The sequence below is a fragment of the Pyxicephalus adspersus genome, chromosome 1, assembly GCF_032062135.1.
Source record: "Pyxicephalus adspersus chromosome 1, UCB_Pads_2.0, whole genome shotgun sequence".
Classification (NCBI taxonomy): domain Eukaryota; kingdom Metazoa; phylum Chordata; class Amphibia; order Anura; family Pyxicephalidae; genus Pyxicephalus; species Pyxicephalus adspersus.
The window spans coordinates 106,483,533-106,627,711 of record NC_092858.1 but is presented as its reverse complement, the minus strand read 5'-3'; the positions used below and the strand labels follow the sequence as shown (position 1 = coordinate 106,627,711).

The following is a 144,179-nucleotide window of genomic DNA, read 5'->3' as shown; positions in this document are numbered from 1 at the left end:
AAAGCTGCGTCAGAAATACGTATATGTTATATGTTTTATGCATTACAAAATAGTTGGTCTCTGTCTAGCATAGGAGGTAAATGACCTCTAGATAGGAGGAAATACTCCTCTAATTTTTACTGTGGATGTTTACAAAAAGATTCGGGTAATTAACCTCCAAGGGTAAGGAAGTACCTGATAAATCTGTACTATTGACATTATTGTTTGTTGTTTCACATATATGAGAATGTACTATTGATTTTTGCTGAATACACTAAAAATTGTTGCCAAAGAAAACCCTGTCTTTGAAGTACATTCTTTCTAATACCACAAATTTCCAGGGTTGGCGAAAAAATGTAATTTTCCTGTCAGGAATTAATCTATAAATTCCCAATATCTTGTTCCACACTGGTCCCAAATAAAAAAGATCTTGCAAATTTCAAACAATTTAATTTTTTTGAGAGCCGAAAATAGTCTTTCAAAACTGACTTGGGTGGGTGGCATTGCTGTTCTAGCCACATCACAAATAATCTTGGGATAAACAAGGATGGCTTCTTCTAAAGTCAGTTTCGATGAGCGATCACACTTTTCTACTTCTTTTATTTCTTTAAAAAACTCCTGCTGGAATCTCTTTATTTGGACATTTTTTTGGAATTTATCTTTCACGCATATGCAACGTTGCTTTACTGTTGAAAGTTCCACTTTGTCCAAGTAGGAATTAAAGTCTAATTTTTCATTTGAAGAGGATGATCGTGAGTTACCAGAGCTTATAGCTTCATCCAGTGATGGTGTTTCAGGTAGTAATCCATTCATGTAAACTGCTACAACATAGAGGGCTATTTTTGCAGTATTAGTCTGGTCATCTCACAACAAAATTCGTCTCATTGGATCAACATAAATAGCAGCTAACAAGATTTGATTATGCAGTAAGGGATTCTCTCTTATCTTCATTGAAGATACAATGCCACCAGCTAATAACCCTCGTTTTTTGTTCAGGCATTTTATCAAGCTCTTCCATTTCAAGAATAATTTACTAGGTGTTAAATCTTCAGATTGCAAACTCTTGTGACAGTAAAGGGGTTAGAAAGTAGAGTTTTCAGGCACTTTTACTTGTGTCCACTGACTTTCAGTTAATAAAACATTTTCATTGTCCAGTTCTTCAAGAAAGTCTTTTAGTTCAAGCAAACGCTTTACCATCAAATAAGTGCTTACCCAGTGTGTTGTTTGATCCAAAATGGCTCTTTTTCCTGCACGTCCTTTCAAAATGGAATCTGTTTTAGGGGCCCTGGCTGCAACAGTTACTTGCCTCAATTTGCAAATTAGAGTAGCTGCATGAGGATCTTTCAATCCATCTCCTATTGCAAGTTGCAGAGTTTGAACAACACAATGCATATGTTGAATAGTAGTACGCTTAGATGCTTCTTCAACAATGTTATCCAAAATGTCACTACTCTCTCCACTTTCACTTCTCCAATATTTGCAGAACCATCTACCTAATTGTGCTCAACATATTAGAAGCATTATCTGTCACAATACATAGAATCTGTTCCTTTTTAATTTCAAAATCTTCTAGAACATCCTCCACTAACTTCTGAAGATAGTCACTGGTGTGATGTGCCTGGGTGTCATTTACCCCCAAGGTTCGCGTTATTGTTTTATTATTTTCATCAACAAATAATAATTGACTCTGTGGCATGTGCATGCATCTATTTTAATGAAGACAAAATGTCCCTTCAGACCTTTTTGTAGTTTTTCCTTTTTACATTTGACCTCTTCAGTTATAAGTTTCCTTATACATTCTCTTTCCAGAGAAACACCAAGTTTTTTTAGCCATTTCTCCATTTAATCCTTAAAAGGCTGGCTGTGAAAAGAAGGATAGTGGTACACTTTTTTTTACTACCATTTCAATATTGTGGTTTTTGAATTTTTCTGGTGTCATTGTTATGGTAACTTTGTCAGATATAAAGAATCTTCTTAATTGTGTTTGGTTTCCAGTAAATTTCTGAACATTTTTTGTCCCAGAAGTAGATGTAAGTGCTCATAAACAGCAGACTATCGTGTTTGTTGACAGACTTTTTGCCATTGTGAATGGGGTGCGGCTTTAACTAAAATATAAAATATGTTATACCAACTAGCATATTCTTTGATTTAAATACAAACATACACATAGTTCTGCACTATTGCAAACATACATACAACACGGCCCTATACACACAAATAGGCTAAATAGACTAATGACTAACACAATAAGCTAAGTAGACTAATGACAGATCAACAATTATGCAGGATTAATATGAAAGATCGTATTCTGCACAATTCTGTACATGCTGTAACGATATGATCGTTCAAATATAATCCACCAATAATGTACACACGTTAGATACGATTGTTTGAACAATGCAGGAAGGAACCATCCACGATCACTGAATGACCGTACACACAATAGATTACGAACAATCGTCTCCCAATCAAATCCACCGGGACGGTTGTTCGTTTCAGTGACAATCCTCGTTCATCTGCGTCATTGTGCACTTTTTTGTTAACGATTATCGGATGAACGGTCGTTAGTCGTTCGTTTCCAATGATAATTATTGCATGTGTGTACGCAGCTTTAGACATAATTTGTCTTATATAGAAAAACATGCATAAACATATATACTAAACACACACACACACACACACACACACACACACAACACAGAGCCCTATATTTTACTTAAAAACATTCACACAATATGAACTATACACAAACATTCATACACACAAACATACACATAGCCCTGCAGGCTATGTGTTTAGTTTTATACAAAAACATGCACACAGCCTTCCATCATAGTACACACAAGCACCCATGCAGTTTTAAAATAAACATAAACACTTAGTGTTGAATCCAAAAAGCTGTTTCTCCATGTTCTTCTAAGCTAGTTTAGCAGACAGAGGACGTTGAGCAGACGCTGCTGCTTTTATCTTTGTTTGCTGATCTTCTGCTGAAGACAGGGCAGTGGGAGGTTCCAGGGCCAGGGGGGGGCACTTATCTAAATTCTTAAGCTGTGTACACACTTGCAATTTTTGTCGTTGGAAAGGATCTTTCACGATCCTTTCCAACGACAAGGGGCTGCAAGATGCATGAACGATGCTGTACATACAGCACCGTTCATGCTCTATGGAGAGGGGAGGGGGGAGAGCTTTATATTCATGATATCTACTAGAACCCTATTCAGACATATTTCTGTAAGTTACAGGTCTACAAAAAAAAAATTTCATGAAAACCTGTGACGCTTTTGGAACAGAAATCTAGAAATCAGTGTAACGCTCAGGTGGTTAAATATATTGTAAGATCATCTGTAGCAACAGGAAACCAGCCAGCAGGTTATCCGTGCAACAAGGGTTTTTATTCACTAATACAATTTACACACAAAAACAGGCAAAATAAAACAAATAGCAAAAAATAAAGCCTGGTCACTTGGCCTCTAACTCACTGTTAGATCCCTTTACTAACAATCCAGCCCAACCTAGTACTGTGCAGGACTCTAAGGCCCTAGCAATACAGCTTTTCCAACAAAGTATGTGTGTTTACTCACAGTTCATCTTGAACCTCCTCCCAACTCACCAGCTAAGACAGAGCCCCAGGAATAGAAAGGCTGGGAGTTTATATCCCCAGCCTAATTTCCAGGATGCAATTCAGCTGAGACAGTTACACCTGATTATACCCAGGACTCTTTAGCTACCCCACCTGGCCAAGAAGCTCATTGTCATTCAGCCTGGTACTTCAACCCCACCTTCAGGTCAAAAGGAAAACTGTCTGACTAAACAGAAAAGTACTCTGCGTATAACCTGTATCTGGGCATACCATGTGATTTCTTTGGCCCGCTGTTACAAAATGTAATACTAAAGTGTAACCCCAATGTGGTTAATCCCAACATTCCCCCTATAATGGGTTTTCTCTATGTCTAGAATGGTCAGCCTGTATAACCAGTCATTTCCATTCATAGAAAGCAGAAGTTATTTCACTATGTTATTTGTGATCAAGTATTAACAAATATAAAGTAAGTTCTATCAATATTTTGTTATATATATATATGATATATATGGGGTAAGTATTATTGCCCTAACCTAATATAATATGATTTGCAATATTTTTTACGGTATCAATATGACAATAGAATCTAAATTAATGTCAATAAGACACCCTTATACTTTGCTTTATAGTATATAAGATGTTATGTGACCATATGGTATATACAACTATATTACCTCATAATGTTTATTGATTATATGATGCATTATTATTATTATTATTAATATATTCAAGGTTTCCCAGTAACCTGAAGAAGCCCAGTAGGAAGAAACGTGTCGGGAATTGAGGGACAAAAAAACAATAACATACTGTATGAACTAAACAGCAATAACAGACGCACTGTCTAGTTTTGAAGAAAAAAGACCCTTCCTCAATGTACGAATTTAATACAGATGGAGGAAGGGTCCTACAAGTGGTTTTACATAAGATTATATAATTTCAATATATCAATTGTATTATATAATTTTTATATATTTTTAATATAATAGAGCCAAAAAACCCTCTTTCTCTCTCCTTGTTGTATTCCTCATACACAAACAAATTATTGTATGTATTATTTAGGAAATGGCCTTAGGACACAGACTAATCACCAACTACACAACTAATACCCAAAAAAAGTTTAAATCGTGTAAATGGTAATCAGGGTAACCGATACAATCTCATCTATCTTGAGGCTATCAGCGGTGAGCATTCTTAGTGGGGGTACTCCCTTGAGAACAAGTTCGTTTCTTAGAAGAGAGTTGCCATGGATTCTCTGGTGGATTAAGCATCTTAGAAACTGGCATTGGCCAATGTGGAACATCGATTTCTGTAAGGTTAAAGGCATCCAAAATATTAGGAAGGTCATTCAATGTCCCCAAAGTGGCCGAACGACCATCTTTAAATGCAGTAAGTTGGAAGGGAAAACACCAGAGGTAGCAGATAGTTTAAGCACGTAGAACCTCCATTAAGGGCTTCAAAGATCTCTGTTACGCCAGCTTGCGGCGTGGGACTGTAGGGATCGAGCCCTTTCCATCGAGCCCGCGGCGTCCCTGGGGATAACAGCCGCTGCTGCCTCTCGCTGCAGGCGGAGGAAACTGTTCTAGCCGAACTACGTGAACGAACTACGTGAACAGAGAAAGTCTTGTTCTCAGTACTCCTGTGGATGTGCAAAGTAGGGCACGTCCCAGGGGTGCTGTGGGAAGAGGTGCATGCGCTACCAGGCGTGCCTCTTGTACCCCCTGCAGCTGCCTCGCTGCGGGGCGGAACATTGTTGGTTTGAATTCCCTGCCGCCAATTGGCCGCAGGGGATTAGTTATCCTCCAATCAAATTGCGCCAGGTGGCGCAAGGTCATTGGGCACTCTGGCCATTTAAGGAGAACCTGTCCTGAATACAGGGTTCTCCCCAGGCCCTTTTAGCTGGGTTCACCACCCGGCACGTTTCAGCACCCACCCTGTTTTTGGGTGGTTACTAAAGAGTTTGGTCACAATACAGGGGCTGCCACCCACCTACAATTTCTTCCCACCCGGCTTAAAAAAATTTCTGGTTTGAGCACTGGAATACCATTGCCTGCTATAAGCTTCTGTGTGTACAGTGTGCTTGGGTGCGTTCTCTGTGTTGGTTATATTATAACCTGTTGTCATTACCAATAGCAACCCTGTTTGATACCTGACTCTGCCTGAACTCCGCCTGCCCTGACTTTGGATTGTTTGTGACTACTCTTGCCTGCTGCCTGCCCTGACCTCGGATTGTTCCTGACCTGCCTTTGCCTTAACCTTCTGTACCACGCTTATCGGACTGATCATCTGCGAATAACCCTTGTCTTGTTTTAGGACGACAAAAAAACTTGATAAAAGGATTCTTGGAGTTGGCTGTGGTAAGGCAACAAATGACATCCCTTGACATCTAGGATCAGCTGATTTTGGGTCAATGGCCCAATGCATATTTGATCTTTGGTTTCAACTGATTTCGGTAGGCCTCTAATGCACACATTATTGGTGTAAGTATATCTGCTCCAATAAAGGAGAGTGCTCCTTTAAAATGGAAGTGTGATTGGAAACATGTACCCTAGATCATCGTTTGCCTACTCAGCTTCTTCAATTTGATGAGTGATATCTCGTTTAAGTATGGCAATTTCGGTGCGGAAAGTATCCACTTGACTGTTCCTAAAATTTTTTAAATAATCAATAGTAGGAATACTCTGCAAATAGGGATATCTACCCCATTGAGGAGAATTGTGAACCTGAGCTGAGCTTTGAGATGCTTGGGAATGCTTGTCAGAAGTACCAGGGGAAAAAACAGCATGTTGTGGGCTCACTTCAGAATCCTTAGCCATCCCCACGTCTCTGAGAGACACCCCTGTTGAGGAGGGGAGTCCTGCTGGGGCTCACAGGGCACATCCATCTCTCCTCCACTGGTGCCGGGTGGGATGGGGTGCTCAAGCTGCTGTCTGCCAAAAAAAGCTGCTTTCTTTCCTCTTCAATTAATTTACCCAATTGGCTTGGCAACTACTATAGTAGACATTCAAACACTGTCCTTGGAGGATGCACTTTCTTCTCTTGTACATAATCTTATACAGGGTGTCTACTGAAAGCCCTTTTCTTCTCTCCCCTAAGACAATATTTGCCGTTAGAATAATGGACTTATTAGGTTCAGATTGTGACAATTTCATGTCCCAAATTCAGTATAATTGCCAATCTTCACAATTCCATGATCAGAAAAGTAAACCATTGATACAAAAATTCAAACAAATTTTTGAGAGAAATTCTTTCTCATTTTCCCAAACATCAAACACCCAGAACAAATTAAAACAGAATGAGAACTAGCTTTAAACAACTGCTCAAAATTTCTGATCCATATTTTTATAAATTATTACAAAAATGAATTAATTGGACTGAATCCCAGTCCCAAGTCCCAATTTAACTGTAATATTATATGGTATTTATCTTATGTTTGTTGTTTGCAGTATTATTTTGGTAAATAATGGCTATTGTTAGGATAATCAAACTTGGTTGACTCTATATCATATTTTTTGTATGAATCTTTTGTACTCTAATTTACGTCCTTTGTAACAAATTATTGTCATAACATTACAATAGGATTTTGCTAAAGAGTGGCTATTGTTAGGATAATCAATCCTGTTTGATTCTACATTACATCCTTTGTATTGATTTATTGTGCCAAGTGCATAGCGATTAACCCTATGTAACACTATCAGTAGTTAATTTAGGTATAATTACAACTTGGATTGCCTATTATCTTGTTAGATAATCTCAGTATACAGAGGGACTGCAAAATATATGTCATATACTATTTTAAACCCATTAAATCTAAACATGTCCTTTTTCTACATATCATCTCCTTTTATTTTTTCCTCCTTCCCTCTACTAGCCTTGAAGGGGGACAGGAGCACCTTTTAGAAAAGGGTGTTGCAGGAGACCAAACTCTCCATTGTGGGCATCGCTTGGATGCCCTGGAGTTGCTAACTCTGGAGCCCCCACTATGGTGACCAGGCAAGTGAAAGCAGTACGTGCAGGAGTAAAAAAAAAAAAAGCTTAATTCCCTCCCAGTGGGTGGCTTGATACGGCCCATATTATCCATACACACAACCTACAAAGTAAGGGCGGAAATATCACGACTAACTACTGCGCACGTGCGTTTTTCAAATCTTGCAAAGCTTTATCATTTGTTGCACACACAGAGAATTGGGCGGAAGCTGCCCATCCCTATGCTACCATACCCAGCCTCATTACGCGTGTGCTGCCTCCAGGGCATGCGCGGTGTGGCTGCAATGCTTATCTTGATTATCCCATTTAGGGGAAGCCGGAGAGAGCTTTAAGCTGCGTACACACTGCCAATTTTTGTCGTTGGAAAGGATCTTTCACGATCCTTTCCAACGACAAGGGAGTGCACGATGCATGAACGGTGCTGTACATACAGCACCGTTCATGCTCTATGGAGCCCCTCTCCACCCTGCTGCGCGCTCTCCCCTTCACTTTCATTACGATCGGCGAAAATCTGCCGTGTGTACAGTCGGTGTCGTCCATCGTCCGGACGACCGACCTGCCGGATCCACGGACGATGGACGACACCGACTGTACACACGGCAGATTTTCGCCCGATAATTGGCCGATGCCGATTATCGGGCGATAAAAATCTTACGTGTGTACGTAGCTTTAGTCGCTTCTGGACAGCTGCTGCTGGCTCGCCCTCACTGCTATACCCCACAGACCATGAAATAAAAGTAAGTGCATTTATTTCCCACCACTCGGTTCGGTTTCATAGGATTTATCATATCAAGAATCAACACACGTTTGACAACTATAATACATATTAGAAACATAAACGCAAGAGGAATGCCCCCTTGTGGATATTTTATATATTACAAACAATACAAATCAACTCTATACACTACCAATTACTCATCTTTAATACACATTCAATTTTGAACATAATATTTTTACAGGTACAAGCTGAACTCTGCAACTTCCTTAGTGGAATATAAGTAAGCATCACTGTTAAAATATAGTGAGTATATAATTATTTTTAACCAAAGGTAAAAGTTTTTTCTATGTATATAAATATTAACACCACCTCTGAATTCAAGAGCATCTATTTTTTTGCATTAATCCCCAGATGAGTAATTGTATACTTTTTGCATTCCCTTTATATATATTTTAAAGTGTCCAAACCTCTTTGCCACCACCATGGCTAATATACTTATCCTGGACTTACAGGAAACATTCTGTCTCCTTCTATGGCAAAAATCCATGGAACACACAAAGTAAGTCTGTACAATAGAATATTATCAAGTATGAATTTTTGAATATTATTGTTGAATAGTTTGTTTGATTCGATTTACTATTAGAATTTCGAAGGTCTCCTAATCTCCTGAGAATGCCCCCCTTCGTGCGAAACGTGTCGGGAGCGAGACTATACCTATTTTTATTGAATTAATAACCAGGAGTATAAGGTCAGTCAGTATTGGGCCTCAGAAAATGTAAGAAGCCCGGTACCTATATTTCATGTACAAACATGATTGTCCCCTACAGGGTAATAAGCGTTATTGTGCATCCAATGTATGTTTTGTTTATTATTATTCCTGTTTATTTTGCTTAGAATAAAGGATTTTATACATATCTTTTAACAAAGCCAGTTTGCCATAAAAAGCCGCTTTCTTTCGTCTTCATTTAATTTACCCAGTTGGCTTGGCAACTACTATAGTAGACATTTAAATACTGTCCTTGGGGGATAGATACACTTTCTTCAATTGAAGAAATAGGTAGCCAGAGCGGGAGCTTGGCCACGCCCCCGGGGCTTAAATACTTTTATGGTGCTGAAGCCATAGAATTCTAATTTGCAAAAGATATAGAGCTCATAAAAAAACAAAACAAAAAAAAAAACAAAGGCTAATGTGCAGTCTAGTTTAAGCACACTAAATTACCTTATAGGTAGGCTCCCTTTAGGTAACCTTGTCTCAGATTTCTTAATTGTGGTAAATATTCTTGGTTTATGTTGCCTTTATTTTTGAGTTTTTTTACCTACTAAAGACCACTTTCACTAGTTTAATGTAAATATATTTTCACACCTTTTTAGTTTATGCATTAAGAAATGAACAAAAGTTTTGCTTAACAAAACATGAATTGCTTTACATGTCAAAATGGCCCAGAGTTCAGCCATAAAAGCATGACATGAAAGGGTTTTTTGCAGGTATGGCTGCATTTTGTACCCTTAGCCTAAATGGTTGTGGCTTGTGAAGAAACTCAAGGTAAATAGGATTTTTACATGTGTAAAACTATAATACCAACAAGAAGTTAAATGGGAGACTTTCCGAATCAGCACCACATCCCCTATATACATATTCGAATCCAGTTTTATCTAACATGGGAATTTTTAGGTGCCTACCAATAAACAATCAAGCTTTTTAAAAGAAATCCTTGTCTAGTTTATTATGTTACACTTAAAAAAAAAAAACATAAAGAGCTTGTAATCTCAATACATATCAAAGGTTACCGAATACATTACATATGCATCAATTGAACAATCTAATTTGTATCATCATCTTTTATCCTTTCATTATCTTGTGCTAACATCCTTGACGCATTTCACCCGAAGGCTTCCTCAGAAGGACACAATGTAGCAACCGCATCAATCTTTTCTACATGTTTTAAAGCAGAAAAATAAATCAAAACACAAGCAAATATGTTTTTAAAATGTTGTCATAACAGTTTTGATTTTAAACCACAGAAACAGGATTTGAACCTTTTTTCAACCATTTTTTTCATTTTGAAAATTTTTACATAAACGTGTACAAAACAGTATGCAAGATACAAATCTTAACTCTGAGTTGCAAGTACATATAATAAAGATCATACCAAAGAAAAAAATATATAACACATTCCCGGAACAAAATCAAGTCCGGCCCATCAATAAACAAATATGCAGGGGGGGGCGGGGGGAATAAGCCCAGTTACTCAGTCATCTACGTAAATCAAAAAATAACCAGATAATACACTTCACAAACTAACTTACAGAAAACTCAGAGTCCAGGGATTGACGGTTCAACATTTGGCAGAGAGTACTGTTGCCAGGGTTCCCCTATAGCAGCAAATTTATCATGTGAATCATTCAGGATACTGGAGAGTTTTTCATTAGGAAACGTATTATCCACCCGCTTCAATACTTCAATAAAAGGAATCGCCTGTGTTTTCCAATTTTTTGCAATGTTTTGCTTTGCTGCAATCAGTATATGTGTACATATTTGGAATTGAACATTAGTAAGCGTGGATGGTTTAAATTGCAGCAAAGCCACCCAGAGATCTCTATGCACATTCTTAGAAAAAACAGCACTTAACATAACATACGAAACACCCTACCCCAAAATCTGATAACTAAGGGGGCATGTTTACCAAATATGGGAGTCTGTACCTGGCTCTTGACAACCCCTAAGTTGCCAAGCTGTTGGGGAAATGTACTTCATTTTGGAAGGTACCATGTACCACCGCATCATCACCTTGAAAGCAGATTCCAAGGAAAGGACATTAGCGGAGCATGTTGCCATTCTCGCCTTTGTGAGGAACCATTCTTCATCAGACCTAGTACCACCTAACTCTTTTACCCATTGAGACTTGTATATATGTACTGAGGCTCGGGTAATTGTTGTCATCTTTGAATACACTATAGATATCAGGTTTGGAGAGAGAAGTGTTCTTAAACAAATATGCTCAAACAAGGTTACCTTCTCCGCTCCTCTAGTCAGATAATTAAGCCAATGTCTCAGCTGCATATAGCAAAACAGCTCACTATTCGGTGCTCGTTAAGTCGTACGAATCTTCTCCCAACTGACAATAGATAACCTCCCTAAAAGGGAATAGACCGTCCCATAATTATGAGCCCTCCACCAAATAAAAGCCTCAGGTGATGCCAGTCCTGGCTTGAAAAGGGGGTTGCATTTTATTGGAAGGAGCGGGAAGTGCGGGGACATCAAACCTACTGAATACCGAACACCATCCCATACTTTCAGAATTTGCTGCAGGTGAACGCTCATGGAAGTAGGGCGTAGTTTAGAGGGGAGCCAGGGGAGTGACCCCACTGTTACTGGGGACACCAAAGCGGTTTCTAAGAATACCCAGGATGGGGCTTTATGGTCTGCAAATAATGATGTCAGTGGGGCTATTTGAGCCGCTTGATAATATTTCAGGACATTAGGCACCCCTAAACCACCCTGACGCTTATGAGCATATATAGTGTTCCTGTTAATTCTGGACTTTTTATTATTCCATATATAACCTTCCTTCCCTGGAAAGTTTCAGTATATGCATAGGGACTGGTACTGGAAATGTTCTGAAATAGCAAAGCAGTTTCGGGAGGATTGTCATTTTGACCGAGTTGATCTTGCTTATCCATGAGATAGGATGAGAACTCCATTTTTGCATTAGCCTCTTTAATTTAGCGAATAAAGGAGGATAATTAACAGAAAAGAGTGTGGAGTACTTGTTGGTCAGTTTTATGCCCAAATATTCCAGATGGGATGGAGCCCATTTAAAACAAAATTCGTCTTGCAAAGCCTCACATAAGTTAGCAGACAAAGTTAGATTTAGGGCCTCCGATTTTTGCTCATTAATAGTATTGTTTTTCAAATTTGGGCCCTCCAATAACAGCAGGGATGCTCTCCTCCATGTTTGTTGTGGCAGGTAGCCGATTGGCTGTCTGTCACTGCATGCCCCACAGGCAGCCATTGGCCTATATAAGGCCTGGGCGTGCCTGCATTTACCACTCCTGACAGTGATTTGCTAGCATCACAACCTTTCTGTGTACACAAAAAAAAGTGTACATGTGAAAATCTTTTCATTTTAAAGGCTAGATTACAGAAAATATTAGTTACTGTAATTGAAAGTTCTAATACTTTTACAGTTTTGAGAAATATTTCGGAGCTTGATTAAAAATAAATTTGCGGAAATTTGCTTTATAACAGTAAAAATACACGTTTAATTATGGCTGGCTTATTGAGAGGTGCCAGTCATTTTACAGTCTGATCCATCACAGCACTAAATAAAAATAAAAAATTAAAGTATTGAATAAGGATACAAAAATAAAACTGCTCCTGAAAATATTTTTAGTTTAACCTGTAGTTTATCTTATTATTTTAAAAAAAATTGTACATAAAAAGACTAGTTTACATGTTATACTTTAACAGCACTGTTACTGTTTTTTTATTATTTATATATTATATATATTTTTTTATGTTTAGAGACTCTCTTTACAGTCATAGCAAATCTAGTTGGTTTAACGGCAGCTTAAGAAATAAGGAATCTGATGTAGTACATGTGGGTGATTAACATAAGGACTAAATAGCTGCCTGTAAAGTTGTCACAGGCAGACATTTCTATCTTACCACTGTAGGGCAGAACGTAAAAGGGGTTAGTCAGAAATGTGAAAGTTATAATGATCATGGCACAAATACTCAGGAAAAGGGTAACCAGTAGTGAATCATCAATGTGCCTACGTGACACAAAGGGGAAAAAAATCACAGCATACACAATCCAACACTGAACAACAAAATATCAGAGGCCCAGTGGAGTTAATCACTTTCAGTGAGGCTCTTTCTGCTAGATGCTTCCCAGGGCAGGAGAAGAAAGAAGACTAGGAGCAAAGATGGAGTCCATAGGACAAATAGGTCATCTGACATCTGGAAGGGAACTCTGGCTAGGTAGCTGGATGGCTCCGTTGTTAGCGTGGCAATTCTGCCTCAGGCTTTGGAAGTAGGATGCCTGCACTGGTTTGTGTCCCTGCAAAGCGTGGAAAGCTTCCTCAATGCTGAACCAGCGATGCTTCCGTCCTATAAAGAGGGGACTCAAATTATCTTACATTATGCTCACAGGCACTTTATATCTACCAATCTACTTAAAAAAATCAATTCAATACTATTGCAATCTTTCTTGACAAGATTTATATAGCATATATTTTCAGATAATCTTTATACATTATTATTATTATTAATAATAATAATAATAAACAGGATTTATATAGCGCCAACATATTACGCATCGCTGTACAATAAATAGGGATTGCAAATGACAGACTAATACAGACAGTGATACAGGAGGAGAGGACCCTGCCCCGAAGAGCTTACAAAAAAAAAAAAAAAAAAAAGACATAAGTCTATCAAGTTCAAAACACAATACTAGATAAAAAGCCTATGGAAATAGTTGAACCAGAGTATTTTTTGTCTTTCTCTCTCAGTTTCCTCCAACAAGAGAAAAAAATATTTCCTGATCCTATGAGGCAATTGGATGTTCCCTGGATCAACAGTCTCTGTTGCTTTTACTTTTAAACTGTAATACCCTGTTATATTCTGTGCTTCTGGAAAAGCATCCAGCTTTTTCCTAAAGCAATCTATAGTACTTGCTGAAACTACTTCCTGAGGAAACCTATTCCACATTTTCAGAGACCTTACTGTGAAGAACCCCTTCCTTATCTGAAGATTAAATGTATTTTCCTCCAGACGCTCTTGTCCTTTGTAATGACCTTAAAGTGAAGAATTGAGCAGCAAGTTCTCTACATGGACCATTTATATTTTTTTATAGGAAGATCACATTCCCCCCCAAGGGTGTGGTTTAACTTGCTTTTTCCTTTTGTCTTTTTCTTTGTTATCCTAATTAATCTGTTGTTGCATTAAGCACAATAGCTTCTTTTTTAATTTTTTTTACTTGGAATGTTTTAATGTCTATTTTGCAGTTTTGAAGTCAATGTTAATGCTATGTTATTGTGTTTGTGGCCATATTGTTTGATTGCCAAATTCTGCCTTTGTTACCACTTTTCAATGTTTGTCCTGCATAAAGACTTTCAAGTCCACTTTTCCACCCTTGATAGGGCAAAATTGCATATTGGTTTGGTAAGTATTTTGTGAATGCAATATTTGTTGGGCCATTTTTGAACTATTTTGGCTTTACATGGAAGTGTGGGTTTACATGTGTTTTGTTTGTTGTTTTTAATTATTTTGTCATTTAGTGTAAAGTTTAGTGATGTGTATTTTGTTTTATTTTAGTTTTGATGGGTTTTTATATTTTATTGTGACATTTTTAGCAAATGTTTCTTTTGAATAAAGTTATTTCTAAAATGTTGTTGTTTGTTTTTTGGGGGTTTATGTGATCTCCTTTCCAATCTCTCAGGACACACAGTTTAAAAAGACAATTGTGATGTGTTTTTAAGTTGTTCCTCCCTCTGAATTATTTGTAAAGCTATAAACAGCACAATTGTTTTATTTGTTTGATGCGCATAGTTGTGCGCCAAACGCCAGGAGCGTTTAGCTCATAGTTGTGCACCACGGTGAACCCGCTACGTGTGCTTGAACTGTTATCAGTTGAAAAATGCACTGCACATTTGCAGTCCTCATTAAGGTACGTTTGTATTTTTTTTGTGTATTTTGCATGTTTTGCTTCATATGCACTCATGTATGTATAGACATGAGTGCACATAAAGCCAAACATGTATGAATGCATTTAGATGTGTGTACATATACATAGAAAAGAGAAATTATAAGAAGAAATAGGCACAGAGGGCTTTTTGGACCATATTTCTTCACATTGCAAAGATTGCCTATTTCTTCTATGATTTCGGATTTGGTATTGGAAGATATACATTAGAGATTGCTTACATTGAATAAACATCCTGAAAGGCTTGAAAAGCAATAACATCTGTTTGGCTGAAAGTGAAACATAACAAAAAATATATACAAAAAGTATTATTAATATAAAATATATGCGCAAAAACTATGTGCAACACTAGCTACAAGCGGGTACAGATGCCTATACAGCAGGCGTACGTGCAAATGCGTGGCGTGGCTATGTTTTGCAGTAGGCGGGAGTTAACCAGGAAGTTGGAGATCTGGACATCATGCTGCACCCGTTGTTTGGAGAGAGGGACTTGCGCTTTATTATTAAGGTAAGTGATTTTTTTGAAAAGTTTTAGGGGGGGCGGGGAGGGGGATTATTTTTACTACAATAAGCCTATTTTTGTCCATGTTTGAAACACATTGAAATGTGTTTTATGCATCATGCATGTTTGTAACACATTGAAATGTGTTTTATGCCTCATGCATGTTTGAAACACATTGAAATGTGTTTTATGCATCATGCATGTTTGAAACACATTGAAATGTGTTTTATGCATCATGCATGTTTGAAACACAATGAAATGTGTTTTTACGCTGCTTCTCATATTCCTCAGCCTAAGAACTCACCATCTTTAATCCTTCACATGTCTAAAACCCTTGTTTCCAACTACGTGAAATGTTGAGGATCCTACTAGCTACTACTCAACCACATTTCTTGGAGGTTGTTGCAGTGCACTTCAAATGCTTGTAATTTGGTGGCCTGGGATTTATTAGATATTTTGGGACCATTATAAATGAGTGTCCTCCTAGGCTGCAAGATATGACATGCAGAATTCCCACACACAGATATCACACTGTGCCCATGGTGTCGTTACACATGCCCACAGAATGGATATATTTTACCAAGCAGTTTTTTATATAGAAGCCACAGCACAGCTATAGAATGGGGGAGGGACAGCCTGTGTCCCCATCTCATTCTAGCTGCGCTCTTCTCACTGCCCAGCTCTTATCAGCAGCTGGAATCCTCTGCACGGATGACAGCTGAGAATGGAGTGTCCTCTATTGTTCTTTCAATGGATTATAGCTGCAGATGAGAGCTGGGTAGAGGTCTACACACCTAAAGTTGGCTGTCCACAACTATGTACATGCACATATTTTGATGTGTGTATGTACGGTTTGTAAGAATCTTCAGGATTCTACCCCATTAAGCTCAATCAGAGGTAGATCATTTGAAGAGCACTAATTTGCCTCCTCGCTATCAAGCAAGGCTGGAAATTATCTTTCTTTGTCCGGAGGGCAGTGGAAGCCTTCTGCTAGAATGTCCTCTGGCTAGCTGACACCACAATCCTGATTTTGGTGAAAGCACATTATTCTACTTGTCTCACATAGATATTCCCGTGTTTTGTATTTCTCCACTTTTTTTTATAGATCTATTTTTTTTCACATGTCAACAAAATAAATCCACATGTGCTGCATTATCTGACCCAGTGCAACAGTGCCAACATTTTGCCCCTAGATTGTATGTATGTATGTATGTATGTCTGGCACTTACTAATGCTTCACCAAAACCGGATAAACAGAGTTTACATCTAGGAGCACAATTATTGGTTTTACAATGGTTTAAACAGGATTAAGCTTAGTGGGGTGGCAACTGGAAGCTTCTTAGTAATAGTAATAGTATACCCATATATATCTACACACAATATTAACAAACAGTTTACATTTGCAACCAAACTATGTCAATTTGCAACAGAAAATTTATAAATCAGTCAATTAATTAGTTATCCCTTTTTTTTCTTTTTAACAGGTGTTTGGTTGTTGTCAAAATAACTCACATTTTGTTTCTCTTTTTCTTTAGACAATGATTCGCAACAGATATGACCGGCAGAGGTCAATTTTTGTCAAGCGACAAATCGCGGAGAGGATCGCAGACAGGCTGTGGACCCCTGCAGGGAGGCGCCCAACTGTGGCGCAAATACAGCATACGTGGAGCGACCTCAAGCAGAGGAGAACAGATTTGGTGCGTGAAGTGGGGGACCGCATCCTGTGTTGTAAGTTTTGCATTTTGTCTTCTCCTCTTGTTAAGGACTGGTGTTTTAGAATGTTTGTTGTTTGTGTAAAGTAGTATTGTTTAGAACGGTTTATTTTTCATTTCCTATATTTTACTACCCTTATTAATTTTGGATATTTGATTTTGTTATTACAGCCAACTCTACATCACGCCGGCGGCTGATAATAATACAGCGGCCACACAGGCGACTGGCTGTCCCCCATGATGTGGAGGAGGAGGAGTAGACATCCCCTGGGGAGGAAGACCCCATCAGGGAGGAGGCTACCGAGGAGGAGGAGGTGCCAGTGCCATCCACAGAGGAGGAGCCAGTTGAGGAGGTGCCATCCCCAGAGGAGGAGCCATCTCCTGTGGAGAAGCCCGCTGCACCACATCTGCAGCCAGAGTCCTCCGATGAAGGAGAGGAGGCGGCCGAGGAGATTGACTGTAAGCTAACCTTAGAATCAACTTTTGTAACATATGTTGAAATTCAACACATTCTCACACTACTTTCACCATTTTTGGTTACAAATACAAAGAAAGATCTAGCAGGATTTCATGTAGCTTCCAGTCATTAATCATGCATCAAATGAACATTCTTTGTAGGTTGTTGGCTAGCATGACTAAAAATAGACATGAGTTGTTAAGTTGTCCATAGTTGTACTGATAAATGTTTGCTCTAAATTTTTGGATGTAGCCAGAAAGTATCATTTAGAAGTTCAGCATTAATCTATTCACCTTAACTAACCTTACAAATATACTTTAGTCCTGCCCACCCACTTTTTCTTATGCTGTTAATTTTTTATCTACAGCCGCTGCAGTGCCCTTGCCACCAGCACCTCCTCCACAGGACACAAGTTCCTCATCTGAATGTAAGTATTTCTCCATTATAGATATTGTAAACATTCTTTTAGAACCATGATTATAAACTAGGAGATAGTTTGTTAGGACTAGTTCTAGTTCTATCAAGTATCATTAGGAGTGTATGACTAGCTTCATGTCTAGGCAGCTGGCTTAGAAAAGAAAGCCAGCTGGCTTTCTCCTCTAAGCCGGCCGGCTTTTTCTTTTAAGGAGAGGGACCCAACGCTGGAACACGGAACCGACGCTGGATTAGCACAGCGGGACCAGGTAAGTGGGGATTTTAGTGTAGGCGAAAAAATACGGGGTTATCCAAAAGAGCAAAAATATTTAGTGCGAGAAATTACGGTCTTAGCGGTTGGGGGGTTAAATATAACCATGTCTGGAATATCCTATGATGATATAAATAAAATTTCAAATTTCAATTACTGTGCTTATTGGAGTTTACTGCTTAGGACATCTGTTAAACCTTACTGTGACTCATGTAAAATCTGTAATGTAAGAGGTAACAACTGAACAAAAGATCGATTATCATTTAAAAACATATGGTTGGTGGAGTTAAACACACCTCCAACATATATACCTAACATATTATCTCTAACATATTATCGAAGAAAAGAAATTCCTTAAAGACTAACAAGCCTTCCTGATGGGGAGAGCTTATAAATGGCAAGATTCTCAAAAATATCAATTCCTAAGATATCGAAGGAGAACAACAAAGCAATTTTCTGCAACAGTTGACAGTGAATTTGATAACTCATCCCAAGCCTCATTTAAAACCAAAATGCCTTTTACTACCCCCACTGTAGCTAAACAAGGTATAAAAAGACAAAAAGAGGATTATTTGACTAGAGATAAACAAAAGTTTATAAGACATCCCAAGAGAACGTAGACCTAAAACTAGTGTCAATACTTTTTTAGGAACGTCACCACTCCCCCAGACTACCCCTCACTAGACACACTTAATGTTATAAATCTGTCATGTTATCAGTTATCTAGCACAGAGATAAAAGTTCTAAAATTAGGACTTACCTTTTGTCCCACCATCACAGTAGATAGATTTGAGTTCATCAAGCACATTTTGGGTACCTGGAGTCGGAGTCGATAAAAATGTGCTGACTCCAACTCCTGATAAATTTAAATTATAAAAAAAAAATACAGCAAATTCAAATGTCCTATTTCACAATCAATAGTCATAATTATATGTACTCTGATATAAGAATAAAGCCTAGTGCATAGCTGTATTTCTACTAGTGTGAAGTTCAGCTGAGCTATTATACAACCTGACATTCATAATATTGTAATCTGGATTATGCACATTACAAAAAGTGTTTTCATTTTATTTCAGAAATGGAATGTGTTCATTTGAGTATAAACAAGTGTAATGATATAGGTGTAGGTGAGTGCTGTGGCCTGATGTGTGTTTAGGTGTCCTGTCTGCACTCTCCATATATGCTCTGTGGAAGTATATAGCATACATACTAGCCTTAGGTAAAGTGAGAATTAACTCAAACTATATTATTCTGTTTTAAAATGACTAACTCAGTTATTTGTGTTCTTTACTTCGGTTCCTGGAGGCGCCTTGGCCTTGCACCTGGTCAAGTGAAACCAGATAAGAAGAGGATAGAAACTGCCAGCAGATAAGGAGACCATGAAAACTACAACCCCCTCAAGAATGCCAATTAAAAGTGGAATGTACAGCAGCAGTAAAAAGCAAAATAATAATAATTAGTCTGTCTCCAGGCAAATAAAAGAAGAGACCAGCCCAGAATTGGATGACCGGTGACGCAAGGAACTGAAGTAGATAAAATATAGATTTTTGCTTACGTTTTCAGAGACTCCTTTAGACAGAGGAAAGGACAGTCCTGACCTCTATTGCCTTGTCTGTTGTGAGTTTGCCACGCGTGAATAAAACCTTGATTCTTTTACTATACCTCAGAAGTTGTCGTGAATGATTGTCAACTTACCATCGACAGCTCCTATCCAGGGCTGAACTTTAATACCATTTTTCACACCACCTAACACTAAAGCTACGTACACACGGCAGATTTTTATCGCCCGATAATCGGCATCGGCCAATTATCGGGCGAAAATCTTCCGTGTGTACAGTCGACATCTTAACAGATCCTCCTTAATCGCGCTGCTGAAATCTAATCGCCTTAATTGGCGGATGCGCGACCCCTATTGCCCATTTTGTTATGAAGGCAAGCATCCGGCTTGGCAGTGAGATGCGAATGAACGAGCGCATAACTCCAGCCCACGGTAAACCGGCTCAATATAACGGCGCGAAAGTATGCGCGACCAGCAAGCGCGGATTTCATTGATAAATTAGGCCCAGTGTCTCTGAACACCTCAGAATTCATTCGGCTGCTTCTGTCCTGTGTCACATCGTCGATAAACACTAGTGTCCCAGTGCCACTGGCAGCCATGCACGCCCAAGCCATCACGCTGCCTCCGCTATATTTTACAGATGATGTGGTATGCTTTGGATCATGAGCTGTTCCACGCCTTCTTCATACTTTTTTCTTGCCATCATTTTGGTGAAGGTTGATCTTGGTTTCATCTGTCCAAAGAATGTTTTTCCGTAACTGTGCAGACTTTTTTAGATTTTTTTTAGCAAAGTCCATGTTATGTCACTGATTAATTTGTATCAGTTTATGTAAATATTGATGGGTTAAATTTGAAGTGTAAAAAGAGAGATAACACAGAGACTTGCAAGTAAAATTTAAAGATTATACTATGTATTAATAAAGACAGATAGATAAAACAATGCAGTAACAAAGAGTTAGATATAACAAAAATATTAGCTGCGGAAGTGAGTTGCATTCATCCAAGGAGTCCCCCAAATGATTGGCTTGGCAGATGTTCAAAAAACATGTTGCATGCATTTAGTTCTGGTCAAGACTACTTAATTAGGTGTGGTACTGTGTTTTAAACTATCCAGGAAACTGAGACAATGGCCAGTCCTTGACCATTAATTGTGACAATGATCATCCTTAAACCAACATTTTACCTTATAAGGATGCCAGTTACAGGATGTGCTGCATTCCTTTAGGATGACCTCATATATGGTATACATGTACCAATATATACTGGTAAAGCATTATTGTTGGTGAGACATAATTGAAATTAACCTTGCAGTGCACCCTCTGTATTTACTTTCATGCAGTCTTCTCTTTATGGTAGACTTGGATATTGATACGCCTACCTCCTGGAGAGTGTTGTTTACTTGGTTGGGTGTTGTGAAGGGGTTTCTCATCACCATGGAATTGATTCTGGGATCATCCACCACTGTTTTCTTCCAGGTCTTTTGGCGTTGCGGAGTTCACCAGTGCTTTGTTTCTTTCTCATGATGTACCAAACTGTGGACACTCCTACTATTGTAGCAATTTCTCAGATCTTTTTTTCTGTTTTTGCAGCTTAAGGATGGCTTGTTTCACCCTTTGACCGCCTGTTGTCTGTTCACAGCAAAATCTTCCACATACAAGCACCCCCCCTCAAATCAACTCCAGGCCTTTTATCTGGTTAATTGATAAAGACATACCGAAGCAATTGCCCACACCAGCCCATGAAATAGCCTTTGAGTCAATTGTCCAATTACTTAATTACCATTAAAAAACTGCTTTAGTTCCTCACATTTTTATGCAATCTTTTTTGTTCAACCCACTGAATAAAGCTGAAAGTCTGCAGTTAAACTGCATGAGTTGTTTAATTTAAAATTAATTGTGGTAATGTACAGAACCAAATTTAGAAAACAGTTGTCTGTACAAATTTTTATGGACCTAACTGTATATGTATATAAATATTGTGGGAGTTAGCTTGAGAAATGGTAGGCAACTAGCAGGACTGGATGCAGCGTCAGGGTTTTATTGAGAAAAAGAAAAAAAACAACAACAAAATTATCCTAACAGGATGGCTTAACGTCAGCCGTTTAAAGATCAAACACATAAGCCCTAATCTTCAGCTATCCCGTGTTCTATAACAGTCCATTTTCCAATAGGCAGAAAAAAAAACTAGAGTCACCTTGTGCAGAGTATTGTCTCTCACTCTCTCTTTCTCAGGAACACTGTGGAGAGGAATGTTCTCAAGTCCTCTCCATTAGTCTTTTTCTCCCCCCTTCTCCCTAGCAGCCAGTCCCTTTTCACTCCCTCTGCGAGCTGCACCTGGACTCTTCTCAGTAGTGTGGAAAGTCCGGGATGAACTGCTGGAACAGCCACACTGCAATCCCTGGAATTATAGCACTGAGATCAGCAACCTGCATGGCACATATCTGCCCTCTAGTACCTTTCCTGCTGGTTGCCTACAATATCTATATATAGATAGATGTATAGATAGATAGATAGTCAGATAGAATGTTATGTGTATATAAATTTATATATACAGTGAGGTAAATAGGTATTTGATCCCCTGCTGATTTTGTACGTTTTCCCTCTGACAAAGAAATGACCAGTCCATAATTGTAATGGTAGGTTTATTGTAGCTGTGAGAGACAGAATAACAACAAAAGAACCCTCAAAAAACCCAGTGCTGAAAAGTCAGAGCTTGATGTGCACTGTAATGAGAAAAATAAGAATTTGATCCCCTATAAACCAGCAAGATTTCAGGCTCCCAGGTGTCTTACCTCTATGTAGGTAATGAGCTGAGATTAGTAGCACCCTCTGTAAGGTAGTGCTCCTAATCCAAGCTTGTTACAGTACCTGTATAAAAGACCCCTGTCCACAGAAGCAATCAATCAGATTCCAAACTAGCCACCATGGCCAAGACCAAAGAGCTGTCCAAGGACGTCAAGATTGTAGACCTACACAAGGCTGGACTGGGCTACAAGACTATCGCCAACCAGCTTGGTGAGAAGGTGACAACAGTTGGCGTGATAATTCGCAAATGGAAGAAACACGAAATAACTGTAGATCTCCCTCGGTCTGGAGCTCCATGCAAGCTCTCCCCTCGTGGAGTTGCAATGATCATGAGAACGGTGACGAAGCTACCCAGAACTACACGGGGGGAACTTGTCAATGATCTCAGGGCAGCTGGGACAATAGTCACCAAGAAAACAATTTGTAACACACTGCACCATGAAGGCCTGAAATCATGCGGAGCCCACAAGGTCCCAATGCTCAAGATGGCACATGTACAGGCCCGTTTGCAGTTTGCCAATGAACATCTGAATGATCCAGAGGAGAACTGGTTGAAAGCGTTGTGGTCAGATGAGACCAAAATTGAGCTCTTCGGCATCAATTCAACTCCAGGGCATTGAAAATGGGTCGTAGATGGGTATACCAGCATTAAAATGACCAAAAACACACGGCCAAGGCAACAAAGAAGTGGCTCAAGAGGAAGCACATCAAGGTCCTGGAGTGGCCTAGCCAGTCTCCAGACCTTAATCCTGAAGAAAATCTGTGGAGGGAACTGAAGGCTCGAGTTGCCAAATATCAGCCTCGAAGAATGAAAGAGGAGTGGAACCAAATCCCTCCTGAGATGTGTGAAAACCTGATGGCCAACTACAAGAAACGTCCGACCTCTGTGATTGCCAACAAGGGGTTTGCCACCAAGTACTAAGTCATCGTTTGCGAAGGGATCAAATACTTATTTCACTTATTACAATGCACATCAAGCTCTGACTTTTGAGCACTGGCTTTTTGAGGGTTCTTTTGTTATTATTTTGTCTCTCACAACTACAATAAACCTACCATTACAATTATAGACTGGTCATTTCTTTGTCAGAGGGCAAACATACAAAATCAGCAGGGGATCCAATACTTCTTTCCCTCACTGTATATATATATTTTGTGACACCAATACAGGATTGGTGGTGGAAGGGAGGTATTTTTGCCCAAGATTTCTCTCCTATGTGAAGTAGCAGGTGGAAGACTCTCACCTGTGAGGTAGTTAAGGAAGCAGCACTGAGGGTGGGGATATAACAGAGCAGGAGCTCAGTCAGTCTCTCTCTGCCTGGGGACACAGAAAGTGGGTCTGTGTGAATGAACTCAAACTTGAGTAAAAGGTTGCTGAAAGCTTTGTATTGAGCTGACAGGGAGAAGCCCTCCAGCTGATAGACAGGAACGTTGGATGTATAGTAAGTGCCAGACAGGCGAGGTTTTCTTTTGCTGTTTTGTTATTTTATCTGCAATCTGCAAATGAACCTGGCTAAGTCAGCTTAAAACTGATACCTCGGTGTGTGATCTGAATTGGATGAACCAGACAAGTGTCCTTTGACACCAGCAAAGGCGATCCTGAGCATAACCCCTCACAATATCTATAGCAGCAAACCAGAACGTGTGTGTGGGCTTGTGCCTTTTGTGCGATGATCTAGTCGGCAATCCTCCTCCACCAGGCGGATCCTCGGGCCAGGCATTGTAAGCATTTAGGTAGGTGCCTATGTAGAGTGCAGAAATCAGGTAACTGAAAATATTAGTGTAAGGAACTTACCCGCCCTGCGAGCCTGCGGTGTCCCTGGGGTTCCCAGCCACAGAGGGAGACCCCTCAGTAGCAAGCAGCATAACCAAGGCTGCTCCTCTGCTCACAGCTTGTCTGTCTCTGCAGGCGGAGGGATCCGCCCTGGACTAATTACTGATCAGCCAGGCAGCAGCCCTTGCATCCCTTTGAATGCAAAGTAGTGCAAGTGCAAGTGCAAGTGCAAAGTAGTGCACATCCTAGGGGTACTGTGGGAAGAGGTGCGCGTGTTACCATGCGTCCCTCTTGTACCCCCCGAGGGCGTGGCACTCGGCTGCTTCGCCCCAGGGCGGGACATAGTTAGTTTGAATTCCCTGCGGCCAATCAGCTGCAGGGGATTTACTCAGTCTCCCATCAGACAGTGCCAGGTGGCGCAAGGTGATTGGTCATCCTGGCTATTTAAGGAGAGCCTGTCCATCACCCCATTGCCCGCTATAGCCTCTGTTAACACAGTGTGCTTGGGTGTGTCTCTATGTGGTTTAAAGTTTATCTGTTTGTCATTACCTTAGTGACCAGGTCTGAAACTCACCTTGCTTGAACTCTGCCAGCCCTGACCTCGGATTGTTACTGACCATTCTGCTTGCTGCCTGCCCTGACTTCGGATTGTTCTTGACCTGCATTTGCCTTATCCTCCTGTACTTCGCTTTATTGGACTTAACCCTTGCTGTGCTGTATGATATTGAATAAAGCCTGATTTAAGGGTATCTGGAGTTGGTCGTGGTTTGTGTGCCCAGGCGCATTACAATTAGGTAATTTAAAAATATGCTTATTTCTTAGCTAATATATATGTTTGTAACATTTGAACACATCAGACATTTTTTTTTAGGGCTACGTGTACGATGTGTGCTATTTGAAAGAATGAATTTTTAGGGGAACAGTGACTTTTCATGCAAGCTCGCCAGTGTCAAGCTGCCGGAGATGTGCTGCTCAAAGCACCCGATCATTTCAGTTGATAAGTGCTGGGAGAATATGCCAGCGTATTCTTGACAGCGGAAATTTGGTTGATAAATTGATTTTTGGTGTCCGATTTGCTTCCGATTTGGCTTAATGAATTAGGCTAATGGAGTCTAAGATTATTCCTGATTAACAAGCGGACAGATCAATTACAATTTATCTACATTCTTAAGATCTCCTGTAATTGGGTGATGTTGTGCTTTTGCCACGAAGGAGCCACACACATAACAAGAACAATTTCTAGGCATAATAGCAACCTAAATAATTCACAGTTAATGATATCTGTAACCTAAAAAATACAATTACAATTATATCTTGTATTACATTTAGGATACCTATACTGTTAAAATTCATGAATTTATATAATGTCATATTCATGTACGTGACTGACCAAGAGTAGGGCAGAACATATGTTGTTTATCCATCATACTTGACAGAGTTCATGCTATCCTTGGCGTATGGTACTGCCCAGGAGTTGTATTATTCATTATTATTCATGAGTTGTATTAGCATATATTTTGCAATCTCTATATCTGTACATATGGTTAAAAGTTCAGAGTTGGAATACTGTAAATGAATGTATGATTATAAGTAAGTATCACAAATCCAGATACAGGGGACAAAAAAAGAAAATCTCCGGATATATCCTATCAACTGTTATATAAGGTGTAGGCAACCAGCAGGAAGGTACTAGAGTAGAGATATTTGCACAGGATTCCTATCCTGTGGGAAGTAGCAGGTGTAAGACTCTCACCTGGGAGATAATTGATGAGGAAGCACTGAGGGTGGAGATATATACCACAGAGCCAGGAGCTCAGTCATAGGAGGTGATGTGCTGGAGCCACAGGCAGGTGGCTGGTGTGAGTGACTGTGCTGGAGCCAGAGACAGATCTGGAGACACAGAAAGGTGCTTTGTGTGAGGAAGAGGAAAAGACCCTAATGGAGAGGGCTTGAGAGCATGCAGCTCTACAGTGTTCCACAGAAAGAGAGAGAGACAAGACTCTACAGAAAAAGGGAGAGAGACAAGACTCTACAAACAAGGTGACTCTAGTTGATTTTCTGCCTTTTTGTTGGAAATGGACTGTTAAAGCACCCAGGACAGCTGGAGATAAGTGTTTATGACTTTGATCTTTAATTGGCTGAAGTTAAGCCATCCTGTTGGGACAATTTTTTGTTGTTGTTTTTTTGCAATAAACCCTGATTTGGCATCCAGTCCTGCTAATTGCCTACCATTTGTCCAGCTAATTCCCACAAAGGGGAACGAGAAGGAAAACATACAACAGTAATCTATGGACACCAGATTCTCCTCCTAAACCAGGTTGTGGCATATAATCTGATCAGAATGGTGATGATTAGGCAACGAATATACTCTCCAGGGGTCCCACACTTTGGAGAATTTCTCCTGGGTATCATTCGGGATACTTGATAATCTTTCATTTAAGAAAGTATTATCCATTTGCAGCAATACTTCATGGTATGGAATTATTTGTTTTTTCCAGTTGCTTGCAATAGTTTGCTTGGCCGCCAGCAGGGCATGCATTCCCAATGCAAACTGAGTGTTAGTAAGGTTAGGAGGTTTAAATTGTAACAGGGCCACCCAAGGGTCCCTGGACACGTTTTTGGTATTTTGATTATTGGAGTTCCCAGTGTGGTTATATTAGTGGAACATTTGGCCATTCTTGACCAGTTAGTGAACTATTCCTCATTAGTTTTGAGGTTTCTCAGATCCCTACTCCAAAGAGAAGTATAGGAGTGTAGAGATGCTCTAGTGACTTCTGTTAATTTGGAGTAAATTATTGTAATGAGGTTTGGGGCTAAAGAAGTTCTACAATGGATATGTATAAAAACAGTCAATTTGACCGTGAGGTCAGCCCACCTTAATAATGAATTGATCCAGTGTCTAATTTGTATGTACCTGAAGAACTCCCTGCCCGGTGTATTGTACGAATTTCTTCACAACTAATAATGTGAGCTCTGCCAAGAAGCAAGTGAACTGTATCAAACCCACGTGTCAACCACCTGTTGAGCGCCGTAGGAGACTCTATTCCAGGTATAAATAAAGGATTGTACTGAATAGGGAGTAAGGGTAAGTATAGCGATACAAAACCACCTGAAAACCGAACCCCATCCTATACTTTTAGCACATGTTGTAGATGTACACTGATACTACTTGGATTTGATTTGGGAGGGAGCCACGGGAGAGCTTTAATTTCTACAGGTTGAGACAAATAGGATTCCAATTGATCCCATAGTAGGCTGCCCCGCCCGCATAGAGAGAATTTATAGGACATATGTGGGCCACTTGACAATACTTGATAAAATTCAGCACACCAAGCCCCCCATGTCGCTTGCATACATGGTGTTTTGTTGTGCTCTCAGGTTTTGGTTCCGGATAAAAGTAAATTCAAATTTTTGGAATACTTTTATCAATAAAGTTGGTACCGTAACTGGCAATGTTTTAAAATATTATAATAATTTTGGAAAGACTGTAAATTTCACCGAATTGATTCTACCCAGCCAGGAGATGGGATGAGAGCACCACCCTGATTGAATATAGGTAGATAGCAGTGAATAGAGTGTCATATGTACGTGTGATCTTAACCCCTAAATACTCTAGAAAGTCCCCCACACAAGAAAACTGATATTTCTCCTGGAGAGATGCGTTCATTTGTGAGGACAGGTTAAAATCCAATACCAGAGATTTCCGTTCATTTACCACCAATCCCGATAACTAAGGGAACTCTGTCAACAGATGCAGCAAATTTGGGAAAGATATCATTGGTTGGGAGATAGATAATAGAATGTCATCTGCAAACAAACTGAGCTGATATTCATGGCTTACAATTACTATCCCATGAACATTGGCAGATTCTCTAATCACTTGTGCTAAGGGTTCAAAAAATAAATAAAAGTGGGGATAGAGGACACTCCTGGCGAGTACCTCCAGGTATACTGAAAGCTGAGGAGTAATAAGATGAGCATCTGATTTGCACAGGTGTGGAGTAAAGTGCTTTCATCCAAAGCCATAAACTGTTCTTGGAAACCCTGTTTAGGTGGAATGTAAAATAAACATATTGCCACGATAGGGAATCAAATGCTATTTGGATATCAAGCGCCAACAAAGCACTAGGACTTTTGTTTTGCTGTATATACTGTAAGTGACTAACTACTTTTCTGGTCATATCTGGGGCCTGCCTGCTCGGGACAAACCCGACCTGATCCTTATGGATCAGGTAGCCCAGATATCTATTAGGTCTGGTAGCCAGGATTTTGGTTAGCAACTTGATGTCAGTGTTTAACAGGGATATATGCCTGTAGTTTTGAGGATCCAGGGAGTCCTTTCCCAGTTTGGGAAGCATTACTATATGGGCTAACTAAGAAGACAGAGAATATTGAAGATGTTCTCTTATATGATTGAAGCCGATCTTGTTTTTAACACACTCAATAATATTTTAACATATACCAAATATCATGAAATTAATAAATACCTTCATCATAAAAACTGGAAAAACTAAACACCACTTTGAGTATGAATACCACTTTGAGTATGAAGATAACCATGCAGGGGTACTGTATTGCATCACACCATTCAGAAAGGTGCTCTGTTAGGGCTGTGTATGTAAAGTCAAAATAATCTTTAGTTTTAGTTAATAACTATAATTATCTGATTTTTTTTTTTTTTTTTTGCTGCTTGTGTCAATTGGGGAGATTTCACTTCTTGCCCTAAAATTGCAACAGGAAATTGGAAGAAATCTATTCAAAGTTAACTGATCTCCCATCTTCCCATTGGGAGGTGTCACAGCAATTGGTAAGTCTGTTGCAGGCTTCTTCTGCACCTCTTGCTTTGGGAACATTTTTAATTTTTTTGCACCCCCCCCCCCCCCTTTATTTATCTCTGGTCTCTGGTTATCACTGGGATTATTGGAGGGTTGAATCGCCTAAATGGGAACACTGCAATGAAAACTTTAAAGAAGGTCAACGAACCCTGTGAGAAACCGCAGGGGTTGGCAGCACCCAGAAAGCAAACTTGTGCTGGGCACCCAGGTGCTGGAAACCAATAGTGCACATGAACATGGCACAAATCTTCAAGAAACAACTGCACGGCCAAAAGTAACTTGTCTTGAACTGCAAAGCATACGGCCACATGCAAGCAATGTTTTCCAACCTCTCCCTTTCAATTTTTTGGGTAAGGTCTGGATTGCCGTTGAGCGCTACAGCTCATTATAGGTCTAAAATGTCCCAATTTTCCCTATTTCAATACTCTAGCAATTACTTGTGTTAATGTTGTAACCATAAAGGTGTGAACAACTAGTTGTAAAAGATCCTGCAATACTAATTGCATACTGTATATAAATGAGCAGGCACATTCTCTGTCTCGCCATCACTTGAACCTTGAAAAAGCAAATTGGCAAAAAACTCAACAGGAACTGAGACCAAGTCTTACAAGCACAACCAAAGACTACCCGGATTGTCAAATTTATTCACTATCTGTATAATCCTAATGACACAGCTGCCTTAATGTCATGGCTAATTAAATAATTAAACTAAATAGTAAATTGCCGCACCCCGTGATGGTTTCACACATATGATTACCTTGTACTTTATTTTTTGTTTCCTGCAGATCTGAGTAATTTTAATTCTCCTGCTGTGAGCTAAGAATAGCGACCGGTCTCAGAAGAGAAACAGAAGACAAGTGATGCTGGGACTTCAATTCCCAGCATTACGTGCGTCTTTGGACCTGCCCAATGCAGAGCCGCATAGGCAGAGGCCTGTTCCATAGACGCGAGTGATGCTGGGACTTCAATTCCTGGCATTACTTGCGTCTATGGAACAGCCCAATGCGGACCCGCATAAGCAGACAGCTGTTCCATGACCGTGAGTGATGCCAGGACTGCAGTTCTGGGCATTACTTGCGTCAATAGAACTCTATGGACGCGAGTGATGCCGTGAGTTGTGTTAGCGGCATCACTCGCTGCAGAAGGCATTGGTGGGCAGGCTGGCTAGATGCTATTCGTTTTCCCAAATCCTCAGGGGCCAAACAAAATGACCTCGCAGGCCAGAGTTTGACACCCCCTGAACTAGACTTTAACCTCTTCCAATTATGTATCCAAGGGGTTGGCACACACCGAACTATGTAATTCTCTCTACCTAGGTAGTACTATAAAACCTTTACCTATATTCCTCCTTGGGCCCAAGCAGTAAGGGTATATTGGAAGCTCAAAACCCCATAAAGGCTGAGATGTCTACAGCCTGGGCTCAGAGCTCATAATTTTGACAGCATGGTAAAGACATGTGTTTCTTCAAATACAGATCAGCTGAATCCTATTGACCACCGAGTATCGTAGATTACAGTGGTTGCATGTGACCAGTTTAGCATTTTTTTCTGACTCAGCAGGTCCATGGATTGCAGGCAAAGTGCAGGATTTTTGCTTTATATTTGTTTAAATAGTAAAAGCTATTTGAAAAGAATTCCCACAAATTTAGACAGAAAACCCAAGCGCCCTTGCTGTCTCTGCATACGGTACGGTACACACCGACACAGAAAAACCACAGAAAGGGGCATACACCACGTCTGGTCTATACTACAGGAACGCAAATAAACCTGGGATCGTCCAATTGCAGCTCAACCACACACAGCACCCCGGCCACTGACAGGGCTTTAGCTCCTCCTACCCATGTGGTACAGTCAACTGACTGTAACGTCACTCCAGGTCCTTTAACCTGCACGGATCTGGCATCTACTGATGAAGCTGAAGAGCAACCAGACCCGGACGTACGACCGGGATGGGTACAAGAGACGGGCGGCATGTGTGTGCTTCCGGGACGAGGCCGAAGATGAAGTATGTAAAATTTAATCTTTTGTCTGCGCATGTGGGTTGGGTTGTTTGTTTGTAAACAATAGAATATCGGTGTCTGCCGAGGTGGATGCTAGACTGGCAGTGTGTGGGTTCTTCAGAAGATGGTCTGCAGCCTGTGGGGATCGCCAGTGTTCGTGCTGTGTATACTGGGAGGGTGGGGCTGGTCTGGTGGGGTCTGTGGTATGGGCCAGGTTCTGAGCAGACTGGCTAAGATTGCTATGGAGTTGTATGTGACATGAGTACAAATTGTATGAGCGAGGGCTGTCTGTCACATGGAATGGTCCCCTTCTCCGGTGCTCTGGGGTAGAAAGAATCGGTGGGTCAGGATTGCAATGCCAATCAGTAAATGGCAATGTAAATCAGAGCTCTTGATCTGCGTACTTTCTCCAATCTAATGATATAGAAAGTATTGAAGCCACTGGATCAGCATGACAGCCAAGGAAATAGTATTTTTAGAGGTGATTTCCCTATATGTCCTCAGCACAGGTTGTTTTTTTGCTATGAGCAGTGTTAGCAATGTATACAGAGCTGACCTCCAGAGATGCACATTGCTGAAATCCCATTTTTGTTGGGAAACCTTTACCATTTTGATTGGTTGCGCTGGGGTACAAAGTTTATGTATGGACGTGCTGAATTTTTTTTGCATGTTCAGCTTGGTTTTATTTGGAAAGCAGATGCTTTACAGGTGGTTGTATGGTTTGATTGAAAAAGAGACCTGGCTTGTTTGCCTGTTCCATTTTTAGTGTGATGTTCCCGTAGCTTTTCATTTTCTTTTTTTCTTTTTCGTTTTTCATTTTATTTTTTTTTTTGTTATGTCATTGGCCTGTCATGGCCATTGTGTAAAGCCAAGTCCAAAATTCCCTCAAGGTATCATCTAACCCTTTCCTTCCCAGGCCCCTGGTCCTTTTCATCAATTTGATTTCAGTCCTACAACCCTTTGGACTTCTTTGGTACTGGTAAAAGGATACATCTACCAGTGCCATAGACATCTGTGCGTCTTTAGTGAGCAGGATGGGAACGGAATGTAAACGCAGAACTCCAGCCATCGGAATCTGGGTAAGTATTGATATTTGGGTGGGTCTAGTGGTTTGGGGAAATGGTGACATTATTTTTTTTTTCCACGTTTAAACAAGCAACAGTTGGTCATAATGATGACAAATAGGTTCGCTGATAGTTGTCCTTTAATTATGCTTTCTGTACAATGAGAAAGTATAAACTGTTTTGTTGATTGCTTCATCACATACTGTAGTAGATTTACTAAAAAGCAGAAAGCTAATTTCAGTCACTGTTATAGTAAAAAAAAAATGTATTATTTTTTCCATTCTCATATTTGGGCATTTACCATGAATGCGGCTTCATCTTATTTACTAAATTATGTAAACATAAACAAAGGAATATTCACCCTAATAAATGAAATGCCCCCCTGTTTTGACTTGATTGACCCAGTTGTTATTCAGCAGTTTTTGTCGACCATTACATCATAAGGTTGAAATTTGTATCTAGAGGAACATTGCAATAAAATTACATGCACACATGCATTTATCAAAAAGGCAAAAGAAATGTCCTTACATACAGAATTTATTCAGATTTTGCTTTTTTTCCAGGATAGATTTGAATATCCTTGATTTGCTACAGCCACATAGTTTTCAAATGACTTTAATAAATAAGGCCTTAGAATTATTTGTTTTACAAACATATTCAGTTAAATTTTATAATATACATCAACAATCAATGTCACAATCACCCATTAGCTGCCCTGCAGGAGCTTCCTGGTGCCTGTCTACAAGCCTTAGATTTGGCACTGATTTGGCACTAAAATGCCACATGCCATGTTTACAATCTTTTCAGGTAAATCTTTGTCTTATCTTTTCATTTCAATGTCAAATGTAATGTAACTTATACTACATGGTATGAGCCAATACATTTTTGCATGAATGGTAATAGTAGGTTAGTCAAATGATTTGAAAATATAGAGCCAGATGAACCTCCACTGAATTCCATGATTGTACTAAAGGTACTTAAAAAAAACAATGACAAAGTGAAATTGGATTTTCTATGTCTTTAAACACACCATTTATTATCTTGCTGTCACCATCTTTGCAGTATTGACCAGTTCAATTCCAATTAGACTGCTGCTTTTTCTTTCAAAGTTATAAACAGGCATTTTTAGAGCACATTAGCTTGTTAAATGTCTTATAAAATCGAATTTACTGGATTTCTCTTCCTATCTTTTAGTGATGCAAGTCCTGTATTGGCAGGATTACTTTTTATTTAATGAAAATTCCTGGTGGTGCCCCTGATCTTACTTGTATAAGCAGCCTACATCACTGATGATATATACCAGACAAACCACAAAATAATTGTTGAAAGTGTACAGTCTTTCTTGTCAAAGGAATTGTGATTTTTGATCAGCTGTTCTTTCCAGGTTTGGTATTTCTTTGTGCTGGGTTTGCTTTACTTCTTATCAGATCAGATCACTGGACAGTGGTGTAACAACGGATTCACTGTCCTCAAAATGGCTGGAGTGAAAAGTTGTCAAAGGCTGAATTTCTAAACCAGGAATAAGAATTGCTTAAAGCAACTGTGCCAGTATACAAAGTTATGAGAGGAGATGTCAGTAAAAGAAGAGTGCATGTTCCTACTGGTCAAGACTTTTGACATACATATTTTTGACGTATTTAAAACATATGTATTTCAAAGTTAATTTAGAATCATTATTTACATTTTGCAGAATGCAGCAACTAAAATATGCTTTTCGATGAAAAGAGGGATTAGTGTAGACCATGTTGGACAGGTAATATAAGGTATGGTTGCTTGCTAACATTGTATGTTGGAATATTTACACAATCTTTGTCTGGTTTGGACAAGTCTAATGGACAATATTCATGGATTCTAACAAAATGACATTCAGTGATCCTACAGCTGACTTGTTTCTGATGTGTAGTAGGATACTCAGGCAAGGATATGGCCACCAGTTCTGATTGTTATCTTTGGCCATGTCTTTTCCAAACTATTGTTGATAGTGGTTAATAAAGAAGCTCTATACCAAGACAGTGAGGCAGGACAGCCCTTGTTCATGAGAGGTGGTTGTTTTTCCCTCTTCCTCATGTATGAAGAAGATAATTTATGTGGAAAAAGGGAAACCGCAATGCAAACCATGCAGACTATTTATTCTGATCCAGACAGCCCTACAGTTGCAGTCTGCATAGTCATTTTCTATTCTTTGTGTTTTTCTCACTTGGACTCTTTAGAGATATATATATATATATATATATATATATATCTATTATAATTTGCCTTCTCTGATAAATCATGTTTTTGATATCGGCAGACCAATGGAGACTTAAAGCGTACCTATACTCACAAAATCAACTTTGGCTTATGGATAATATAAGCCAAAGGTATAATCATCTGAATATTTTTTTTTTAGCTTGCTTTTACCTTTAAACATTAAAAACGAGTTCTGGCCACGCCCCCAGGTCTCTCCATCGCCTGCAATCTGGGAAATGCCATCCTTGGTGGGAAAGTTTCTAATCCACTCCCACTGCCCTAATTATCCAGATTAATATTAAGGTCTGGATAGATGTTGGTCATGGTGTATAAGGACCGTGCAACAGATTTTCCTAAACCCTTCTCTTCAAAATTATGCAGCTAGATAAAGATTTTTCATACCTAGTTAAATATTGATTTTTTTTTTTTTTGTGTTAGAAGACCCCTATGGATTATAGTTTGGTAAGCTGTTACCAAAAGAAATACTGAATGACCGTTGGATTCTTTCATGCTGATTCGAATAAAGATGCATGAATGTTAGGCCCTCACCAATAACAGCAACAGTGAATGGGAATGCCAGGTTTTCCTGGTAACCAAAGCTGATCCGCATGCGCAGCTCATCGTTTTTCTAGAAACCTAAATCGATTAGGCAGGTGAGATGTATTATTAATAACAAACAAGATTTATATAGCTCCAACATATTACACAGCGCTGTGCATTAAATAGGGGTTGCAAATGACAGACGAATACATACAGTGACACAGGAGGAAAGGACCCTGCCCCAAAGAGTTTACAGTCTAGGAGATTGAAGAAGGGACACCACCTGTCCCTTACCGCTATAGTTACCTGCCCGATCATACAAACTTAAAAGTGGAAATTTCCACTTTCAGGTCCCACTACAAAATTTCAGTTGCGTTGAGGTCTGAACTTTGACTGGTCCATTAAAACACCTTGATTCTTTTCAGCCGTTCTATCTTAGATTTACTGGTGTGCTCGAAATTATTGTCCTGTTGCATAACCCAAATTCAACCTAGTTTTGGCTGTTACACAAACAGCCTCATATTTAACTGTAGAATATGTTGGTGTACAGAACTGTTCACAGTAGGCTTGGTGACTGCATGATGCCCATGTCCTGTGCCGGCAAAACAAGCTCAAATTATCACCTCTTTACTACCGTGCTTGAGGGTTGATATGTGGTATTTGTGGGAATATGCTGTGTTTGGTGCTTTGCATTGACCAAACATTTCCACTCTGGTCTTGTTTATACCATGCTCTTTCCAGAGTGTAGATGTTTTCCCCTGACAACCTTTCCAACCCATACTTGATTAGTCTTTTTCCAATTGTACTTTCTTGAACTTTTTAACATTTAACATGCTGCCTGAAGCCTGAAGAAGTATCTCTTGGAGTTTTTTTGCAAATTCTCTGAGCATTGAAGTGGTCTGAACTTGGGGTGCATTTGCTAGGACATCCATTCCAAGAAAAATGGTTGGCAACTGTTTTTGGCAGTCACGCTTGCAGATTATAACTGAATCAAATGCATTTGATTAAATTTTTCACATGCTGCTTCTGCATTTTGACTTTATGTTTATGTAATATGACCTGGTGTAATAAGTCATGTGTTGCTGTTCATCTGAAGTTGTATTTGACTAACTTTAAGACCTGATCAGGACCAGATAATCCTATTGCCCTACATGCTAAAGTATTTAGACCCCCCACTTTAAACAGAAATAATAAAAAAAAAAAAAAAACATCAAATACATTAACTTGCGGTCAAGTGCCCCACCACTTGCGGTCAATGCCTAAACGCAAAACCGTGATCAATAAAAATTACTCAAAAAATCAACATGAAGAAAAGTGATGAAAGAAGGTGGCAAGAGCTGTGTACAAGCTACATGGGCTGGTGTGAACGTGACTCCCTGGAATCTGGTTTACAAAGGAAGGGCGCAAAAAGCATGTAACTTCCTTTCCATCTCCCTCAAATATTTGCCCCTTCTTTCTAAGGAATAAGTACAAGGGGTACTCTTTATCTATTATCAACTTCCAAAAAGGGTTAAACATGCTCAGTGTTCTCCCCAGAATTTTTTTTTTAGCCGGGTGGTAGTAAGCTGTAGGCTGGTCAAAAAGGGTGTGTGGCCAAACATGGCAAATTTAGTGCTCCCAGTTGTTTATGCCATGGGTATCCAGTAACCTCTTATTATTTCATTGTTCTACCTTCTCCCTATACTTTGTTCCAACTTTGTAATGCCTGCCCTGTTAGTATATCCAATTTTTCCATTCTTTGTATTTTGGCACAACTGTCTTATGCCATGTATTGTGACCCAACTTCTAGTGTTCTAAGTTTTAGCAGTGTATTCCTTTGTAGTAGTGTAATAGTGTAATTAATGGGGTGTAACAAGTTAGGCTTAGTTCATATTAGCAGCAAAAAACATTTACCCCCCCGAGTGACTTCTGGCAACTGCTAGGCACCTAGGGTTGGTAACAGGCAGTAAGTGCCTTGCTTTTTCAGAGCTAGCAGTTTTTTTAAGCAGCAGTGGTTCCTGGCATGAGGAATGCACAAATATAACCTTACTGCCAGTGTGAAGTCAGCCTAACTTTAGATGTGCTCCTGAGGCTATATTTAGATAAAGTGAAGTTTTGTGAAAACATTTTTTTTTTCACTTGATCCTTTTACAAAATTAGCCCAGCAGACCCATGCTGGCTCAGCTTCCACCTTTTCTCTAAGACTGGGTGTACATGAACTGTTTTTTAAAACGCATATAAAAGTTCCTACCACTTTTATATGCACTTTTACAAGCGTTTTAAAGTTTTACTTTAAAACCTTTAAAGCTTTACTTTAAAACCTTTACAAACGCCTATGACACGTTTTACCGAGAATTGTCGCGATTTTACATAAACGTTTATAAAAGTTTTACTTTTAACCCTTTCAGGGAATAAGTACAGCCGTACATAAAACCCCTTACTTATTCCCTGAAAGGGTTAAAATGTGTAAAAAAATTGGACGAGGCTTTAATGTTAAATCATTTTAATTAATGTGTGTGTGTTTGTGTAACTAAACCTTTATTTTTTTTTATTTTTTTTTTTTTTTTACAGGTTATCTAAATGACAGGATGATTTCCATGCCTGCAGTCATGGCATGAGCACAGCCATGGGACTCCTCCTGACAGTGAGGGATCCCCGGGCACTAGGGGTTAAATGAGGTCAAGGCTCTCCATTCACCTCTAGTGCTCTCTGATTGGCTGAGAAATAGGAAACCCTGATGACAGCTCAAGCTTGAGCTATCACCTTTCATCACTGTTAGCACTGCAGGCCGTGGCGGCGCCGCTGCTCCTAATCGCAGGCACGGGCGCAGGGTCCTATCTCTCAGGTAATCCACTACCTGTCTTCCATGTCAGTATTTCTTTCATGCTGAGACTTGCTCTGGTGTGGGTGTGTCGTGGCACCTGGTAGCTACCCCGCAGCCAAGCCTATCCTCACCATCAGAGGCTCTAGTGAAAACCGGGTAGCTGCTTAGTTACGCCCCTCTAGAGTTTACCTGGCCAGCGGCACAGTGAGTCCACACCTCGTTCATAACAATCACCATGGCATCTTTACAACATAAAAAAAAACTGTCCTTTAAAATGCATTTCCTTGTTACAAATGACAGTAAACTTCCTGTACCTCAACCTCAATAAATTTTAGTGGGCAGAGTTCATTTTCTAATGATGCCATAGTGATGAAGTTTTAGGTGATGTTAGTCACAGATGTTCCCCATTTGTACCTATATTTTTGGTTTCTTACACCTCCCCATTCCCCAATTGAAGTTCAAAATGTTAGTCAGGTGGACAGGAATGTGTAACAGGGTAGGGAAGCCCATTTTGATGGGCAGAGGGTTTTATGTTCTAATGCTGCTGTAGTAATGAGATTGTAAGGAAGGAAATGTGCCCGCCACTTACACCTATATTTCCAGTTTTGTACCCCCCACCTCAGAGAAATTGGGGTTCAAAGAAGAGAAGCAGACAGTAGTTTCAAAGGTATAGATTTGTGACAGGTAAATATTTAGGGGCCCCACCCCAATGCTCCTTGCTATGTTAGTGGCCCGGGGGTCCCCAATTTGCATTTTCAATTTAGGACTCCTAGTTGCACTTTCCTCTGAAACGGCAACCCCAAAGTTCAATTTTCATAACTTTTTACATTTGTGACCCCTATATCTTGAAATTCTTTAAAGCTGGGGGGCTGAAATTGTAGTAACTAGTACCTACGAGGGTCCCCTGTGCACCCTGAAAGTTACAGGTCATTGTGACGTACAGTTTAGTAAATTTGGAGGTTTGTACACAGAGAGCTGTGAGGATGCAGAACCGCATGCAGACTTCACACACAGCTCTAGCAGTGGATACATTTCACTGGCACCTTTTTTTTTTTTTAATAGTTATCCCAGCTCGCGTTATGAGATGGCAGCGGGGCTGCCTGTGTCTCCTTCACATGAAGGCTGAACTGTGTGCTCACCTCTCATCGCAGCAGCAATCCTCTGAACAGATGGCACAGAGCAGCCTCACTGAGATCCGTGCAGAAGATGAGAGCTGCTGAGGAGAGGTGGGTGGGGTATTCACAGCAGCCGGGCGGAGCAACCGGCTAAAACCCTCTGGGGAAAACTATGCGCTGGGGAAACAGTCCGTGTAGGCTAAGCCACTTTGTACGTCCAGTGCTGCCTTCCCCTGTGCATGCATGAGATTGAACACTTTTTTTTACATTATAAGAAAGCCTCTGAAGATGCATGCACAGAAGGAGCAGTGCAGAGCCTCTTGGTATATGTGACACAGATATCCTAGGAGGCTGCGGACTTCAGTAAAGACTGAAGGGGAGGGATCCTCCCCAAAAAAGTGTAAAAACATAAAAACACACATTTTTCCATTATAAAACAGAGAAAGTCACTCTAATACAATGTTAAAAATGTTGTGATGCTTCATTAGCATCATGCATATGATATCAGATGGGGACAAGACAGACAGTGACTCCCTCTCATCACTGTCCATATACTATAAAAAAAAAAAACTGCCTGTGAAGTTTATCTACAATGTGTAATTATGTCATCGGCAGCACAGTGTGACAGCTGTGCGAGTGTAAAAGCTGCTTGTTAAATTCTGCAGCCTAATAACTCGCTGTGTTCAAACCTTCAGATCTCCTAAACCGTTGGTTGTATTAACTTGAAATTTTTAAGGTACACGTGGAGGCATAGAAAACAAACTGTAGGTGCAAGTGGGGGACACTTGTGGCTAAACCTTTCTAAAATGTAAATACTATGGCATTATGAGAACATAAATCTCTACCTAGCAAATTGTGCTACCTGCTCTGTTACAAATATCTGTCTGCATCTCTACCTCAAACCCCAATTTTTCTGGAATTAAGAGGTGCAGGGAAACAAAAATATAGGTGGAAGTGGGAGACACTTGCGGCTATCACCTTTTATCACCATGACATCATTACAACATTAAAAAAAACTGTCCTTTAAAATGCACTTCCTTGTTACACCTGATTGTAACCTACAAGTACCTGAACCCCAATAAATTTTAGTGGGCAGAGATTATGTTCTAATGATGCCATAGTGATGAAGTTTTAGGGGATGTTAACCACAGATGTTCCCCACTTGTACCTATTTTTTTGGTGTTTTATGTACTAATGATGCTGTAGTAATGAGATTGTAAGGGGAGAATGTATCCGCCGCTTGCATCTATAATTTTAGGTTTGTACCCCCCACCTTAGAAAAATTGGGGTTCAAAGAAGAGAAGCAGACAGTAGTTTCATAGATATAGATTTATGACAGGTAGGTATATATTTAGGGGCCCACCCCAATGCTCCTCGATATGTTAGTGTGCCCGGGGTCCCCAATTTTCATTTTCAATTTAGGACTCCAAGGCGCACTTTCCTCTGAAAGAGCAACCCCAAAGTTCAATTTTCATAACTTTTTACATTTGTGACCCCATATCTTGAAATTCTTTAAAGCTGGGGGGCTGAATCTAAAGCTGAAATTGTAGTAACTAGTATCTGAGGGTCCCCTGTGCACCCTGAAAATTACAAGTCATTGTGACATACAGTTTAGGAGATATGGAGGTTTGTACACAAAGAGCAGTGAGGGTGCAGAACAACATACAGACTTCACACACAGCTCTAGCAGCAAATCCCAGCTTGTGCTATCAGATGGGGGCGGGGTTGCCTATGTCTCATTCATATGAAGGCTGAACTGTGTTGCTCACCTCGGCCGCAGCAATCCTCTGAACGGATGACAGCTGAGCCCAGAGCATCTTCACTGAGATCCGTGCAGAGGAATAGAGCTGCCGAGGAAGAGGTGGGCGGGGTATTCACAGCAGCCGGGCAGAGCAACTGGCTAAAACCCTCTGGGGAGAACTATGATGCTCCATAAATACAACACACAATAAGATTTTTTTTTAAACTTTACAGGTCAAATGATGTCCAAGGAGGACATCCAGCAACAATGGATCCAGTGCCGCGCTTTGATTCTTGATGACTGTTCATTGTATAGAAGCAATGCCATGAGGGGTTAGCTAAGGACAGCTGTTTTTGGCTGCGATCTTGTATGTTTGGCTAAATGTAAGCAATGATGATGTTGGCCCCATGAGCCCCATCATGGTTTACAGTCAATTAGCCAGTCACACAAGAAGGCAGCTGAGGACATTACTCCCTCCCAGGATTGGCTCTAAACAATGACAGAAGTGCTGTGAATTTCATGTCCCAAAAAATCTTGGTTAATGCTTAAGTATATATGATGTCCTGATACGCAAAACCTGAGACATGAAGATATACTTTCTTTTTCTCTACGACTAAATGTGTATAAAAGATAAAATTTTGAAGAGATCTGGTTGCACTGTGGTACTCGTTTAGGTTTATCCTCCTCTTACTACTCGTTCTGTTCCTCGAAACGTCTCACCAGGCCACACCTAGAATGTGTACAGCCCTCCTGTGCATGTTCCACAGGCAGGATACTCTGTACAACACCAGTGCAGTGTTCTCCCCAGAAATTATTTCTAAGCTGTGTGTGGGTGGAAAAAGCTATAGACAGGTAGTGGCCCTTTATTTTGATCCAAATTTTCATTAATCACCCTAAAACAGCTGAGTGGTTTAAGAAAAAAAGGTGCAGGGGAGAACCCTGCCATTGGCAAATTATTTCTTTACATCTGGTCCGGTTTATATACTGCAAAAAAAAAAAAAAAAAATCAAATTCCCTGTAATTATGCATAGGTTCACCTGTTTGGTGGAAAGTTTGGTAGGTGATCAGTTTCTAAGGGATAGGATTCATGACTACTTAGGTAGTGTTGCCGAGCCTAAACGTCTAAAGATAAGGCTCTTTAAGGCAGTATTATTATAAATATGAATAAAATCTTTTATTTATATTCAATAAAATAAATGTCTTAACATACATACATATAAGGTTTTAGTACTCTGACATTATGAATCTAGATGCATTACATCGGGTTGGTTATAATATACACCAAACCCGAGTGAAGTGAGGGTCTCACCCAATGCTTTTCGCCCTTGTGGGCTTCCTCAAGAGAGTTGGGACCCTACAATTTGTGGAGGCACATATGAATTAATAAATTGATATGTAGCAATTCATATAATATTAATAATAATAATAATAATAATAATAATAGTATTTTTAACAGGACTACCTTCATGGAAAATCAAACTTGAACAGTGAGTGTCCCTTGATATATACTATAGGTATTATGTCTTTGAAACCATATTCCTAGCTTCAACTAAGACTTTAATGTTACAAATTACCTTCTTTAATGTTATCACAATAATCCTTGTGAACAGAGTCATTCAAATATCTTTATTCCTAATTCTTCTGAAATTGCTTACCACCACAAAGTGTATTCAGACCACTTCCCCCCCCCCCCCCCCCCCTTTTTTTTTTACGATTCTGGCATTCGGGTATAAGCTCAATTACTGATCCTCTATCCTTTTAAGTTACATCGCTACCTGGTCAATATACCAAGTAAGTTATGACTTCTGATATGATTATGTGACTTATTATTAATATATGAGTTGTTATTTCTTCATATTAATTTATTAATTCATATGTGCCTCCACAAATTGTAGGGTCTCAACTCCCCTGAGGAAGCCCACGAGCGTTGGGTGAGACCATTACCAGGAAAATCACCTATTTTGACCCTCATATCATTGGAGTTTGATGTACATTATAACCAACCCGATGTAATGTATCTAGATTCATAATGTCAGAGTACTAAACCTTAAATGTATGTATGTTAAGACATTTATATATTTTATTTTATTGAATATGAATAAAAGATATTTTTAATAATTAAAGAGCCACTTTTCTCCCCTTATCTTCACCTGTTGTGTGGCCATCTGCAAGGTCTAATCTAGTTTTAACTTTACACAAATAAAAATCAGTTAAAGGTAAATACATTTCCATTTTTAATCAGCCCTGAAAAAACTGTATTGCAGTACAGCGAGTTCTTTTTATGAACATCTTGACACTTACTGTTAAAACCAAATGCTAGCCGAGTACAATTAGAACAGAATAGAATATTGGGCAATTATTTTTTCATAGAGCCTATGTATGTTAGTGTGCAGCTAGATGTTTTTTGTCTGTTTACTAAACTATTGTGTAGAATTTATTTAATATAAAAAAGGTAGAAGACAATAAAAGGTATTTCCTGCCTGCCTGTTGTGCATCCACAGTGCAGTATACATTTGCCCTGCCCATTCTTTTACAGGCATCTGTAAAATGCCTGATAATGTAGCTGGTTGGCAAATACCCTGTAGCATCTTCATGCATGCATCTACAGCTGACTAGTGTTGGAAAAGGCATGAGACCCCCAAAAAACAGCCAAAAAGATGGTGGCAGCAGGGGACATAGAAGCTTCAACAAGCTTAGACTTGCCATCCTTGGTGGTGTGCACACTGCTAGCTAGGTGTGCCTTAACTTGTAAGTTACTGTGCAAACTTAGGCCTTATGACCAGAGCTACACCCCGCTATATTAAGTCTTGCTTTAAAATGAACCTACACTTTTTCCATATTTGGTCCCTGATGCCTGCCAGAATCCATGACAATCTAGCCTTTATTTTCTAAAATGTGTGTTCTACTAAGTGCTTCACATCCCATTCTTCCAAATAAATACTATCCAGTCCTGCTCCTTTTGTGTTGCATCTTCTAATCATTACAAAAAAATAAATAAAAAAAAAAGCAGGTAACAAATATTTTTCAGCTTTCTGCTGTTGGTTCTTATTCCTTGACTAACGAGTTTACATATATGTTCAGTTAGCAGGGGGAAGGTCAAAGAAGCAGTACCTTCCTAAGTCATATATTTATACATAAGCACAATATGATATAGGATAAAGAGATGAGGTTTGACATGGTTATTTATAAACACATACATTACTGCATGCAAACTTCTCTTTTCGCAGGTACTGTTGGTGAGCAGCAGTCGCTATCCAGATCGTTGGATTGTCCCAGGTGGAGGTTTGGAGCCAGAGGAGGAGCCCAGTGCAGCAGCTGCTCGAGAAGTTTTTGAAGAGGTAGTTGCCCTTTATTTCTTTTTGCCTAACTTGCTATACAAAAAAGTATTAACATGTACTGTGCATTGCAGATAAATATGCAATTATGCCTTTTAATGCATCCTCACTTACATTGCAACAAATTTTAATATTATTTTTATTCAAAGTAAAGTTACACCATTAGGTACATTGCCATGCTTTACAAAGCATGTCAACACGTCTTTTTATATGATTCCATTGAACAGAATCTTTACAAAGTGCAGAAGTGTTTCTCTGGGCTGACATTGTTCATTGTTCCTCATCTATCCACTTGTTCCTAATCAGTGTAGCTACAAAAAGACAGGCAACTAGCATTTTTAGAATAGCACCCCTGCCCCCTTTACCTGATAATGACACTACTGAAAATTTCTTGTATTGGCAGATTTTTATGCCTGTTATAACCAAAGATCAGTGCATCTTTTCATACCTCTTGTTTCCAATAGGCTGGAGTTAAAGGCACCTTGGGCCGTCTGCTGGGTGTGTTTGAAGTAAGTAAAACTTTTTTAATAATAATATTAAGAAGATAATAAATGAATAAAACATACATAGTGCATTTCAAATAATACTTGTATGCAAGATTTATATATAACCTAGTTTGTAACTTTTAGAACAGTGTTTCAGAATAAAGCCTGTCTGGACCATGTGCAGTAGCTAAAAGTTTTTCTTCTTGGTAAACTTTTTTATTTTTTTTTTTAACCTAGTTAGACCTCAACCAGTAAAGTTTTGGGAACAAAACATATTCCAATGGGAAATAGGTTTATTTTTAGCATCTAAACTTATGTGTCTCACAGCTAATGTTTAAAAAAAAAAGTCATAAAAAAAGAGGAAAAGGCCATTCCAAAATATAGAAATGAAGGATCACCTTCATCATTTGAAAATTGTAAAGAATATATCAAAAGATGTATAAAGGAAATCAAATGTGTAAAACTTCAAAAAGACAGATTGCAAAAGAAAGTAAGGCAAACACTAAGATTTTTTTAAAATATATCAATAGCAAGAAGGTCAGATCTGAGCATGAAAGCCCCTAAAGGATGTCTCGGGTTGGAAACTGGGGATAAAGAAAAGGCAGATTTACTAAACACCTGTAGACCTTTTTATAGCTCTGTGTACACAAACGAAAAATGGCAGAGCTCAAGTCCAAAATTCAGTCTGTAAATGGATAGAGAACTGGCCTAAAGACCGCATCCAGAGAGTAGTGATTATGAGTAGTGATGTTTCATACTCTGCATTGTCTAAAGTTATTAGTAATGTACCCCAGGGTTCAGTGTTGGGACCTTAACATCTTTAATAATTATATAGAGTTTGGGATTAAAAGTACCATTTCTGTGTTTGCAGATGACACCAAACTATGTAATGGAATTAAGTCCATACAGGATGTCTATAATCTACAAGCAGACCTGGATGTACTGTTTGATTGGGCAGCCAAGTGGCAAATTACATTTAATATTGATAGATGTAAAGTTATGTACTGGGGGAGGTAACAACATGCATGCTTCATACTGTCTAGGGGGAATACATTTGGGGGAGTCAGGAATAGAAAAGGATCTGGGGGTTCTGGTAGATCATAGACGTAATAATAGCATGCAATGCCAAGCTGCCATATTTAAAGCTAACAAAGTACTTTCTTGTATTAAAAGAGGAATAGACTGTGGAAATCGAGACATAATCTTGCCCCTGTACAAAGCATTGGTCAGACCTCATCCTGAATATGCAGTCCACTTTTGGGAACCAGTTCACAAAAAGAATATTGAGGAACTGGCTAGAGTTCAAAGAAGGGCAACTAAACTAACAAAAGGAATAGAGGAGCTCAGCTATGAGGTGAGATCAGCTGAACGGAATCTATTCTCCCTTGAGAAGAGACATATAGGGGGGATGTGATCTTCCTATAAAAAAATATAAATGGTCCATGTAGAGAACTTGCTGCTCAATTATTCACTTTAAGGTCATTACAAAGGACAAGAGCGTCTGGAGGAAAATAAATTTAATCTCCAGATAAGGAAGGGGTTCTTCACACTATGGTCTCTGAAAATGTGGAATAGGTTTCCTCAGGAAGTAGTTTCAGCAAGTACTATAGATTGCTTTAAGAAAAAGCTGGATGCTTTTCTAGAAGCACAGAATATAACAGAGTATTACAGTTTAAAAGTAAAAGCAACAGAGACTGTTGATCCAGGGAACATCCAATTGCCTCATAGGATCAGGAAAGATTTTTTTCTCTTGTTGGAGGAAACTGATCCAGAGAAAGACAAAAAATACTCTGGTTCAACTATTTCCATTGGATTTTTATCTAGTATTGTGTTATTTCCTTAGTGGTTGAACTTGATGGACTTATGTCTTTTTTATCTTTTTTTTTAACCTTACTATGTAGATGTAGACCTTATAATTCACATACCTTCTTCTCTCTTTTTCAAAAGGGAAAGCAAGTTACATCTTTCAGAAAGGCCATACCCCTAGTCGATACCCCTTTACTTTGGGTGTCTGTGGTATCTCTATACTCACTGGTACCCTAATACTGTTGTTCATTATTAAATTATTGTTTAACTATTTAAGCTAAGAAAAAATGTAAATTGTAGCTGTGAAATATGTAGCCTCTGCTGAAGACTCTTGAATGACTGATATTCATTCAGAGCAGGCCCTTTGTTAAGACCATGTGACCAGAGCTTGGCAGTGCTACTTTTTTCAGAACTATTATTTCATATTGAAATAAATGTCCGTTTAGATAACGGCAGCAGTGTTTAAAATTGTTTTGATTTAGATTCAGTAAAGTACTTTTTTATATGAAAAGGGCTATTCTTAAAGTAATCTATGTGCTGTGTTTTTTTTTTTTTTTTACAGAACTTTGAGAGGAAACACAGAACATTTGTTTATGTCTTGACTGTAACCGAGGTCATGGACGATTGGGAAGATTCTGTTAGCAATGGTATGTGGGTTAATTTAATTTATAGTTGTATGTATATAGATTATCTGAAAATATATGCTATATAAATCTTGTCAAGAAAGGTTGCAATAGTATTGAATTATTTTTTTTAAGTAGATTGGTAGATATAAAGTGCCTGTGAGCATAATGTAAGATAATTTGAGTCCCCTCTTTATAGGACGGAAGCGTCGCTGGTTCAGCATTGAGGAAGCTGTCCATGCTTTGCAGGGACACAAACCAGTGCAGGCATCCTACTTCCAAAGCCTGAGGCAGAATTGCCACGCTAACAACGAAGCCATCCAGCTACCTAGCCAGAGTTCCCTTCCAGATGTCAGATGACCTATTTGTCCTATGGACTCCATCTTTGCTCCTAGTCTTCTTTCTTCTCCTGCCCTGAGAAGCAGAAAGAGCCTCACTGAAAGTGATTAACTCCACTGGGCCTCTGATATTTTGTTGTTCAGTGTTGGATTGTGTATGCTGTGATTTTTTTTTTTCCCTTTGTGTCACGTAGGCACATTGATGATTCACTACTGGTTACCCTTTTCCTGAGTATTTGTGCCATGATCATTATAACTTTCACATTTCTGACTAACCCCTTTTACGTTCTGCCCTACAGTGGTAAGATAGAAATGTCGCCTGTGACAACTTTACAGGCAGCTATTTAGTCCTTATGTTAATCACCCACATGTACTACATCAGATTCCTTATTTCTTAAGCTGCCGTTAAACCAACTAGATTTGCTGTGACTGCAAAGAGAATTCTGCAGAGTCTCTAAACATAAAAAATATATATAATATATAAATAATAATAAAACCATTAACAGTGCTGTTAATGTATAACATGTAAACTAGTCTTTTTATGTACAATTTTTTTTTTAAATAATAAGATAAACTACAGGTTTAAACTAAAAATATTTTCAGGAGCAGTTTTATTTTTGTATCCTTATACAATACTTTAATTTTTATTTTTATTTAGTGCTGTGATGGATCAGACTGTAAAATGACTGGTACCTCCCAATAAGCCAGCCATAATTAAACGTGTATTTTTACTGTTATAAAGCAAATTTCCGCAAATTTTTTTTTCATCAAGCTCTTAAATATTTCTCAAAACTGTAAAAGTAATAGAACTTTCAATTACAGTAACTAATATTTTCTGTAGTCTAGCCTTTAAAATGAAAAGATTTTCACATGTACACTTTTTTTTGTTTTTTATTTTTTTTTTATACTTGTTTCTTATTTTTTTTCCTGTCAAGCTGATGCACTCTGACTCCAACTGACTTGATTGATACGTTATCTGTATGCATGCAGTTAATGACATGGCCTTACAAACTGACAATGTATTATATGAACACATATTTTTTTTGTTATTAGTTGCTATATTTTATTATACCCTACTTTTTTAAATGATTGATTTACTAAATGCTCACTGTTTGGCTATGGGGCACATACACAACATCTTGCTAGTTACTAAAAACCCTCTACCTCTTGGAACAATGTTTGTGTTGCTGTAGTCGAGGGGATGCAATTGCTAGTAAGAAAAATTATTGGGTGCATTTGTACAGTGGGGCATTTTTTATTGCATTGTAATAAGTTACTTTTGTGTGTGGATGGGGGCAGAAAGTGACATTTGAGGGCTAAATGTTAGATTTTTTTAAAATAATTAAAAAACACGCCTTTAAACCACTTAAGTGGCGTATCCAGTTCATTGACATTGCTTGCCCCTTCCACCTTATGATTCTTTCAGAAGTGATGCCTTTTGTACTTGTTGTTTTAAAATGCGGGATGTTCGTTTTAACGTGATCATCTGTCCCCCGTTCATTTGACATGCAGTAATAATGCAAAACATGTCATTTGTATACTTCGGTGTTCAGGCCAAGTGAAAGTACCATATACTTGGGTTATATTGGTTAACCGGGTTATATGTTATGCTGCCACTAAGTCTGTCATTAATTATATGCCATATTGTGTGTGAAAACTATATGCTGTTATTCTATATGCAGGCACAATGTGTTTTCAGTAACCTATTCTCCAATGATGTAGCAAACCTAATCTCCTCCTCAACATATGATATTGAACATATGACTGGATCAAACCCAATGGGTTAATGGTAAATTTCTATGATCATGTTTACAAACCATAAAGTATTAAAAGGCATCTTTAGTCATCCTTTTTTAATGCACATGTGATTCTTAGGCTAAAATCCTAATTTGTAGGAAAATAAGTATGCATGACATGTGAAATGTGTGGATGCACACTTGCTGGGTCCTCTATAAACTTTATCAAATAAAAATCATCAAAATCATATTTAAACAGAAAATGTCTAAAACATTCAAATAACATTTGAATTAATGTAAATCTATCTTGTTTTTGGGACCTGGATAAGAATGGTAAATCTAGATATGTGGATCTGATCAGTGTGCAAGAGATAATGGATGTCAGGTCACATAGATATTCTTTGCCAAATGATCAGTGAATGGGTGACCTGGCACCGTTTCTTTGGCAAGCAGACATTTCAGAAATAACAGTGTGAATACTTTGAAGAAGGTTCACATGATGTGTTCACAGTTCCTTATAAAAAATGCTAAAAAGTTTTAAATGCAGACAGTAGACACTAGTCTGGACACGATAGCAACATACCTTAGGACAGTACTGCAGGGTGTGCAATTGTTCTGAAGTGGTTAGATTTTTGGAAGATAGTTACTGTATGTTTGCTCAGTATATATTTGGGTGCATGCTGGGTAATTTCTGAATACACTGTAGTATAACACTGTCGGAAAATAGCACAAAATCTGATAGTTCTAGACTTTTTTTGTGTGTGATTGGTGTTTGTTTGCGAGACCTTTTACCCCATACACTCAAATATACAACCCTGCTGAGGTCTTAAGATGCAACTGCTTGACAGGTATTGGCACAGCAGAAATTCCTGACATTTGTAATTGAATTACAGAATAAATGACTTGACATGACTATTAGTGAGGAAATATTCTAAATTTTAAAAAATGTAAACTAAAAAAATGCAATTACACATTTTGGTTGAGAAAAACAAGCATATACTATTAGATTTTCAGGAGCCACCTATATGGTAACTTTAGAGCCAGGGAGGCTTTAGGAGGTTACATTACTATATTCTCCCAAAAAAGCTTTTAAGGTGGACAAGACTGTAACAAAAGTGGTATTTCACTTTAATCAAATTTTAAAAATACACGTACAAGCTTAAGATGAGGAGAAATTCCCATGCTTTGCCTGCACTTGAGCATAATTTGATTTTCTCTGCTTTTAGTTCAGTACATGGTGCTTGGGATCACCGTTATTCTCTATAACCAGTCTGGTATACACAGTGATTTCGGTGGACACTGAAATGGCCTGTTTGTCAGAATGCGAAAAGTCTGCATAAAAAATTTGGTTCAGGAAGTGGGATGCAGCAAAGTTACCCTTGAAGTGTCTAATCTTAGATTTTTATGTATAGTACAGCATTAAAATGCAAAAGGTAAAGATGCATATAGACACAAAAGAGGTAATTTAAAAAATGCTTTTAAATATTTTCTTTTTTTTTTACACCCTGTACTTAACAGGCTTCATGTCATGGTATCTTTAAAATGAAACCAACAGTGGGATAGAAAAAAAATATGAACCCTAAGCTAAAATTAGTGTTTTTTTTTAATGTCTAGTAGTATGTATTTTATTTTGTGTTATTTTCCCTGCAATGTGAAATAATATTGCATTTTTATAGTGCATTTTTAAACTGATGGACCTGTGTACACTGTTAAATTCACATTTCCGACTTGATAATAGTGGAGTAAGTGTTTACAGTTCTCAGCAGTCACCATTCTATAATAAAACACTGTTAATTTGCATTTTATGATTTAGCAATGTATTGTACTGTCAAAAATGAAAAATGTCAGATTTAGTATGGTGTGTTTTTTTTTTGTTGTTGTAAAATTATTAACAATAATAAAAACTCAATTAATTAATTGTCATTGTGTCTGCATTGTTTACTTGCCTTGCGTGTATTATAAGTCTTTGGCATGTATACAAAAACAATATAAATTGGACATTTCTGTAGCTTTACCCATGTACATATATATATTCCCGTCAAGTTGCAACAGTATAGTTACATGTGCCTACAACCCTATCCTCCCACCATCCTCCTGAAACTAAAACCTGTAATAGATAGAAAAAAAATCTCCCAAACCTATTTTACTCTCTAAAAGCTGTGATTGTGCTTGTTCTTTTTACTTCTGACAGGATCCTTCTTGTGTGTCCATGTAACTTCCTGCATGACATTGGCATTTCCCATTGGCTGCTTTGTGAAAAGAGAGGGGGATGCTACAGTTATAAAGTCCGCAAGAGAGGACAGATTGGTGCCTCTGCAGCTCAGACCAATCAAGGTTATATTTGGTAATGTTCACCTGAGAAATTTGTCCATTCTCCCCTTTCTTTTGACTTTGTTATAACCATTTGTTTACTAAGCCATTAAGGTTATGGTGAGGAGGGACTAACGAATTCAAAAAGCATTTCAACTAAATCCATGTGTAACAGTTTATCCTTCGTACAACCGATGGCATTAACATGTCTTGTTCTATCAAATATATGCTGGATTAGTCCACGTTTGCAAGCCTCACAGTTGTGTGCACATCTAGCTCTGCTTACATTTAAAAAATTGAAGATGATGGTATAATCCAGCATAGATGCAAGTTCAATTAAAAAGGTACATGTAGACAAAACCCCTTTGACAGATTTCATGTGAAGCAAGCAGCTTTCAATTGGAGAAATAATTATTTTATACTAGATTGTGTTTTGTCATCCATTATTTTTAAATGTATTTTATAAAGTAAGTAATGGGGACCAATGACTAAAGTACAACTGAGAGTTTTTTTTGCTTTGTTTGTTTTTAAAAAAATAAAAGGAATCAAAACATTCTTTAGTGAACCAGTGTGCAGAAGATGTCCTGTCTCTCAGTATTGGGACTTCCCAAGGTTGAAGAAAAGGTTGAGCCTTGAAATAGTACTGGAAGGGGAGACTCCTTTTCATGGCAAACATTGGTCTAGGTCAGGGGTCTGCAACCTGCGGCTCTTCAGCCTCCTTGTTGTGGCTCCCTTCGGCTGCTGCAGGGAGATCTCTGATGGGGGATCCCCTTCCTCCCAAGACACTGCGGAGGAGGGGGATTCCCTATCCGGTGTTCTAATGAAATAAATCTACCACGGGGTGTGTACAATGACATCCCCCTCCTTTGAACCACAATTCCTCTGGAATGGGGAGATGTACAAAACCAAAAATGTAGGTGCAAGTGGGGGACACCTGTGACTAACACCCCCTAAAATTTAATTGTTAGGCTATCATCAGAACATAAAGAACTCTGCCCATCAAAAAAATCTACCGTTACACATTGCTGGAGGCACCTGAACCCCAATTTCTCTGGAACAGGAAGGGGGTACAGGTGAACAAAATTAGAGGTGCAAGTGTGGGACACCTGTGGCTAACACCTCCTAAAAACTCCACCCATCAAAAAACCCCTACCCTGTTACACATTGTTGGAGGCTTCTAGCACCTAAACCCCAATTTATCTGGAAATGGGGGTACAGGTGAAAAAAATTTGAGGTGCAAGTACGGGACACCTGTGGCTAACACCTCCTAAAAAATCATAAAAACTGCCTAGCAAAAAAATCTACCCTGTTACACATTGCTGGAAGCATCTAGCATCTGAACCCCAATTTCTCTGGAACGGGGGGGAGGCAGTACAGGTGACCAAAATAGAGGTGCAAGTGGGGGACACCTATGGCTAACACCACCTACAATTGAATCGCTAAGGCATCGTCAGAAAATAAAGAACTCTTCCCATCAAAATAATCTACCCTGTTACACATTGCTGGAGGCTTCTAGCACCTGAACCCCAATTACTCAAGATTGGGGGTACAGGTGAACAAAATTAAAGCTGCAAATGAGGGACACCTGTGGCTAACACTAACACCCCTTAAAATTTCATCGCTAAGGCATCGTCAGAACATAAAGAACTCTGCCCATCAAAAAAATCTACCCTGTTACGTTAGAAGCCTCCAGCTTCTAATGTAACAGGATGATACGTTAGAAGCTGGAGGCTTCTAGGGGCATAGTTCAGTGTTTAATTGATTTCAAAGTAGGCCTACACATGCACACTTGTTGTAACAGGTAAAATTAAAAATTTTTTAAAACTTTTAAAAGTTTATAAACTGTGTTATGTTTTGCAGCTCCAGACTATTTTTCTTTAGTGGAAGAGGAGGCAAAATGGCTCTTTTGATAGTAAAGGTTGCTGACCCCTGGTCTAGGTGGAGTTCAAGGGGAATCTCATTGGCTTATGCATGCCTACTATCAACCTCATCTAAAAAATCATAATATAAATGACATAAAATAATAAAACACTAGACAATTGAATGTGGAAAACTTTTGGCTGTGGCCCTTTAAATTTAACTTGAAGTTTAATAACTCATAAACCATAAACATTGCATAACCAAAAGCCTTAGTCATTCAAGGATCAAGCACCATAAATCAAACAGAAACTACCAAATTAAATCATGTGAACTACTGTCCTCCCACAAAGTGGGTGACAATACCTCTAATAAAGATAAACCACAACAGTGTGGGCAGGTTCGAAAGCTTGCAGCTTGCTTGTTGTAGATTAAATGGCCACAGGTCCAAACGACCAGCTCAGTGTGATGGCTAGATGGCTTAGGGTTTGGATGTTGACTTTCCTGCCAAAGTATCAGCTATCACATGATCCAGCTGTAGCTTACTCTATTCAACAAAGTCTCCTCTCAGCTTCTCCTCAGCAACTCCACCCAGACTTCATCCTGAAGGGAAAGTAGAAAGCCAGCAGACCAGTTCCAATGATTACTTTCTTATCACCTATTCACTGAATTTCAATAAAGTTACTAAAGAAAGAAATGGGGTGGGTTGACAATCACATCTTTTTTTTGTGAGTCTTGCATAGTTTTTTTTTTCACCTTAAAAATGTACATTTTTAAGGCATCCCTTTTAAGGCATGCAATTTATAGATCTAAATGTATTTTAAATGCTGCCCTCTAAGCCTCATGAAAAGACTCTCTCTCTGTCTGCCAAACTATATGATTTTAAAATTAGGAAAGGTGAACATGACCAGGTTCTCTTACTTCTCTTTCAAGAATTGATAAAAATGTCAAGAATTTTAAAATACATTTTAATGTGGTTCAATAATTAATTTAAGTTAAACTTATGAAAACCATCCACCAACCCCATCACAAACTGAACTGAATTGGGGAATGCCTTTGCATGCAGGTGTTTGATGACAGTCCTCCTCACTATCACAAATGCCAAAAATAAAATAGTGCCATTACATTAGGTTCATACCAAAGATGCTAATGCATTGTCAATCTAGCTTCTAGAACTGTATTTAAATAGTTGTAGAGACAAAAAACACCTTGGTCAGAATGATTTAACAGGTAACATAAAATACAGGGATCAGGACAATGCAATGCAGTGTACAGAGTGTATATGTAACACATGTACATGCTGTATGTCAAATACAATATACTGTATAGTCAGGGGCATGAATAGAAATCAGTTGGCATCCCCAACAAAATAAAAACCTTATAACATTCCACACATCATCAGCCTCCAGCTCTCCACTGGGGAAGTGCCTGGATGCCCACTCCAAACAAATGATAATTACACCCCTGTAAGAAGTTCAAGGACATTGTGTAACATACAGGTGTTCAGAATGTGTAACACAGTGCACTTATATTGCTGGATAACAGCCTTAAGCTGCGTATACACTTCCAATTTTTATCGTTCAAAATGAACGACGAACGAACGACGAACGATCGATTGGGCAAAAATCGTTCGTAAAAAAAGTAACCAACGACGCCGACGAACGAGGAAAGTCGTTGGAAACGAACGACCGGACCGGCGGATCGGATTGGACGACGATCGTTGACCGTCGTTCGTGTGTATGATCGTTCGTTGATCGTCCGTTCACTTCCTGTCGTGCACGTCACTCCCTGTATCGCTCAAACGATCGTATCTATTGTGTGTACAATATCTACGAACGATCGTGTCGTTATCTGTATGTGCAGGATCGGTGCTATACAATCGTTCGCAGATATCGTGCAGGATCGTTCGTCGTTCGTTTAACAACGATAATAATTGGAAGTGTGTACGTAGCTTTAGAAACACATTGGTGTTCAGTGTCCTGCTGATTGCATCCCAAAAGCATTAAGATTAAAAGCTATAGAAATCTGCCAATAGTTTTTAGTTAATGGCATGTCATCACCACCCCCTCCTCCCAATCCCCATTCCCCCAAAACTTACATTATTGTTGATCAGTTAAAACTCAGTTAAAAAAATATACATTAGTGTTTTTTTTTAATACCTACAAGAATAGGTACTTGGCATATACTGCATATATTATTTGAATTCAAGTGTTTTCTTCCATGCTGCTGCCTGTTTGTTTATGCCACTATCCGAAATTTATATCTGGTGGTGGAAAAAAGATCACTCTGCTTGATAGTAAATAGAGTAGATCTCCAAGAGGGAGCTACAGGTTCAGCACAGGGCTTCAGGTCAAGGCCCTAATGTACAGGACTACGGGTTTGATATTTTAAATGCCAAGACAATCCTGCCAAGTACAGGAAGGTAGGGAACCCTTGTCATGAATGCATTTTCATGCTTTGCAATGTAATACAGTGCAAGTGCATAATTGATCTGCCTTGGAGCGCCATTTGAGGCAAGGTTTCAACTTGGTCTTTATTAAAGTTGACCCCCAACCAAATAAATCCCTCTCTCATTTAACCAAACACTAGAATAAAAAAATGTATATGCCCCTTTTTACTTCACAGAGCAGAAGCCCCAGTCATCTTTTTTTTCCAGGAGGAGGGGGTCCTTCTGATGTCCACATCACTTGTATGACTTCCAACTGGGTGTCCAGCGATGGAGTTCCCTGATGAATAAGAGAAAGGCTTATAAGTGCATAACTCTTTTGGAGGGAAAGGGACAACTTTTATCTCTTTTATCCCTACATAATGTTAATAGTGTTAAGGCGATCTTCTATTGATCCCAGATAAAATTTTTCCCTCTTTCTGATAGCTTCTGTTTACAGCACTGGAAGAATGTAACACATGCAACTTAATGTGTGGTTAGATCACTCAAAACTTTATTGTTTGCGCACAGTTTATATAACAGTTCAAAGACATGATTAGTGCATGATCACATGACTACAGACAATTAGCAGACATGACAAATGTCCTTGTGGTTCTCTTAGAACAAGATATTTTGTCAAAGTAACAGATATATGGCCATAGGCAGGAAAGGAAGAGTTTCAAGGCAAAAAGGGGGGAAGCAGACGTTAGTTTACTGATAAGAAGAGTACAACTAGTTTCAACATAATTCAATCACCTATAAAACATAACAAAAGTACAAAAATATTAAACTTCAAGAATCAGCAAAATTCCTCAGCTACTTTCAATTCCCTCTTATCCTTCAACAAAGGATAACTACTTGACCTCATACCTCTGTTCCTTTACCTACAAATAGACAGCTTCAGGTTCTTGGGCATACATAACTTGGGGAAGCTGAGTGATTCTCTGTAGTACCGTCATCCTACAGTGGGGTATTTCAGAGGGGTTACAAGTCATATGTATATAGTATGTGTATGTATTATAGTATGTGTAAATATCATGGATTTTTCCTCCGGGTTATCATAGGTTTTACAGCTGTTGCAAAAGTTATACGGGTTATGAGGTAAACGTATATATCTTTCAGTAACATCAGTGTCATTATAGATATTGCTAAAGACTAAGCAGTATGCTGACTGGAGTGGAGACAGCAATCGTACAAGAAGTTAACATATCTTGAGTACTATCCATATCAGATAAGCAAAAACTAGAGCTATTATATATTTCTTTGGCAAGACGTTCCCATATGTTACCACGGAAGTCAGTCTAATCACTATTCTCAAATCCTCGTCGGTGCATAGACAGGGTAGAGTCATTCTTTAGGCTTACAAAAAAAATCTACAAAACATAACAAAAGTACAAAAATAACTAACTTCAAGAATCAGCAAAATTCCTCAGCTACTTTGATTAAGTATGTAGGGCAATGGATGTGATCTGCCACACCCTCATTTTCTGTACCATAAAACTGCATATTTTCCATATATTCGTTTTTCAAAATAAATTAGTTATTTATATTATTAAATTAGTTTTCATATCAGTGTATTTATCTATCTCTATCCAAAAAGGAGAATAACTGAGGGACAGTCCCTCCAAACCAGGATCAGTTGGAGGCATGACAGCAAAAGGGGACAGTAGAGGACTGGTGGTTCCCTGCACCCAGCAATTGACAAATGATCATTGTGCTGCCTGTAAAAGATACCCCTACAACACCCCACACACACCCAACTCGCGCCTATTGACTGCTTCAGTATAAGCCATGCCCCTTGTCAGTTTATTGGTTGAGGCTCGCAGCTTTTCTCTTCCGGGTAGGGAGAGTGAAGGGAGTTCTTCAGCCAGGTATGTAGGCAGCTGTGTTCTGTGGTAATATTAGAATGTTTCTATTTTCTGCATTCCCGTCATTATTCTGTTACCCATTCCATTGTCGCTTCACCGTCGTATCCTCTGACCAGAAGACAGGGTGCTGTCAGTTTTGTATACGCGTTCTGCTTGTGTGAATTTGTTTTATGTGTTTATGAGGCTGACCTCTGCTCCTTTGTTAGATTGATCCGTACAGAGGTAAGGAATGGCAGTGCTCTGTGCCTCAGTGTATGTAGAATGATACTACATGATACTACATTTCAACCAAACTTGCATCTGACACTGCTGATCTTTGTACAGCGCTGTGGTATATGTCAGAGGTGTATAAATGTATAATAAAAGTGTGTGTGACTTGGGGGGGGGGGCATTAGAGTGTTAGCGCCTCTGTACAGAGACTGATGGGGCCAGCTCAGTTTTATTGTAAAGCACCATGGTATATGTCAGAGCTAAATAAATCTATATATATAAAATTGGATGTATGTCAGATCACATCTGCAATATGCAGTCCAGTTTTGGGCACCCTTCACAAAAAGGAGACTGTGGAATTGGATAGAGTGCGGAGAAGGACAACGAAACTAATAAAAAGAATGGAGGAGCTCCGCTTTGAGAAGTGATTAGCTGAACTGAATCTATTATCCCTTGAGAAGAAATGTTTAAGGGGGGGCATATGACCACCCTGTTCAAATATATAAATGGTCCATATAGAGAACTCTTTTCCCCATTATTCACTTTGAGATCATTACAAAGAACAAGAGAGCACTCTTTGCGTCTGGAGGAAAAGAAGTTTAATTTCTGGATTAAGGAAGGAATTCTTCACTGTAAGGTCTGTGAAAATGTGGAATCTGTTCCCGCAGGAAGTAGTTTCAGCAACTACTATAAATTGCTTTAACCCCCCTAGCGTTCTAATTCTGTCAGTTTTTTGAGGCAAAAAGTGATCCTCTTTTTTTTGCATAGAAATTTTTTATATTGTGGGCCTGTAATTCTTAGGATTACCTCCGGGGTATGATAATTATATTTATTTATTATATTACAATCATAAATTATAATATAATAAATAATAATGAAATGATAGACCACAACAATGTAATTTATAAAAAAAAAAAACAAATGTATTAAAAAATGTCAAAAGGTCAGGGATAATAGTAGGTAAAATGTAAATCAGGTCACTGGGCAATGATGTTTGGTGCACTAAAATATGTCCTTTTATTTTTTTTTATATGTTGTGTAGTGTTTTTTACTGTAAAAACCATTTAAAAGCAGATTACATTGTAATCTGCTTTTAAATTTTCTGCCTGGCCACACCCCCTGAATACATCACAACTCACATCACCAGGAAGATGTCACATCTTCTGGGTGATGCAAGTGGCGATGTCCCACCCTGGCTCACCCCCTGCATCCACCAATGCTGCTGCTCACATCTCCAGGGAGATGCAAAGCACAATGCAGGACTTCTGCATTGTGCATCGCATCTTCCGGATGATGCGAGCAGCAATAGTAAATATTGAGGGTGGTGCCAGCGGTCATTTCCTGCTGCACCACCCCCAGAATTTACTATTGCTGCTCGCATCTGCAGTTAGATGTGATGCACAATGCAGAAGTCTAGCATTGTGCTTCGCATCTAACTGCTGATGCGAGCAGCGGAGTGGCTGGGACCCCAGGTAGTATTTAAAAGCAGATTACTCCGTAATCTGCTTTTAAATTTCCGCCTGGCCACGCTCCCTAATTCAGAAACGTCCTGGCATCAGAGCAGGATCATTAGATTGCCGCTGGAGCAAGGGAGGGCTTGTTTTTTTACCCCGAGTGTGACTCAGGAATACCGCTTTTTGCAAGTGGAATCCACCTCGAGTAACACTCGGGATTATCGCTAGGGGGGTTAAGAAAAAGCTGGATGTTTTTTTCTAGAAGCACAGAATATAACCGGGTATTAAGCATTTAAAGTAAATACTGTTGATCCAGGGAACATTCGCTTGCCTCATGGAATCTGGAAGGAATTTTTTTCCCCTGTTGAAGCAAATTGTACCCAGGGTTTTTTTTTGCCTTCCTCTGGATCAACTATGTCTTATAGGATTTTATATCTGCGATATGTTTATTTCCCTAGTGTTTGAACTTGATGGATTTTTTTCTTTTCAACCTAACCTACTATATGTTTGTGTGTATGTTCCACCATAACTCGAAAACACATGGAGACATTTCAACCAAACTTGCTATACATATAAATGAAACTCATGTGAGTGCACCAGTCATCTTTGTACAGCGCTGTGCTATATGTCAGAGCTATATTTGGATGTGTGTATGTCATCACTCTGAAACGCATCGAGACATTAAAATTAAACTTGCTAGAAATATGACTCAGACTCGTGAGTGCACCACTGATCTTTTTGTACAGCGCTATGGTATATGTCATAGGTATATTTGCATGTATGTATATATGTGTATATGTATTGACAGTGTGCCTTTTGCCTATGTTTTAACATACTTTTTATTTGGACTCTTTTACAAATTTCTGTCCTGTAATAATGCCTTCAAGAAAATGTAAGGCAATTGGCCGAGTGCAATCAAAGGCAAAAAAAAATGAAACAACACCGAAGACAAGAAAATCTATATAGCTTTATTCCATTACTTTTTCTGTATAATATAGGATTGCAATAAATAAATACTTGAGCAACGCAGGGTAATCAGCTAGTTAAGAATGAAACAGAACCTTGTCACATTGTCATATGTTTCTACCCCTAGTGCTGAAATCCCATAGTGCTGCCTAGTACTAACCCCCCTTTTTGGTGCTGAATGTTAACCCCTTGTATCCAGTGTCTAACTCTATATAACCACCACACCAATGCCCAACCCCACCTCAGCTGGCTGATGCCTAACCTAGCCAAAATCTAATCTTTAAGGTTCCTTAACTTCCAGGTAGCAATATATAACAGGGCCCTGGTGTCTACAAACTGATCTTTTTACAGGTACTAGGTAGTAGAATACTAGCTAGTAGAATACTAACTATGTTGTTAAAATTATAACAACCTTTTTTTTTTTTTTACTTGTGACAGACACACCCACCATTTTATTGAAGGTTCTGAGCTGTTGGTGTTTGTTTTTGCTAACAATGGAGAACAGGGAGGAATAGTAAAGTGTCCAACACAGTTTCACCATGCGTAATAGGTTGTAATTGCTGGTTTTGAAAGAACAGTTATCTAATACACAAAGAACAATTTCTTATTCGCATCAATGCATGACTTAATGGAGCATCTGGTCACTCATGTGAATCGCAGTCATAGGAACGCATAAATCTCTTTTGTGCCAATTCAGTCATAAGACAATTAAACTACCAATGTATTTTTGGCTTGCAGAAGGAAGTGAATATCCAAAACAAACCCACACACAAGTAAATTTGCATGCTGCAGGTTCCTTTTACAATCAGAAAATTGGAAAACCAAAAGTTCATGGGATAACTATCGGTGATCTCTCCTTTTAAGGCAGAACTGAACCCATTGGCAATCACATGTCACTGTTCTGTTGTAGACATCTTCATCTTCCTTTTTTTTCTGCACTCTGATCTATGGTCATCATTTCCAGCACCCACAAGGGAAGCCAGGATTGCTGGGGATCCCTGACAGCTCAGTGGCAAACAGGCAGGTAAGAAGAATTATTGCAGAAGGGACATCAGCTGTCCTTTTCTGCAATAAACACCTGCCCAATCGCCAATTTTCAAAGTGGGTTTTTTTTCCACTTTAAGAATATTGGTTCTTTCAATTGGCAATTTGGTAAGGAGCTCTTAAGCTTAAGCTCTTAAGAATTACTTTTTATTCAGTTCGGTAGCACAATCATTTTGACAGAACAGCTAGCATTTTACAGAGTCACTGTTTTTATGTTAGCTCTGTATTCTAAAGAGAGACCAACACTGGAAGTGGTTAAAGTGAACCTATCACCAAAATTACCAATTATATATATATATATATATTATATATAAAAATATATATATTTTTAGGAGGCTTTTCCTGCAATAGAAATAAAAATGCAAATCCCATGCATGTGCATGAGATCGGCACTCTTTTTTTTTTTTTCCTGATTACTGCAGGCTATGTCACCCAAACTTGTGCCTGTGCAGTGCGAGAGTTCGTTACCTAGACAGGAGAAAGAAGACTGATGAAGATGATTGGGTGAGAGCATCTTCAAGATGGCTGGTCTTGTGGGATGTACCTGGTGTGTAGTCATTATGCCAAGTAAAAATGGGACAGCTGCAAAACAATAACAATTTTAATTGCACCTAAAGCATACTGATGCACATGGTTGGGAGGTTGGTGGCCCATGTGGCTTGGCTGGTCCTGCAGAAGAGCTGTTATAGCAGCTCCACTGATTGCAGTGCTATAGGTCTGACTCAGCAGGAACATGTCAGACTATTGCAAAAAGGCAAATGTAAGACCTTTTATTTTTTGAATATTTTTTTTTTTTTTTTTACTCACCTCCACACAGGCCAGTCTTCCATTTGCAGCACGGCAGACATCTAGCACAGTTCCAGAGAGCAGGCACGTCTCAGCGTGTGTTCAGTGTAGCAATCAGACCTAACAGCTGTTTCTGCAGAACAGTGTCATGAAAACTTTAGTGGCCAAACAGTGTACTACAGTCCCTGTATTATAAATGCGATCCGAAATTCATGCCGGGAAACTGAAGGATCCAGATTATCGATGGACGGATTTTGGATTGTCAACCTGTACAACTTTTTTAATGCAAACCAAAATGTCTGTTAGACCCCCTTGATTTTAAACAAACTAAATCCAAGTTCCATTTTACCCAAGTTTAGCTTTAAAGTCTTTATTGTTTTGTTTTTCCTGCTGTAATGATTACTAGCTAGTAGGAAATTGAATAATTATCCATTGTGCATTGCTCAGATTGTGTCTGCATTGCCATCATATAAATGTCAGGTGATTGTTTTCAGTTTGTAAGCTCCATTATTAGCAACCTATATCAGAGAGCAGTAAATACCTTCACATAATCCAACACTTTTCCCCTTTATGGTTTCTAGGAAAAATGTGTTGCACGCCACACAAGTGATCTATCAAAAAAAAATGTTGCCATTAGCAGCCTGCTAAAGAGGGGAATGTTCAAAGCTTCTAGCCATTGTTACTTGGTTTTCAGTTTTAGATGTATCAAAGACTCTGAAACCCATTTATCCAATGCCTCATCACACAACTTTATGACTTTTGGTTTAATGACCATACAACCTAAAGCAAACATTCTCAATAATGATTTATTTAACTATTGTAATATTTTGTTATTTTCCACATAATAATTTTCAGTTTCTTTTTTCTAGTCCAGACTGTTGATCAAAAAAGTGTACCCCGTTTACAACATTCCCAGTTTCTTCTTCTATCCTGTAATCTACAGCTTTTAACAACATGTTCTAGGGTAAACCTGAATACCTTATTGGTGAGGTAAGCAATAATAATACCAATGTCTTTTTTATTAGTATAATCAATAAGTTATTTTAAGGTGCTCTGAGTGTAAACATTTTAATTCATTCAGAAACTACTGATTTAGTACATTATTCATTCACTTTTGCCGCTTCTGTACATCAGTCCATTTTGTTTTGTTGAATCCCAGGAGGCAATTCCTAACAGTGCTGAAGCTTGCCCACCCCTCCTATTCATGAACATTACTATTGGCTATTAAAAATGCCCATAATTCTCAGAATTTGTCTGAATATAGCTTGGAGCTTTGAGGATATATAAACAGCTGGGGCTGACTGATAAGTGTGCTGCTGCATCCTTATTGTCCAGTCAGCAGAATGGTGTCAGGTCAGCAAATATGTTGTACAGGTTATCTATAGTATACAAAAGTGAAGCCAGCAAGTGACAGAAGAGTGAACCACTAAAATTGGGGAAGAAAATGGAAAATCTTTGGAAAGTAAAACTGGACACTTGTAAATATTTGAACTGTGTATATACATAGCTGTTTAAGCCAGTCACAGCTTTAAGATTATGTTTTCATTCCATCATTTTACAAAAATAGCGTTGTATTTACAGTTGGAGATTCTCTAATTTACTGTATTTTTTAGCTTTTTGTCACTTTGAGCAGTAATTGTCTTTAATTTCAGATCTAAAAATATTAAAGTATAAAACAAAAATTAACAAAATACTGTTGTACTAGTTGTATCACTGTAGTTTATCACTGAATTCAAAGATAATTTTTATTGATAAGCTGTATTTATAATCAACATGTAACACAGCACTATAAACATACTTATGGATAATGAGGGTTTAAGAGACAGGAGAAAACAGAAAAGTGAATTTTTAAACTTTTTTAAATGTGCGGAAATTAGGAGAAAGCCTAATGGGACAAGAAAAAGTGTTCCAGAGAGTCAAGCAGCTCTAGTAAAGGATTGGAGCCGTGCATGTGACAAGGTTATAAGTGAGGAAGTCATTAGTAGGTGTATTAGGGCAGAAAAGTAAGTGAGAGGGATTTGAAGGTAAAGCACAGGAGCTTGAATTTGATTCTATGAAGCCAATGTGGAGAATTGCAAAGGAAAGCAGCACAACAGTGGGAAGCATGGATACATCTGCCTTCAGCATTGATAATAGATTGTAGAGGAGAGAGTTTAGGTAATGGAATAACAGAGAGGAGGATGTTACAGTAGTCTAAACAGGAGATAACAGTACAAGGATTTTGGTGGTCTCTGCTGAAAGGTAGGGATGGATTTTGGAAATGTGCAGGTGAAAGTGATAAGACCTGGAAATGTTCTAAATGTGGGGGGTGAAGGAGAGAGCAGAATCAATGGTGATGCCATGACAACATGCCAATTGGGAGGGACAAAAAGCAGTTGTATTAACTGAAATTGTTCAGGGGGAGATTCTGAAGTGGGAAGGGGGGAGGGTGACGAGTTCTGTTTTATTCTGGTTGAGTTTCAGAAACCTTTCAACTATCCATTATGAGATGGCTGACAGGCAGCATGAAACCTTATCCAGGACTGAAGGAGACAAGTCAGGGGTGGACATAGATTTGTGTGTCATCCGCATACGTATTGCAATGTTACCCAGGGGAAGATATGAGATTGCCAAGTGAGGAGGTGAATAGGGAGAAAAGAGAAGGTCCAAGGACTTGCCCTTGGGGAACAACAACAAGGATGAGTAGGAGAACAGGAAGTACCATTGAAAGAAACTTGAAAGGAGCAGTTAGAATGAAAGCAAACGAAGAGAGTGCAGTGCCACTGATAGCAATGGAGCTCAGAATCTGGATTGGAAAAGGCTGATCAACAGAGGAAAGATCTAGGAGAAGGAGGACAGAAAGGTTTTCATGTGATTTAGCTCTGTTAAATTATGAATGCATTATGTTTCTGTCTTTGGCAGATTTTTGGTGGCATCACACCAATGTCCTCCTCAGTGCCAATATGAGTAACGCTACAGATTCTGGATCAAGTAATATAAATGCTGATTCTATGGGAGGGATTGTGCTGGTCCCTTTCTTCCTAATCACCTTGCTTGGTGTAGTTGTTGCAGTGGTAAGTGTAAAAAGTTTCTAAACACTTTTTCCATATTGCATAAATGTCTTGATTGACTTTTATATTTCCTATTCACTAAAACTCCTCTATGCTATCTAAATAAATATAAAATTTACCATTGGCAGTCTGTAATTATATTTTAAACTGTGTGTTTGCTTATACCTGCATGGTAATGTTAACAAATTTTTATTTTGTGCTTTTTCCATCCATAGATCATGTATGTGAAGAAGAGGAAAAGGTATCTGTGGTGAACTTTACAATGCTACACATTGCATAATTTTAGTCTCCACCAGTCTTCCTTTTTTGTATTTATCATACATTATTTAAAATTTTAGCCACAGTATAAAGTCAGATTGCTTACCTTAATGCAGCAGCTTTTCTCCTTCTTGGAGGGTACACCTTCCTGTTATCTAAAAAATAAAAAAATGCCCTTAAACTTACTGGGGCTCTAAAAAGCTGTTATGTCACTGCTGCAACCAGGATCCAAAATAACAGGAGGTGCAATAAATGAGAACATTACCCCACTTACATTTACTGATTTAATTTAAGTACCCCATGTATAATTAGTATTTGTTATTGAATGATTGTGTTTTAATCAGATATTCTAATATATTTTTATTTCTTAGAGTGGACCGGCTTAGACATCATCTTCTTCCTCTATATAGCTATGATCCAGCAGAAGAAATCCATGAAGCTGAACAGGAATTATTGGGTCAAGAGACTAAGGTCTGTCGTCACACTGATTTTGGAGTACTCTGCGTTTTAGCATTTTTGGAGCATAAATATTAAAAATTGTGTGGTGAAGACCTTGGATGGTATACTTGGCTCTCACCCAGGGTCTTGGTGAGGGTGATTTTTTTATCCAGGGAGGTCAGGGGAATTGTAAGTGCTCCATATTGGAGTGCTTACCATTCTCTGCAATGTTGCACATAGAAAGATAAAATCACGTCATGCTGGGGAAAAAGTAAGTATAATGTCTATGTATTTTTTCCATTTATATGTTTTTGAAATGTTTATGCCTTTCCTTTTGGGGGGTGGGAGAACAGTTTGCTTAAAAAGATGATTTTTCATCTTTGAGTGTTTCAAATGATTACATTGTGCATAAAAGCCTGCTTATAAAAATATTAATGTTTAAAATTCTGCAAGCTTAAAGCTGACGATGATTGTAAGGTGTCTTTTCATTAAAAGAATTAAAAAGAGCCTTTTTGGCGGAATTAAGATACAAATGTGAAATAAAACACTGATTTGTATGACCGCTCTATGTCGGCTCACGATGGGTTAATCCCTGTTCTCTACTACTGTCAGAACCTAATTAGATAAATTCAAGGCGGTCCAAACCCTAGTGTTCCTACTTTTTACCTCCTGTGTACTCTCAGCACTGGTGTAGCCACCTACCTGGCTGGAGTAAATTTCTGGCTGTCCACTGTTCAGATGAAGTCCCCCCTGTATGGTTGCTAAAGGTCACCATGGAGGGGAGGCCTGCTGCTGGTCCTTTTGGGGCATGGTATGGGGCTTGATAAAGTTAGGCGATAGATCTTCACTCCACCTGTAGCTCAGAGGTATAGTAATGTCTCTATAGGTTTGGATCATAATGTGAACCCTGGAATCCACCTAATGGTTATGCTGGTGATGCTTTTGTGCATGTCATAGGATGCCATGTATGTGGAGCTACAGACACAATATGTGAATTTATACTTTTTCCTTAAAGTCCTACTACTGGAGCACTGTGTGCAGACATACAACAGCTTATGTTCAGGTGTGTCTTGTACGGCAAACAGGGGAGCATTGAGTCTGTTAGGTTCTGTGTTTGCTGCAAATCTCACACCTGGTGGGGGATCTGAATGATACAAGTGCACCTATCTTGTGCTCAATTTTGCTTGTATCAAATGCATTCAGATCAGGGTCAAGATCTCACTAGGACTGCCATCCCTGAAGGCAGCTCTTTTTGTGGCTGTCATTGCAGTCAGAAGAGTTTTAGAAATTACTTTAGGTGTCTAAGAGCCTTCTACCACCTTTATTTCCAGACAGGGCAGTTATGCTTGTCCTCCGCCCAAAGGGTACACCAACCTTTTATCTAATCGGGAGACTGTGCTGCCCACATTCTTCCAGTAGATGGCCAATAGATCAGCAAACATTACATGAGCTGTACTCTCTAAGAATACCTGAATATCTAGGCACATACTGTATATGTCATTCAGAACACCTCCTTTTTTCCCTTGGGGCTACCAAAGAATAAGAGAGCCTCCATGCCTCCCAGATTGTCCGAACCATCTGCTCAGGCAATTGATTGGAAATCCTGTTAGGGGTCCCAGCTTATTCATAGCATGTCCTCCTCCTGGGCAGCGACTATTGAAGTGTCATTGGACTTCGACTTAAAGGCGGCAACCTAGTCTCTTGATCACACACTATCATTACTGGATTAAACTGGCAGCCTTAACTTCTGATAGTTTTGGTCAAAAAAGGTCTGTCTACTGGTTTTCTTGTGAGCTTTAAGTATTTTGAACTTCCCTCCCTGAGTGTGCTAGTTATTTTCCATGTGCTGACCGTGAGAGCTCAGAAAAAAGGAAACTGTTACTTACCATAATTTTCCTTTCCTGATAAGCTCCATATCAGCACATCTATACCCACCCCTATTTTTTTTAGAAAGGCTACCTATGGACCTGATAATTTTTTTTTTAAATTCTCTAATACTCATATTTTGTTTTATTGTAGAAGGGACACCACAAAGATGTTGGCTTGCACACTGATTGGCTTTTGCAAGCACATGCTAGCAATATCCAGTCATAGCTAAAAGAGTGAATCTTGTTGTCTTCTAAACATACCATAGCTGTAGCAAAAACAGCAAATTGTTTTACAACTATTTTTAAGACTTATCTATACCAAACAGATATTTATGCTAGTGATTTGAACTCTTTGATTAGGTAATTATCATAAAATATATTGTATGTAGTATGGAAAAGTTTAGTGTAAACTTTAGTATGGAGGCTACTATTAAGAAAAACCTGTAAGTTTGACTAGTCCAGGCCAAGTTTACTTTAAAGGCATTTTAAACTGGAGCTATACTTACCTTTGCTCCAATAAGTCAATGTCATTGAGCTCTCCCACCAGTGCTAACACCTTCTTGCTGTTTTTGTTTTGTGCAGGATCTTTTGAGGAAAGGGACAGAATAAATTCTGTAATTATTGACACATGCTGACACATTGGGCCTGATTTATTAAAGCACTGCAAGACTGGAGAAGATATACTTTTATCAGTGAGCCTGGGTGATCCAAAAACCTGGAATGGATCTAATCCAGGACTGAAAACATTTGCTAATAAATAACAAATCACTTTAAGAAATCCATTCCAGGCTTGCTGGATCGCCCAGGTTTATTGATGAAAATGTATCCTCTCCAGTTTTGGAGAGCTTAATAAATCAAGCTCATTGTTCTTAAGAATTCATTTTCACTATTTTTTATAATGCATACTATTGCCTCTAGAGCTGTAATCAACATGAAAAATCATGTAAAACTCCACACAATGCATAAATAAACTTCTGAAAAAAAATCTGAATTTTACAGATGTAAAACTGAACAAAATGTGACTGCATTTGCTTATCAAACGAATAATGTTTCGAAAAAATAAATGGAGCATAAGCAAGGTAGACACTTTGGGCATATGATAGACAGCAGATGATTCAAGCACAAATCACAGCTTGTCTTTTACAGAGAAAGGATGACATCCAGCAAGCAAGACTTTATATGTTCAAACCTCCTGACATACCCTTCCCCACCAAAACATACCATTTTACACATTCAGCTATTATAAAAATTCACAAAGTAAAAAGCTTGCTCCATGGTATATTTACATGTTAGATGTTTAAGAAAGGGAGTGATCCAGTTTTGTTTTTTTAAAGCTCAGGGAGCTGAAATGCACAATTGAGTCAGTCATTATTGTTAACAAATCTTTGGACGCTGAGTTCTATATAGCCAGACCATACTCAAGGCAAGCAGCCAGTTGTAATTCTTAACAGTATGATGATTTTTCTTTTTATTTAGAACAGATGATACATATTTTTTTAAATACCCTAACAGTCTTTTTTTTTCTTTGTAGGTTGTACATGGCTGGACAAGTGGGTATCATCAATATAAGAGAGCATCACTGAGGGATGTAACAGCCTAGGTCTCTCCCATTAGAAAAGTCTTCAGGTGGGCTAGAGCAAAATTCAACAACCTACCTATCATGCTTTATTTACAGCTGGTTTAATGATTATGTATAAATTATTAATCTCTATTTACATATGTACATATAAAAAAAAAAAACTTGAGTATGTTTGCATGTTAATATATAAATTGGAGTGTATATATATATATATGTATATATATATATATATATGTTCTACATAATTTCAGTTGCTCCCTAGAACTTAAAAAAAAATACTGAAACTAAAAATAATATTTTCACTTTGGAGGAATGGTGATTCAAAACCATTACATTACGACTTATTTGTAACTTTGGAGTCCTACAGTTAAGGCCCTCAGTTCACTTTATTGCTATTTTTGTTGTCTCTGCCTGTCAAAAATGAGAAGTTGAGTCAATTAAATTGATAGACAAAAACTGTGACACACTGCAGATACGCCGTTAAAAGTAAAAAGAGGAATCACTGGGAACTTTCGAGTAATGTATCTTGTACCGAAGAAGTTCATGGATGCCATTACTAAATAACCCTAGGTGCAGTGCTGATCTAAAGGCTTTAGTGCTTTCTAAAACATTTACATGGTACAAGTGTTTTAGGTGTTTCTGATCATCATGCTTGTTCTGGTTCAGAAACCCTGAAAGTAATGAGAAACCTAAACAACTAGTATCTTGAGAGGAAGTGAGCAGTGTTGTCCTTCAGTTCTCTGTCTTCAGATTGTCTTAATCATTTTGGTTCATGTATCAGAACTGTATGTAATGGTTTAAATTGTATATTTTGGGACATGAGTATGACAGTGAACCTGCAGTTTGAAACAGTTTATTACTCTTAAAAATGTGTGACCATACCTTTTTACAAGGTAATAAACACTGTAAGAGTCTCATTTCATAGTAATATGTCTGCAGTCACTTTTTAAGTTAAACTTTTACTGCTTCTTCTTTTTCTGTTTTGTAATACTTCTTTCCTGCTGCAGCAAATGAGCAGGTTTATTCTCCAGGTATTATCCATGTAATGACGCCTAGGTACATTTTAATTTAAGACTCTCATGTGCCTCAAATGATTACTCTCTAATGCCAAATTGCAGTCAAAATGTATTACTGGAAGTGAAAAAAAGAGCTGGCTACAGTAGGAAGGGATTTTCTAATATGTTTTCTTCATGGCTTTATACTGCTGTGCCACGTTGTTTTTTTACTAATTGTTGTGTTAAAGGCAGTTCATCCTTTCTTGTTTGCATTTTTCCATATTTTACAGCAAGCTTGGGGATGATGTTTAAAATTGTGTGTGTGTGTGTTACCTCACCATACAGGGGAAACCAATTATCCTCTTTTTTGTATAGCCTAAATGTGGAACCTTATGCTTTCAGTTAAACATTTTTTAGTTATTGGTGTGTCTATAATTTTAAATAAGTATACATTATGTAATAAACATGCACTCCAAGCAGACCTGCAAGGGTAACATAGAAAAAATGGCCCCTAAAAATTTTTTCCAGTATGGCAAGTGAAGATATCATGGTTCACAAATAAAAAAGCAGACATCCTATCCCCCACATAAAAAATGTCCAGAAATCTTGCCTTTCAAAAAAAAGGCAGATATCATGTCCTAGATAACAAGGGTAGCCATTGTATATGCCAAATATATCAACAATAAATTTGGATGATTCTATGAAGAATAATATTCGGTATCTTACTCCATAATAGTACTTTAATGAGGAATAGTCAATTTCAGGCTCTATGTCCGTCACTGACACAGGTTCTATGTCAGTCATATTTGGTGGTGTATGTGTTTGCCAGAGACTTTCGATCTGGTTGGAGATTTGAGATTTTTCAGTCTGGAAAAAGTTCACAAACATGGGTGCTTCAAAAATGGTTGTACATCCCATGGTTTATGCGTGCTACCTCTCCTTTCATAGAACCAACCATGCTTGGAGCAGCATTGGTTGCCCAGTTGATCCCTAAATCTTTGATTGGTGGACCTTTTAATAGATGTCCTCCCCTGTTTTAATTCCTTTGAGGTTTTATAGAGAAACAAGTTCCTCTATCATTTCAAACTGATCAATTCATAAAATAATGTAGTAGAACAAGGACACGCTGGTGGTGTCCAAAGTTTTTTTAATTCCATGTATGCTTTGTAGCCTATGGCCAGAAAGAAGCTTACAGATTTTAAAAATTTTTTTAGTGGGAAAAAATGCATATTACTTTAAAAAAAACCTTATAGCGTACCTTTTGGAGCGCAAAGCGTGATGTAGGCATCCCGGGAGGCTTTTGGGTGCTCCTGCGCATGTCCGAGCATCTTGGGCATGCACAGAAGGAGCCTTTTAGTTCAAAGAAAAAATATTTGCCGATCCTACGCATGCGCAGTGAGATCGGCATGTTTTTTTCACAACTTTTTCTTTCCACGTCACCCGACCCAGACGCGGGATGGGGTGATACAGGAAGAAGAGGAGAAGATGGCTGTCCCGGAGCTCGGCTCCGGGGCGGATGCCAGGACAACACGGGATCAGATGGAAGACACTCCCGGATGAATAGGACTGCCCTACGGGATTGAAGGTAAGTGTTTTTTTATTTTTTAGATCCTCTTTAAGGTCAGTACATCTTATATTTGAGAGGAAAAGGAAACCTTTAGTGTTAACTCCAGGGCATAGGACCATTGCTTATTGATGGTCCATATAGCACATGCGCTGACCTTAAAGGTTTTCATAAACCTTGACCATAATTGTCCTTTTAGCAGTAAATATTTACACTATGCTGCTGCTTGTGTATGTAAGTAGCTTAATAAACAGTTGAACTATATATTTATTATCTATTTTACTAAACAAATTTAGTTCTGTTCATACAGTTTTGTATTTTTTGCATTAACAAGACCAAAGCAGAATTATATATTTTTTTAAGTGATACTGTTCATATATTTGAATTTCATCTGTGCTTTTACCTGGCATTTACAATAAATGCCATAGAATTGCACATCATGTCCCCAAATGTAACCATAAGTTTTTCTGTTAGAGAAATCACTGTATGCAAACAGATGTTCCTATGTATCCTCCTGTTTGCTTTTACTTCAGTATTCAATATAAAGATACTGTAAAAGTATGGGTATTTGAGAACCGAAAATCAATTCTGCTCCTCAACTTAGAGGTATTGATACTATGTGCATATTATGGTATGTCGTGTTGTTTACCCCGCCATTTGTTGCTGTGTGAGATTATTATTTTGTAATTAGAAATACATTTAGGTTATTTTATAAACTGTATGAATAATGCTGAAGGCTTGCCTTTTGTGGTATGGACATAAATGTAAAAAAATCTTGTTAACATGTAAATGTTAAAGTAAATACGAATGTTCAAATTATATTGCTTTTTGTTTTGTTATTAACTCTCAACTATGGGTAGTGCATTTTTATAGAAAAATAGGAGTATTGATGCACAAAATATGTGTTTCAGGTTGTTTATAATCATGCATGGAAGCAGGGCTAGAATAAAGTGAATTTTGCTTTACTCACTTAACCCCCATAGCATTCCAATTCTGTCCGTATTTCTACGCTAAAAGCGTTACATGTTTTTGCATAGAAATTTATTTTACATTGTAAGCCTATAATTCTTAGGCATACCTCACCGAAATATGTCCAATAGTTATTAAATTTAATAATAAACTTAAAAAAAAAACACAAAAGTCTGTACAGTACAGTAGCAACTCCCGGAAACCCCGGAGATCGTCTCTGCAGTCGCTGTCTGGAGATTGGAGGAGGAAGACATGTCCCGAGGACCTGCAGGGACCAGCAAAATGCTGGGGGACGCCAACGGAACAAGGTGTTTTTTTTTTAAATGTTTTTAGCGACCCTTAGTGGTAAATCCACCCTTGGTCACACTTGGGAATACAGCTAGGGGGGTTAAAGGAATGTCTTGTGTGAGCCACAAGTCATAGCTTACCTAGGACCATGGATTCCACTAAGACAGCATGTTAGCCCAGTGCATACATTGGAGTGAGTCACATGGTTCTTCATATGTATTGCGGCTGTGAGTTTATTTTTCAATTCTTGTACAAAATGGAGTAGCCAGGGAATCAGACAGACAAGTATATATTTATTTTTTTCCTCAATCAGAGCACTACTAGGGGACACCTAAAGTGTTTCTAAACAGGTAAACTGAAAAATAAACACCAGTCTGATGAAGACTAAACAAGTCTATGGGAGCAGAGGACCTCAGTGATGTTGGTTGGTTTTGACACAAGATCCCAGGTCCCAGGAGGTTATCACTTTCAGCTTTATGAGTTTTCAGACCTATCAGCACAAATCTTCTGATGCTAAAACCTAATTATTTTTAAGGTACATTCGACAAATGTTTTAGATGCACAAAGCAAATTTCTTTTATCAAGCAGAGTTTCCTACTTTTAATTATATTTCAACACGCTAGGTTCAGTAAATGTTTACTTTAATCATCCAATAGTGTGAAAAGCAGCGTTTCCTTATTGAATTTGTTCAGAATCCAATTATCAAAGGCAAAATCCCTGTTCACTGTAAATATTCATAATTCATTATTTATAAAAATAATATTGAATTTGAGGGAAGATTCTTAGCTTCCCTAGTAAATCAGACAATTTTTTCTCTGTTCTCTTCCATTCATATTATATAGTCATTAAAAGGTGCAGCTCATGTTGACAGCATATTTGAACATATGACACACAAAATTGACATGGTGTATTCATTTCGTTTTTTAACAACGCAGATTTGTATTGTAGAAAATGTCAGGACACCCTTAAATTAACTCTTTTTCTCTATTGATTTTTGACAGGGAATCCCTCATATGTTCTGTGCGGGACTGTGCATACCACGCCCACACTAACCTTGGTTGGTGGTCGGCACCCACACATATTCACCTCACCAAATCTGGCCCTCCGTGCAAAAAGTTTGGACACCTCTGGTTTAAAGGGACTTACATTTTTTTTCCCAAAAATGGAATACACAATGAATTCCAAAACAAGAAAATTGCTAAAAACGCAATGGGCCCAATATAATAAATCTCCCCAAGGCTGGGAAGGGTACACTTTCGTGTAATCACCTGGGTGATACAGCAAACCTGGAATAGATCTGGTCCAGGATTGAAAACATTTGCTATCAAATAGCAAATGACTTTTAAGAAATCCATTCCAGGATTGCTGGATTAGCCAGGGTAACTGATAAAAGTGTATCTTCTCCAGTCTTCAAGATTTTTAATAAATCAGGCCCAATAAGTAATACTCAAACTCAACCTATGCAAAAGTAGAACAGTATGGGGTAATATAGTTTTTTTTAATGTATTTGAATATAAAAAAAATCAGCTATGTACGATTTATATGTTTAATGCCTTACAAAGCTTGTACAATGTAACTGTTGAACTTACTTGTATACAGTCATAAATAAAAGTAGGTACTTACTATTAAAATTGTTGACTTTTTCCACATATCTGAAACCAGCAAACAATACAAACAAAGGGGACATGCTTGAATAAAACACAAATGACAAAAGAAAATTGACATGGTGTATTTATTTTCATTAAAAATGAATCAAAAGGGACTTCTGGTTCTGGAGTGAAGCGCCCACATTGCTGGGGGAATTTATGTTAAAAAATTGCCACATCCTTGGACACTGTACCCCATCTAACATTCCCTACAAAGTACTAGAGGGACAGTTTTCTTGCCAAAAACTGAGACAGATCCTACAGTAAAATGATTATGTTGTTCTTATATTCCAATATATCTGTATAATGCAAAGGAGAAATGGCGCATTAAGTGGGTCCACTGAGAGGAGATCACAGATCACCTAGACCTGTATTTTTCAAATATCTGGATTATTTACTATAGATCACTCTGTTGTTCTCTGAGCATATAGATCAATATCATCATCCTATAGAAAACGTTGCAACTTGATGTTCACATACTTCTTACCTTTATAGATTAACTAGCTGATAACCCGACGTTGCCTGGGTATTTATTTATTGCAATCCTATACAGGAAAAGGATTAAAAAAAACTATAGTGATTTTCTTGTCTATGGTGGTGTTTCATTTTTTTGCCTTTGATTGCACTTAACCAATTGCCTTATGTTTTCTCGAAGGCATTATTACAGGCCAGAAATTTGTAAAAGAGTCCAAAAAAAGTATGTAAAAATATAAGCAAAAGACACACTGATACTGAGCAAAACACACACATACATACATACATACATGCAAATATACCTCTGACATATACCACAACGCTGTACAAAGATCAGCGGTGCACTCACATGAGTCATATGTCTAGCAAGTTTGGTTTAAATGTCTCAATGCATTTCCTAGGGATGACATACACACATCCAATTTTATATATATATAGATTTATATAGCTCTGACATATACCATAGTGCTGTACAATGAAACACTGAGCTAGACCCATCAGCCTCTGTTCAGAGGAGCTGACACTCTAATGTCCCCCCACAGTCGCACACTAATATTATACATTTATATACCTCTGACATATACCACAGCGCTGTACAAAGATCAGTGGTGTCATATGTCTAGTTTGGTTTAAATGTCTCGTTTCCAAGTCATGGTGGAACATAGCAAGTTTGGTTAAAATGTCTCCATGCGTTTCATCCATATATAGCTCTGACTATAGCACAGCGCTGTACAAAATGACAGGTGCACTTACATGAGTCTCAGTCATATGTCTAGCAAGTTTGGTTGAAATGTCTCCATGCGTTTCCTAGTGATGGTGGAACATAGCAAGTTTGGTTAAAATGTCTTTATGCGTTTCATCCAAATTTAGCTCTGACTATAGCACAGTGCTGTAGAAAGATGACAGGTGCACTCACATGAGTCTCAGTCATATGTATAGCATATATAGTTTGGTTGAAATGTCTCCATGCGTTTTTGAGTGATGGTGGAACATACAGTTAGGTCCATAAATATTTGGACAGAGACAACTTTTTTCTAATTTTGGTTCAGTACATTACCACAATTAATTTTAAATGAAACAGCTCAGATGCAGTTGAACTATAGACTTTCAGCTTTAATTCAGTGGGTTGAACAAAATGATTGCATTAAAAAGTGAGGAACTAAAGCTTTTTTGGGGGGGGGTGTTTGTATGTGGAAGATTTTGCTGTTAACAGACAACATGCGGTCAAAGGAGCTCATGCGGTCAAATGATATTAGGAGTAGCAAAATGTACAGTTTGGTACATCATGAGAAAGAAACAAAGCACTGGTGAACTCAGCAACGCCAAAAGACCTGGGCGTCCACAGAAGACTGCAGAGAAAGTAAAGAGAAGACTGCATGAAAGTAAATACAGAGGGTGCACTGCAAGGTGCAAGCCACTCATTAGCCTCAAGAATAGAAAGACTAGATTGGACTTTGCTCAAAAACATAAAAAAAGCCAACACAGTTCTTAATAAACATTCTTTGGACAAATGAAACCAAGATCAACCTTTACCAGATTGATGGCAAGTAAAAAGTATGGAGAAGGCGTGGAACAGCTCATGATCCAAAGCATACCACATCATCTGTAAAACAAATATAAAAATGAAAGATCACCTTCATCATTTGAAAACTATAAAGAATATAACAAAAGATGTAAAAAGGAGATAAAATGTGCAAAACTTCAAAACGAAAGACAGATTGCAAAGCAAAGTAAGACAAACCCCCAAAATTTTAAATATATTATTAGCAAAAAGATCAAATCTGAGCATGTAGGCCCCTTAAGGGATGTCACTGGGTTGGTAACTGGATAAAGACAAGGCAAATTTACTAAACACTTTTTAGCTCCGTGTACTAGGGATGAGCGAGCGAGATTATTAAGTTCGATCCTGCGGCGAATCTAGACGTTCATGCTTACCGAACATTTAAGGGAGCACGGCCTTGTGATTCACCATGAGCTCGTGTTCTCGCCAAACAAACAAGGGGAAATGCCCCGGGAACCCCCACTATTTCTGGCGAGAATGACGCGGCTGGGAGCTAATCATTTGCTCCCAGAATGGACAGCAAGGCCCAGCAGCCCAATCAGGAGAGATCTGAGCACAGGCATATATACAGGGAGGGGTTAGTCACTCCATCTTGTGCTCTGTGTGAGGGAGAGAAGTACACTGTGACAGGGAAAGGTTAGGAGCCTTCTGTATATCTAGAAATATACAGATTGTGCAGTTTTTCTTGCTACCTCTTGCTACCTATCCAAAAAGGCAAAAACATTTCTGTGCTACTCTACAAAAAGAGATATTTCAGTCTAATACCGCTTGCAATCTATGACAAAAGCCATTGTGAATTGTGACAGGGCAGGTTAGGAGCCTTCTGTATATACAGAAACATACAGATTGTGCAGTTTTTCTTGCTACTTATTTAAAAAGGCAAAAACATTTCTTTGCTACTCAAAAATAGATATTTCAGTCTGATACCTCTTGCAAGCTATCTACAAAGCCAGAAAAAATTCTGTCTTTCTCTCAAAAAAAGAGAAATTTTACTGTGATCAAACTTGCTCAATTTCCACAAAGCCAGAAAAAAATTCTGTCTTTCTCTCAAAAAAAGACAGAGATTTTAGGTGTCATCAAACTTGCTATATATCCAGGGGGCATACTCTCCAGGAGTCCGGCACTGTAGGGCAACAGCAGCAGCAAACTGTTGGAGGCAGGAGCACAAGTTGTCAAAGAGGTCTGAGGTGTACCGAGCACCAGTACGCTAGTAAATTTATTGAGAGGGCGGACTACAATCATACAGCCACGTCAAGTGGACAGTATTGTGAACTGGGTCTCAGGGGCCTCAAGTGCAGCAGACAAGCATACAGCCACGTCAAGTGGACAGTATTGTGGACTGGGTCTCAGGGGCCTCAAGTGCAGCAGGCTCTTCATCTGCAGCAGCAGCAGCAGCAACAACCAGCAGAGCAGTGGCAGGCAAATATAAAAAGAGCAGCAGAGTGGTTGCATGCACCTCTCCAGTGTGGTCCTTTTTCACGCTGAAAAATGATGACGGGTGCATAGCAATCTGCATCCTGTGCCACAGGCAGATTCACAGAGGACAGGCCGGATCACATTTGGGTACAACATCCTTTCCCACATGCGCAATGACCACAAACCAAAGTGGGAGCAGTACTTGCGTTCTTTTGAAGGAGGTGCAACCACGTCATCGTCTCTTCTTCCACCTCCATTGACTCCTTCTCCACCTCTAACTGTCATTGCTTCTATGTCTCAGGAGGTTGTTGCCAGACAGACTTCCAGCTGCGAGGAAGTATCAGCTTCTGGCAGTAGGTTTCGCGGCATCAGACGATGTTTGTTGCAGCAAGATGGGTACTCCAGTGACCCCCTTCAGCTCCCCTAGCTCCCAGTCCCTTTCAGCCCATTCTACCAGGGTTCTGTGCAAAGCATCAGGCTATGGGCCCAACCAACAAAAGAGTAATCAACCTCAATTCGTGTCTAGCCAAACTATTGGCCTTGCAGCTACTGCTGTACAGCATTGTGGACTCGGCTCCCTTCCGTGGCTTGATGGCCTGTACTGAGCGGTGGTGGAATATACCAAGCAGGCATTACTTCTTTCTCACAGCTGTACCCAGTTTACATGCTATGCCCGGGCATTGGCATTCTCGGTGACTGGCCAAATCCACGTCACCATGGACAGCTGGACAACCAGGCACGGAGTGGGACGCTACCTGTCCTTCACAGCTCACTGGGTGGCCTTGCATAGCTCAGTGGGCGGTAGTCTGCAAGAGGCACTGCAGCACCTGATACTCCCGCCAAGGGGTGTGGTGGGAAAGCATGGACCACCCCAGTCCTCTCCCTGCTCCTCCTTCATTCCTTCTACCGGCAAACCCTCTCTTTTCAACACTCTTCCTGAAAGGGCAGCAGCGGAGGACACTGTGCCCCTCAAGCACACGTATTGCCAGGCAGTGCTGAAACTGGTGTCCTTGGGGGAGAAAAGTCACACCGCCAGAGAACTCTTGTCTGCTTTGCACAGAGAGGTTGATGCTTGGCTGACACCCTCCCGGCTCACAACAGGCAACGTAGTGTGCGGCAACGGGGCCAACCTTGTGGCCGCACTGCCCATGGGCCGCATACCACATGTGCCATGCATTGCGCACATACTGAACCTGGTGGTGCAGAAGTTCCTTCGCATGTACCCAGGACTGCAGGACTTACTGAGACAGGCTCGCTCCATCTGCAGCCATGTCTGCCGATCCCCTACTGCCGCGGCGGCGCTTAGCAAGATCCAGCTTTAACAGGGTCTGCCACCACATAGACTCATTTGTGACACTCTAACTAGATGGAACTCCACCCTGCACATGCTCCAGTATCTGTGTGAGCAAAAGATGACCATCCGTCATTACTTGGTCAGTGTAGTGCATGGAGGGAGACGTGCCCTTGGTACAGCCACACAACTGAGCTATTTTAGCAGTGTCCAGTGGCTGCAGATGGAGATGCTATGCAAGGTACTGGCCCCCCTTAAGCAGGCCACAAACGTTGTGAGTCGGGAGCGGTCAGGCTGGAACGATGTCATACCCATCATCTTTCTGCTTTATAATACCCTGTGTGGGCTGATGGAAAGTGTTGATGGGAGATGAGGGGAAAAAATGGGGGAGGAGGATGAGGGTGACATTACACTCCATAGTGCATAGCATCAGGAGGAGCAAGAAGGGACATTGGCCATCATCATGAGTTTCAAGAGGAGGAGGATGAAAATGATGATGATGATGAGGGAAACCATGTTGGGGCTGCTGGACAGGACCCGTCCAACCCGCATTTGTGCTCTCATGCCCCAGGCATTATGCGGGCGATGGGACAACAGGAACTGCTGCAGCTTGAAGAGGAGGAGGTGAGTGACGAGGAGGAAGATGTTTTGAGGAGTATGAGCCCAAGGAACGCCTCTTTCATATGTGTGTCCACATGTTTTGATGCCTACGGAGGGACCCCCACATTTGCAGCATCAAAAAGCAGGATGATTACTGGCTTGCCACCCTTTTGGATCACCGCTACAAAGACAAAATGTCACAGTTTCCAACCAAGATGCCTCTGTGAACCCATATTGCTCCTGTGCTGAGTCTGTGGCTGCCTATCACCAAACACCCTGTCAGCTGAGCCTGCCTTTTTTCGTTAGCTATTGCAATGTCCAGGGGTGGCATTCATCGCTAGTGTCATGCCTGACATTGTGCCAGCTAGCAATATACTTTACATTTCTGCTGCTTCCGGGTTGGCCAACAAACTGCAGATGAAAACCCCCAGAACTGCCACACTGATAGGTACCATTGTCTTTGCCTAATATTTAAGCAAAGTACTGTAAGATAGAGGGTTGGCATTCATGTCATCCACTTCATGATGCAAACTAGCAATATCGTCTACCTTACTACCGCGTCCAGCACCACAGACCACAGCAACAGTGCTGGCGCACAAAACATCTTCATCTGGCCCTTCTACGTTCAGTCACAAATTTAAGATTACAAACTTGCATTACACGCTTCGGGATGTCATTGACAATGCACTACACCCGGCTCTAGATGCCAGTTACTAATGCCATCCATGCTCCGTGTCACGGGCCACCGCCTCCTCCACATGCTGTTGCTGCTGCCGCCTGCCCAGTACTCAGCTCTAGATGCCAGTTACCAATGCTGTCCACGCTCCGTCTCAGGACCCACCGCCTCCTCCACATGCTGTTGCTGCTGCCGCCTGCCCAGTACTCAGCTCTAGATGCCAGTTACCAATGCTGTCCACGCTCCGTCTCAGGACCCACCGCCTCCTCCACATGCTGTTGCTGCTGCCGCCTGCCCAGTACTCAGCTCTAGATGCCAGTTACCCATGCCCTCCACACTCCGTCTCAGGGCCTACTGCATCCTCCTCCTGCTGTTACTGCTGCTGCCTGCCCAGTACCCAGCCCTAGATGCCAGTTACTAATGCCGTGTTGCTCCATCTCAGGGCCTACCTCCTCCTCCTCATGCTGTTACTACTGCTGCTTGCCCAGTTCCCAGCTCTAGGTGCCAGTTACATATGCCGTCCACACTACGTCTCAGGGCCTACTGCATCCACCTCATGATGCTATTGCTGCTGCCTGCCCAGTACCCAGGTCTGGATGCCAGTTAATAATGCCGTCCTTGCTCCGTCTCAGGGCCCATCGGCTCCTCATGCTGTTACTGTTGCTGCCTGCCCAGTACCCAGCTCTAGATGCCCGTTACTAGTGTCATCCACACACCGTCTCAGGGCCTAACGCCTCCTCCTCATGCTGTTACTGCTGCTGCCTGCCCACTACCCAACTGTAGATGCCAGATACTAATGCCGTCCACACTTGGTCTCGGAGCCCACCGCCGCCTCCTTCTGCTGTAACTCATGCTGCTGCCTGCCCAGTACGCAAATCTAGATGCCAGTTACTAATGTTGTCCACACTCCGTTTCAGGTCCTAACGCCTCCTTCTCATGCTGTTACTGCTGCTGCCTGCCCACTACCCAACTGTAGATGCCAGATACTAATGCCGTCCACACTTGATCTCAGAGCCCACCACCTCCTCCTCCTGCTGTTACTGCTGCTGCCTGCCCAGTACCCAACTGTTGATGCCAGATACTAATGCCGTCCACACTTGATCTCAGAGCCCACCGCCTCCTCCTCCTGCTGTTACTGATGCTGCCTGCCCAGTAACCCAATCTAGATGCCAGTTACTAATGTCGTCCACACTCCGTCTCAGGTGCTAACGCCTCCCCCTCATGCTGTTACTGCTGCTGCCTGCCCACTACCCAAATGTAGATGAAAGATACTAACGCCGTCCACACTTGGTCTCAGAGCCCACCACCTCCTCCTCCTGCTGTTAATGCTGCTGCCTGCCAAGTACCCAACTTTAGATGCCAGAGACTAATGGCGTCTACATTTGGTCTCAGAGCCCACCGCCTCCTCCTCCTGCTGTAACTGCTGCTGCCGCCTGCTCAGTACCCAACTCTGGATGAGAGATACTAATGCCGTCCACGCTCCGTCTCAGAGCCCACTGCCTCTTCCTGCTGTGACTGCTGCTGCCTGCCCATTACCCAAATGTAGATGCCAGATACTAATGCCGTTCACACTTTGTCTCAGAGTCCACCGCCTCCTCCTCATGCTGTTACTGCTGCTGCCTGCCCAGTACCCAACTCTAGATGACAGATACTAATGCCGTCCACACTTGGTCTCAGAGCACACCGCCTCCTCCTCCTGCTGTTACTGCTGCCGCCTGCCCAGTACGCAGCTGTACATACAAGTTACCAATGCTGTCCATGCTGTATTTTACAAAGTTACAGCTAGCAGATAGGAATAGGCAGTCCCCTACACAGCAATGCCTCCAATAGTTACAGCTTCTACACTGTCCATGTAGGTGATGGCCTCAATCTTTATAGCCGTCCTTGATCCGTCTCTGGGCTTACCTCCTCCTCCAAATGCTGATACTGCTGCTGCATGCCCAGTACCCAGTTCTAGATGCCACTTACAAATTCTGTACACATTCCGTCTCAGGGCCCACCACCTCTTCCTCCTGCTGCCCCCTGCCCAGTACCCAGCTGTAGATGCCAGTTCACAATGCTGTCCATGCCGCATTTTACAAAGTTATAGCTAGCAGATAGGAAAAGGCAGTCTGCTACACAGCAATGTCTCCAGTAGCTACATCTGCTACATTGTCCATGTAGGTGATGGCCTCAATCTTTAATGCTGTCCCTGATCTGTCTCAGGGCTTACCTCCTCCTCCTCATGCTGTTACTGCTGCTGCCCAGTACCCAGCTCTAGATGCCAGTTAAAAATGCTGTCCAAACTCCGTCCCAGGGCCCACCAACTCTTCCTCCTGCTGTTACTGCTGCACAGCAATGTCTCCAGTAGCTACAGCTTCTACACCTGTTCCCTTTCATGTGCTTTCACTAGATAGTAGGCCCTGAGACGGAGTGTGAACGGCATTAGTAACTGGCTTCTAGAGCTGGGTGTAGTGCATCTTTAATAACACCCCGAAGTGTGTAATGCAAGTGTGTAATCTATTATTTGTGATTGAAGGTAGAAGGCCACGTCTTCTGCTTCATCCATCGGTATCACGCTTTATCGGACTGAATTTCTGTGTGTTACCCTGGAACTGAGAAGTGGGACAGCAGACCCTCTGTATATGTCAGGGGGATGAGATGGGAGACACCGGTAACGGGAACCGAGAGGTCCTGGATGACCACATTGAGCCACGAAGTTATTCAGCTCTGCAGGAGACTCTCGGGAGACTTCTCCACAACAAGTATGTAGCCATCCTGGGAGACTCCATTCAAAGATTTGTCTACAAAGATCTTGTGAAAATCCTGCAGAATGATGAGTTTCGGACTGGGAACCAGCACAAAAGGAAGGGTGTCATTTGCAAACGACACCTTGGGGGATCTCTGGGTGAAATACACTATGGCATAACTTACCGCAAAGTGTGTCATAACAGAACTGACCATCACCTTGTATGGTTCTATTTCCTGAGCCTGCTGGCCGACTTCAAACAGGGACCTCAGCCCAACGTTGTCATCATCAACTCGTGTATATGGAATGTTATCAGGTATCATGAGCAATCACTGGAAATGTACAAAACCAACCTGGACCACCTGTTTATTCGGCTCACTGAGGTGCTGAGCCCCAAATGTCTGGTGATTTGGAACATGGCCATGCCTATTGGATTCAAAGCTGGTGAAGTGCTGGAGTACCCAATTCCTAATGTGCGCTGGGACATCATAGAAGGGAATTTTTTCAGCTCCACTCTGGCATATTTGCACAAATTTGATGTGATTGACATGCACTTCCACTTCCGCTTCGTGCTGCACTCTATCACGGATAACGGGGAGCGGAGGTAAACAGAAGGATAAATACAAGGGACTAGGCCTTCAAAGGCTAGGGAGAAGGAAACAGTCACACCCCACAGACACCCTTAACTAGCTGTGACTCCTGACAGTATGAATATCCCCTGAAGGTGGAAATATTCATACACTGGAACCTAGGCCCTAGTAGCCCTGAATTGCCCTAGGAATAGTGACTGGGCTTGAGACTACTGGTTCCTTCCCTGATGAAAGAACCAGCAGCTCCCTGAGGCCTAGTAACAACAAAAGAACAATAAAACACCAAAAGTAGTTCAACTTATCTTAATTAGCAAATGGAGGAGAGGGAACCCTGACAACACACCAGGTCTTCCACATCCCAGAAGTGAAAACCAACCGCATAGCGTGAAGTGTTAGGCCAGACTAAATGGAGGAGCAGTAATGACGACCAGCTGCAGCTGATACAAGGGGTGTGGTCATTACAAACAATAACACAGAAACAAGTAAAAACAAAGAGACTGTCAGATAACCTCACGTGTAGCTTGTCTCACAGATCCGCTAACCTCAGTCACGGAAGGGACCGTGACACACCCAAGCGTTAAAGATGCCACCCACTCGAATCCGCTGGCCTATCGGAAGGATACCTGCATCCTGATGGCTCATGTTGCTCAAACCTGGGGCATGCAGCAGGAACAGCTGGAAGAGGGGGCCTACTATGTAGCAAAACCACATGAAAGGGAACGGGCTTGGCAGAATCAGCGGGGAAAGAAGACCCTGTTGGGCTTGAGTCTAGTCTGGCATCTAGAGCTTCGTGGCTCTAGGAATAGGAAGGAGGAGTAACAATGCCATCCACACTCTGTCTCAGAGCCCCCGCCACTGAAGGGACAGTGGGACTCTCGATCATCCATTCATGTCTCCAATAGCTACAGCTTCTACACTGTCAATAAAGGTGATGGCCTCAACCTCTAATGCCATCCCTGCTTCGTCTCAAGGCCCACCGCCTCCTCCTGCTGTTGCTGCTGCCGCCTGCCCAGTACCCAGCTCTAGATGCCAGTTAACAATGCGGTCCACACTCCGTCCCAGGGCCTACTGTCTCCTCCTGTTTCTGTTACTGCTGTTTCCTGCCCAATGCCCAGTACCCAGCTCTGGATGCCAGACTAGGTTCAAGCTCAACATGGTCTTCTTTCCCCGCTGATTCCGCCAAGCTCGTTCCCTTTCATGTGGTTTCGCTACATAGTAGGTAGGGACAGATTGGAATCTCGTTCATCCATTCATGTCTCCAATAGCTACAGCTTCTACACTGTCCATATAGGTGATGGCCTCAACCTCTAATGCTTGCTCCGTCTCAGGGCCCACCGCCTCCTCCTCATGCTGTTATTACTGCCGCCTGCCCAGTACCCAGCCCTAGATGCCAGTTACCAATGCTGTCCAGGCTCCGTCTCAGGGCCCACCACCTCCTCCTCCCGCTGTTACTGCTGCCACCCGCCCAGTACCCAGCTGTAGATGCCAGTAACCAATGCTGTCCACGTTCTGCCAGTTACCAGTGCTGTCCACATTCTTAAAAATGGTATTACAGTCATTTAGGTGGTATTGATGATGCACTACACCCAGCTCTAGATGCCAGTTACCAATGCGGTCCCCGCTCTTAGTGCCCACCGCCTCCTCCTCCTCCACCTGCTGCTGCTGCCACCTGTCAGTATTCCATTCACAAAAATTGTATTACAGACTTCTAGGTGGCATTGATGATGCACTACACCCAGCTCAAGATTCCAAATATAAATGCGGTCCCCACTCCTGTGAGGCCTATAGAAGTTGTACCAGAGCTGTGTAACTGGCTATTTTTTGGACTGAAAGAGCCCCCTCAGGGACCTCTGCCTGTACTCTCAAGCCTGTGTATGGCTTGTAAGGGAGCGGTGAAATCTGGTGGCTAATTTTTTGGACTGAAGGAACCCCTCAGGGTCCTCTTTGCTTCTACTCGGAGGCCTGTAAAAAATCCGACATGTTCCCTTGGCCGCCCCATAAAATGGCCCTGCCAGCAACATAAACAAGCCTTCCTTATTTCCCTATTTTTTTTTTACTTGTACAGTGTTGTGCAGAGCTGGGGGAGTCTTGATATGTCTTTTTAAATGTATTTATAGGCTGTAGATGCTCTACACAGTCCCGAAAAACAACCCAAATTTTTCCCCCATTAACTTTATTGGAGTTCAAATACGACGTTCGTTCACCTGAATAATTTTGCCCTATTCGACGGAATAGCAGTCAAATCAAATAGTGAGCTACTCGACCAACACTACCTGTAACTACCTGGACCAAATATGTCCAAACAGGGGTCTAGTAGATATCCTGAATAATTTAACGTTTGAAACACACAATCATGTAAAAAAGAAAAAAAAATATTTAAAAAAAAAATTAAATAAAAAACACAAAAATCAGCTTGAACAAGAATGCATAAAAAAATCAAATATTCTGAAAATACTGAAAATGCAATAATTCTGTATACAGTATAGTACTATATTTTTCTAAAACACCTCCCTAGTGTGGAATATTTTAAAACATGGGGCAGCACAGAGTCCAACGTCACATACCTCTGGACAAAACCACATAAATATATTTTGTATTATTTTATATTGGATTTGATACTAGAGTTTGTATTGAAGACAATACAAAATATTTAAATTTCCCGCCACGCCCCCCGTCGACGGGCGCACGCATCAACGTCATTATGAATCACTGAGAGATGTGAACGCAGAGCGTTTTAATTCTCTCGGTATTTCCATGCAAAAAGCATTACATTTTTTTGCATGGAAATTTATTTTACATTGTAGGCCTATAATTTTTAGGCATAACCCATCTAAATATGTCCAATATTTAATAAATTTAATATTAAACTTTAAATAAAAAAACACAAAAAAAATGTGAAAAAAATGTGTATAATGTAATATAACTGTACAGTAGCTTACATAATATATATTTAATATAATTATATATATATATTATATAAAGATTTCTTTGTATTGCACTCAATACGGTGATTTTAAATCCAATACAAAATTATTTAAATTTCCCAACCCGCCTCCCGCACGCACCAACGCATGCACCGACATCACCGGGAGACCCCGAAGATTGTCTCTGCACAGGCCGGGTGAAGACAGAAAAGAAAAGACGTCTCCATAGGAGCTGAGGGGACAAGGTACCGTATTTTTTGCCCTATAAGACGCTCCGGAATATAAGACGCACCCAATTTTAAAGGAGGAAAATCTAGAAAAAAAAGATTTCTGAAAGATTATTCCCCTTCTGATCACTCATGTGCCATTCATACCGGTATTCCCCTTCTGATCACTCATGTGCCATTCAAATTCCCTTTCTGATCACTCTATGCCTTTCAAATTCCCTTTCGCATCACTCTGTGTCATTCAAAATTCCTTTCTGATCACTCTGTCATTCAAATTCCCCTTCTGATCACTCTGTGCTTTTTTTCCACTTTACGGCAGTTAGAACAGGGAACAGCATGTGGGGCTGTGCCGGCTTCTTTCGCTCTGCTTTACAGACAGGAGAAGACACGTGCTGCTGCCAGAGAGAAGAGGAGACAGACGCTGCTGCAGCCAGAGACACACGCAGGATCGGGTATCGGGTGAGTATATTATTTTAGTTATTTTATCACACCTTTGTCGTATAGGACGCACTAACTTTTCCCCCCCAGTTTTGGGGAAGAAAAAGTGCGTCTTATACTGCAAAAAATACGGTGTTTTTTTTTACAGTTGTAATCTCATTGTCATACAATGTTGTATGACAATCAGATTGCACTGTAACGCTTGATTCTATTTTTAGCAACCCCGAGCCTAGTTCAGGATAAATGCTTTCAGCAAGTTTTTTTTACCTTGAACTAGGCTCGGGGTAACCGCCCAGGAGGTTAAAGCAAAGAAGTGGAATTTTCTTGAATGGCCAAGTCAGTCACCTGATCTGAACCCAACAGAGCATGCATTTCACTTGTTGAAGACTAAACGTCGGACAGAAAGGCCCACAAACAAACAGCAACTGAAAGCCGCTGCAGTTAAGGCCTGGCAGAGCATTAAAAAAGAGGAAACTCAGCATTTGGTGATGTCCATGAGTTCAGGACTACAGGTTGTCATTGCCAGCAAAAGGTTTTCAACCAAGTATTAGAAATGAACATTTTTTCAGCTTTCTACTTTGTCCAATTACTTTTGAGCCCCTGAAATGAAGTGATTGTGTAAAAATAAAAAACTTTAGTTCCTCACATTTTTGCAATCTTTGCAAAGCTAAAAGTCAGCATCTGAGTTGTTTCATTTAAATTAATTGTGGTAATGTACAGAACCAATATTAGAAAAAAGTTGTCTCTGTCCAAATATTTATGGACCCAACTGTACATCCAATGATAGCTCTGACATATAGCACAGTGCTGTACAAAGATCAGCGGTGCACTCACATCAGTCGTATGTCTAACAAGTTTGCTTGAAATGTCTCCATGCGTTTTCTGGCGATGACATGCACACATACATCCAAATATAGCTCTGACATATGGCACATCACTGTACAAAGATGTCTAGTGCACTGACATGAGTCTCATATGTATGGCAAGTTTGGTTGAAATGTCTCATGCGTTTTCGAGTGATGATGAAACATACACACATACATACATACATGCATGCATACAATTTTATATATATAGATAAATCACCTGCAAAATTAAAGTTTTCAACAATGTTTGTGCCTCTTTATACAAAAAGAAGATAAGATTTACTTTGGTCTCTCCTGCCACTTTGAACTTCCAGACACAACATTTCTTCCAGGACCCAGGTAAAGCTGCAGAGTTTTTGGATTCCTGTTTTGTACTATTTTGCCAGTTCATGGTTAATCCCTTTCCATTATAAACGACCACTAAGACATTTAAGTCAGACTACTCTCTTTTGAAAAATTATTCAGGTGAACGAACATTGAATTCGAACCCCATTAAAGTTATTGGGGGAAAATTTTGAGTTGTTTTTCGGGACTGTGTAGAGCATCTACATCCTATAAATACATTTAAAGAGACATGTCAAGACTCCCCCAGCTCTGCACAACACTGTACAAGTAAAAAAAAATAAGGAAGGCTTTTTTATGTTGCTGGCAAGACTATTTTATGGGGCGGTCAAGGGAACATGCTGGATTTTATACAGGCCTCTCTAAAAACACCACGTGACTCTCTGATTTGACGGGGGTCGATTATTATAGTGCATTAATGGTGATTTTGCGATTAAGTCATGATCCTCATGCAACTACAGCTGGATGTACATCCACAGAGATTTTTCCAAAATTTTGTTTTAACAGCAAAGGGATTTGCCCTGAGTTGAAAATGCATTCATTTAGGTTGATACAACCTGTGCTAGTAGATAGCACTTAGTTGGTTTTGATTGACTTCCATGGGACAACCATATCACACACTTAGCGTTGTATGAATATAAGATGAGATCTGTCTTTCAAACCCTTGTGTGTCCTTGATCCGAAAGAATCTTTGATCCCTCTACAAAGAATAGATATCTTATTAGTTAATAGCTGATGGAAGACATCATGGGGATGGTGTTTGATCCGAAGGAAGAGGGGGGTTTTTATTAATGGTAATCTGCCATCTTGCAGGATGCCTCAAGGGGGACCCGCAGATGGCAAATCTGGAGTGAAGTACACAATCTATCCACAAGAAACTATTGGGTTACCATTATTAAAAAACCCTCCTTTTTCTTCAAATCAAACACCATCCCCATGATGTCTTCCATCAGCTATTAAATAATAAGATATCCATTCTTTGTAGAGGAATCAAAGATCCTTTTGGATCAAGGACAGACAAGCGTTTGAAAGACAGATCTCATCTTATATTCGTACAACGCTAAGTGTGCAATATGGTTATCCCATAGAAGACAATCAAAACTAGCTACCTACTAGCACAGGTTGTATCAACCTAAGTGAATGCATTTTCAACTTCGGGCAAATCCCTTTGCTGGTAAAACAAAATTTTGGAAAAATCTCTGTGGATGTAAATTCAGCTGTAGTTGCATGAGGATCACGACTTAATGGCAAATTCACGATTAATGCACTATAATAATTGACCCACCTCAAATCACAGTGTTACGTGGTGTTTTTAGACATGAGATATTATTTTAGACATATGAGACATTATCAACAGACACAATTGTAAATTCTCAAAAATAATCCCCTGAAGAAGCCCAGCTAGGGTGAAATCCGGGAATCGGAGAATTATTATGATTGTCTCTGCACACATACTTTGCTCACTTAATCATCTAGAACATAAAGTAGTAGGAGTGTGTTAGAAATAGGTTCTAGCACAGGAGATCTATGTATAGATGAGACGATAAAAACTCACACAATATATTTATATGCGACCTAAAGCCTGTCTTTTCCCTTGTCTTTCATCATACTCTTTTCCTGTTTTCCATTTTTTATTTTTTCCTGGCCGTGAGTACTTATGGACTGACCTTACTGTACCACTTTGGCCTTACATCCTGGTTTTATTATAGTGAGTGAAATTTCTCCAGATCTTATGGTGTGGCAGCCATATGACATCTCACACTGTTTGATATTGTTTTTTAGGAGGGGGGTTATATTTTTCCATTGATTTTTGTTTATATCCACACCCCCAATGTTCCCACTGCTGCTTTTATTTGGACACTGTTATTGGTGAACTTGGTACAAATTGTTACTTAACTGTCAAACTGTAGTCATATTAGTGTCACTTATATTAGTTAGTCTCTTATCTGGCTCCCTGAAACACATCTAACTATCCTCATGACTCAAGCTATGAAATCTGTTTTGATCATAATTCTTTTTTTAAAACATTTTGTTGTACACAAGGTATTTTTCTGGAAAGTTGATTTACTCAAATCCCCTGCCCAGACAGACATTGTGCTTCTGCTGGTGACTCATTTTTCCCCACACAGATCTCAAGCACTTCTAGAAACGATGGGTTGGTGAAGTTTTGGGCACCCCTCTGGCGGTAGTTGAGCAGGAGTTGCTGTACTCTGTTCTGTTCTTTTGTTTCCATGGACTTGGGTGATGTGGGCTGCAGGCTTAGAGTGTAGATGGGATTGGCAGGTAAAAAACTAATTTTGTAGATTCTTCAAGATGCTGTTTCAAAGATTATCCAAGGAGGGTTCTAATTAAGGCTTTGATTATGAGGCTTTATCTATTGCAGAAAAAAAAAACATATTAATTATTTCTTGGTTCAGTGCTCATTCTTCTGAATATATCCACCTCAACTTATGATATGCTTAATTAGATATATTTGATTCAACCTGAAGATGGTACTTTAGGAGGAGAATGTCATACCAACTATGAAGCATGGAGGTGAAAATATTTGGTTTGGGTTTAATGTGCTGCTTCGGAGCCTAGGCACTTTGCTGTCAAAGAAGCAGAATGAATTTGCCCTTTTTCAGTTCAGTGTTCTATCTAAATGGTCAGTGACAGATATATAAAAACTATAAAGATATTCAAGCTATTTATTCCAATCTGTGATGGTAGATTTTTGCATGAATCCCATCCAACTCACTTTACTTATTCCCATCATTTAGATGACAGTTACAACAGCCTAGTTGGGTGGGAAGTCCAGCATTAGAAGAGGTTAATAATACCTTAACTTTTCCTTTGAGAAGAGCGGCATACAATCTTTTAACATACATTGGGGGGTCTGTGCCTTCTGTAAAACAAGTCATTCTAGTTGAAAATGGACAAAATTAGTAGTGGTGTTTGCGAGGACATAGGACAAAGACACACAGCCAATAGAAATTATGGTCCAAAGCACATACTGTACTAATCTGTTGCAGTTACAGCAGGCAAAAAGTTTCTGAGCAGAGAACTATAGGTTTAAAAAAATAATATAAGTTTTTTTTTCTGGACTTTTATATTAAGGTTTACTTCCAAAGTCTTGCCCACCTACTTTGATGACAAAAAACAAGAAAATACTTTTCTTAGATGTTGACAGATTTTTTCAAACGTCAAGGTAAGTGTTTCTATGAGAACTGCTGATTAACATTAAAATTTTTTTTCCTGAATGAAATACTGAGTGAAATACCAGCATCGACCTTAGAATACTAGTATGTACAATCAGAATACTACAAAACATTCCTTTTATCTTGTTTTCAATCTTTAAATCTATACATCTTTTCCACCTGTTGGAAATAAGATCCAGACATAACCCCATACACCTTATAGAAATGGTGTGCTCAGGAAAAAAATGGTGTGCTCTTGATTTTCATGGGAGAGGCTTTACACCTAACATACTGTATGGAAAGTTTCCAGCAGGTGATTGCATAAACTGCTTTCTTAGAGTTGCAATAAATGTACTGATAATTGGTCACTAAAAAAACAGGTAAAGCATCTGCATTCTGCAAGGATTGGACAATATTTATTACTCTATTTATAATTTTTTTATAAATTATTACCCCTGCGAAAATATCTGAATTCGCTGACGGTGAAATCTTTGGTCGTATTTTTCTACAGGTCTCCTACTGAAACAATGACTCGTTCTGCCACCTAGTGGCCAATCAACAAAAGTGCACAGCTATGACAATATTATTATTAAACAGGATTTATATAGCGCCAACATATTACGCAGCGCTGTACATTAAATAGGGATTGCAAATGACAGACTAATACAGACAGTGATACAGGAGGAGAGGACCCTGCCCTGAAGAGCTTACAATCTAGTAGGTGGAGGAATTTCACACACAATAGGATGGTAGAGATATGTAGTGGTGGGAAGTAGTGATGGTTTCAAAAGACAGAAGATGATGGGTAGGCAAGTTTGAAAAAATGGGTTTTGAGAGCTCTTTTAAATGAACAGAAAGTAGGAGCAAGCCGAATAGGATGAGGAAGACCATTCCAGAGAGTTGGGGCATCTCTGGAGAAGTCTTGTATCCGTGCGTGTGATGAGGATATGAGTGAGGAAGTCATTAGTAGGTCATTGGAGGAGCAGAAAGAGCGGCAGGGGGAGTATTTTTTTACCAAGTCAGAAATGTAAGTGGGACAATAACTGTGTAGGGATTTGAAGGCAAAGCACAGGAGCTTGAATTTGATTCTAAGGTGAAATGGAAGGAAATGGAGAGAACTACAAAGAGATGCAGCGGAAGAGGAGCGTAGGGAAGGATGGATGAGTCTGGCTGCAGCATTCATAATAGATTGTAGAGGAGAGAGTCGGGTTAGTGGAATACCAGAGAAAAGGATGTTACAGTAGTCCAGATGAGAGATGATAAGAGCATGTACAAGGAGTTTGGTGGTCTCAGGGGACAGGTAGGGGCGGATTTTGGAGATGTTGCGTAGGTGAAAGTGACAGGACCTGGAAATGTTCTGAATATGGGGGGTAAATGAAAGGGCCGAGTCAAAGGTGACACTAAGACAACGTGCCTGAGGGGAGGGCCGAAAAACAGTGTTGTTAACAGTTAGATATATGTCAGGGGGAGATTTGGAATTTGAGGGGCGGGATGATGATGAGTTCTGTTTTATCCGGGTTGAGTTTCTGGAATCGGTCAGACATCCATGATGAGATGGCTGACAGGCAGCATGAGACCTTATCCAGGACTGAGGGAGACAGGTCAGGGGGGACAAATAGATTTGACTGTCATCAGCATACAGATGGTACTGTAAGCCAAAGAAGGATATGAGACTACCGAGAGAGGAGGTGTACAGAGAAAAGAGGACTGGTCCAAGAACTGACCCTTGGGGAACACCAACAGGGAGGAGAGTGGGTGAGGAGGAGTTACCATTGAAAAAAACTTGAAAGGAGCGGTCAGACAGATAGGAAGCTAACCAAAAGAGAGCAGTGTCACAGATACCAATGGAGCGCATGATTTGTATTAGAAGGGAGTGATCAACAGTGTCAAAAGCAGAGGAAAGATCAAGAAGAAGGAGCAGGGAAAAGTTGCCTTGAGACTTAGCTCTGATGAGGTAATTGGCCACTTTAGTAAGGGCTGTTTCAGTGGAGTGGGCAACTCTAAAACCAGACTGGAGGGGGTCAAGGAGAGAGCTGGTGCTCAGGTAATGGGTGAGTCTTTTGTAGATACGGTGTTCAAGAAGTTTGGAGACATATGGGAGAAGGGAGCTATATAGGACAGTAGTTAGAGGGTAGGGAGGGGTCCAGTGAGGGTTTCTTTGGGGTAGGGAGAATTATGGCATGTTTAAAAGCTGAGGGGTATTTACCAGTAGAAAGGGGGAGGTTGAATAGTTCGGTTAGGGCAGGGGCCAGGGTGGAGGAATAGGCACAGAGTAGATCAGAAGGAATTGGGTCAAGTGGACATGTAGTAGACGGAGATGATGAGAGAAGAGTTAAGACTTCGTCCACAGTGATAGGGCTGAGGGAGGCCAGTAATGATGTACAGGTGGAAGGGGTGGGTATGGTTGGAGTGGCTCGGTGGGCAGAGACATCATATCTGATTTTGTCTATTTTATCTCTAAAGTAGGTGGCAATGTCTTAGGCAGAGAAGGATGTTGTGGGGGGAGCAGGTGTGGAGTTTAGGAGGGAGTCAAGTGTAGAGAAGAGGTTGCGTGGGTTGGAAGCTTGAGATGTAATGACTGCAGAGAAATAATTTTGTTTGGTGACAGTGAGCACTGTGTTAAAGCTTTGAAGCTTGGCTTTGTAGTCCATGAAATCAGCACTGAGGCCAGATTTCCGCCACTTGAACTCAGCTGCACAAACAGACTTTCGTAGCTGTTTAGTGTGATTGTTGTGCCACGGTTGGGGGTTGGCAGGGCGGGGGTAGTGAAAGGTGGCAGGAGCAACATTATCCAAAGCCAGGGAAAGAAAGTGGTTTAACATGGTGGCAGCTTCATCTGGGGAGGTGATTTTGGAGAGGGAGGGGGTTAGGGACGCAAGGCAGTTTGAGAAAAGGTTGTGGTCAAGGTTACGCATATCTCTCTGCCATTTACCAAGTCTTGGATGTGGCAGGGGAGGGCAAGGGTTTGATAGGTTGAAGGTGATAAGGTTATGATCAGAGAGGGGAAATGGTGAGTTGTCAAGGAGGGTGAGGTTGCAGAGTTTAAAATACAAAATACCAGGTCTAGAGTGTGTCCATCTATGTGTGTGGGGCCATTGATGTGGGGGTAAGGGGCTAAAGAGTCGGACAGAGTGGACTTCAAATGAGTTGAAAATGAGAGAGGGTGGGGTAGGAAGGACTCTATGTACAGTTGACAATAGTAAATCCTTGGAGTCAAAAAGACTCGGGGCAATCTATTAGTGTTGAGGTCCTACTATTGAAAGGCAACAAACTCAATTTAAAATGCCATATAGCATATATTAAAAAAGCATCACTACACTTTAAAACTTGAAAAAAACAAACAAAAGTATTCCTTTTGTATTTCCTCCAGAAAATCAGCCGTACACATTGCTCGCTCACTAGTTCAGATTAAGTAACCTCTGGACTTTAAACGTACTTTACTATACCTTACTCTCTCTGCAAATGAATAACCAACCTTTACAATAAATGGTTGTTGTTACTGTATAAGTATTACAATTCCCCATTATGAGAAATCTATTTTCCTAATATTAACATTAGGAGAGAACAAAATGTTCAACTGATTATAATAAAGATATTGAATATATTCTCTCACCTGTTCTTTGATACCCCACCACAGAGGTAGCATACCATCTATATAGCTGACAGGCCTGAACTCTGTCCCCCTGGAAGATGGGAGTCAGATGGAGGAAAACCAGGTAATATTGACAACCACTACTAAAGTGTATATATAGGGCTCTGTTTTCTTAAAAAAAAGGGTAATAAGGTTTTTTCCAGTGCTTAATGTCAACAATCACACTAATAGATTAAAAGTTTTTGCAATTTATTATATAGTACTTTAAAAACATATCGCACATACAATATTGCATATTGCTTGCACATACATAAAAACAAATAGACAGTTCAAAAAATTCTAAAGTTCAAAAATCCTCATTACCTTTTTTCTAAGAAATCCGGATTTGATATATAAAAAAGGATGTGGTGCAACTTGAAATATTCCCCCATTTAGCTATCTTTCGAAAGTATATATAGGGCTGCAATTCACTGCCTCTTTTCTTTTTGATTTTTACTTAGGAGCAAGGCTGGCCCCTAAGACCTGTGTTTGTAATCTGTTCTCAGCTTTTGGCCCCTGGCTTTAGGTTCAGGTGTTTCTAACCACATGCTGGCTTTGACATGCTTGGCTTTCTGGTTCTCCATCCCTGTCATTCTGATTCTTGGCTTGACACCCCACCTCAATATTGGCACGTTGAACCATCTTTGAGTCATTCTTTACTGTTAACCCTGCTTTCATATAAGTTGAGGACTGCAAACGGGTGCCTTTTAGCCACACAATATCCTAACCCTCAGAGGCCTTGGAGAAGACCTAACATCTGTAGACTCCAAGCCTTCACTTATGCAGCACTAATTGAACAGGTCAGTGTCTGCTATATCTGGGTAAGCCTTCAGAGTCATGATTGAACTTCCTGACCTTTGACAAAAGCAACCAGAGCAAATTATAGTCACTAAAGGGTTCCAAATAAAACTGAAAAAAACAAATGAATTGTGAAATTGGGAGCATTAATTTGATTTTTTTCAAACAAATTTAATATAAATAAAGGAGTTACAAATAAAATAGATTTATATTTATTCATTTTACAGAATAAGTGGAGGAAAACAGATCTTTTACAAGCATTGGAAAGGGAAGGGAAGACGCTAGTACTCCGCAGCGAGATCCGCCCTGTGTTGCAGTACCTTGCCCAGGCCTGGCCTCCACGCACCAACACCTGCAAGGCCATCACGAGGGCGACCTTCCACTTCAGCTGGGGCTCGAAGATGGACCGAGTAAAGAGAACGACCACGTTCAAAGAACATTGGAAGGGCGGCAAAGGAGTTCCGGACATCGCGACGATGCTCAGGATCATCTTCGCCTGCAACGCGGTAAGAAGGACACTGGTGGATCGATCTTCGACTTCTGCAGGGAACGCCATGTCAAGATTCTTCCTCCTCCCACTCTGGAGGAGCCTAGGATGGGACAGGTGGGACAGCTCCGTGCTGTACAACTGGGACACCCCTTGGTTCTACTTGGACATGTTCAAGTTCATCAAGGAGAATGAGCTGCAGGGCGTCAGGCCCGACCTGTGGAAGCCGAAGACCATCTACAAGCAAATCCGTGGAAAGGACTCAATGGAACCTGTTGCGGGTAGAAACGCAGTCACCTGCGAAGAAATCTGTATCAACATCGGGTCCAAAAGACTTGCCAACAGGCACCAGGATTTGGCCTGGATGGCAGTCCAAGGAGGACTGCCCTTGAGAACTTTCATGCATGCCAGGAACTTATGTAGGTACAGACACTGCCCCTTCTGCGTCATCAAAGAGACGGCTATGCACGTCTTCTGGCAGTCCCCCTATACCCAAGCCGTGTTGAAGACCATGGAACAGGAACTGAGCCAATTCGTCCCGAGAACAGCCATCACGTACTGCGCTATGCTGTATGGCCTGTTCCACGGCGAATTCACGGAAGAAGAAGTTGAAGGAGCTTGGAGAGTTTTGAACTGTATTAAGGATGCTATCTGGTGCGCTAGGAAGCGCCTTATCCTCCGGAGGGAGAGAATGGCCATCGAGGACTGCAGCAGACTGTCCCTCAGTCTGATCAGAGACTATACCCTCATGGACTTTCCAGGAGAGGATAAGGACGTCTAAGAAGGCCCCCCCAACTAGGCTGTTGTCTAAAATGTTTAAATGTGTGAAATTAGTTTTGTAAGAGCTCAAATAAAGCTTCAGGCCTGGATGAGCTCCTAGGGATGGTTTTAGACTAGTTTAAGATGTGGATTGACAATCTGTTGGGGTGGTTTGCGGCGCAAAGCCGCAGTATGGAGGGATGTATGTATTTATTTGCGAGTGTGTTGTGGGGGATTGTAATGTAGTGTTATGCGCTGCGTCGCAATTCCATGTATGTGTTAACCCTGATTGTATTGTTTTAGAAGTATGTGATTAATAAAGCAATTTATTCAATCAAAAAAAAAAAAAATCAGTTTACAAGTAGCATCCCTATAGATCAGTTCCTTTGGAGCTTCGGCTCCTTCTGCCAAAGGCAAAGATAAAGATGCATTAGATGGTCTGTAACATAAAATGGTCATAGGCAAGTCCAATCACCTGACAAATCCATCTGACTGAGGGCTTAGAAGCCCTAACATTTATTGGCCCACATGAAGAGGAGAAATAATGCATTTTATCCTTGTTTTTAGAGTTTCCTGCAGGTGTACAGGAGGAAGTGGAGAAGGGAAAACAGTGATGCACAAATGCACAGCTTTTGACAGTTGTGGTGCATTCGTAGGTCAATTTAAAAATACCAGGCTATCATTTGCAACATATAATAATGCATAATTTAGCACTACTGAATTGCAAACTGACTCTTATTACTGAGGAGATAACTTAAATTGTTTGACAAGCACATTTTAAACACAAAATATTTGCTTGAAATATTGCAAAAGTCTTGCAACTAAAGAGATTTTGAAGAAAAAGTAGACAGTTTTACTTCCATAAAAATTAATTCCTGCTAAGAAGGCAATATCAGGCCAAATGTGTATTTTTCCACATACCATTTTTGTTGAATAAATGTTTAAAAAAAAAAAAAAAAAAAAAAGTTACGTCTTAGAGATAGAATTAAAGGCTTTACCATTTGAGAGTTCCTGAGCAATTTTAAGAACAATCCCTGCTAAACCTTATTTATCAATAGCCACTTTTTATTCCACGGAGCCATGGTTTACGAAGTAAACTATACCAATCATGAGAGATATAATATATTAATTTTTTATATATATATATATAACTCTTCATAAAAAAAAAATAAAAAGACAAGCACTCTTCCAGAAGCCAGTTACAGTTTAAATGCTGTAACAGTTATGACCATTTACAAGCTTACTTTTAGTCCATGAACATCTAACAGGCTGCTTTCCCAATTCCGCACCACCTTACCATGTCCGCATGGTGCAGGAGCTACTTGACTGGAATAGCCTTTTTGTAAACTCCCATTCCACTTAGCTTGTGCGATTTCCAGCACATTACATGTTAATAAAATCCATAGAAATTAAATGAAGAGTTGATAAAACCAAAGACAACACATTACAAAACTTTAAAATTGCAAACTTTATTGTCAATTCTAAGTAAACAAGAACATATTGCAGTGTTTCCAAACCTAGATCTCAAGTGTTTCATGCCAAGGGGCCTTTAAATATACAGATGGTCTTTCTAAAAACATTTGAAATTATTATAATTTGGAAACACCATCCTAAAAACAAGTCTACTACATTGTATTAGAGGAAAGAAACACAAACACAGACTATTATTATTTATTATTACTATTATTATTATTTAATAAATAATATTTTGTTCATTTGTCCCAAAAAATGCTCTTAAAACTTTTTCCGTTCTACATATACACTAACTCTCACCATCACAGCACTTTAACCTAAAATCTTGAGAGAATAAAGTGTACTCAGGTACAAACTCAACTGCAAAACCAGCTTTCACTGAGCCATTATACATGAGTGGAATGTATGAAGCATATATCTGCAAACCATGAACAGAAGATAAAAAGCACCAATTACACATTTAGCATTGACATTGTTATCACAAATAGTAACCACACTTTACTTTCATTAACAATCCAGACAATTTGTTCAAGTCAACTCCATGTATCTGGGTAGAGCTATGTGTGGCACCTGCCTGAGTAAATACTTATATTTGAATAAACAGTGTTGACTGGTAAAATGATTTAGATCATACAGAACTATTCATGACATTAATATGGACATGCCATTAGGAAGCCTTCCAGAAAGTTACTGCACTGTATTGCATTTAATTCCTTCCAAAGAGGATTATCTCCAGACCATACAAATAACTGTTAATGCCAAAGCAGAACCATTTGGACCTGAGTAAAGTCAGACTGTTCTCCACACTAACAGAAGTGAGGAAGCCATCCGGATAAGTGTGAAATCTGTTCAATATTTAATAGAGCCAGTAGAACAACTATTACTAGCTAGTTGGATAATGAAGAACACTATTACAAGAACCCTTACCAGCCGATATGGGCTGCTACATTTAATTAGAACACAAATTTATTCAATAAAGCTGCTGGTTTTATGCCGTATGCATTAAACAATGTCTACAGACTGCATCACCACTAAAGGCCGAACAAATCTACAAATCACATCATACAAACCTGGATGCTGTCATTTTGTGATTAAAGGAAAACCTAGAAGTAGCACCAGAAAGGAAAGCAGGAAGCAAGTGTAATGTGCCACTAGTGCTTCCAGTACCTGCAAGTATGTGAATGGAATTACACATTGAAATAGAAGTCCCATGCAAAGATTTGGCAGTTTGCATGACATTAAGCACAAGCAAATCTTTCATGTTTGTTTAAATTTAAAATTTCAGTCCCTGACTTAACTACAGTAATCATTTGGTAAATGTCACATTCATTGCTTTGCAAATATGCTCACAGACTATTGTATTAACGAATTCCATGTGCCAAAACAGCAGGAACTAAAAAGACAATGTACAGGGACTAGAAGTCTGTTTTTGGTACCACTGCAAGTATCAATTTTCAAAAAGCTGTATCTCAGAAAAGACAGCATAGAAGCGTAATAAAAATGTCAGCTTTACTTAGTGTTCTCCTTTAACAATAATTAATATCATTTAGGGATTGATGACACGAGTTTGACCCGACTTTATGAGACATTCATAATTATAGTTTTTGGTAAAATTGTTTTTTCCTAACACAATAGTTTACCCAGTTTGTGGACCCCAAAAAAACAATTAGATGACCTTATGCCTCCAGTGCAGCAAAATTTAGCATACTATCTGCACTTTCCACAAAAGTACTTACAAGTAAATGTGTCATGGTTAAGGTCATTATTAGGCTTACAATGTGTTGAGAATGTTCAGTATTTAGATCTCTTAAAATCATTAACCATCTATGAAGTACAACAATGCTGGCAGTAAGGAGGAAGGCATGAGTTTAAAAATATAGTAGCACAGCAGTCAATGGCAAAACTGCCAGCACTATTAATGACCTGAGTAATGCAGCAGGAGGCATAAGTTGTTCAGTCCTGTCAAGCAAATTTTTATTCCTTCAACAGACATAGTATATAGATGTATTTCTCACTATGAATGTGGGCTACAAAAAATATATAAAGGAGGGACAAAGACACAACACATTGAGGTCACTGATCTTCGGATGACTCTGCTGTGCCCCCCTCTTCTTCCTCCTCCTCCTGGAAAGAATGTAAGCGAAATACATTTTACCATTAAATTGCAAAGGCCTGGAAACACCAACAGCATTAAAACAAATACATATTTTACAACTGAAGGCCAATTTCTGCTCCTATAGCTCAGTTTAGGACCACCGAGCAACTCATGATGAATTTAAGATTACTGCATTATGGTAAACCAGTGTCTAAACTCATCAGCAGAAGGTTTTCTACATGAGAAACTAATGAAACTACCTCAATTCAGTACAAAACTTTGAAATGAAAAAGCTGCAACCAGGCAGGTCCTTTATTGCAGAAAGGACAGGTAATGTCCCTTCTGTAATAAAAAAAAAAAAAAGTTCTTACCTGCTTGATTGCAATGTTTTAAAAACACTTATCTGTTCCCATTACCTTGTAGGTGCCGCCACCTTATTTCTTTTACTTTCCTTAGTTTAAATCTTTGACAATCTTGGCTGGCCGGGATGACGTGGCAGATGTACGGCAATTCATTCATTCCCGGCAGCTGAAAGAGAAGCCAGGATGCACCAGGTATCCTGGCATGCAGTTCAACATTTTTTAACAGAACAGTGATCAAGTAGGTAACAATGGTTATTGCAGAAAAGACATTGTCTATCCCTTCCTGCAATAAAGACTTGCCCGATCACAAATTTTCAAATCAGAACTTTAGTTCCACTTAATGTGTATTTAGACAGCCCGTGGTCCTATAGAAAAAAAAATATGCATGGGGAGCAGATGCCACAAAGGAAAAGGAAGATATAAACAGGGACCAATTACCAAATAGACAAACTTTGAAATTAGAATGAAAATCCAAAAGACGAACATAATACACAGCACAGCTTAAAAAAAAAAAAAAAAAACCCTTTGCAAAAAAAGCAAACACTCTAATATTATTAAATATGTATATGCAGCCACCGATTGTACATGGGAACATTTACGCTCCAAGCAGAACTCAGAAGGACTAAAATACAGCTAAATGAAATGTAACCAACAGTTCTGATTATACAACTCATTGTGCCCATAAATGTGAATTTTAATCTAAATGATTTATCTGAACTCAACTTGCATACTTTAGTTCACTAAACAGCTAAATTTATTAATGCATTCATGATGAAAAAGCCTACAGGTATAAAAATATTTCAGCACAAGGATTTCTGTACATAGCTTACTTGTTTCTTAGCACCTTTTTTTCTTCCACTGTTTTTTCCACTTTCAGATTTCTAGGAAAAAAAAAAAAAAAAAAGTATATTAATTCTACATCCAATAGGTTTAAAAGCAAATCAGTTGTGCAGTGCATGAACGCAAAAGGTGGGCAAAGTCATAGCCTTTAGCCACACATAGGCTTATGTTTGTTGTTAACAGATAGCCACCCACTACCTCAAAATCTGGCATCAAATGCTTGATCAACCCTATTCCTAGCAGGTGTGAATACAGAGGCAAGCAGTTATACCTTGAGTAAGAATTAATGCTAAGTAGTGCTAGCAGCAGAGTAGGAGAGTAGAAATGGCCATCCCCACATACTGTAGAGGACCCTTTGTTTTTGCTTTGAAACAGTGTTTGTATTATATGTTATATGTATTATGGGGGGGGGGGGGGGGCTTCAAACATATTTACACTAAACTAAAAAAAAATAAAATAATGGAACTTTAAAGCATGCACAAACCACAGAATTTGCATCTATAGTCACTCCAAACCTTATGCTAGAAGTAGAAAATTAAACTGTAATATATTATAATAGCAAAGCTGATGGATTGATTTTGTCCAGTGGGATGTTTGCACCTACCTTACTATTTGAGGTTTCCTTGTTGCCTTTTTTTGTGCTGCCTTTAGGGCGACCGCGTGGGCGTTTTGTGGTTGGAGAACCACTTGGCTCCTACACAGAATTTAGACATTAGGAAATCCATACTAATGGTTCAATCCAAAATTACATTTGCCTTTACAAATGGATTTGCCATTTCCATTAAACAAGAATCTGTGTTCTCTTTAGGGGTACAAAAAGAAAAATGCGGAATTAACGTCTAATCTTTTTGAATTGACTGTTATACAATTTCAAATAAAAAGGGTAAAATGCTCAATAAAATGTTACTTTGCTGCATACAATATCTACACAGATGACAATAAACCAATATTAGGTGATAGGTTTCCATGATATACCACCTAATAAATGGTGGTCATAACAGAACTAAATAAACACCTAATTTAAAAATTTGTGCAGGCAAGGTTACCTAAAGCTCATTTACTGCCCTATTGACAACAGAAGCAACCAAAGAGTGTAGTCAATGTTAAAATCAGGAACAATAATCCAGGTGGTTTTAGCTCCCACCTTTTTCCTAAATTAAGTAAACCATTTTGTAGTACACATTACTGGATTTAAATTTTAAGTTAGGCTAGAAGTCTACCAATTAGTATACAATAGAAGACCCATTCTTATTCTAAATGTTCTCACTGACTTTCAAAGTGATACTTCAAAAGCACTGATCAATCTGGCCTAATCCTGGCCAGTAACCCGTGGCTCTGGAGCCGCATGCGGCTCTTGAGCCTCCTTATTATGCCTCCCTTCCCTATTTACCGTGGCCGGCACTAACACTTCTGCCGCCGTGGTAAGGAGACATTCCCTTCCCTACATATGCATTGCAGAGGAGAGAGATTGCCTTTCATGGGTGTTCCCTCTCCTCCGTAGGCATTGGGGAGGAAAGATTTCCCTTCAGGGGTGTTCCTGGTAGGGGGCGGAGCCATCAGCACCGGTCTCGAGAGAGAATCTGGCCTAGTGTGCCTTCTTGACCTCCTAAAATGGCCTAGTAGCCAAAAAGTTTGCTGACCTCTGATCTAAAGGTTTAAAAATGTAGGAGTTAATAAGTAGATGTGAAATATAGCCAACAGACATTCAAAATTTAAGTTATAAAAGTTATGTTTATACAAGTCATACCAGTTTTGGCACACAACAATATTTCTGTGTATCAAAATGTGTAATACTTTTGAAATAGAAACAGTTGTGTAGCTTACCATACTCACTTTTGCATTACTTTGTTCTTGTGAAGGAGAGTTTGACCTTGTAACTTGGCTTGAGGCTTCCTAAATAGCAGATACAGATTTTAGCACATTAAACTTTGAGTAGGTACATAGGTAAATTACTCCTTTAACTGCAGCTATTAATGGAAGAGATTTTCACCACCGCCTATGGCAATGAGAATCCTATGGCCCTTCCTTTACTTATACAGATCCCTTACTTTACTTCTAAAGATAAACAAATACCTCAGGTTTGTAGGTCTCAAGAAACCCTGTGATCCTTTAAAAGATACCAGAAGGTTACACACATGCGCACGGACACACACACACATATATATATATTAAACCAGAACTTTGTAATAAGTTCTATACTTTTTTTACTATTTTCTGTAAATTTGGTTGGATGTGGTAGATGCATTACTTTTTTATGCCAAAGACTGCTAAGCTACAAAAAAAAAAAATTGTTTTTGAGCTAAGATACACTAATGAAGCTGCAGCCATCATAAAAAGCAGTCCACAAACACTGAACAGGTGCCTAGGCATGTTACTGTGTTTACAGCCTACATAAACTTCAGTTAATATTATATTGCATGACATTTCTCAGGCCAAGTTTCCTGGAGGTGACAGAAAAGAATGCATGTAATAAAGCATCATGTGTAGTCTTCAGCAGAATCCCATGCAACATGGCAACAAAGAAGCGAAATTGGAGAGCCACTTGCTGACAGTTTACAACAGTAAATGCCTAAACAAAGGCATTCATGGCTGATCATCAGGTATGTTCATGAAAGTTGCACAAATCCCAAATACACCATTTGTTCAATAGCCTGCAACTTTAAACACAGTTCGGCAGTAGCAGCTTCTATGTTTAGCTTTAAAGGCTCCTCATTACTGAAAAGGCTAAAGTTTTCCTGTATTTCATTTTAAGAGTGGCACTAGGGTCACATGGTCCTTTATCAACAAGTATTGTAAAAAAAAATGTCAACACCTAGTAGGTAAAATAAAAGGAAAAAATGGGTAGGAAGGTTTTTACTAAATTGCATCTCCAACCTGTGTTTTTTTCCGTGGACGACCTCTACCACGCTTCTCGGTCTCCTCTGAAGAAGCCCCCTTTGCTGCTGTTTTAACCTTTGAATCACTCATGTTGAAATATCTGCAGGAAATCATAAATTATTGCCAAATAAAGGAAATGTTTACTCTGGAGTCTATAGCCTACATCACAGAAAACTTCTCATAGTAATTCATCAGAAATCGCATGCAAAGTTTTTAAAAACATACTGATGCCCATACATAAGATGATCCAGGCCTTACTTTGACCAGGAGACCACAAATTCTAGTCTCTGCATATTTACATTTGGTCATTTGATGCCTTCCATTAATTCAAGCTCCTTGATAACTGTTGATGAAAGTGGACCTGTGAAGTCATTATGCCCTAAGGTTTATGGGTATTCCATTCCAGTTTAATTAAAGACCAAAATGAAAAAGCTAGCATCATCAAAAATCTGAAGCAGCTGTTGATCCAGATCAAGGCAAAAAAAAAATATCTTCTAAAGTAAAATATAATTTGTTAGAAAATATTTTTTCTTGATCCTTAATAGCAAATTAATGCTCATCAGATAAACAATCTACAGTGGTATTTTTTTTAAAAATATCAGTAGCTAGTTACATTTTTTACATATACATACAACTGAGCTGACTAAAAATAGGTACTGTGAAAGCTTACCAATCATTTTCCTTATTGTAAAGTTTCCACAGTGCAGAGGTTAAACTTTACAGACAGGTGCAAAGTGGTCTCACTTTAAAGAACCTAAATATTTACACTTTTCTTGCTACTCTAATGGTGAGTTTACCAGCTGAAGATAATACTTCAGGGAGTGTCATTTTTCTGATTGCCTGTGGTGCCAAGTTGGTATTCCCCCATTGACCTCTGCATTACTACAAACACATTATTAACATCCCTAGCGCTCTAGGAGGAAGGACGTGTCCCCAGGACCTGCGGGAACCAGCAGGGCAACGGGGTGGGCGACAACGGAGCAAGGTACGTGGGTTTTTTTTTTTTTTTAGTCTAAAGCTACCCTGAGTGTGACTCGGGATTACCGCTATTTGTGGGTAAAATCCACCCTGAGTCACACTCGGGAATACCGCCAGGGGGGTTAATGTAGAAGCCAATGAACCATGTAACCACAGATTGGGACCTGTAAATAAAAACCCTCTTTAGACAGGGTCTACACGGACGTTTTTAAAAACGCATGTAAACGTTCCTACTGCATTTATATGGGTTTTTTATGCACTTTTATTACCGTTTTAAAGCTAGACTTTAAAACGCTGGAAAACGTAAATGCCATGTTTTCCGCGTTTTTAACGTGTTTATAAATGGGGGGAAACGCCCCATTGAAATCAATGGAAGCATTTACCAGCATTTTTGGGCGTTTTCCAGCATTAACCCTGCGGTTTCATTTTTTTTAATGTTGCAAGCAACGCTATAGATAACGCTCATAAACGTGCCTCAAGGTAACATCCTGGTGTAGATTAGCCCATTGGAATGCATGGGAATTTCACACACGGGCTGAGTGCAGACTGTGCCTTAAATGTTAAGTACTCACTACGTGGCCAGTTGGGGAGGCAAGTAATACCAAATTTTTTAGGGAAACCTATAGATTTTCTGGTGGCAGACAAATGTTATTTACTGTACTAAACAAGTGCTTACACTATTTGCATGGAGTTTGCATGTTATCCTCCTGTTTGTGTGGGTTTCCTCCCACATTCCAAAAACAAGCAGTTAGGTTAATTGGCTTCCCCCAAATTGACCATAGAGTGTGATAATGATATTACATTATGATAGAGACAGAAGATTGTGAGCCCCTTTGATGGTCAGCTAGTGACCATCTGAGATATCAAGTGTATCAGAAGTGGGCATGTACTATATGAATAAAGCTCCACTCCATGGCAAATAAACCATACACAAACTTTTTTTGCATGTGTTTATGGCTCACCATTACCTGCACATAGAACAGGGAGAAAATAAATTGATTAATATAAACATTAGTTGCCTGTAAGATAACTCATTCACATACAATATACATCTCAAACAACTTTCACACATTAGTATACCCCAATTATTGACCTCTGCACCAAACAGCCCCACATAATTTTAATTTATACAGATTGCTAACCACATACATTTACTTACACCTGTAGATAATTGAGAGCAGTCTCAGACCCAGCAGGCTGAAGGGGGAATGTTGAAATGAATGTAAAAATTGATTTAAAGCTACTTAACAGGTTTTCCTATGATTTCCAGGCCATTCACCCACCATGCAAGCCATAAAAACCCTAATTCAGGTTTCTAATAGACATGTTAAGGATACATGAATAGTAAAAAGGAGCATTATTCGCCATTGGGCCCCCTGAGTGAACTTTACCATGGTAGGGAGGCTCATCCATAACTACACACCGTCTATACACAGCAGAACCTCGTGTGTCTTCCCCACAACAGGGGCCGTCAACATTCACCACAGACTCCGCACTGAGGATGGCAGAAGCACTTTGCAGCACAACAGCCCTGGCAACCATTCTCAGCATCACCATTGCAGGAGGGATGGAGGGCAGCACAGAGAAATCCCCCCCCAGCCTGGTAATTCTGTACACTGACCGCCACCGCATGCCTAAACGATCTGCCATCAGAACATCATTCATTAGATTAAATCAACAACAAAAGACAAACAAATTTACCCCGTTAAAAAAAACTAAATAAATAAATAAAATACTTACCCTCTTTTTTCCCTGTGTAGGAAAGGACAATTACCCTCTTCCCTCCCCCGATCCTATATTTATACAATCAGCCCAGATTAAAGGCTTTGGAGGGCGTGTTTGTGCCCCGCCGATGTCATCTGGAGGGAGGGGGACGATAATTCATAGGAAAGAAAGGCGTAGCCGCTTAACCCTTGCAACCGAGCCGAGTATTGTTAGCTGTCGTCCTGTGTCCTCCCTCCCTATGGCACATCCTCATATTATGGCGGGGCAGGTGTCTGTCTAGAAGGGAAAAATCATACAACTTCCAGGGCATCCACATTTTAATAAAAGGTTGGACACACCTCCCATTCAACGTAGTATATGAATAGCAGTTGGGTTTACTTGTGGACACATTTAAAGAATAAAAAAATATTTTAAATTATGTCAGGGAAGGGAACAGTCAACATAATAAAACGTGCCATGGGGATGCAATGGTAAATGAAAGACCCCCCCCCCCCCCCCCCTCACAAAAGCGTGTGGTGCGGCGTCCCCTCAAGTTCCACAGAATGCAGGCATAGTGCCGGGGGCGGGGTTGCGTGTGGCACAAAAGGGGTCCCCTCTATCTGGGCACGTCACAGCTGTTTGCCATGCACATGGTAATTTTCATGTAGTTTCAGGCAGATTATATACACAATATAATCTTCCACCAGCAGGGTATAATAAATATAGGAATACATTCATTTGTTGGTGGATTTTTTTATTACATAGAGACATAGTAGGTTAGGTTGAAAAAAGTCATGTCTATCAAGTTCAACCACTTGGGAAATAAACATATCCCAGATATAAAATTCTATAAAACATAGTTGGTCCAGAGGAAGGCAAAAAAGCCATGGTACAATTTGCTTCAACAGGGGGAAAAAAAAAACTCCTTCCTGTTTCCATGAGGCAATCGGATGTTCCCTGGATCAACAGTCACTGTTATTTTTACTTTAAAGCCTTAATACCCAGTTATATTCTGTGCTTCTAGAAAAGCATCCAGCTTTTTCTTAAAGCAATCTATAGTAGTTGCTGAAACTACTTCCTGATGGAGCCAATTCCACATTTTCACAGACCTTACAGTGAAGAATCCCTTCCTTACCGGAGCTTAAAGTTCTTTTCCTCCAGAAGCAAAGAGTGCCCTCTTGTTCTTTGTAATGATCTCAAAGTGAAAAATGGGGAACAGAGTTCTCTATATGGTTCTCTATATATTTGTACAGGGTGTTCATATCCCCCCTTAAACGTCTTTTCTCAAGGGAGAATAGATTCAGTTCAGCTAATCTTTCCTCATAGGTGAGCCCCTCCATTCCTTTAATTAATTTAGTTGCCCTTATCTGCACTCTCTACAATTCCACAATGTCCTTTTTGTGAACTGGTGAACAAAACTGGACTGCATATTCCAGATGTGGTCTCACCAATGCTTTGTACAGGGGCAGGATTATGTCTCCATCTCTGCAGTCTATTCCTCTTTTACTAGCTTTAAAATAATAATATAAGTGATAGTCAGCATGGGTTCAAGAAAGACAGAAGTTGTCAAACAAATTTACTCTCTTTTCTGAGGAAGTAAGTAAACAGGTAGACAGTGGAATAGCAGTTGATATAGTGTACCTGATATAGTGTACCCCACAGACGGTTAATATGCAAGTTAGGGTCGATAGGTTTAGAAAAGTCAATCTGAAATGGATAGAGAACTGGATTAAAGATCGCAACAGCTTGGCATTACATGCTGTTATTAAGTCTATGATCTACCAGAACCTTCAGATCCTTTTCCATTTCTGACTCCCCTAAATGTATTCCCCCTAGACAGTATGAAGCATGCATGTTGTTAGCTCCCAAGTGCATAATTTTACATTTATCTATATTAAATGTCATTTGCCACTTGGCTGCCCAATCAAACAGTACATCCAGGTCTGCTTGTAGATTATAGACATCTTGTATGGATTTAATTCCATTACATAGTTTGGTGTCATCTGCAAACACAGAAATGGTACTTTTAATTCCAAACTCTATATCATTTATGAAGATGTTAAACAGTAAAGGTCCCAACACTGAACCCGGGGGTACACCACTAATAACCCCAGACCATTCAGAGTAAAAATCATTAATTACAACTCTCTGGATGCGATGGCTTTAGGCCATCAACTGCTATTCCACTGTCTATCTGTTTACTTACTTCCTCATAAAAAAAAAGTAAATTTGATTGACAACTTCTGTCTTTCTTTAAGCCATGCTGACTATCACTTATAATATTATTTTCTAGCAGAAACTCCTCTATGTGGCTCTATCACTTAGAGAGTTATCAAACTCTCCAAGACCTTTCCAACTATGGATGTTAAACTAACAGGTCTGTAGTTACCTGGTAATGACTTTGCTCCCTTTTTGAAGATAGGAACCACATTGGCCTTACGCCAATCCATTAGAAATAATGACTTTGAAAGAACTGAGCTCAGCTCTTTGAGGATACGTGGATGTAATCCATCAATTCCTGGTGCTTTGTTAACCTTAATTTTTCCCAGCTGTTTCTCAATCATATCATTTCTGAGCCATTGTGACTCATTTAAGACAGTGACATTGCTGTTATGAATTTGGAGCTCTGCCATTTTCCTTCGTGTACACAGAGCTAAAAAAAGTGTTTAGTAAATCTGCCTTGTCTTTATCCCCAGTTACCAACCTAGTGACATTCTTTAAGGGGCCTACATGCTCAGATCTGAACTTTTTGCTATTAATATATTTGAAAAATTTTTGGGGTTTGCCTTACTTTCCTTTGCAGTCAGTCTTTCATTTTGAAATTTGCATATTTTATCTCCTTTTTACATCTTTTATTATATTCTTTATAGGTTTTAAATGATGGTGATCCTTCATTTTTATAATTTTGGAATGCCGTTTTCTTGTTCCTTTTGCTTTTTTAACATCAACTGTAAGCCACATAGGTTTTAATTTTAGCCTCCTAAACCTATTACCCATTGGAATAAATTTTTCAGTTTGCTTTTTTAGAACAGACTTGAAACATTCCCATTTCTGTTCTGTGTTCTTTGAGGACAATATTGTCTCCCAGTAGTAAGTTAAATTCTCTTTTGCAAGTTGTTTTTCCCCTAAAACAACATGAAAAACATTATTTCTTATTAATTGTCAATGAATGACTGAGTAATGCAATGATGTTGTTTAGTTTGTTTTTAAAGGTCATTTAACCACCTTGCCGGTATGCCCGTACGAAGGTCGGGCAAAAAAAAATGGCTAGGATGGTTAACCCCGTAATTTTGTCACATCCTTACCTCCATGGTCCCGCTGTATCCAATCCAATACAAAAAAATAAAAAAAAAAATAAAAGTAAATACATTTTTTATATTCATATTATCTACTAGAACCCCTGTTTGGACATATTTCTGTAAGTTACAGGTCTTCAATTTAAAAAAAAAAATTCATGAAAAACAGTGGATCACTTTTGGTACAGAAATCTAGACCTCAGTGTAACGCTCAGGTGGTTAAAGACTGTTTATATATGTTTACTATAATAAGATCAGCAGACATTGCTGGGAATAGGGGTTGCTAAGGGCAGGGGCATCCTTTTGAAATGTTTATTGAGAGGGCTAAGGAGCACCTTAACCACCTGACCGATAAGCCCGACCTTGGTACGGGCTAAAAAAAGTTACTATTTTCAATAACCCCGAACTTTTCTCCCTATATTAAAATCATCACTTACCTGGTCCCGCTGTGCTCATCCAGCGTCGTGTTCGTGTTCCAGCGTCGTCCTCCAGCGTCGATCTCCCTCTCCAGCGTCGGGTGCCTTCTCCGAGAACCAGCGGGACCAGGTAAGAAGAAGATGCCGGCCGGCGGAGAAGAAGATGCCGGCCGGCTTCTTACCTGGTCCCGCTGATTATCCAGCGTCGTTCCCCTTCCAGCGTCGGGTGCCTTCTAAGACAAGAAGCCGGCCGGTGGAGAAAAAAAAGCCGGCCGGCCGGCTTCTCCCTGCATGCGTGTCCCTCGGAGATGACGTCGGCGCGTGTGCGGGAAATTCAAACTCATTCAAACACATTTTGTATTGAATTGAATACAAACTCCTGTATCCAATCCAATACAAAATAATACAAAATAAATACAAAGTATTTAATTGGTAAATTCAAATTCATATTTTGTATTGGATTGGATACAAACTCCTGTATCCAATCCAATACAAAATAATAAAGAAAAAAAAAAGTAAAAGTAAATAACTTGGAAATTCAAATTCATATTTTGTATTGGATTGGATACAAACTCCTGTATCCAATCCAATACAAAATAATAAAAAATATATTTATGTGGTTTTGTCTATAGGTATGTGACGGACACTAGGGAGGTGTTTTAGAAAAATATATTACTATACAGTATACCGAATTATCGCATTTTCAGTATTGGATTGAATACAAACTCCTGTATCCAATCCAATACAAAATAATAAAAAATATATTTATGTGGTTTTGTCTATAGGTATGTGACGGACACTAGGGAGGTGTTTTAGAAAAATATATTACTATACAGTATACCGAATTATCGCATTTTCAGTATTTTTCATTTATTTATGTATTCTTGTTTAAGCTGATTTTTGTGTTTTTCCTTTAATTTTATTAAAAGTTTTTTTTTTTTTTTTACATGATTGTGTGTTTCAAACATTTTTTATATTCATGATATCTACTAGAACCCTTGTTCGGACATATTTCTGTAAGTTACAGGTCTACAATTTAAAAAAAAAATTTCATGAAAACCTGTAACGCTTTTTGAACAGAAATCTAGACCTCAGTGTAACGCTCAGGTGGTTAATGGAGGTGTTGTACTGGTGATGGTCCTATGAGTGCTAGCCAGTTTATTCAGAGTTAAGCTAGGCATACATTATGCAGTATTTACAATAAAGTTTTTGGCAGAATGCATTGTCGGTATTTGTGGGTTACAATAGTGCACCGTAGGTGAGTTTTATCCTCCACTGTCTACCTGATGAAGTATGATTTATATTCAACACAGTCGCAGAAATCAGTCAGGAATTTTTAAATGTAGTAAGGCACTTACATTAGTGTAAAATTATAAAATTCCTACACACAAATCAATGTCTATCAACAACCATATCAAAGAAAAATATATGCATTGAGAATAGATAGCTTTTAATAAAAATCTTTAGATTTTTAGATTCATCTCTGTACATTTCCTTACTAGCTTTCAGATTTTTACTCTTGGTGTGGTTTTCACTTACTCACAGTCACCAGCCATGTTATGGTCATGACACACCTGCAGCATCTCCTATTTGGCTTACCATAAAGAATAAATGAGGTAGTCGATTCTGTTTATTATCTCCCTCTGACTAATAATTCAAACAGGCTGGCTACCAGTTGTCCCAGAAACCATGGTTGCTCGACATTGCTCGACATTGGGATACAGCTGTATCCCCTTCTATGTTAGAATGGTTCTGTCAGGTCAATGAGATTGAAGCCATGGAATTTCAAATGTCATGGGAAGAGAATAGGTCTGCTGATCGTATTATTACAAAAGCTCACCAGATATTCAATCTTATTTAAACTGAATGATCGAATTTGGAAACATTTTTTTACACATGTATTGATAATGTTCACTGAAACACTATAAACATTTTCTTTATACCTTGGATTTGGGAATATGTTTTGGACAACTATCAGAATATGGACGATTTGATATGGCAATTTATGCTAATATGAACCTTTTCTGGCTAAAAGTAATCATTCCATTCAAGTGTTTTGGTACATATGTATCTGTCACATATGATATGTATAGGCTTTATAGGAGTGATAGTGTTAATTTTGTTACATGTTTGGTTAATTTGTTTTTATATATACTGATATAATATTGTATATGGCTGTATGTGTATTGCAGTTACCCCTCTCCCCCACCCCTTTTCCCTTTTGTATTTTCTGTCATTACCCTACTCTTCTACAAAATCCAAATAAAATCTGATAAAACAAAAAAGAATTTAACCTGTTCATTTACCTCCCTGCAAAGGAAACTTCACTTACATTGTGTGGCGTTCCACTGATTCCAACCATACATTCATGTACAAGCTTTTTTCTTTGCAGATGATTGGGTGTTCTTTGAAAAGTCAATTTTCCTCCTATTCTCCATACTATAGGTAAACAAAAATGAGAGAAGAAGGGGTTCTCTTAGGCCATGTTTTTATATTGTATTGAGTGATATATTTTTATAGAATACATTAACAAAATCATCCAGAATAAAATACACAGAAAATTGGTTCATGTGATGAAAATCAGATGATCTGCCAGTAATGAGCTAGACATAGCAAACCTACTGTATCGCATACATAGGGTATGAATAAACCACTGCAGAACTTAGAGTGAGGAGTTTATCGGGCAGCTGGAAACCTGGCGCGTTTCGCCTGACCGAGGGCTTCTTCAGGGGTAGCTGTGTGCTTAGTGAGGCAGTTGCAAGTATTATACGTGGTCTGATAGTATTATTATTATTATTATTATTATTATTAATAAACAGGATTTATATAGCCTGCCCCGAAGATATAGTACAAATCTAAAGGATCGGTTCAATAAATTATTATGGAATGTCAAACTGTCAAAAAACCAAACAGCCACATTTTAGGTACTGAACACGCTCAATTGCATGTTAATTTTCAACACCTGTCCGCATAATGATGAGCATATATAAGGGTGTTGTCTAACTTGCTTTTTACCTTTGTCTTAATTTTTTTTGGGTCAAGGAGGGGCTGTTGTTTTGTTTGTTAGCCTAATGTATGTTGCTACATTTGATACTTTGCTTACCATTTAGCACAATAGCTGCTTTTGTTTTTTGTACTGTTTTAATGTTTAATGTTTTAATGTCTATTTTGCTATTAGGAAGTCAATGTTAATGCTATGTTATTTTGTTTTTATCCATATTGTTTCATTAGAAAAGTATGTCTATATTACCACCTTGAAATGTTTGTCCTGCATAAATATTTTCTGATCCAGTTTTCCACTCTTGATAGGTCAAACTAGCATATTGGATTGGTAAATATTTTTGGAATGCAATATTTTTGGGGCCACTTTGGAAATAATTGGGCTTTATATGCAAGTGTGGGCTTACATGTGTTTTTTTGGTTGATTTTTGTCATGTAAATTTAGTGTTACCTGTGTGTTCTCTATATTTTAATTGTGACTTTTTAGCAAATAGGTTTTTTTTAATAAAGTTTTTGTCCAAATTTTGTATACTTTTTTTTTGTGGGGTTCCGTTCTATGATTAGTTTAACTGGCTAAAAGCACAATTGGCTTATTAAAACTCAGTGTGATATAACCACTATGTGCGTGTGAACTGTTCTATCAGTAGAAAAAATTTCCAGAGAAGGATCCTCATTCCGGTAAGTTTTTCTTTATAGGTGTATATTTGTTTCATGTGCACTCATGTATGTACATACATGGATTTATATCTGTATGTATGCATTTATGTGCGTACATAATAAATTATAGGAAGAAATAGTTAGAAATAGGCAATGAGGAATTTTTAGGCCATATTGCTTAACATGATTCAAATTGAAAAGATTGCCTATTTCATGCGGGTTTTAATGCGTATACAGCAGGCATACGTGCAAATGCGTGGCGTGGGCAGGTTTTTCAGTAGGTGGGAATAAACCAGGAAGTTTTATATCTGTGTTATCATCATGCTGCGCCCATTGTTTGTAGAGAGGGACCTGCGCTTCATCATTCAGGTAAGTGATTTTTTAAAAAAAAGTTTTAGAGGTGGGGGGATTTTTTTAAGTACAACAAGCATAAATTTTTGTCCATGTTTGCACATTTAAATGTGTTTTTATGCATCATGCATGCTTGCACATTTAAATGTGTTTTTTTGCATCATGCATGTTTGCGCTTCTCATATTCCTCGGCCTAAGAACTCACCGTCTTTAATCCTTCACATGTCCTAAACCCTTGTTTGTAACTACTTGAAATGTTAAGGATCATACTAGCTACTACTCAACCACATTTCTTGGGGGTTATTGCTGTTTAAAAAGCAAGTGCATCTAGGAGGCAAAAGGCAAAAAGGCCCATTCATGCCCCCCCTGGGCCAATTACATACCAAGGAGAATTGGGGTGAAATTTATACCTACATTTCAAGGAACCCCAATTTATTGGGAATGGTGAGGTGCATAAACCAGAAAATGTGGGTACAAGTGGGGGGACACTTGCTCCTTGCTATGTAAGTGGGCCCGGGGGGGCCACTTTTTCAATTAAGAACTCCTATGTACACTTGCTTTGGAAAAGCATTCCCAATGTAGGATTTTCTATAGTGTTTGCAATTGGGATCCCCATATCTTCAAATGCCTGAAATCTGGTGGCCTGAGATTTTGTAGATATTTCGGGACTCATATCTATTAGTGTCCTCTGTGCTTATACACAGAGTTGTAAGGCTGCAAGATATGACATGAAGAATTCTCACACACAGATATCACACTGTGCCCATGATGTCGTTACTCATGCCCACAGAGTGGATATTTTTTCCCAAGTAGTTTTTTATATAGAAGCCACAGCACAGCTACGGAATAGGGAAGGGACAGCCTGTGTCCCCATCTCAGCTCTTATCGGCAGCTGGAATCCTCTGCACGGATGACAGCTGAGAGTGGAGCGTCCTCTATTGTTCTTTCAATGGATTAGGGCTGCAGATGAGAGCTGGGTAGAAGTCCACACACTTAAAGTTGGCTGTTGACAACTATGTACATGCACATATTTCGATGTGTGTATGTACGGTTTTGAAAAATCTTCATGATTCTACCCGATTAAGCTCAATCAGAGCTCAATCAGAGCTTAATCAAGTACATCATTTGAAGAGCACTAAGTTGCCTTCTCGCTATCACATAAGGCTGGAAATTATCTTTCTTTGTCCAGAGGACAGTGGACGCCGTAGAATGTCCTCTGGATAGCTCAGACCACAATCCTGATTTTAGAGAAGGCACATCATTCTACTGTGTCACATAAATATTCCCGTGTTTAGTATTTATCCACTTTTTTTACTAAATTTTTATTTTTATATTGTCATATTTTTATATTTGTTGGGTTTTGCACATTTCAAGTTATGGGGGAGAATAAAAAAAAAGTTGTAAATAAACTAAAAGCCAGATTTTGTGAATGTTATTTTATTTTCTTTCAGGTGCACATTTAAACGGGCCCGGCCCACCTCAACATCCTGGCCTCGGCCACTGGACCCCCCCACAGCACGCCCAAAGTCCACCTCTACAGCACGGGCGCAGGTGGCAGGCAGGGGCACGGGGTGGACAGCCAGGGGCACTAATTGGCCAGTCAGGGGCTCGGGGTGGGCTGGCATGGGTTGGGCTGGCAGGGGCGCTATTTGGCTGGGCAGGGGCACTGGGTGGGCTGGCAGGTGCACAGGGTGGCCGGGCAGGGGCACTAATTGGACCAGCAGGGGCACTAATTGGGCGGGCAGGGGCACTAATTGGCAAATATTCATGTGACAGGTCCCCTTTATTATTCATGTGACAGATCCTCTTTATTATTAATGTGACAGGTACCCTTTAATATTCATGTGACAGGTACTCATTATTAGTGTATATATGTGTATATATATTTTCCTCTCCCCAGCCAATCACAGAGCAGTAGAGGTGATGAATGGAGATACATATCCCCATTGAACTTCTATTGCCCTGGTATTGCCTGCGGTTACAGCTAATTGAAGGCACGTGCTTCCAATTATCTGTAACCCCAAAGTTCCCATGGTCCGGGGATCCTACAGTGACATTATGATTCATAATGTCATTGTCGGAAAACCTGTAAAAAAAAATGAGTTAAAATAAAAACACACACTAATTAAATTCATTTAAAATTAATTTTCATTTTCTTTTAAACTTTTTGTTTCCTGAATTTTTGCAGTAGAATCCTGTGTTTTTCAAGTCGGGTCTATCCGAATTCGAACAGCCCTATTCGGGTCTAATATAAGGACAACCCGAATTTGAACACCAACACTAGTCACCACAATCATTCATTTTGATGTGATATATAATGTGCCTTTGTAGAACATCCATGTCTGCTGGTTTCTGGTTCTGAAGAGTTTTCACGGGCTGCATCCACTGTGGAGGTAGGCAAGAACTGACAGCTCCGCTCGCCTGATTGCCCCAGCAGCCCTAGAGGAGCTGTGAAATGTGTTCTGTATCTATAACACATACTACAGCTCCTCTAGGGCTGCAGGAGTAATCAGGGGAGCGGAACTGTCAGCATAGCAGAGCTCCGCTGATTGCTCTGCTCCCTGATTGGCTGAGGATAGGGAAAACCTGATGATGCTTGAGCTGTCATCAGGGTTCCCTAATTCTCAGCCAATCACGGAGCACTAGAGATGAATGGGCACAAGTCTCCCCATTCAAGTCTAGTGCTGAATGGCTGAGAAACGTAAAACCTCTACCAATCACAGAGCACTAGGGGTGAATGGAGAGCCTTGTCCTCATTTAACCCCTAGTGCCCTGCGATCCCTCACTGTCAGGAGGAGTCCCAGGGCTGTGCTCATGTCATGATTGCAGCCATGGGAATTATCCTGTCATTGGGATAACCTGAAAAAAAAAAGTTTAGTTACACAAACACACATACATTTAATAAAATAATTTAACATTAAAGCCCTGTCTAATTTTTTTACACATATTTTAACCCTTTCAGGGAATGAGTAAGGGGTTGTTTATAAATGGAAACTTTCAAAAAAAGCTTAAAAACACTTGTAAAAGCCTCCATTGAGTTCAATGGCAGCATTTTCAAGCGTTTTCTCGCATTTATCCTGCGTTTAAATTTTTTAAACTCTAACTCTAACTCTAAATAACTAAATAACTATTAAGATAAAGCTCAAAAGCCTGCCTGAAGGAAACGTTCTGGTGTAGATTAACCCGTTGGCATGCATGGGGACTTCAAACATGGGCTTTAAAAGCCTCAGGTTACACGCTAGGGAAACAGTCCGTGTAGGCTAAAGCTGCGTACAATAATTTAATTATCGTTAAAAAAGGCCGACGAACAACCGATTGGCCAAAAATCGTTCTAAAAAAAGTGACCAACGACGCCGATGATAGAGGATTGTCGTTGGAAATGAACGACCGCCACGGCGGATCTGATTGGTTGACAATCATTCACTATCTATCGTGTGTACAGTCGTTCAGTGATCGTGTATGTTTCTGCGGTACACTTTCTCGTTTACATGTCACTCCCTGCATTGTATCTGGCGTGTGGACACTGTTGGTGGATTATATTTGAACGATCGTATTGTTACAGCATGTACAGAATTGTGCACAATATGATTGTTCAAGCATAATCGTGCATAATCGTTGATTGGCCGTAATGGTTCGTTTTCTAACGATAATTACTGGAAGTGTGTACCTAGCTTTAGCCTAATAATGTGACAGGTGCTCTTTTTTAATGTGAAGTACAGGGGTATGGAATAGTGTTATGTATCTTTTTATGTATCCTTTTATAATGTATCTTTTTATGTATCCTTTTATAATGTATCTTTTTATGTGTTTGGAGGCTGTAGAAGCTCTACACAGTCCTGAAAAAAACCCAAATTATTCCCCCTTTGACTTTAATTGTGTTTGAATTTGACATTCAACCACCTGAATAATTTTGCTCAATTTGAGCAAATAGCTGAAAAATCGAATAGTGAGCTATTCGACCAACACTAGTGGTGACAAGTCTTCACATCAAAAGTCCCCAATGTTTGGCACAGGCAAAATTATTTTTGACATATTAAACTCACACATTCCCAAATGAATGCTGCACCAGAAACCTCTGCCAAGAAAACTTAACAAATCTTATATATATATATAAATATATATATATATATATATATATATATATATATATTTATTAGAAAGACTGAAGGTTATTACTTAGCTTTTGGAAGGCTGAACTCAAACCAAATTACCTGTATTCGCCTTTCAGGCTTCTCTGCAGTGGATCATTGACCTCCTCCAGTAGATGGTGATCTGGTAAATAAAGCACAAAAACAAATAAAATAGAGTGAGCTTGACTCTAAACCAAGTTCATTTGGATTGATCGGTTCACCACAAATCTAACCACAAAACATACCACTCCCAGAGCCAAAAATGTGTGAAATCAAACACTCATATTACACATTAGTGTGGATAGAAACATGATTAGAGACACGTGCATAATGCCAAACAAGATATACCATGAAGGTTTATCTTACCAGGAGGAAACCCAGTGTCATCTCGATGCGAAGTGACATCCTCATCATCCACATCACCGCGAGCACAGAGGGCAGGAGGGGACTGCTGCGTCTCAGGGCATACTATTGTAAAAAAAATTGAAATACACACATTGTTGATGCAAGTCAAAAGAAGGTAAAAAATACACTAAAGAGGTCATTTTAAAAAAAATGATCTTATATTTCACCCCAAACATAAAAAAGTAAAAACACAATCCTATTTCAGTCTCAATGCTAATGACTAAACTTTTGCAATCCCACAAAAATGCGAAAATCAGTTCACATTGGTAATTAGGTAATGTAAAAGGATTGAACTTGCATGGTTGCCAAGCATCCGAGTCATCCCTGTAGTCCACCCCTACCATCATTTCTGGCACAATGAATGGCAACGCCAATCTTTCGTACTCCCTGAGATGCTGCACAAGATGTTCATGATAGGTCCCAGTCCTTCGGGCCTCTGTGCCCAGCAGCCTTTTGACGTGTCTGAAGATGTCACTCACTCGTTTTTGACACTGGGTAATGGTCCGTTGTTTACTGCCCACTGCATTTACACTCCTGGCAATTTCCTCTCAGAGTCCCTGCCTTACAGCATGGGAGGTCTGGGAGTGTAAGCCCCCACGGAGTCGTGGAAAATGTTGTATGTAGGACTCTATGAGGGCTGCATTTTGCTCAGGTGTGAAGCTGGTTGCCTTGGAAGCAGAATCCCTGGTCCGGCTCAAACTGGCTGAGGTGCCAGGTTGAGGGGCCAGGGGCCTAGATGTTACTTGGCCAGCTTCACAGAGCAACCTAGCGGTGGTAGGTGGTGGCAGCTGTGGTGGCCATTTTCCTTGGCTCCATGTTACTAGAAGATAAAAAATAAAAGAGTTATGAGACAACAAACCAAAAACATTTTTTGGAAGAATAAAGTAAATGGTATATTCTTACTTTTTGTTTCTCTTGTTAGAGCCCTCTGGTTTGTGTGTCTTTTTTTGTCTCTGTAAAGTTTTGGTTTGCATGCAGAATGGCTAAGGTGCTCTGTGCAAATTTATAGGGATACAGTTTGTGCGCACATTCATGCGCACTTAAATGTGAGCCGGGGCGAGAATTTTGTTTGATGTTGTCATGGAGCAGGATTTAGAACTAGACTTGCTCTTCACTAGTGTTGTTGTTCGAATTCGGGTCGTCCTAATGTTTGACCCGAATATGACCGTTCGAATTCGGGTGGACCCGACCCGAATTTTACTGGATTCGAATACCCGAATTCGACCCTCAATGCATTCAAACAACTGGGGACCTCCCCCATGATGCAAAGGGCCCCCCAATTAGAGCAGGGATGCCCCCCTCCATGTTTGTTGTGGCAGGCAGCCGATTGGCTGTCTGTCACTGCATGCCACACAGGCAGCCATTGGCCTATATAAGGCCATGTCGTGCCTGCATTTACCACTCCTGACAGAGATTTGCTGATAGCATCACAACCTTTCTGTGCTGTTTGGCTTGCTTTCTTTGTCAAAGTTAAAAAAGTGCTTTACTTTGGTAGACTGTGTCACACTCACACTATTAGTCGGATAGATTGTTGGATTGTACTGTATTTGGGCAGTCCTGAAATCTACTGTACTCAGATAGGTAGAGTGTTTCACTGTGAGCTAGATAGATAGCTAGATAGATAGATAGATAGAAATTAATTCTGATAACACTTGCTACCTATCAAAATAAACAGAAAAATGTCTGTATTTCTGTTAAAAAAATACAGATATTTAATTCTGATACCATGTGCTATCTATCAAAATAAACAGCAAAATTTCTATTTTTCTATAAAAAAATACAGATATTTATTTCAGGATACAACTTGCTATCTATCAAAGACATAAAGATGTATGTATTTCTCTCCCAAAAATAATTATGATTCATAATTAGATATCATTATTTTTTAGGGAGTAATACATTTTTTATGGCTATTTAGATAGATAGCAAGTGGGATTAGAATTTAATATCTGTATATTTTTTTACAGAAATAAGGAAAATTTTATGGGTTTTTGGATAGATACTAAGTGCTATCATAATGAAATATCTGTATATTTTATCGATAAATATAGAATTTTTTCTGTTTTTTGTGATATTTTACAAGAGGTATAATTTAGGATGCCTGTTGCAATCTATCACAAAAAAACTAAAAATGTCTGTATTTCTGTAAAAAAAATACAGATATTTTATTATGATAGCACTTCGTATCTTTCCTAAAACCCATAAAAAATTCAGTATTTCTCTGCAAAACATAGAGATATTTCATTCCGATCCCACTTTGCTATATATCTCGAAAGCCATAAAAATTTCTATATGTCTATTTCAAAAATCTAGATATTAAATTCTGATAGCACTTTGTATCGATCCAAAAGACCATAAAAAATTCTATATTTCTCTACAGAAAATACAGATCTTTAGTTCTGATCCCACTTTGCTATTTATCCCTAAAGTCATAAAAATTGATGTATTATTATACAACTAATACAGATATTTAATTCTGATAGCACTTGGATATGTATCCTAAAACCCATAAAAATGTATGTATTTATGTGAAACAAATACATATATTTAACTGTGATAGCACTTGCTAGATATCCACAAATGATAAAAAATGTAAGTATTTCCCCGCATATTCCACCAAGTCCGTTACCTTTTATGTGGTTTCACTAGATAGTAGGTATGGAAAGTGTGATTTTCGTTAATCCAATAATGTCTCAATTAGCTACAGCTTCTACATTGTCTATAGAGGTTATGGCCTCAACCTCCAATGTGGTCCACGCTCCGTACAGGCCTACTGCCTGTTACTGCTGCCGCCTTCCCAGTACCCAACACTAGATACAACGATATAGAACGCAAGATACAAATGCAGTCCATGATGGGTCTCAGAGCCCACCGCCTCCTCCTCCTGCTTGTAAATGATGCTGCCGCCTGCCCAGTACCTGACTGTAGATGCCAGAAACGAATGCCATCCATACTCCGTCTCAGCCCACTGCCTCCTCCTCTTGCTGTAAATGATGCTGCCACCTGCCCAGTACCTGACTTTAATTGCCAGACAACAGTGCCGTCCATACTCCGTCTCAGCCCACCGCCTCTTCCTCCTGCTGTAAATGATGCTGCCGCCTGCCCAGTACCTGACTTTAAATGCCAGACAATAATGCTGTCCATACTCCGTCTCAGAGCCCACCGACTTCTCCTCCTGCTGTAAATGATGCTGCCGCCTGCCCAGTACCCGACTTTAGATGCCAGACAATATACCATCCATACTCCGTCCCAGAGCCCACCGCCTTCTCCTCCTGCTGTAAATGATGCTGCCTGCCCAGTACCTGACTTTAATTGCCAGACAATAATGCCGTCTATTTTCCATCTCAGCCCACCGCCTCTTCCTCCTGCTGTAAATGATGCTGCCGCCTGCCCAGTACCTGACTTTAAATGCCAGACAATAATGCCGTCCATACTCCGTCTCAGAGCCCACCGCCTTCTCAGCCCACCGCCTCTTCCTCCTGCTGTAAATGATGCTGCCACCTGCCCAGTACCTGACTTTAATTGCCAGACAATAATGCCATCCATACTCCGTGTCAGAGCCCACCGACTTCTCCTCCTGCTGTAAATGATGCTGCCGGCCTAGTACCCAACTCTAGATGCCAAGGCAATTACTAATGTCTTCCACACTCTGTCTCAGTGCTAACTGCCTCCTCGTCATGCTGTTACTGCTGCTGCCGGCCTTGTACCCAACTCTAGATGCCAATTACTAATATCGTCCACACTCCGTCTCAGTGCGAAATGCCTCCTCCTCATGCTGTTACTGCTGCTGCCCAGTACCCAACTTTAGATGCCAGTTACCAATGCCATCCACACATCGTCTCAGGGCCCAGCTCCTCCTTCTTCTGCTGTTACTGATGCTGCCGCCTGCCCAGTAACCAGCTGTAGGTGGCAGTTCCCAATGCAGTCCCCGCTCCGTCTCAGAGCCCACCGCCTCTTCCTCCTGCTGTAAATGATGCTGCCACCTGCCCAGTACCAAACTCTAGACTCATCCATTCATGTCTCCAATAGCTACTGCTTCTACACAGTCCACATAGGTGATGGCCTTCTGTTATAATGCCCTTGTTGCTCCGTCTCAGGGCCCACCGCCTCCTCCTCCCAGTACCCAGCTCTCGATGCCAGACTAGACTCCAGCTCAACAGGGTCTTCTTTCCCCACTGATTCCTCCAAGCCCAATCCCTTTCATGTGCTTTCGCTATATAGTAGGTAGAACAGATTGGAATCTCGTTCATCCATTGATGTCTCCAATAGCTACTGCTTCCAAATTGTGCACATAGGTGAGGGCCTTCAATTGTAATGCCCTCCTTGCTGCCTGTCAGGGCCCACCGCCTCCTCCTCCCAGTACCCACCTCTAGATGCCAGACTAGACTCCAGTTCAACAGGGTCTTCTTTCCCCGCTGATTCCTCCAAGCCCAATCCCTTTCATGTGGTTTCGCTATATAGTAGGTAGGGACAGATTGGAATCTCGCTCATCTATTCATGTCTCCAATAGCTACTGCTTCCACACTGTCCACATAGGTGAGGGCTTCAATTGTAATGCCCTTCTTGCTGCGTGTAAGGGCCCACCGCCTCCTCCTCCCAGTACCCACCTCTAGATGCCAGACTAGACTCCAGCTCAACAGGGTCTTCTTTTCTTGCTGATTCCTCCAAGCCCAATCCTTTTCATGTGGTTTCACTACATAGAAGGTAGGGACAGATTGGAATCTCGCTCATCCATTGATGTCTCCAATAGCTACTGCTTCCACACTGTCCACATAGGTGAGGGCCTTCAATTGTAATGACTTCCTTGCTGTGTGTCAGGGCCCACCGCCTCCTCCTCCTCCCAGTACCCACCTCTAGATAACAGACTAGACTCCAGCTCAACAGGGTGTTCTTTCCCCGCTGATTCCTCGAAGCCCAAATTTCTTTCATGTGGTTTCGCTATATAGTAGGTAGGGACAGATCGGAATCTCGCTCATCCATTCATGTCTCCAATAGCTACTGCTTCTACACAGTCCACATAGGTGATGGACTTCTGTTATAATGCTCTCCTTGCTCCGTCTCAGGGCCTACCGCCTCCTCCTCCCAGTACCCAGCTCTCGATGCCAGACTAGACTCCAGCTCAACCGGGTCTTCTTTCCCCACTGATTCCTCCAAGCCCAATCCCTTTCATGTGCTTTCGCTATATAGTAGGTGGGGACAGATTGGAATTTCGCTCATCCATTGATGTCTCCAATAGCTACTGCTTCCACACTCTCCACATAGGTGAGGGCCTTCAATTGTAATGCCCTCCTTGCTGTGTGTCAGGGCCCACCGCCTCCTTCTCCCAGTACCCACCTCTAGATGCCAGACTAGACTCCAGCTCAACAGGGTCTTCTCTCCGCGCTGATTCCTCCAAGCACAATCCCTTTCATGTGGTTTATCTACATAGTAGGTAGGGACAGATTGGAATCTCGCTCATCCATTCATGTCTCCAATAGCTACTGCTTCTACATTGTCCGTAAAGGTGATGGCCTTCTGTTGTAATGCCCTCCTTGCTCCGTCTCAGGGCCCACCGCCTCCTCCTCCCAGTATCCAGCTCTAGATGCCAGTTAACAATATCATCAACACTACTCAGGGTCCACCGCCTACTCTTCCTGCTTTTACTGGTGCTGCCTGCCCACTGTCCAATACCCAGCTCTAGATGCCAGGCTAGACTCAAGCTCAGTAGGATTTTCTTTCCCACTGATTCTGCCAACCCCTGTTTCCTTTCATGTGCTTTCACTCGATAGCAGGCCCTGAGATGGAGTGTGGAAGGCATTAGTAACTGTACCACTTGCAATCTATCAAAATGAACAGAAAAATTTCTGTATTTATGTAAAAAAAATACAGATATTTATTTTTGATACCCCTTGCTATCTATCCAAACGGACAGAAAAATGTGTGTATTTCTCTACTAAAAATACAAATATGTAATTATGAATCACAGCTCCATTACAAGTGATATAGGCCTCAAAGAAGGCAGAGGGCCCTGAGGGAGATGCTCGTTAAAAAAAATTAGCCAGTAACACTGCTACATTGCAAGTTATTGACCTCAAAAACAGAGTAGAGGTAGAGGGCCACCAGGGGGAGGAGTAGAAGGAGATGCGGAAGGCTGTGAATGTGCTCTTACCATCAAGGTGTCAGCAGGCTGTGCAGCAGCCAGTGGACGACTAATCAGTACACTCTGCAGAGGGGGTGTTAAAGTCATTGCCGATCCAAGCCTTATTCATTATAATAAAAGTGACTGGGTCGACATTTTCTGTGGAGAGCCGAATCCCATTGTCACTCACTACGCCCCAAGCTGCACTGAACGCTCTTTCAGATAACACACTTGTGGCTGGGCATGTTTTGCCAGCTCCAGCCACTGCTCAAGCTTGGATACCCTGTAGCCCAGTGGGTCCTGGCTTTGCAGGTTGCAGATGTCCCATGCAGAGCTCAGGTATTCCTGCACCATGACTGAGTACCGCTGCTCAGTGTCATTGGCAATTGATGCACGACTGGCAGCTTGCTTCTACTGAAAAAAAGCCTGCATAGTTTGGTTTAGACGACCTCTACCACCCATGCCGACCTCTACCGCTGCTTAAAGCAGTTGTTTGGCTCCCATGGCTGGTGGAACTGCCATAGGGATCCCTGCTGCTGCTGCTGGCAGTCAGAAAGGCTGAGCACAAGTCCCTTACAAGCACTTCTTCGTAGTGCTGCATTTTAGGTCCCATGTATTGGGGCAAGATCAGTTGTTGTATCTCAGGCTTGTAACGTGGATCCAGTAACGTAGCAATCCAATAGTCGTCAGTCTTAGTTTTTATGTGTTGAATGTGTGCATCTTTGGCTTTGCAGTCTTGCATGAAGGCTGTCATGTGGCTTAAACTACCCACAGCTGAGGTAATTCTGTACCCAGACTCCTGTGGGTTGAACAGCAGCACAGGGTCGTTGTCGTCCTCCTCCTCCGCCGCCTGGTCTTGCCATCCACGGAACATGGCGCCTTGTGTTTGGGTGGATGGATGCTCATGTACCCTCAATATCCTCCTCTGCCCCTTCCTCCCCTTCTCCCATGCCTGCAATGTCCACCTCATCCTCTTCCACCTCCTCTTCCTGGATTTGTGGTGCACTATGTCTAGTAGGCACGCATGTCCGAGATGATGTTTGAAACGTCTCTTGATGCAGCGTCCGCTCTGTGTCATGTCCGAGATCCACCATCATCCTTTCCAGCAGGCAAATGATGGGGATGGTGTCACTGACACAGGTCTGATCTCTGTTGATCATCCTGGTGGCCTCTTCAAAAGGTGACAATACAGTGCACAAGTCCTAAATTTGCAGCCGCTCCGCAGGGCTGATGAAAGGTAGTGTTGGTATATGTCTCAAACAAACAGACTCTGCCACGTAATCCACCACAGCTTTCTGTTGATCAGCCAGCCGCTGCATTATGTAAAAGGTGGAATTCCAACGTGTGGCCACATCACAAATTAACCGGTGCACTGGCAGGTTGAGATTTCACTGTAAATCCACCAGTCTGGCACTGGCTGTGTACGACCGGCAGAAATGCGCTGACAACTTTCTTACCTTCAGGAACAGCGGCTGGAGGCCTGGGTAATTTCTAAGGAAGTGCTGTACAATCAGGTTCATGACGTGAGCCAGGCAAGGTACGTGTGTGAGTTTCCCACAACGCAGGACTGCCAGCAGATTGGCCCCATTCACACACCACCTTGCCTGGCTTTAGTCTGTTGGGAGTTAGTCATATGTCCTCTTGCTCCCACAAGGCACTTACAATGGCTGCGCCCATGTTGCAGAGGGAACCCAGGCTTCGCAACCTCAGGACTACGTGGCAACGTCGGAGTTGTGCACCGAAATAGCAAACTGCAGGTTCTTGCTGGCGGTGAACAGATGCTGCCGAATAGGAGGTGCTGGGTCTCCACGGCAAAGTGTCCCTGGAGGAAGAGATTGAGGCACAAGAGTCAAAGGAGGAAGTGGAAATGGAAGTTGAGGAGGAAATTGCATGGCGATGTGCTCTGGGCGGAGGTAGGTATGCAGGCCTTGCTGCAGCTGCATTTTCCCCTGTTGCCACCAAAGTTACCCAGTGAGCTGTATAGGAAATATATCTTCCCACTCCATGCTTGCTCGACCAACCAATGCAAAGCAGGAACACATTTTTCTGCAAAATACTGTCGCTTAGGCATAACGTACTTTGGGTTCCTGCAGAGAAATGCGTAACGGAACACATTGGAGTCCACCAGCCGGTAGGAGGAGGAGGAGGGAGGAGCTCTAACGCTATCAGCTGTGCAATTGCCGCATTGATTAGCTTTGTTTTGGGGTCATTTGGGCCATATTTCGTCTTGCGCTCCAGCATCTGGGGGATGGAAGGTTGGATGCTGCTAATGCTAACCACAGAAAGATTGGACGGTGGGGTAGAAGTTGTGGGGGATGGCAATGATGCCTGGTCTTGACTGCTAGCAATGCGACAAACAGCAGCTGATCTGCGTTGGAGCTCCTGCTCACCGCTGGTGGAGCCTGAAAAAGGTAATGCTCGGCTACATGCCCCACTCAAATTGATGGCAGCAGCACCGGTAACTTTGGTGGCAGTAGGAGGAAAGGCAGTGGAGGAAGATCGAGCAGTTTAAATATGCTTCTTGGGCGGAGGTGGTAGCACAGAGCTCTGTGCTTTGACCAGGTGTTCCCGCCAGGTTACTGGGTGGTGGCTTTTTAAATGAGTGCTCATGCAATAAATGAGTGCTCATGCATCATGAGTTTGTTTGGGTTTTTGCCTCGTTTCAAGTGTTGAGCACACAGTTTGCAGATGACCATAGTGTTGTCATCACTATGGACATTAAAAAATGCCCACACGGGCGGACATCTAACTGGGCCGAAAGGTGCTCTGGAGCTGGTGCTCGTGGTGGCGGTCCGCGGTTGTTGAGGCATAGCTGTGGTGACAGGCAGCTTCCTACGATGGAAGACTACAAGACTATGTACAAGTGTTATACTGTGCATGCATTCAGGGAGGGTACCCTGACTCTGGCTGCGTGTATGTAACACACTGACTATCTATCCATCTATCTATCTATCTATCTATCTATCTATCTATCTATCTATCTATCTATATATCTAACAGTGAAACACTCAACATGAGTACAGTAGATTTCAGGACTGCAGGATTCAGGACAGATTTTCAGGACGGCCTTTTGGAGCCAGTTTGAAAAACCAACCTGGACCACCTGTTTATTCGGCTCATCGAGGTGCTGAGCCCCAAATGTTTGGTGTTTTGCAACTTGTTCATGTCTGTTGGATTTAAAGCTGGTGAAGTGCTAGAGTACCCCATTTCTAATGTGCACTGGGACATCATAGAAGGGAATTTCTCTAGAGCCACACTGGCAGATTTTAATCAATTGGATGTGGTTGATGTGCACTTCCACTTACGCTTCGACCTGCGCTCCAGGGTTAAAAATGCCACCCACTCGAATCAGCTGGCTCATCGGAAGTATACGTACATCCTGATAGCTCATGTTGATCAAGCCTGGGCCGTGCAGCAGGAAGAGCAGGAAGAGGCTCTGAGACGGAGCATGGACAGCATTGGTAACTGGCACCTTGAGCTGGGTACTGGGCAGGCGGCAGCAATAACAGCATGAGGAGGAGGTGGTGGGCCCTGAGACAGAGCAAGGACGGCTTTAGAGGTTGAGGCCATCACCTATATGAACAGTGTAGAAGCTGTAGCTATTGGAGTTCGAATTCGGATGTTCGATCACCTGAATAATTATGCATTATTCGACTGAATAGCGGTCAAATCGAATAGTGAGCTATTCAACCAACATGACTCTTCACTACTGCTGTTGTGGCATTAAACACAACGCTGCTTCTTACTGCAGAGAAGGAGCAGCAACAATAGCAACCACAGGAGCAAGCTTCTACTTCGCGACGGGTTCGGGAGCCACGCATTTTCTTGGAGCATAGCTGCCTTGAGACTTTAAGTGACCAGGATGTCAAAAGGCGTTTACGCCTGTCTCGCCAGGTAATCCATGACCTGTACAGCTTGCTGGAAGATAAAATTGCTCCAAAAACCAAGAGAAGCCAGGCAGTGCCAGGAATGATCAGGCTCTTGGTCACTCTGTATAATTTAGGAAGGGGTTACTTTCAAACCTCCTTGGCCTTAATTTGTGGACTAAGCCAGCCTACAGTTTCCAGGGTTTTTACAAAGGTCATCAATGCCATTGTGGACCTTGTCCCACTATATATTCACTTCCCTCAAACAGCTCAGGAGTGGAGGAAGGTAAAGGTAGATTTCTTCAGGCGAGCGGAATTCCCTAATGTTTTGGGGGCCATCAATGGCACCCATGTGACAATTCAGGCCCCTAAACTGCAGGAAATCGCCTTTCGCAACCGGAAGCGATATCATTCACTGAATGTACAAATAGTCTGTGATGCCAACAGGAGAATTATGAGTGCACGCACAGGTTTCCCAGGATCATGACATGATGCCTATATCCTGCCTCAGACAGCCCTCTACCAGAAATTCATCTCTGGAGAAATGCCTGAGGGCTGGTTAATAGGTAATGTATAATATCATTACTGTAATACAACTAACAGTAATTATACTAGGGCTTCTGGGAATATCTGAAAGTTAGTTCTTCCCCCATGCTCCCAATATTGTACAATATTTATCAACTATTTGCTAAATTAGATGTTAGCACAAAATATGACATATAAACAATATAGGTCATAACCTGGCATTCTGACAATGCAAAGGGACATAGCAACATAATAGTTGTCTTTAGGATTTGACTACTATTTTCACAGCTCACAGTACTTCAGTGTAGTAGTCAGTAGTAACAATATCTCCTAACAACCAAAAAGCAATAAAGCGACCTAGGAGCACAACCCTTAGCAACCTTTGTAAAAAAAACTTTAGTGTTACACTGCATTCACAGAACAGTTACTAAACCAAGAACTAACATGTAATTTGTTTGTCTTTTTACAGCTGACAAAGGATACGGGCAGCTTCCATGGCTTATAACAGCTGTGAGTCACCCCTGGTCTGAAGCAGAGCATAATTACAACAAGGCTCTGCATAAAAGCCAGGGGCTTGTGGAGCACACCATCGGCATGCTAAAAGCACGGTTTCTGTGCTTGGCGTGGTCCGGTGGTGAGCTCCTGTACGCATCATGGAAAGCTGCCCGAGTCATCATGTCATGCTGCATCCTACATAACCTGTGCTTGCACCATGGTGATACCTGGGACATTCCAGAGGAACTCGAGCCAGAGGTGCATCAACATCCTGCCTCCAGCTCCCAAAGTACAGCAGAGAGCCGTCGAGTCAGGGATGAACTTATTGGTAATGTCTTTGCGCGTGAGTATTTACATATGTTTACAATGCATGCATTACATATTTCAGCACATCATGTTTGGGTTACAAACCAACCTAGGAGTTGAAGTCATAGCAAGCACACTTTAATTGTTTGGGAAATGAAATAGCAGACATATTTGTGTAAGAGCTGGACCTTTATGTGACACTTTACACTTTAGGTTAGTTTTGGGCAAGCATTGCTTATGCAGCCAGAAAAGAATAAAAAATACAATCCAGCAGCATGTAGTTACCACTAAAGCATGATTAACCATGCTGCTTAACACATCCTAAAAATGTAATCTATTTCTTTACAGGGCGATAACATCCCTCCGCTGTGCTGCCAAGCCTCTGGAATGTCACATCACAGACTACTGTACATTTGTGGATGATAGTGCTTCCGGTTAAAGGAGAAATCCACCTTTATGTTCCTCCACTCCCAAGCTGATGTGAGGAAGTAAATATATAGTGGGCCAAGGTCTAAAATGGCACTGAAACCTTCATAAACACCCAGGAAACTGTAGACTGGCTCATTGCACAAATTAACCTCCCAACCGTTAAGCCCGCACTTTTCCGTACTAAAAAAAGATGCAATTATTGTTAACCCCAAACTTTTCTCCCTACATTAAAATCCTCACTTACCTGGTCCCGCTGTGCTCATCCAGCACAGTGTTCCAGCGTCGTCCTCCAGCGTCAATCTCCTTCTCCAGCGTCGGGTGCCTTCTCCTATACCAGCGGGACCGGTAAGATGCCGGCCGGCTTCTTAGAGTCCAGGAGCCTCCTCATTCTTGGCACAGCCTAGCTTTTCTTGGTTTTTGCTGCAAATTTACCTTCCATAAAGATGTACAAGTCATGGATGACCTGGCGGGACAGACATAAACACCTTTTGACATTCTGGTCATTGGTTTGAGGAGCAAAAAAAATGAGTTTGTTGCACAAAGTAAAAAAATATGTTTGGCACTAAATTAAATTGTCCCTGGCATTTTTCTATACAAAATGACTAATACGATTAGAATCATGTAAACAAATAAATAGAGCATACTATCTGGTATGTAAGAGTGCTTGACCCTGCTTGTGAGCTTGGAAATCAATGTGGTTTGATGTTGTGCTTGACAACCTGGAACTCCTTCCATCACCATCAGGTGTGTTAGAATGAGTATGCAACTCAGCTAGGCAACTAATTGACAACCAGTTTGGACAGCAAGTGGAAGTGTGTTTGTATACAATAATGCTAAGATCACGCAGCACAGCACAATGACAACAAACCTATAACACTACCACAAATGAACAGAGGAGTTGTGTGGCAGCAAATCAATATGAGTGAAAATGTCTGAGTTGTATTTTGACATACATACACAAGTGAAATCACTAAATGTCTTTTGATACATCTTTGTCAATAATCCTTTTTTCAAATATTTGATTTCTATCAAGCCAAACTACAATGACATTTTAATTAGATCACAAATGCTTGGTGACAATTGTTTACAATTCATACTATTGTGTGATGACATATTATGAAGTGTTAACTAGTATATGAACAGCTTGATCTAAATTAGTTTGCAGTGTTGCAAAGCAAACCAAAAAGTATGAAAACAGTGCAACAAATGTATCAATAAATTAATTATTATTGTAACCTAAAAAAGTAGCACTTACCCAAAAGAAGATGAAGCATTAAAGATTTGAATTGACCTGTAATGGACTGTAGATGCACACAGAAAAGAGAGCAGGTGTGCGCTAATTAATTGCTATGATCTCACCATTGACAGCTTAACAGATCCTCCTAAATCGCGCAGTTGAAAACTAATCGCCTTTATTGGCAGATATGCAACCCCTATTGCTCATTTATCAAGACAGGAATCTGTCTGGCAAATGAAGGTGTGTTTATTAGCACTCGGCTCTGACCCGCGGAAAAACATCTTGGATATTGGTGCGTACATATGTGCGTCGAGTGTATGCGCATTTCATTGATAAACCAGGGCCAATGAGTTATCAGGACAGGGAGTAGTGCCAGCAATGAGAGTGCAGGGTTAATAATACATTTTTACAGATAATTGCGAACCATATGCGTACAATAAACAATGTGGCAAACTGAAGTCCATGAGAGCCAGTCCTGTAATATGGGTTGAAGTGAGGTTTATAAGCTTGTTGAGTTCCAGGAGTGGGATATGATGATTCAATCAAAGAGTTGGTTTGATGAAATGGCAGCAGCAGAGGATGTGTTGGAGTCCAGGTGGTTGAATCACTTCAGAGGCAGGAGATGGAAGTTACAGAATGTAAGTGTATGTCTAATTTTGTTTCAATTCCTGTGTCAATTGCCTGGATTTATTTCCATTGCATTTATAATTTGGCATTTAAGATTTGGGCACGTGACCAGGGTCCCAATGTGACCTTGCCTGTTGATTAAATAGAAGTACTTTGGGCCCAGAATATGAATGGACACCATAAAATATAACATATTAATTCCAGTTCCCAATGCCAATTCACCAATTCATAGTTTCCTTTATACTCCAAGCTATTTTACAAAGTTTACAGCCTATATTCTTTTAGAAAATCAACCCCATTGAGTGAAACATAAAACTACTAATAATCTCTCTCCAACTGAGATGCATGATGATGGCAAGAAGCTAATAGCAGCCCTATTGTAAGAAAAAAACAAAAATTAATAAGGACAGCGGCCACTACGCTCCTGGAATGCTAATAAATGTTTTAGTTTAGATGATTCAACACCATCTGATTTGCTTTAGGCACAGTGCAGGATGTAAAGGTATGCACGTAGCATAAGGTAGCATGATGATGAATCACAAGAAAAAAAGCAAGCTTTTTGAGTGTGAGCTGGTTGAATTCACAAGTTGATAATTTCTGCAAACTAGTTAATGTTCTTGGCTTGATATTGAAATACACATGTATCAGTCCTATTTAAAGAAGCATATTAAACAATACAGGAAATCTTTCAATTTTCAGCAATCTATAGCAACCAACCAGATCAGTGAAAAAAATTCTGCGGTTGATATGGTTTCATACAGATAAGTTATTGCAATTTAAAAAAAAACAGATTCAGAATGCACATTTTGCTAATGTTGTTGCTGTGCAATAAAGTGTTTTCAGAGCATAATGCATATGCAAGTTTGTACAGTTGTGCAGTTGTATATACCCACATAGTTCCTGAGCCAAGTCTAAATACAATTTGTGCTCAGTATAAGTTCCATGTGCCAATCATTGACTATTGAATAGTAATGTTTTGAGCCCAATAGCTAAGTATATGCTGAGGCTCCTTATGTCAAAATGGAGTAAATGCTTGTTTTGTGCCACAAATTTTTAGATATAATTGTTGAAGATATAAATGCTGTAAAATTGGAAAGAGAGTAAAGAAGCTGTGAAGAGTGAGAATGAAAAAAAAAAATAACGATAGTAAGATATACTGTAGATATAATGCTCCCAATTTTTTATTTTATTTTATCTGTGCATAAGTTGGAGGATTTCAAAATTTGCTCTCGAAATATTTGTTGTAGTTTTATCCTTGGTTTTGTTTCAATAATTAGGATACTCGTTAGTATCTATAGAGGGGACTATATTCTCACAGTCATGAGCACAGGAGGACGGAGGCTGTATATGCACAGATACAAAAAAAAAAAAAAAAAAAAAAAAAGGGAAAAAAAAAGGAAAACTGGTCCCATTGCCTAGGTAATTAATGAGTTTATTTCAGGGAATCCTGTAATTTTGCGAAAGTGATCCAAATGCAGTACAAAATTGTCTGTGTAGATATCATATTGATCAATTAATGGGCAAGGCCACCATTAGTGCATCCTAAAAAAATCTCTTTTACCAATCTTTTTTATGTAGTTTGGATAGTCTGGAAGATTTACAGGTGTGAAAAAATATCCTGGAGCTTATATGAAGGCCTACTTTTATGTCTTTGGCTGGGAAATTCTACTAATTCTGTGTTTTGTACACAATCATCATAATACTAAGAATATGGTGCCCATGTGGAAAATGACCATGCAGCAATTCTACCTCATGGTGGTGGTAGAGCCTCAAAAAACTCTGTTTTAAAGCTGACAGCCAGGTAGCTATTAAGAGGGCCGAGTCAAAGGTGACACCAAGACAGCATGCCTGAGGAGAGGGCCGAATAACAGTGTTGTTAACAGTTAGATATATGTCAGGGGGGGATTTGGAATTTGAGGGGGGAATGATGAGGAGTTCTGTGGAGCAAGATATCTTTTAGAGCACATGATTTTCTGTAGGCAACTTGTGCTTTGTTTTCTATAAGTGTTTTGATGTTGGTGTCCCCTAACAGAATATTCCAATGTTTTGAAAGAATTCTCTTTATGTTTAAGTGGTCTTGGTTGTAACGGGTAATTAAATGAACTTTCCGTTTATCTAGAGGTTTCTTGGGATTTTTGGGTGTTTGACGAATTAAGTTGTCTCTTTTAAGTAGGCTGGCTTTGTGATATGATTTTTTTCAAAAATGTTTTGCTGTAGCCTCTATGTATAAACTTAGTGGTTAGAGCTTTTGCCTCGTTTTTTAAATCAATCTCCGATGTACAGTTCCTTTTCAGCCTCAGCATTTGGCTGAATGGAATACTCTTTTAAAAGGAGGTTCTGGGTGTGAGCTGTGGGCGTGTAGGATCGTATTGCCCGCAGTCTCTTTCCTGTATGAGGTGATTATTTTTTGGTCGTCTGTGATCATGACGTATACATCTAAAAAAGGTACTTTATTCTCGTGTGAGTACATAGTAAATTTTAAATTGAATCAATTTGTTTGGATGAAATTAAACATGTCTTGGAGGGTTTGAGTGGAGTCTGTCCAAATGATAATGATGTTGTCGATATATCGATGCCATAGAAGAATGTGAGGTTGAAATATTGCAATCCAGGGGTCTAGGAACAATTCCCATTCCCCACTCGCCCACGTACAAGTTCGATTTTTGAGGGGGCACACTGTGTCCCCATCTCGACCCCCTGAACTTGCAAATAATATTTCTGATTGTACGTAAATACATTTCTAGTAAGAATGAATTTGAGGAGGTTGAGTATGAAATCATTGTATTTTGGATGCAATGGATTTCTAGTTTCAATAATTGACCTAATGGTCTCTAAACCTAGTAAATGTGGAATACAATTGTACAGTGATTCCACGTCAATGAAATTTGACGGGATCTGCACATTCTGGAGTATTTGGAGTAGCTGTATAGTGTCCTCAAGGTAGGATGGGTGGTTATAGAAAAATGGTCTAAGGAAGGTGTCTACCAAATCGCTTGCATTTGATGAAATTGAGTTGATTTCTGACACTATAGGGCGTCCTGAGGGATCTTTAGCATTTTTATGGATTTTGGGTAGACAGTAAAATGTGCGCATTACTGGGTATTGGTTCAAAAGGCATTCTTTAGTGTTTATGTCAATTGTGCCTGTTGTGAATCCTGTTCTATTTATGGAATAATATTCCTCATAAATATGATTGATCATTTTTAAATCTATAGTTTGGTACCACTCTGAATTATTTAGAATCTTGTAGCACATTTTTTCATATTGTGAGTTGTTCATAGCCACAATATTGCCACTTTTATGGGCTGGTTTTATAAAAATAGATTGATTCTGTTGTAGATTTTTTTGGAGCCTTTTCTTGTGTTTTGGAGAAATTTGATGGGGGGTGCATTTTCCTAAAGTCGAATTCTAAAATGTCTTTAGTCACTAGGTTAACAAATGTTTGAATGTGTGGGTTATAGGAGAGAGATGGTTAAAAGGTGGAGTTTGGCCGTTTTGTGGGGAGGGTTGCACGCCTTATCCTGGGTTCCATCTACTGATTGTTCCATGGTGTCTGACATAGTTTCATTTTTGTTAAGTAATTCTTGTAGTATTTTGATGATTCTGAATTTTTGGATATTGAGATTTTTCAGACCTGAATGGTCATGTGGTACATTGGGTTTGTGGGTGCTTTCAAACATCAATTTTAAAGTTAGGTTTCTTGAAAACAGGTTTAAATCTTTGATAAGTTCAAATGTGTTTATTTTCTCTGAGGGACAGAAAGAAAACCCCATTTTAAGGACGTCTTCATCTTCTGAGTTTAGTTTGTAGGAGGATAAGTTCATAATTTCTAAATTTGATTCTGGCCTGGAATCTTGGAGAAAAAGCTTTGGATTGTCCCCTTTGATATCTTGGAGGAAGGTAGTTTTGTCTGAAGTATCCCTAAAAAAGATTCTTTGTTGTGTGTCTTTGGGATTGCTCCAAATGTGAATGTGGCTTGTGGTATGGACGTGGAAGGTATTGCTGCAAAATCAGGTGATGTGGAGAGTGAGGGTATTTGGTCTGGTGTAGTGGGAATGAAGGAGTCGTTAACTGCCTGGGCACCCCTTGTGGTTTTAGGGGTCCCCTGTGTGGTGAGAGTGTTGTTGACCAATGTGGTTACTATGGTAGGGACTGTTGATGTAGGTGATCTAGGTGGGGGCAGGAGGAGTGTTTCCACTGTGAGAAAGGGTTTGCGTTTGGTGTCCCGTTGTGTGTGATTGCTCAGATTGCTTTTGTATCTCTTCTTACCTTGTGTTTTGCTTCCTATAATTTGTTGGCTAATACTGGTGGTGCTACTGTGAGTGGGTGGGGGAGGTTGTGTGAAGCTTGACTGATTGCTGGGTGGTGGTTGGGGGCCTGTAGTGTTTTGTGGGGGTCCTAAGGTATTAGATATGGTTTTATTTATATCCTACCTATATGTTTTTTTTCCTAAGAAAGGTCCACTTGTCCTTTTGAAGTTTTTTGTCCTTTATGTTGTATCTTGTTGTTTTTTGTCGATGTCCTTTTAAGTTTTTGTATTGTTCAGTGAACTCCGTTAACTTGTTGATTTGTAAGTAAATGTCCTTAATTTCCACTTCTAGATCTTGCAATTCCTTTTTGTAATATGCTATTGGGATTTGGATTATTTAATTGGAGCAATCTTTGAGGGCATTCTCCCACTCCGTTTTAATCCATTCTATGTGACTTACATTAGGGAGGCATATTTTCTCTGCAAGGTATTTTTCAAAAAATGTGCCAATGAATGAGTGACTTTTTTTCCCAAAATAATTTTGAATTGATTAGTAAGCTGATTTTGGATCGATTGGGTTGAGTTTCTTCACATATTTGTTCAATCTGGGACATACAATTATCCCAGGCATTTCCAAGTATATCCATGTAATAGTGTGGATGTAGGTAGGTGAAGAAAAAAGAGTATGTTTAACAGAATTTCTTCTTTTTATCTTTTTATTTTTTCCGTTGTCTCTTTAAAGATTTTGGGTAAAAGAGAAGACCCAATGTGTTTAAATTAATCAGACAGAGAGAGGGTTCAAGAGACTGAAGTGGAAGAATGTGCTTAAAGGAATATTAATCCCTTCCATGGGATATATTACCAACCCTGTAAAATCATATAAAATGAAAACGAAGACGGTCCACAGACAGGGTGTTTATGGCAAAACAAATATTTTGTATTGGACATAAATTATATATACCAATTCACAATAATTTAGTATCAACAATATAATTGTTTTGTTCTTTTTTGTACTACCTCAATCCTTGAGGTTTGGTACCTGTTTTTCTAAACGGAGATCACCTATGTGGCGCTTTTGTCATATATAGACGTATCCTGTAGAGAACACGAGTCCTGTAAAAATATTTTACGCAGCCTCTTTTACTCGACGCGTTTCCCCCAACCTAGGCTTCCTCAGGGGTGGTGCTACGTATAGCAAAGATCAATGCACTGATTCGTGATTAATCTAGATTTTCAGTAAATACATATTATTAGGATATGAATTGAATAATGTCACATATTTGATGAAGCATAAAAATACTGTATAACCTATGTTTGAGTAGTATAGGTATACTAAGTTAGTCTACAAATTGTATACATAATTGTCAAAAACATTTTTCCGCAATTATTGTCACATTCAATCTATGCAATTGATTTTTAGAACATAATCATATATCAACAAACTCATTTTTTAGCATATTCATTTTCAAAAAACATAATCATCAGCAATCATCAGCATAATCATTTTTTTTTAGCAAAAACCTTTTTTTTCGAAATCTTCTGGTCAAGTTCAAACTACACTGTTGATTTTTAGGCTAATTGTAAAATAAATTCATCATAATATCTAATAATATATTGTGTATACAGTTCAACACATGGTAAGATATCATTAAATATAGTTTTAAATGAAAAACCTACATGATCCTTAATGGGAGGTACGTGTGGTTTTTGAAGCATAAGGAGGAAAATGCTGTCCCAAGCTGTTATAACTGCTAAGTATATCTCCTAATTATAGAACAGTGATTCGGAATTGCCTCACAATGGGAGGACCTATGGTAGGTAAGTGTTATAAATCAGTGGCTCTATATGATTAGATAAACAATAGATATTTTTGTTAATGTTAGGCATTGAATAAAAAAATTATAAATCTCACCCTTGTAGATATACAGAGTACCTCTGGTGGATAAGTGTATTGGTAAATGACTGTACAAAATGGCATAAATGAATCTGTATTCGTAATATCAATCTTACCCTTAGGTAAGCTCAATCGCTACTTTATAGTTTACTAAATAGCATTTTCTTTGAAAGTGAAGCATCGTATAGGCCACAATGGTGATCAGTGCTGTTTGTTTTAAATACCTTAATCACCCCCTAAATGTGATGATTACCCGCCCTAATTCAAGTCTATTGGTTGCTTACTGCCTTTTTAATATAGCAATTACAGCTAGAAAAAGGCACTACATTTAATTAAATGGTGTTTCTAATTACCATTTTAGGGTATAAAACAGTATCAAAGCACCGATTACCACAATATACAATACTTTTATAAATATGGCTTTTGCAAAAATGGGGAACAAAAATCTAATTCTGTTATGTGTTCACTACTTTTTTAAAAAATAGTCCCTTTTCTTCTATTTTGTGAATCACATCATATTATATTGCTTCAGACAACACTGGTCAATGGTATTGATATTGCTAGATGGGCTCTAGTTTTTGAACTAATGAACTCAGTAATACCCTCATAGAAAACTAATGAAACTATAAAATGCAAAATTAAACTACGAAATTAAATTTTTGAAATACCTAATGTCAATATATTCTATATGATCTCCTTTTATGCTAATGATCAGTACAATCACGTTGAAGGCTAAAGCAGTAGTCTGCTATCATGTGTCTATCCCATCTGCCCTGATACCTTTCTTCCATCACCTTTATATCTTCATGGAACCTCTCCCCTTGATCCTCATTGAAATCGCCAAGGTTTTTTTGAAATGTTTTCAAATGGCTATGGAGATAGTGTACCTTTATGCTCATAGTAGCACCCACATTTTTAAAGTTTAAAAGCAAGTTTTGTACCTGTTTTTATAATTTTGTGCTTTGTGGTTACCCAAAAAGTTCTTGACAACCATGACATAGGTATCAAATACAGTCTACAAATATATTTGAAGCAATCACTGTTCTTGTTCAGAACTTTAACAATATGCTTCATTAATCCCAACTTTATGTGTAATGGAAGGAGAATGATTTTTTCTTAGTCTCAATAATTTTTAATACATTTTAAAAGAAAACAAAAACTAAAATATAACAGTTTACATATATTAAATCCTGTTACAAGTATAACAATGATAAACTTTCAGGTACATAACAATAAAACCAGCGAAAATCAACAAATTTAAAACAAAAAAAAAAAACCCGAAAAGACGGGTTACCAGCTTTACATATCAAACAAAAAGATAAAAGGAGCACATGGACCCGGTACAATGCTACAGTCCTAAAATCACCATGTAGTAAATATAGACATACAGTTAGGTCCATAAATATTTGGACAGAGACAACTTTTTTTCTAATTTTGGTTCTGTACATTACCACAATTAATTTTTAATGAAACAACTCAGATGGAGTTGAACTACAGACTTTCAGCTTTAATTCAGTGGGTTGAACAAAAAGCTTGCATAAAAATGTGAGGAACTAAAGACATTTTTTTACACACTGCCCCTGATTCATCATTGAAATCCGCGATCGCTGGAAGCGCGATAATACGCGGTTTGAATTCCCTGCGGCCGATTGGATTCACTTAGTCTCCTATCAGACGGCGCCAGGTGGCGCAAGGTCATTGGTCACTCTGGCCATTTAAGGAGAGCCTGTCCTGTACACCATTGCCCGCTATAAGCCTCTGTTAACACAGTGTGCTTGGGTGCGTCGTTGTGTTGGTTTAAGTTTATCTGCTTTTGTCATCTCCATAGTGACCTGGTCTGAAACTGACTCTGCTTGAACTCTGCTTGAACTTGCCAGCCCTGACCTCGGATTGTTACTGACCATTCTGCCTGCTGCCTGCCCTGACCTCGGATTGTTCTTGACCTGTCTTTGCCTTACCCTATTGTACTTCGCTTGTTTGAAGGATATCTGGAGTTGGTTGTGGTTTGTGTGCCCAGGCGCATTACAGTATAGCGGGCCACTCACACACCACCCAGCCCTAATGGAGGAAATCCAACGGGGCCTACAGGAGCTTGCATTAGGGGCTCCCACCGGTCACCCCTCAAAGGTTCGTGAGCGCCCCCTGGAAATGGCAGGTGAATTACGGTCGCTCCCAGGGCAAGACTTGGGTCCAAATGTATCCAGTCTAGCTGTGCCAGTAGAACCCCAGATTCCATTACCGGAGAAATTTTCAGGGAACAGAGAGGACTTCCCCAACTTCCAGGACTCCTGTCTTCTGTATTTTCAGCTTTGCCCTATTGCCTCCGAAACAACACGTCTTGGAGTGGTCATCTCCCTCCTGAAAGGTGAGCCGCAGAGGTGGGCATTCAATTTACCGCCAGATGATCCTGCGTTCAATTCGGTCACTGACTTCTTTGCTGTCATGGGGGTGATTTACGATGACCCGGACCTGACCCGGACAGCAGAAGTAAATTTAAAATACCTTGCTCAAGGGAGACGTCCTGTGGAAGAATATGCAGCAGAATTTCGGCGCTGGGCCACCTGTACCCGCTGGGGAGACGCAGCTCTACTCCATCGCTATCGTCAAGGCCTCAGCGATCAAGTCAAAGACCTGCTGTTGGGTCTCCCTTCTCCATCCACCCTGGATCTTGCGATACAGCAGTCCATCTGTGTTGACCGGAGGATCCGAGAACGCCGCCTAGAAAGAGCCGTCCGAAGAGCCAGAAGTCGTTCTCCCCCTCAGTTAAAACCTAGACCTCTGGTGAATACTCCCAACGCCACACCACCTACAAAGTTTCCATCCTTTGTGCCTGACCTGGGGGAACCCATGGAAATTGGATCATCCAAACTCACCCCCGCAGAGGGCAATCGGCGTTTGCAGGATGGACTTTGTCTTTTCTATGGCGATCCTGGTCATAGGGCAAGGACATGCCCTCGCAAAGGACCTGTAAGGTCCCAATGTATCGGGGATGCAGAAGGGACCCCCCCCAGACCCGTTGGACTGGTCCACTTGCCGCATCCTGGTGCCGGCTACCATATCCTGGGATGGGAAGTCACATCAAGTCATGGCCTTTCTCGACTCCGGGGCAGACGGTAACCTACTAGACCAAGATGTTGCCTCTGAACTGGGGATACCAGTCGCCCCTCTGGGGTCTGAACTGTCCTTGGCAGCCATTGATGGCACCCCTCTTCAACAGGGTCTTACACCCTCTATTACCCCAAAAGTGCTAATAGGAAGTTCATATGGAACTTCTCGTCCATTGTCCACCCCCTGACGAACCTCCCTAGGAAAGGGGCGGATTCCTCAAGGTGGACTCCAGAAGCTTGCAAAGCCTTCAAAGCGCTGAAACAGGCTTTCTGTAGTGCACCCGTATTGGTGCATCCGGTGCCCACTCTCCCATTTATCATGGAGGTGGATGCTTCGGAGATTGGCCTGGGAGCAGTCCTCTCCCAGTACTCTGGAGATCCGGAGAGATTGCACCCCTGTGCCTTCTTCTCCCGTAAGTTCTCCACAGCAGAGAGCAACTATGATGTGGGCAATCGAGAGCTTCTGGCAGTAAAATGGGCTTTTGAGGAATGGAGGCATTGGCTAGAAGGGGCAGAGCATCCCATAACGGTCTATACCGACCATAGAAACCTAGAGTATATTGAAGGGGCTAAACGCCTCAATGCCCGGCAAGCCCGTTGGGCCCTGTTTTTTACGAGGTTCAACTTTCAAATTACTTATAAACCAGGTTCAAAAAAAGTGAAAGCTGATGCCTTGTCCAATTGTTTTCTAGAGGCAGCTTCCCTTCCGGATCCGTGCCCTAGCCCCATATTGTACCCGCAATGTTTGGTGTCAGCCATACAGACTCCAGTATTATTAGAGAAACTGATGAACCTCTTAACCCCCCACCAGACCGACTACCCCCCTGCAAAACCTGAAGGGCGGCTGTATGTTCCCCTCCATCTTTGCTTGAAGGTTATCCAACAGCTGCATGATTCTAAAACTGCTGGCCACCCAGGAATTAAGAAATCCCTGAATTTAATTAAAAGGCACATTTGGTGGCCTCACATGTCAGTGGATGTTGAATCCTATGTTTGTGCATGCCCAGTTTGTGCTCGGAGTAAGTCCTCCCATAACGCTCCCTCCGGCACTCTGCTGCCTCTGCCCATTCCTGC

General features: G+C 40.0%; 3 protein-coding genes and 1 pseudogene across 8 annotated transcripts; 3 read left to right on the top strand and 1 right to left on the bottom strand.

Annotated features, from left to right (window-relative positions):
- The first annotated feature begins 31,100 nt into the window (after positions 1 to 31,100).
- Positions 31,101 to 51,027, top strand: NUDT3 (nudix hydrolase 3). The gene is made up of 5 exons (XM_072422735.1): positions 31,101 to 31,299; positions 44,014 to 44,124; positions 44,586 to 44,630; positions 46,975 to 47,059; positions 47,235 to 51,027. Exons 1-5 carry the CDS (start codon positions 31,204 to 31,206, stop codon positions 47,393 to 47,395), a joined length of 498 nt encoding a protein of 165 aa, XP_072278836.1. The 5' UTR covers positions 31,101 to 31,203; the 3' UTR covers positions 47,396 to 51,027.
- Positions 51,028 to 57,527: 6,500 nt separating this feature from the next.
- SMIM29 (small integral membrane protein 29) lies at positions 57,528 to 74,669 on the top strand. 2 transcript variants are annotated; one of them, XM_072422713.1, is made up of 7 exons: positions 57,528 to 57,572; positions 62,899 to 63,019; positions 64,931 to 65,082; positions 65,295 to 65,320; positions 65,709 to 65,808; positions 69,175 to 69,269; positions 74,040 to 74,669. In XM_072422713.1, the coding sequence occupies exons 3-6, from the start codon at positions 64,972 to 64,974 to the stop codon at positions 69,241 to 69,243; spliced, it is 306 nt and encodes a 101-aa protein (XP_072278814.1). In that variant the 5' UTR covers positions 57,528 to 57,572; positions 62,899 to 63,019; positions 64,931 to 64,971; the 3' UTR covers positions 69,244 to 69,269; positions 74,040 to 74,669. The 2 variants fall into 2 exon arrangements, with proteins under 2 accessions (XP_072278814.1, XP_072278807.1); XM_072422706.1 differs by lacking the exon at positions 74,040 to 74,669 and having other exon boundaries at positions 69,175 to 72,600.
- Positions 74,670 to 79,547: 4,878 nt separating this feature from the next.
- LOC140330128 (PC-esterase domain-containing protein 1A pseudogene) lies at positions 79,548 to 84,038 on the top strand (annotated as a pseudogene).
- Positions 84,039 to 99,117: 15,079 nt separating this feature from the next.
- HMGA1 (high mobility group AT-hook 1) lies at positions 99,118 to 108,356 on the bottom strand. 5 transcript variants are annotated; one of them, XR_011922262.1, is made up of 7 exons: positions 107,717 to 107,961; positions 105,313 to 105,415; positions 104,263 to 104,331; positions 103,043 to 103,132; positions 102,429 to 102,479; positions 101,653 to 101,795; positions 99,118 to 101,265 (listed from the first exon to the last, which is right to left on the bottom strand). XR_011922262.1 is itself a non-coding variant. In XM_072422688.1 (6 exons), the coding sequence occupies exons 2-6, from the start codon at positions 105,403 to 105,405 to the stop codon at positions 101,215 to 101,217; spliced, it is 354 nt and encodes a 117-aa protein (XP_072278789.1). In that variant the 5' UTR covers positions 105,406 to 105,415; positions 108,034 to 108,356; the 3' UTR covers positions 99,118 to 101,214. The 5 variants fall into 5 exon arrangements, 4 of the variants coding, with proteins under 4 accessions (XP_072278789.1, XP_072278771.1, XP_072278796.1 ...); XM_072422688.1 differs by lacking the exons at positions 101,653 to 101,795; positions 107,717 to 107,961 and adding an exon at positions 108,034 to 108,356; XM_072422670.1 differs by lacking the exon at positions 101,653 to 101,795 and having other exon boundaries at positions 107,717 to 107,949.
- Between the last annotated feature and the right edge of the window lie 35,823 nt (positions 108,357 to 144,179).

Bases quoted from the DNA above. Each gene is read 5' to 3' on its own strand.
- NUDT3 (XM_072422735.1), top strand. From the start codon at position 31,204: ATGAAGCTGAAGAGCAACCAGACCCGGACGTACGACCGGGATGGGTAC. The intron at 31,300-44,013 runs GTATGTAAAATT...CTCTTTTCGCAG, and splicing joins GGGACGAGGCCGAAGATGAA to GTACTGTTGGTGAGCAGCAG. The intron at 47,060-47,234 runs GTATGTGGGTTA...CCCTCTTTATAG, and splicing joins GGAAGATTCTGTTAGCAATG to GACGGAAGCGTCGCTGGTTC.
- SMIM29 (XM_072422713.1), top strand. From the start codon at position 64,972: ATGAGTAACGCTACAGATTCTGGATCAAGTAATATAAATGCTGATTCT. The intron at 65,083-65,294 runs GTAAGTGTAAAA...TTCCATCCATAG, and splicing joins TTGGTGTAGTTGTTGCAGTG to ATCATGTATGTGAAGAAGAG. The intron at 65,321-65,708 runs GTATCTGTGGTG...TTTATTTCTTAG, and splicing joins TATGTGAAGAAGAGGAAAAG to AGTGGACCGGCTTAGACATC.
- HMGA1 (XM_072422670.1), bottom strand. From the start codon at position 107,943: ATGGCAGATCGTTTAGGCATGCGGTGGCGGTCAGTGTACAGAATTACC. The intron at 103,133-104,262 runs GTAAGCTACACA...AATTCTGTGTAG, and splicing joins GTAATGCAAAAGTGAGTATG to GAGCCAAGTGGTTCTCCAAC. The intron at 102,480-103,042 runs GTAGGTGCAAAC...TTTTTTTCCTAG, and splicing joins AGGAAACCTCAAATAGTAAG to AAATCTGAAAGTGGAAAAAA.